General features: G+C 37.7%; 12 protein-coding genes, 1 long non-coding RNA gene and 1 other non-coding gene across 20 annotated transcripts in view; 8 read left to right on the plus strand and 6 right to left on the minus strand.

Annotated features, from left to right (window-relative positions):
* The window catches only part of LOC130999086 (ascorbate transporter, chloroplastic-like), a 5593-nt gene extending 4769 nt beyond the window's left edge, over nucleotides 1-824 (plus strand). Inside the window, exon 11 of the mRNA XM_057924566.1 lies at nucleotides 461-824. Within this exon, the coding sequence (XP_057780549.1) occupies nucleotides 461-558 (98 nt within the window). The 3' untranslated portion in view covers nucleotides 559-824. The remainder of the gene's footprint in view (nucleotides 1-460) is intronic.
* A 101-nt stretch (nucleotides 825-925) lies between these two features.
* LOC130999087 (cytochrome P450 86A8) lies at nucleotides 926-3087 on the minus strand. The gene has a single exon (XM_057924568.1). The coding sequence runs from the start codon at nucleotides 3085-3087 to the stop codon at nucleotides 1414-1416; it is 1674 nt and encodes a 557-aa protein (XP_057780551.1). The 3' UTR covers nucleotides 926-1413.
* Nucleotides 926-8265, minus strand: LOC130999088 (origin of replication complex subunit 5). The gene is made up of 6 exons (XM_057924569.1): nucleotides 8113-8265; nucleotides 6742-7573; nucleotides 6214-6636; nucleotides 5281-5596; nucleotides 4188-5184; nucleotides 926-4117 (listed from the first exon to the last, which is right to left on the minus strand). The coding sequence occupies exons 2-5, from the start codon at nucleotides 7569-7571 to the stop codon at nucleotides 5134-5136; spliced, it is 1620 nt and encodes a 539-aa protein (XP_057780552.1). The 5' UTR covers nucleotides 7572-7573; nucleotides 8113-8265; the 3' UTR covers nucleotides 926-4117; nucleotides 4188-5133.
* Nucleotides 8266-11852: 3587 nt separating this feature from the next.
* On the minus strand, nucleotides 11853-14420 carry LOC130999089 (ATG8-interacting protein 1). Of its 2 annotated transcripts, XM_057924572.1 has the most exons (4): nucleotides 14241-14400; nucleotides 13087-13381; nucleotides 12557-12933; nucleotides 11853-12275 (listed from the first exon to the last, which is right to left on the minus strand). In XM_057924572.1, exons 2-4 carry the CDS (start codon nucleotides 13379-13381, stop codon nucleotides 12174-12176), a joined length of 774 nt encoding a protein of 257 aa, XP_057780555.1. In that variant the 5' UTR covers nucleotides 14241-14400; the 3' UTR covers nucleotides 11853-12173. The 2 variants fall into 2 exon arrangements, with proteins under 2 accessions (XP_057780555.1, XP_057780554.1); XM_057924571.1 differs by having other exon boundaries at nucleotides 12557-13381; nucleotides 14241-14420.
* Nucleotides 14421-30495: 16075 nt separating this feature from the next.
* On the minus strand, nucleotides 30496-32094 carry LOC130999090 (uncharacterized). Of its 3 annotated transcripts, XR_009093411.1 has the most exons (7): nucleotides 32007-32023; nucleotides 31546-31610; nucleotides 31324-31368; nucleotides 31171-31243; nucleotides 31022-31073; nucleotides 30817-30945; nucleotides 30496-30708 (listed from the first exon to the last, which is right to left on the minus strand). It is a non-coding gene; the product is annotated as an uncharacterized LOC130999090 (long non-coding RNA). The 3 variants fall into 3 exon arrangements; XR_009093410.1 differs by having other exon boundaries at nucleotides 31546-32094; XR_009093412.1 differs by lacking the exon at nucleotides 31324-31368 and having other exon boundaries at nucleotides 31546-32094.
* A 6942-nt stretch (nucleotides 32095-39036) lies between these two features.
* On the plus strand, nucleotides 39037-42578 carry LOC130999091 (uncharacterized). 3 transcript variants are annotated; one of them, XM_057924573.1, is made up of 10 exons: nucleotides 39080-39237; nucleotides 39601-39681; nucleotides 40667-40756; nucleotides 40963-41132; nucleotides 41212-41281; nucleotides 41372-41451; nucleotides 41530-41592; nucleotides 41704-41780; nucleotides 41858-41974; nucleotides 42159-42578. In XM_057924573.1, exons 1-9 carry the CDS (start codon nucleotides 39160-39162, stop codon nucleotides 41956-41958), a joined length of 810 nt encoding a protein of 269 aa, XP_057780556.1. In that variant the 5' UTR covers nucleotides 39080-39159; the 3' UTR covers nucleotides 41959-41974; nucleotides 42159-42578. The 3 variants fall into 3 exon arrangements, with proteins under 3 accessions (XP_057780557.1, XP_057780556.1, XP_057780558.1); XM_057924574.1 differs by lacking the exon at nucleotides 42159-42578 and having other exon boundaries at nucleotides 39037-39237; nucleotides 41858-42088; XM_057924575.1 differs by lacking the exons at nucleotides 41858-41974; nucleotides 42159-42578 and having other exon boundaries at nucleotides 41666-41727.
* LOC130999092 (uncharacterized) lies at nucleotides 42174-44168 on the minus strand. Its single transcript, XM_057924576.1, has 3 exons — nucleotides 43782-44168; nucleotides 42652-42780; nucleotides 42174-42502 (listed from the first exon to the last, which is right to left on the minus strand). The coding sequence occupies exons 1-3, from the start codon at nucleotides 44088-44090 to the stop codon at nucleotides 42329-42331; spliced, it is 612 nt and encodes a 203-aa protein (XP_057780559.1). The 5' UTR covers nucleotides 44091-44168; the 3' UTR covers nucleotides 42174-42328.
* Nucleotides 44169-63388: 19220 nt separating this feature from the next.
* On the plus strand, nucleotides 63389-64938 carry LOC130999094 (uncharacterized). Its single transcript, XM_057924578.1, has 2 exons — nucleotides 63389-63454; nucleotides 64084-64938. Exons 1-2 carry the CDS (start codon nucleotides 63412-63414, stop codon nucleotides 64773-64775), a joined length of 735 nt encoding a protein of 244 aa, XP_057780561.1. The 5' UTR covers nucleotides 63389-63411; the 3' UTR covers nucleotides 64776-64938.
* A 3983-nt stretch (nucleotides 64939-68921) lies between these two features.
* Nucleotides 68922-74963, plus strand: LOC130999095 (bifunctional L-3-cyanoalanine synthase/cysteine synthase 1, mitochondrial). Its single transcript, XM_057924579.1, has 8 exons — nucleotides 68922-69445; nucleotides 72196-72363; nucleotides 73317-73718; nucleotides 73787-73838; nucleotides 73918-73997; nucleotides 74353-74412; nucleotides 74496-74576; nucleotides 74669-74963. Exons 1-8 carry the CDS (start codon nucleotides 69275-69277, stop codon nucleotides 74765-74767), a joined length of 1113 nt encoding a protein of 370 aa, XP_057780562.1. The 5' UTR covers nucleotides 68922-69274; the 3' UTR covers nucleotides 74768-74963.
* Nucleotides 74964-75165: 202 nt separating this feature from the next.
* Nucleotides 75166-75250, plus strand: TRNAY-GUA (transfer RNA tyrosine (anticodon GUA)). Its single transcript is given in 2 exon segments — nucleotides 75166-75202; nucleotides 75215-75250. It is a non-coding gene; the product is annotated as a tRNA-Tyr (tRNA).
* Nucleotides 75251-96176: 20926 nt separating this feature from the next.
* On the plus strand, nucleotides 96177-107890 carry LOC130999096 (ATP-dependent helicase BRM). Of its 2 annotated transcripts, none has more exons than XM_057924581.1 (14): nucleotides 96177-97111; nucleotides 97906-99210; nucleotides 99351-100682; nucleotides 101276-101388; nucleotides 101586-101673; nucleotides 101788-101874; nucleotides 102566-102658; nucleotides 102733-102816; nucleotides 102905-103108; nucleotides 103662-103898; nucleotides 103967-105520; nucleotides 105652-106176; nucleotides 106352-106594; nucleotides 107056-107890. In XM_057924581.1, the coding sequence occupies exons 1-14, from the start codon at nucleotides 96923-96925 to the stop codon at nucleotides 107689-107691; spliced, it is 6690 nt and encodes a 2229-aa protein (XP_057780564.1). In that variant the 5' UTR covers nucleotides 96177-96922; the 3' UTR covers nucleotides 107692-107890. The 2 variants fall into 2 exon arrangements, with proteins under 2 accessions (XP_057780564.1, XP_057780565.1); XM_057924582.1 differs by having other exon boundaries at nucleotides 99354-100682.
* A 682-nt stretch (nucleotides 107891-108572) lies between these two features.
* LOC130999097 (ubiquitin-conjugating enzyme E2-23 kDa) lies at nucleotides 108573-111363 on the minus strand. The gene is made up of 6 exons (XM_057924583.1): nucleotides 111037-111363; nucleotides 110787-110866; nucleotides 110118-110232; nucleotides 109975-110027; nucleotides 109743-109871; nucleotides 108573-108885 (listed from the first exon to the last, which is right to left on the minus strand). The coding sequence occupies exons 1-6, from the start codon at nucleotides 111078-111080 to the stop codon at nucleotides 108755-108757; spliced, it is 552 nt and encodes a 183-aa protein (XP_057780566.1). The 5' UTR covers nucleotides 111081-111363; the 3' UTR covers nucleotides 108573-108754.
* Nucleotides 111364-116039: 4676 nt separating this feature from the next.
* LOC130998671 (uncharacterized) lies at nucleotides 116040-117008 on the plus strand. Its single transcript, XM_057924084.1, has 2 exons — nucleotides 116040-116769; nucleotides 116901-117008. The coding sequence occupies exons 1-2, from the start codon at nucleotides 116332-116334 to the stop codon at nucleotides 117006-117008; spliced, it is 546 nt and encodes a 181-aa protein (XP_057780067.1). The 5' UTR covers nucleotides 116040-116331.
* A 13075-nt stretch (nucleotides 117009-130083) lies between these two features.
* Nucleotides 130084-130761, plus strand: LOC130998672 (uncharacterized). Its single transcript, XM_057924086.1, has 2 exons — nucleotides 130084-130594; nucleotides 130754-130761. The coding sequence occupies exons 1-2, from the start codon at nucleotides 130084-130086 to the stop codon at nucleotides 130759-130761; spliced, it is 519 nt and encodes a 172-aa protein (XP_057780069.1).
* The last annotated feature ends 13418 nt before the right edge of the window (nucleotides 130762-144179 follow it).

A 144179-nucleotide genomic window follows, 5' to 3' on the forward strand; every position in this document is an offset into this window, starting at 1 on the left:
TAGGTCCGAAATTGTAATCACTCCGTCCACCAATTCTTAACTATTTTTTTTTTATATATATTTTAGTTCATCCACAAAAACTTGACCCATTCTATTTTTAATAGGTTTAACGCCCCTCCCAAACAATCCTCTAAGTTTATAAACTTCAATATTATCTTTTATTAATCAATCCCACCACTCAATCAAATTAATCAATTTAAAATTATAATAAAGGTGAAACTCTTATTCCAATCATATAACACACTCAACATTTTTCTTAAAACAAATGATATCATGAAATAAGTCATGAATTGGTGGATGGAATAAGTAATTCTTTTCCCCCTATGCAAACACTATTTTCTACATCCCTACAAAAAGTTAGTGTTTCCGAGGAGGTTTCTCATGCGGTCATTCGCAGCGCACACAAGAATTTGTGTTTCTCGAATTCATCAAAGTTTGATACTCGAACTATATTTGTCAGGTTCTTGGGATGATGTGTTCAAAGTGGCCGTGGCGTTGTACATCGTCGGCACAATAACGTGGAACCTTTTCGCCACCGGAGAGAAAATTCTGGACTAGGTAGAGTGCTCTGAAACGAAAGCGTTATATTCATATATTTGGATGGTTTTGGCGCTGAGATATTTGAACGACGCTTTCTAGTGAAAGCGATCAATTTTTCATTAAATTATTCACAGGGATTATATAATTATTCAACCTCTTGTCCCTTTTACCGACACTCGGTCTTTTATTACAAGCTATATGTAGGTTTTATTTGTCTTATTACAGCCACGGACTGTCAAGTGAAAACTTTATCTAAATTATTTAACTTGTACGATGATACTTTTTTCGAAGTTTCAATTAGAATTTTAATACCTTCATAAATATGTCAGGTCGTAATACGAGGGTAAAAAAAAGAAAAGAAAAGATAATGTTCCACACATAGAAATTCTTTATGCTCAGTTCTCACCTGGTTCCACTATATAATATAACAACAAAGTAAATAAAATCGGGAAATATGACAACACAAAACAAGAAATACAAAGAATAAATACAATAACAAAACCCAAATATAAAAGAAAAAACAATAACTCCCAAAAAGATGAATTTGTGATAAAAGGGAAAGTAAGAAAGAAAAAAAAAACAAGAAATATTAACTATCATGAAATTCTCACCACCCGCAATGAATGGTTGTACCCCCAAAACATGAATGGCATGCATATGTGTAGCTCCCTCATTTACATGCATTCAAGCGCAACATTAAGCATCCATATCACCATGTGAGTTTTTACCCCACAATTTTTCTTTTTCTTTTTTTTTCCCTTTTTGTCAGAGAATTCAGCCATCCACTGAGTTGGCCTAAAACACTCAGCAGTTAATGGGCGCCCACCCTACAAAGAATTATACACTCTTCTTTAACTCACTCCAACCACCGCCTTAAACCACCCCAACCACCACATCCACCTCCACTCCACCGCCAACGCCACCGCACGTCAGCACCCCTAAAGACTTTCCGGCGTGCACCGCCGCCGCCACTTCCCTCTCCTTAATCACACTCGCCACTACTGATTTAAGGTCCCTCCGATGCAGATTTACCTTGAGCCCATCCTTCATAAACAACGTCAACGACATCTTCTGCTCCACCTTGTGGCCTGGCACCACCGTCAGCCGGTGGCGGAGCAGCACCGCCGCCGCAATCGACTTCATTTGCAAGTAGGCCAAGTCCTTCCCGAGACATATTCTCGGCCCCGCATTAAACGCCACGAACTTGTAAGAGTCGTGGGCAACAAACTTCTCCCTATCACTAGACAGCCACCTCTCCGGCTTGAACTCCAGACAGTCATCGCCCCACGTGGACCTCATCCGGCCGGCCGAGTAGATCGAATACGTGATCGACGATCCGGCCGGAACGAACGTCCCGTCGGGCAAGACGTCGTCGGCGACGACATGCTTCGAGTCCTCGGGGACGGAAGGGTACAGCCTCAGCGTCTCCGACAATGCAGCTTTCAGATACACCAAGCGATCGACTTCCTCGAACGCGAGCGTCTCGTCGAGCCACGACTCCACGTCGGCGCCACGTGTCTCGATCAGGACGGCGCATATCTCGCGGAGGATCTCGTGCTCCACCCTTGGATTCTGTATGATCAGCCAGAAGAACCAGCTCAGCGCCACCGACGACGTGTCCCGGCCAGCTAGGATGAAGTTGAGCGCCACGTGCTGCAAAAACTTATCCGAGTAGGATTCCTTCTTCTTCATGAACCTCGACAGCAAGTCATCGTGGGGATTGGCGTCCTTGCTTTGCTGACACGTCGTCAGCTCGAGCTTACGCGAGCTGATGACGTTGGACAGGTACTCGTCCACGTGGACGAGGCTCCGGCTCAGGCTGACCTCCATCCCGAGCCGGAGCCATTTCTTCAGCTTCCACATCACCTCCGGGAGGATAAACCGCTGCAGCGACGCCTCCGTGGCGCGGTCGAAAGCCGAGGCGAAGCCGTTCTCGGCCAAGCCCGGGGCCAGGGTCTGAGGGTCCTTCCCGAAAGCCAGCCCACAAATGTTATCAAACGTCAGCCTCAGCAAAAGATCCTGCAAGTCAACCGGCTTGGCCTCGAGCTGAGCCGACATCAAGAACGGGCAGAACCGGTTCTTGATGGCCCGGTTCACCCACCGGGCCATGGCCTGGCGCAGCGTCCGCGTCGTGAACTCGAGCGCGGCCGTCTTGCGCTGGAACAGCCAGGTGTCGCCGTCGGAGTTGAAGATCCCCTGGCCGAGGAGGTCGTGGAAGACGGCCTGCCACGTCGGGCCCTTGGGGTAGTTGTCGAACCGGGTTTTCAATATATGCTCCAAATTCTTGGGGTCGCAGGTGACGGTGACGAGGCCCTGCTTCCGGGCCAAGAACGGCACGGCGCAGATGCAGGTCTGGTACGTGCCGCCACACGCGCGGAGGTTGTCGGCGATCCAGTCGTGCATGCGGTCGGCGTTCTCGATGAGGCCCGGCAGGCTGCCCAGCACGGGCCACACGCGCGGGCCCTTGAGAGATTTGGAGATGAAGGTGAACCACAGCAGGTAGCATGTCACAGCAGAGAACAACAACAATGCCATGGACATGTCCATTTTTAAAGAGAAACAACAAAACCACCTCTTTCAACTGCTGCTAAAGATGTGATAACAAAAGACTCTGAAACTATTTTGTGGCATGAACAACTCTGTGTGTGTGTGTGTGTGTGTGGTGAGGAGTTATGAGGGGGAAAAAAGGGGAATTTATAGATGAAGGAAATAATGGAAGAAAAAGGGGTAATAACTAAGGCCAGACTGTGCCATGAATTTACACCATCTCACTTCAACAGTCAGATGCCACCACCATAAATGCGTGCAAGAGACAGTTGAAGGTTTTAAGGGAAAAGGAGTCAAAAAATTCAACCCTAAAAGAGGAAACCACCCTTGTTAAAAAGATGAAAAACCAGCAGCAAATTATATACACAAAGGAAAAAGAAACTGAAAACATGCAATGGTTTTCACCCTCTCTCTCACTATCTCTCCAAACTCCAAAGCTTACCCCTTTCTATCTCTCCCTCTCTCCAACCAATTTCTGCAGGGAGAGGAGCTGGGGCCTTTATTTCTAGCATTCAATGAAGGGAAATAAATGAGATTAGTTGAGAAAGTATGAGGTGATGAGAAATTAGATGGAAAAGGAGATTTCAGTTACACAAAATGCACAGAACAAAGAAAAAATGGTCTCTAAATGATATGGTTGTTTGCCCTCCTTTTTTGCCTCAAAATCATACGTGATTAATTTATCAATTTATGATGATCATAAATGTAACATGGGTTGTAGCTTGTGGCTAGTCATCACTCATCAGTTCGGTGAACAACCCACCAACACTTTATAGCAGAAGGCTGGGATTACGTGACTCAAAAATATCAAAGAAGAAAATTAAATTAAAAATAATAATAATAATAAAGGATTTGAAAAAGAAATATGATCTTTATATTTGCACCTATCTTCCTCAGATTCTACGTTAAAAAAACCCCCACTAAAATCCAAGTCAAGTTTATCTCAGTTTCATAACCTAGAGTTTGACCCTCTTCAATGCAAAGATTACAGCAGCAAACAAAAGTCAACCCCCATTCTGCCATGAATTTCCTGCCAATAAGGTTAGTAAAAAAGTCAACCCTACTTCTGTCACATATTCATCGGTAAAACAAATTCTTACCTGATTTTGGAATTTGAGCCCTTTTCTTTGTCATACCAATCCATGAAACATCATCACAGTAAAGTGCAACTCGGAGTTATCTGAACTGCAAGATGTTAGAATCCAATTAAGAAACTTGTGCTAGTCTTCTTTTATCTCCCACACGAAATAACCAATCTTTTTTTTCAACAACCACCCATCAAATAATTCATATAAAATATCAGAAAAAAAAAGTAGCAAGTTGGATGAAAAACAGGTAGTTTGAAAAGAAAAAGACTACAACTAGTTTAATCTACTATTCCCCATCCCTTAGTCCACAGATTTCTTCCTCGTTCAAAATAAATGAGACAGATCACATAAATACGATGTTTAATGTTTGGAGCCTTTGGCCATCTGGTAATTAAGACGTCATCCAAGTAGCATCGAACTTCCTCAACAAATGATGGTCATAAATTTGGAGATCACATTGGTTGAGGGTTGGGTCTGTAATAACTCTCTTCTGCAATAAAGAAACACGGTTAAACAAACCAATAAACCAGATCCCAGATTATATGCCAAGTAAATATCACCATCTCTACACTTTCTGAATGACTAAGGAAAATATTCATAGCTCAAGGAAACTGCGCAATGTTAATTTCATAACTACAATAATAAGCGTACAGTTAAGAAAAATTCTTGAAGTTTAAGGTATATTAAGAACTAGAAAGAAACAAGGTGGTAACTAGTGACCAAAACAGGTCACCAGAGCAAGAGCTTTTTCAAGAAACTTCACATTCAGCATGTTGAAGTACTCGGAAACCATGTCATCGCAACTGTTGTATGCTCAATCAATCTGGGACTCAAATGACAAGAGCAGCTGTCTTGAGTGATATACATGTACATATACACACACATGTCTGTGTGAAGCTGATAGATCCTTGCCCTGTGCCACAGTTAGTTCGGGCAACAAGTCGAATGTTCAAATCTGCTATCTTCTGTACAAGTATTTTGACAAGGGGAACTTCAGACTCCGTGCGACCTGCAAGCCATTTGATAACATCACAGTGTATGACTACATTAACTGCTAACAATCAGAAGCACGGATGAACACAAATGTATATGATAAGTTTGTTACCCTCAAAGCTACATCTTCAGACACTATGGATCGGTAACGTGTTGAGCCTTCTAGTGGGCAGCTTCCACCTTTGGTAATAAAGTTGGCACTACATAGACTGGACAATTGCAAGAGAATGTCGGACATCGATCCACTATCAGAACCATCAGCTCCCGACCCACCATTTTGTAGTTCTTCATCATCAAGTGAATAATCTCCAACAGATGTGATGCATTGATATATAGCCAACAACCTCTCTAGCGGAAAAGTTCCAGGCCCTTTCATGAGTATTTCTTGTTCTTTTGCTTCCTTCTGGTCAATTGATTTTTCAGAGACCCTGAATGTAACATTGTAGTGCAGAAATTTGTTATCTAGTTAGCAGTAGAAGTTGCAATACTATAATAACTCTTTACTTGATACAATCATGCAACTAGAAACATCTGAATGAATTAGGCCAACCTTAAAGATTAAACACGGAAAGACAGAACACACTAAGCCATTGATATATGTGTATGCACATAAATTTCAATATGAATTTCTTGAGCAATGCCCTAAACTAGAATATGTAAAGTACACACACAGCAAAGGACATTTGCATTAAGATCAAAAAGCTCCTCTAATATATATATATATATACACAAACACACACACAAACACATATAAAGAAGAGATCATATAGATTCCCTAGCTTCCCATAGTACCGTAGATCCCCTTAACGATGCATAATGTTGAACAAGAAAGTGCATATATGAATTTGTATATGCACTTCCGAATTCATATATGCACTTTTGTGTTCAATATTATCCACTAGTAAGGGGATCTACGGTACTACGGGAGGACTAGGATATACCTGATCCTGACCCCATACCTATATATATATATATATACACACACACACCAGATTATTGAACTAAGCTAATACTACTAGCAAAAACTGTTGTGTTAATCTCTTACTTTCTCTTTCTTTTTCGATTGTCAGTTCCTCCTGTTGAATCAAAAAGTGAGGCATCAAGGGTTGCTGGATTTCGTGAAGCAAGAAAGGCAGAGATAAGAAGATATTTGGCAGAAGTAGACATATGGAAATCAATCTCATCTAGAGTTTCACAAACTCCAGGCTTCTTAAAAACACTCTTCCTCATGTTCCTGTCTTTGTTGGTTGTGCCTTTAATCAGAGGCTGAGAAGAAATGGTACACGTCTCATTCAGTGATAAAGAGATGAATGGTTGCAGATGACTAAATAATTTCCTCCTCGTGTCTTCACTGGGAGCTGTTACCAAATCACCAAGAGGTTCACAATACGTCTTAAATAATGGAGAAAAGGCAGTAGATAATTCATCGACCCGTCTTGTAATCCTATAGAAAGGCCTCAACACCAAACTGTCCAATATAGAAAGCAAGGAAACAAACAAAGTTATTTTCCTAAAATTGTAAAATAAAAATAAACTATGCTGTAAGCACTGAAAAATAAAGTGTGATACGTACTCCAGAAAAGAGGAATATAGCTTTGGATTCGCTTGATTTCTCATGAATATCTGGCGCAAATCATCTTCAGTGTAATCAGGAAAATAGACAGGGAAAGGCTCAACAAAACCTGTGTCTGACTGAAATGTATCAAGGGAAGCTTTACTGATAAAAATCAGACCAACCTCAGGGATTTTAAGAAGATTGTACAAATTAAACAAGAGGGGTATTATGCTATCACTCTTATCCCATTCCCTTACAAGCTCTAGATGATCAAATACCAAGTAAACCATCCTCCCATTGACCTGTGAAGATGACTTCTTAGAGCTCGATTTTCCCATATTCCCTTTAAGGATGTCTATTAGAGCAGTCAATGCTTCACGTAGTAGATTAACAAAATCAGAGGGCTTTTCACACCGTTTGGCACTCAAATAACCACCACTCTCATTCTTCCTATGAAGCAAAAGCTGATTCAATATGGACTCAAATAGTATTCTAGGACTGTAACAAGAGACACAACTACAATAAATGAACGGACGCTTCAAGTGCCTGAACATATAGAGTACAGTGCTCGTCTTTCCTGTTGATGCACCTCCATAGACAAATAAGGGAATCGTGGGTGAATTCAGAGGTCCCAAAAACTGGACCAATTCAAGAATTTGTGCTCTTCTTCCCGGAAACGAATTGATCAGCTCATCAAGGCTTATTGATTCACCATGGAACACGAGGTCTTTAATAGTCAAAGGCTGCGAAATGTTAGCAGCCTTTGGAGCTTTTGAGTTCGGAGTAGTCGTATTCAGAGATGCCCTTCTGGCTCTTCTACTAACTTGTGGACTTCCATCTTTAGCCATCTCTGTTACAATGAACAGAATCAATTTTTTTCTGTAATTTTAACCAACAGTTTGCAATGATACTATGACGCTGCAGTAAACAGAACAAAACTCAGTACACCGATTGACTATCTACATACTATACAGAAAATGATTAGTGACCTTATTTGCCGCCAAAGTTGAGGGAATTTTAGAATTTTCAAGGTCGATGCACGTAGTTAATTCAGATATACAAGCAGTCATTTAGTTTAAAAGCCTATTCACAGAAACCTGAAATTTCAAGCATGTTAATCCATAATCAGTTACTTTACAGTTTCCATTAAGTTTGAACTTTAAATTTTCGTTAAAGGCGGCCGTCTCGACGAGGCGATGTGATAATGTAGGAATCCGGAGATGCAGGCATATTTAAATAAACGTGATTTCGGCAACAATTTCAAAATTTCAGACGTGATTTCAGCAATTTTACGCATAAACATGGATTTCAGTAATCACACCAACAAAATTCATTCAATATCTTCACCATAAACAAGAAATGTAAGGTGAAATCATCTTCCATAAATACCTTTTCTCGAATCTGCTGCTGAGTTCCAAACTCTGGAATTGAAAATTCAGACGAGGGAGAAGAGGGGATGCGAGGCGGCGCTGAGGCGATTGCGAGAATGGGGCTCTCTTTTTTGGAGGGAATTCTTATTTTTTGGCTGCTGGAGGGAATTCTTATTAAATACTCCCCACTAAAATTGCGACTATAATTTAAAAAGCCCATTAAATTTTTTATATGGAGTATATTTTAAATTATAAATTTCATCTTTTCAACGGAATATAAATCAAATAAAATTAACTTAAATAATATTTTTAAATTTGAATTTATCTAAGCAAATATATACTATTAATCTTATTATTTATATATATTACTATGAGTAAAATTTTGAAGTAGCCAAAATGAATCTTATTATTTATATATATATATATTATTATGAGTAAAATTTTGAAGTAGTCAAAATGAAGCATAAAACACAATTTATGGCTACACATTGAAAAAATACAAAATTTGGTCATTTTTATTGATTTGGACGTTTTTACCCTTAATGAGGCGGACCGGGTAGGATCAGGCACGCGGGTCGCGTGTCGTGTCGGGTTAGGCATTTATGGCACTATTAGTGCCATAAGTGTCAAGATTTTACTTTGGTTTTATTTTGGATTTCCGTTAGCACTTATGGCACTAAGTGCCAGCGAAAATCCAAAATAAAATCAAGTAAAATAGTCATTTTGGCACTTATGGTACTAATAGTGCCATAAGTGACATACGTGCAGCACAAATACATAAACAACAACATCATTTAAACCCTAAATGGAACATCTAAACCCTAAATGGAACATCTAAACCTAAATGGATAATCTAAACCCTAGGGGGAAGTGTGCACTTATGGCCCTATATATTAGCGTCATAAGTGCCATACGTGCAGCACAAATACAGATCAGATCAGATCTGCCGATGACTGAAATCGAAGGAGGCTGAGATCAGATCTGCCGATGGATGAGGCGGCGCAACGATCAGATCAGATCCACCGTCGCCGCCTCATCAGATCAGATCCACCGCCGCCTCATCAGACCAGATCCGCCGCCGCCGCCTCATCCTCCGCTCCGACGACTTCTGACCAAGCCGATCAGATCAGATCAGATCCACCGCCGCCGCCTCATTTTCCGCTCCAACGACTTCTGCCCAAGCCGCGAGATCTACGTGTTCGGCGCCGCTGCCGCGCAACCACTGGAAAGAGAGATAGCTCCGGTGACTTCTGCTCGGCGCTACTGCCGCGCAGCCGCTGGAGAGAGAGAGTGAGAGGGAGATGAGAAAGAGAGATGAGAGAATGAGAATGGTAGAATAGTCATGACATACAAAAAATGGCCAAAATTTGATGTTGTATGTTGAATAGGGTCATTCGGCCCTATTGTTTCTATTATTACTAAGGGGTAATTGCCTGTAAATCCATAACTTTCTACGGAATTAGTTTTTGCTCCTATTTTGAAAAATCAGCCCCTAAATACCTAACATTTCATTTGTGTCTGGTTTTGCTCCCGTCGCCGGTTTTTTCTTTCACCGGTGCCGGAAATTACACGTTGGCAGCCGGAATCGCTGAATTGGCAGCCGAAAATTGACACATAGTGTATTATTAACATGTGGAATTAAAATAAATAAATAAATGATTCTATGTCATCATCATCCTCCACCCCCAACTCCCAAACCCTAGTTTTCTCTCCATCCCTACCAGCCGCCACCACCCTCCCGCCGCTGCCCCCTCCCATTCTCCCACCCTCCGCTGCTGCCACCTCCCCCAATTGCACAGAACATGGAGACGGCGATAGATCTGAAGCCCAGGCGCTTTGAAACTTCGTCCCAGGTGAGAAGATCCACCCTCCGGTCCCCGATAGATCTGAAGCCCAGATCCACCCTCCGCTCCTTCTTACGCATCGCCTGGGGCGCTGATGCACTCGATGTGCCTCAATTGGATTCAGGGTCGCCAATGGTAGGGCTGATTCGAGCGCCTTGCTCACTTCATCCCAGATGCGGGGAGCAGCGTCGATGGCGTCGTTGAGCTTGTCGAGGAGTGTGGGAGGGGGTGGGGGCTTCTCGTCAATGGAGTCATCCCGACCGTCGTTCAGTCAGGGCTTCTCTATGGCGCTGACGTCGAAGACGGCAAAGCTCGACGGCAGGGCTGGGGTTTCGCAGGGCTGGGGTTAGGGGAGGTGGCAGCGGCGGAGGGTGGGGGAAGGGGAGGGGGCGGCGGTGGCAGCGGCGGGAGGATGGCGGCGGCGAGTAGGGGAGAGGGAAAACTAGGGTTTGGGAGTTTGGGGGTGGAGGAAGATGATGACTTGGAATTATTTATTTATTTTTTAACTTTTTTTTTAATTTCACGTGTCAATAATACACTATGTGTTAATTTCCGGCTGCCAATTCAGCGATTTCGGCTACCAACGTGTAATTTCCGGCACCGGTGACAGAAAAAACCGGCGACGGGAGCAAAACCAGACACAAATGAAAGGTTATGTATTTAGGGGATGATTTTTCAAAATAGGAGCAAAAACCAATTCCGTGGAAACGTTATGGATTTATAGGCAATTAATACTAAAAAATAAACGCCTCCTAAATATCTAAAATACAAAAATTATAATTTGAATATATCACAAATATGTTATAGTTCAACTTATAAGCATAATCTCATCTTCTAATCTTCTCATTTTCTCATCCTCACACAAATATAACACTCGTGTAAGATGTTTTTTGTTATGTCATTTTTTTTTGTGTTTTTGCTTATAATGTGTAAGATGAATGTTTTGATTTTGCTCTAATCGTGTCAACTTTGATATTAATATTATATTAAATCTAATGTTAATTTAAACTTAGTTAATAGTGAATTTAATGTTAGAACCTTTTATCTAACATTATCAACTTCATACTAAACAAATATATAAATATATTATTTTTTTTCTTATTCCTAATAAACAAGTATATCAATATATTTGACTACCTCATTTTAATATATATCGTTACATAAGATGTGTGCTAATTTTATATTTAAATATAAAAAAATGTTAATATCTACATAAACTATCAAGAATTAAAAAGAAAATTTATTGATTAACACAAATTAGATTGGTTAATTAATTAAATACAAAATTTATCTAAGCAAATTAATCACATGTACATTACTACATATCAATATAATTAATAATTAAATTAATAAGTTATTAATGATGGCATTGATGAAAATTTTGGGTGGAATACTTTTTTTACAATTGTTTTGGCTTTTACATACATAGATACGAAAATTTTGAGATAATTTGTAGAAGCACAAGATCTTGGAATAGAACATTTTAAATTTTCACTCTAAAATATAGTACATGAGCTCATTTGGACAAACTTCAAATTACAAGGACTACAAGATTTGTTTCCCATATTTAAATAATAAATAAATAAATGAATAAATACTAACAAAGAGAACAATAGACACGATTATTTAATAAAAGACAAGCTATTTTTTTATACAAATTGTTAGGTATTAACTAGTCAACCTATATACCTAAATACCTCACAATAAGTTAGCAAACAACCTGCATAGAAAATAAAATAAAGCAAGTCAAGATTCACATCCACCAAACTCAACCCAGAAAAAGATGGTTATGGTCATTCACATAAGAGGGGACAAAAAGAAAAAGAAAAAAAGGGCCAACTATAGTTTGCAAGACACAAAATTAGAAGAAGAAAAAATGAAATCAAACTTCAAATAATCAAATCACACATCAATCTAAGATCTATCGCAGCAAAGCTTGCATTAACACAAAACATGTCACCATACACACTGTGATAATTTACATTCAGTAGTTACAAATCACCAACTTCCAGCAAGCCATGTCTAGAACGCCTCGTTCATACGTTTTCACGGTTTAACAGAAACTATAAACACACGGGCAAAGGATCGTATGAGCTCCTAGTGTGAATCACAGTACACACACATATCCAATCGTACCTCATCACGAGCAAATGCAGTAAAAAAGCGCGATATAAAAATGTTCAGAAATCTTGGTAGACAATGGACAGGATTTTATGTTTTTCTTTCCCTTCAATATTCAGCCTTGTGTCACGGAGCTCAGTCCGATGTATGAACTGTGTTGACCACCTAAATTTACACCCTTAAGTCGTCCCATGGGACTAAGGATCCAGTGAGCCTCCTGCATACAGGGGAAACAAGTGTTTAACGATGAAGATTGTGACACGAGAACTGAATCTGAAGCAAGCAGGGGACATCAAAGAGTGAAACCAAACAGACAACTTAACAGCGCCAGTGATTGCAATATAGCACTGCTGCCTCTATAATAGCAGATATAATTATCGATACACATAAATTGTCAATTTCGAATCATAAAAACTCTGCAGTAATAGAGCAGTACTAGTGAAACGAGAAAAAACGATGAGAAAACCAAACAACCTTTTGCAACAAAAAGTAAAGTACCTTATCGCCTGCAGTCAATTGTGACTTGAGTTGAAAAACTTGCGGCCTATCACGCTGCCACCTGCGACCAATAATCACAAGCCCAATAACAGCTGCAGCAACAACGAGAGACCAATATGGATTTGCATTTTTCGCATGGCCATACAAGGAAGCAGCACGTTTTCTCCACCAAGCATCACAGGGAAGAGTCGGTTCACTAAACTTATCTTCTTCAACATGTGTGTGCACATTTGACACGCGTGAATTCACAGCGTCATCGAGAGATTCAAATGTTTCAGCAACCCCTGTGCCCTCATCAGCAAGGAATGGCACGCCCCCAGCAGCATCATCATCAACATAAGAGCTCTTCCCAGTCCCGTACAGGCCCTGCTCTTTTTCTATCAATTTTGAGGATGTAACATCGCCCAGGTCAGAACTATAGAATGACATGCTCTTATATTTTTCGTCAAATTGTGTAACTCCAGAAAAATCATCAGAAATGAGCCCTTCTATATTCAAACTTTCCTCTTGTTTTAAATCTGATTTACTACCTTGCTGCTCCGTAACTTGATGAACATCATGGTCATTGCCCTCTACAGAATATTTCTCCTTGTATTCAGGTTCTAGTGGAAAGTTCTCAAGCGCACTAGGCGAAAATCCAAAGTGGCCGGACATGAACATGGCACGAGCAGTCTCAGAATCATCATCCCCGCTTAAATTGTTGTCACTATTATCCAGAATGTTTCTGGGACCAGGAGCAGCAGCATATGCAGACTCCGTGAGCGCTACAACTTCCCAATCATTTCCCTTCTGAGAAATCTCCTCTCCCTCGTTATTATCCGACATCTACAGAAATATTTAGTAAGACAAAATCAGCAGAAAAAGAACATCGCTACAATATTGATCCGTGCACGCTACATCAATGACACATTTCAATGTTATAACATCATAAATGAGAAAAATAAACACAACTGAGGCTATAACAAAGCAGTTCACCATAGAACCTTCTAATAGTAAGTACTCCTAATCAAACTGAACTCGTGTGAAGATTAATTTCCATGCCCAGCTTATGATCTGATGCAACTTGATGTAAAATCAATTATAGCACCAACGAATTATGATCAATTTTTCTGAAAGCCCCAATAACCGTATAAAATTTTCGAGATGTTCATCCAACCATTCAACGCCAAAACTCTAAGGGGGCATTTGCTTTGAGTGATAGGATAGATTGATAAAACACAAATTGTGTATTAGAAGGATTAGATGGTCAAGCAAGTTCAAAATCAATCAATCGATCAAAGTAAACGTCCCTTAACATGTTAAAAGTTAGTCATGACCAAATAAAGTACACGACTCCTACCTACTGAAAAATCTTCAATCATCAGTCATCAACATAAAGCCCTAAAATTCTTCACCTAATCAAAACACTTCCAGTTCCAAAGCATCCCAATCAAAATCAGAGTAGAAATCAATAACCACACAAAGCATGGAACCACGAAAGAAAAACATGAATTCTCCAGAAAAAATAATACTTGCAGCAAAAATTCGATGCGATCCGTCGTCTATGCATGTGTGTATATGTAAATATGCGGTTTCAAATAAATTCACTCATCCAATCTCAATAGGGAAATCATCAAATAAACAACTGCGGAATTCAAGTAACAAATGTTCAACAGAGCAATCACGATGAGCCGTAAGTACTTACCGCAACCGCCGAGAACTGAGTTGCAGCGGGAAATGTGAAGATGATGATAGGAGAGGGCGGTATTTAGCCTTTTTCGTCCGTTTTTTTTTTTTTTTTGTTATTTTATGTCTTGTTAGCTTGGACAAGTATCAAATTCCATAACTTTTAAATTATTACTATTATTTATAAAAAGTAAATGTATGTTCATGATTTGATGGTTGAACGTGAACCCTTGGCGATGTGTATATTGTCATCACATTTCTGGCCTTTATTTAATTTAGATAATGATGATATCTATATCTTTATTTTTATTAATTAAAATTGATTTTACTATGTATTTTCATCCCAAATTCTTGTAGTAATACTCTCTAAGTACTTGAATTTGTTAAAATTTTATTTAAATATGCATCTCAAAAAAAATATAAACATTAAGTAAACATCAGTAATAAATAGTATAAAAAATAAAGATAGCAAAAATAGAGAAACAAATGCATTGGACATGTTGATATATGTTCGTACCGATTTATAATTTATATACTTGGATATGTCTCAATAAAATAGTACGTGATTTTACTATTTGTTTCCGTGTATATCAATATGGGCAAATGGTTTTTAATACCCACTTTTATAATACATCTATCAAATCTACCCACCTATATAAAACATCTATGAAAAATACCCACCTCATAGTGAAATACCACTTCTACCCTTATACTTAATTTCTCTTTATCTCCCATCTTTTGCCTAATTAAGCTTAACTAGTATATCGGCTGGAAACTTTCCTCGTGCCCGATAGGTTACTTCGGTAAACTGGGTCTGGACTGTGAGACAACGCCACGTACTGTTAAGCAAAAAATGATTAAATTGGTAATTGTTCAAATTGATCCCGCGTTTCTCAAAATGGTATCAGAGCGGGTTTTATAGAGGAATTATATTATTTTTAATTTATTTTATGACTAACCTATGTGGGAGGAGACTCCACTGAAAATTATGGATCCGGACGAGTGTCCGAGATGTGTACACTACAGGAACTCTCTCCAAAATCTGGAGATAGAAACCAGTCGCTTCATAAGCGATCTCAAATGGAACAATCGAGTCCTCGTTACTAACCTACGACGAGGAGAAGATATCGAGCTTATTCGCGATATCATCGCGAGTATCCAATTCTATCATGAGCACCTCATGAGAATGGCCGCTGCCAGAACGGCCATTGAACGAAGGAGAGACGAGGCCCATCAGTCACACGATTGATGGAACCAAAAGACAAGGCGGGAGTAGCTTTTCCAAGCTACCACAAGATCGAGCCAAGCTCTTCCGACAACGTCAACTTGCGGGAGATCCAAAAGACGGTGGAATATTATGGCGTCAAGCTATACGATCTACCGATGGAGCTGAGCAGAATATCACTCAAACAAGAGGAAATATTAACCCTCTTGCGTGATATCCAAAAAAGAATGGAGGAGATCGAAAGGCGAAAACCATGTTCCGGAAAAATTCGGAATCAATGGTCCAAAGACCCGACGTCTACATCTCTATTTGATGCAACACCCAAAGAGTTGCAGCCTAAGGACATAATCCGAATAATGAAAGGCAAATATCATGAATAGCCTTGACAGAATCGGATTAGAAGATCTACAAGAGTTAGCAGAATCTTTTGCTAACCTCAATATGGTGGATCTAAAGATGAACCAAGGAGATGAGGTTCCTAAAACCGAGCCTCAAGAAAAAGAATCGTCAAAGAAGGGGTCAGCTCAAGACGATGCAAGCCAGTTCCAAAGAACCAGGCGGCGGAGACCTCAGATGCAGGATACTCCTGTAGGAAAGGTCACACTAGAACCAATCCATCCATACGGATTGATTCTCAACCTTGACGAAGCCAGTTTCAAAGAATGGGAGGGTCTCATTGACGAATGGGCTTCATCATTAAAAGTCGTGGTTGCCACAATCGATTACGACAAAACGGAATTTGCCAGAGTCTTCGAAGCCAGTTTAGCAGGCATGGCAAAATAATACTGGGAAAAACTTGAAGTTGTGACCAGGGAGGAGTTGTTTAGTAGCACGTCCTTATATGACATCATTAAGGAAACTACTAAACAGATTAAAATCCATTTCTTGGGAATGAGTTTTTTCGAAGGATCAGCAGAGGAGAAGCGCCAGAAATATCAACAGGCACTTTACAATCTAAGGTTGATGGTGCTAGAGCCAAAAGCTCTCGATGAATTTCTGCGTCTGTACACCCTATATGTCCATATGGGGGAGGTGGAAGATCAGAAGGCCATGGACCTTTTCTTTCCAAAGTTTCCAAGTCCATGGAGGGAGATGCTCATCAACGAGTATGTTTCACCAGGAGGATATCCACTTGACAGTGCTTCGAGGAGGATGTCTTATGTTCACAAGAAGCTGTCCGAATGGTGTCAGAAGGCGGCGGACCAGAGGAATCTCAAGAGATTGAGAAGACTCAACAAGAAATCTCCATTGATGTGCGACAACATTGATCTTCCAACAGAGATTGGTGCTGAGTTGCTATATCAACGAAGGAGCAGAAAGAAACATAGGTACCAACCCTATGAAAGAAAGTCCAGAAGGAGTTCTTGGAAGCCAAGAACTATGTGGACCAGACAGAAGGCGCGCTCCTACAAATCAGGCCAGCGGAGCGGACCATCAAGAAACCGATTCTCAAATCAAAAGAGAACCCCGGCGAGGAAAACTTTCAGGCGTACTCAAGCCAAAACAAATGAAAGTTTTAAAGATTGCAACTGCTGGACATGCGGTGCAAAAGGGCATATATCTACCAATTGCCCAGACAACGAGAAAAAGATGATAAGGAGATTTGAATCCACACCGGATATCGAAGACGCCATCTATCATCAGGAATTGATACCCGTGTATCAGTTCGAAGATATATCCTCTGATGAGAGTATATATGAGCAGGAAGAGGTCTTTAGTTCTGAGGATTCGGAGATGACCGATGGATCAACCGGAGACGAGTCAGACTAAAGAGGAGCAAGAGGTTCACCACACCCAGAAGGAGGATCAGAATGGATTTACCAGCCATTTCCTGATTCCACAAGAAGAGGTGGTGAAGAAGCTCGTGAGAAAACTCAAAAAGGAAACCGAAGAGGTTCAAACCTATCAAGGGTTTTCTAATGGAAGATTGAATCGAGTTTTAACTAGCTTGATTCAAACTAAAAGGAAGCATCATGTCTATTTTGGCGTCACAAGCCAAGAAATGGCGCTTCCAATTGAGATCACAAGTAATCAGGTGGAAATCCAGCTGGTTCCGGCCGAAGAAATAAGGCAGGATCTCAAGAAAATGAAGCCAGAAGTCGCTAATACGATGAAATGGATTCATATTGGAGCAATTCAATTGGTAATCAAATCTTCCCTTTTCCCAGGGACAGACCAACCGATTGATGTCGCACTCTGCGACAAAAGGATCAGAGATGCCAGAGGTTCAATTCTTGGAGCTTTTTCAGGCAATCTCTATGCTAAGAAGATTATAACCGAGTTCTATCCACAAATCGCTTATAATCTGCAAGATTCATCCTTCAGCCGAGCCCTGACTCTCTATCAGGACTACAAGAAGAAGGAATACATGACGGATGGAAATAGGCCATACTCACTAACTTATCAAGTCTCGTATGCCTTATCAAATTCCCATCACACGGAATTATTTCTGTGAAGAGAATATATTGAAATTCCAGAAATATTCAAGGAGGTTGCCAAGGCAGTCAATCCAAACCGAGTGGAGATTCCTCAGATCAGGGAAATCGACATCGACATTGGAGACAAGCCGGTGCTTAGCCATACTCAGAGTCTCAGACTAGGAGCACCAAGGCTATCATTCCAAGGAAATAGGCTAACTTCAGGGCCTATAACAAGGAGTTTCTCTCAATCATATGAGAGAAGGGCGATTCAGGAAACACCAGCTCCGGACATGAGAGTCAAGCTCAAATGTCCCGAAGGATGGAGACAAGTTTCCACGAGATTTGATACAACAAGCAGGGAAAACAAGTTTCCTTGTAGTTCGTTGTATTATTTGGCAAATCCAGGAGACAACCGATACATCGGAACTCTGGAGGTTGGAGGTTTTGAAATCCAAACCGAAGGCCAGGCCGGACAAGAAGCGGACGTCCTGATCTTAGGACGAGATTTCCTTGACAAATATAAACCATGGTCATGGAAATCAGGAGGAATGGAGATCACTATTGGACGCCAAAGAGTGATGATCCAATGACCAGCCCATTCTCAATATACATCTCTGTAGGGATGTTATATGAGAAATACAAAGCAGAATATTTTGCTGCTTATGTGGATTCGGGAGCAGGAATCTGTACAGCAAAACGAGGAGTCTTTCCAACAGAAGTGGAAGAAGAGCTACCTCGAATTGCAGGAAGGGATTTCTCTAAAAAGATTTTACTTCTATCCAAAGGAGTAAAGCAAACGGAAATATTGATCGGCGGAGCAGGACAGACACCTTGGTACAAGGTCAAAACTCCACCAATTTATTTCCATGATACCGGAGCAGATATATTATTCGGAAATAATTTTCTGCAAAGTTTCAAGCGATACATACAAGACAATGAAGCCAGGAGGCTAGTGTTCACAACCAATTGTGATCACAAGATCATTGTGCAAAGGTTCAATGGAGCCTTTCATCGCTCGATGCCAATCAACTTCCGCAGCAAGCGTGGTGATGATGGCAGACTCCGGAGACCCCAAATGAAGGATCAAAGGAGATTCGGAGAAGTTTTGCTCAAATGCAGAACTGAGGGATTCCCAGATCTCTCCGAGGAAGAAACTCAAATCCTCAAAGTATCCCTGATATCACACAAAGATATCAAGGAAGAAGAACAGGTGTCCATTGCCGACGTCAAAAGGAGAATCCAGAAGTGTTACCACGAGGATCCTTTGGCATGGTGGGACAAGAACCAGCTCAGAGCCACCTTGAAAGTCAAAACTGGAAAGGAGCATGAGTTCGTAAGGTTCAGACCTATCCTAATGAACCCTCGAGATCAACAGGATATGATGAGTATAATCAAGGAACATCTTGATTTAAAGCTGATCGAAGAAGGAAGATCACCCTACAGCAGTCCTGGATTTCTGGTGAGAAATCATGGGGAGATCAAGCGAGAAAAACCAAGATTGGTCATTAATTATAAAGGGATTAATGACATTCTTGAGTTCGATGGATATTTCATCCCAAGCAGAGAACACCTTATCAACTGCATCAGAAGTGCAAGGGTATTCTCAAAGTTCGATTGCAAATCAGGTTTCTACCAGATTCGCATGGAGGAAGGGAGTAAGAAGTTCACAGCCTTCTCAACTCCTCAAGGACATTATGTCTGGAATGTCATGCCAATGGGGCTAGCCAACGCGCCTCAGATATTCCAAAGGAAGATGGATAATCTCTTCAAAGATTATTCTTCGTTTATGTTTGTTTATATTGATGACATTCTCATTGCATCAAAGAACATTCGTGAACATGTCAGGCATCTGGAGATCTTTGCGGATGTTTGTCAACAAGAAGGACTGGTGCTGTCTGAAAAGAAGGCAGTCATAGCCACCCAGAAGATGGAGTTTCTGGGGATTGAGATCGATGAATCTGGGATAATTCTACAAGATCATATTGTGGAAAAAGTCCAGGGATTTCCGGAGGATCTCAAGGAGAAAAAACAGCTCCAAAGCTTTCTCGGAGTTGTCAATTTTGCAGGGATGTTTATCAAAAACCTTGCAGAACACAGAAAGATCTTCAGTCCACTACTGAAGAAAGATGTTCCATTCATATGGAAGGAGGAACATCGGGAGGGTATGAAGAAGTTGAAAGAGATTTGCAAAAATCTCCCGAAACTTTCGATACCACAAGACGAGGATGACTTGGTCCTCTACACCGACGCGAGTGATTCATGGTGGGCAGCAGTGCTCACAAAGATCACCCCTTTTGGAGAAGAACCTTGCAGATATTGTAGCGGTCTTTTCTCCAACGACGAGGCTGTGCGATGGCACATAAACGAGAAAGAGTTTTTTGCAGTCAGGAAAGCGTTCAAAAAATGGCCGCTATTCTTACTTGCTAAAAAATTTGTTTTGAAAGTGGATAACACCAACGTTAAAGCTTTCTTAACTAAAAAGATTGAATCTAAACCTGAAAAGGCTAGATTGATTAGATGGCAAGCAGAATGCCAATATTATGATTATGATATTGTCATTTTGAAATCTGATCAGAATGTTCTTGCAGATTTCCTTACAAGGGATGGAGCTCCCTGAAGTGGAGGCCATCGAGGCAATACAGGGGCAGCTCTTTGAAAGTCTAGAGCTGCTACAACAAGAGTGGCACAAGTGTGTGCTACATACCAAACAAGCAGGGAAGATACAAGCGGCTGATGAAGCTCAAGTATCTAACCGAATCGATGTATGTTTCATGAAGATGTTCAATCTTCAGGAAGCAACAAACAAGCAGCTCTTGCGCGCTGTCCGTGAAAATCGGGCTAAAGCAATGCTTTTCGTACAGGGCGGATTACCTGTAGCAGGGGATTCAAGTACCCCTAGCACAAGTCCTAAGACAATGGTTTCACAGCCAGACTCTCGAGGAAAAGATGTTGTTAAGGGGTCACACCCTGAATCAACATGTCAACCCTCCACCTCTGGGGTAAAAGAGGGAGAGATCAATCTTAGGCCCATGACAGGCCAAATTAAGGTTGATACTGACTTTTTTGAAATTTCTCCATCTTGGCAGATGTACCAGGACAGGTGGGAGAAACTTCTCACAAGGAAGGGTATTAATCCGGGAAATTGCCGGGTTGATGTTGCCGGAAAATATCCAAGGGTTTGGACGACTCCAGGAGCCAATCCAAACGATGTCAAGGAATGGTATGAGTTTGGGGCTTTGGCCTCAGTTTATACCACCACCCCAGCCTTCACCGAAATCAAGGGTCTACCAAAATGGATCCAGAAAACGGTGTTCGACACATGGGAGAACAACGAGTCCCTCAAAAGGGGAGATGTTCTGGAATTGTACTGTTTCAGTGCAGCGCCAGAGCCAGTCGGAAAAGGAATCCGTGAAGCTTTTCACTTCATTAAGCTTCGGAGACCTGATACGGGAGCCCTTAACAGGATCAAAGTTCCCGACTTCCAGGCCGCAATCGTCTCAACATTCACGGAGGATCAAATCTCCACTAGACGAGCATGGGGTCTATGGGTCTGTCTCACAGAGATGGACAAAATGAAGTCCAGATTCAAGTTCTATCAAAGCTCGGATCTGGGAACGTTCCTAGTTAATACCATGACAGGAACAACAACTCCTTTTGCCGAAGAATCCTTCGAGAAGAAACGGCAAATGATTTGGAAGAATAAGATTGCGGGGAGCCAGGAGACTCGTCGCAAGTTTTGCAATATGGCTCATCTAGGCCATTGGATCGAGAAAATCTGCGATCAATGCTCATCGCAGAAGGAGCCAGAATTCGGCAAAGGATTCTTTCCAAAGCCGGATAAAAGGAGGTTCCGGTCTGATGAACATGATAAGCATCAGACTCCAAAGGGAAGGACACCCCGGGCACCAAAAAAGGAAGGTGGCCGACAAAGCTAAGTGAATCATGTGATTCACAGCAAGGATCGCACCCACAAAAGAAACGACAAAAGTGGGTGGAAGTACAGGAGAACCACTCACCAAACGCTCCAGGACAAAAGTGAGTGGAAAGAAAAGTAGCCGGCCCCTACCAGCATTATCACAAGGCGATAAAGAAAGGGTCCAGCACCATGTGATGCCACTAACAAAGTGTCGGCAATCAAGGCCGACAAAAGAAGGTGGATGTCATATTCAAGCAAGCTGGCCACGAGGATGGAATCCGAGGCCAACAACCAAGCAATTATAGAGGGGATCAAACCTCTATATAAACCGAAGTGCTTGAGAGAAGAAGATCATCGAAAATTCACAACATTTTTCACACACCACTTCCTCTCTCTAGAAATTATCTTTGTATTTTTATTTTCAAAGTTGTTCGTTTTTTAAGTTTTAGTTCCTTTTATTTTTTATGTACACAAGTATTAGCTACTATGAGTAGCTAAAACAAGTTAGTCTCCTCCCTTGGGGAGTATTTTATGAAATAAATTAAATTTTATATAATTCCTCTATAAACACTTAGTTTTTGTCCAACTATTCCGGTTTAGTAAAAATATTTTCTTTATTTTTTCAACAAAGTATTGAGTCGACACTTAGTGAAGGAGAATGGTTGCAACCATCTCTTGCGAGTGTGTGGTTGGTGCGTGCCGGGTGGGCAGACGAGCCGTAAAACGCAACAAGACCGACTCCTGAAGAAGACCAGTCGATAAAGGTATAATGTTGGTTTAAATTAAAGATTTATTTCGAAGTTGTACGGAAGCATGTTGGGCCTGATTATTTCTTAATTGAATTATGATAATTTGAACATGAAATGGTTTAATGATGGATTTATTGAGGATTTGTTGAGGGGTAGTTTTGGCATTAATAATGAGTTGGATATGGTTGATATGTGTTTTGTGAAAGTGGGTATTTTTGATAGATAAGTTATGAAGGTGGGTATTTTAAATTTTGACCCTATCAATATTCACTAATTATTTAAACGTGTAAGTATATTTTTATTTATGTTTTTAATTGACGAAGTTTCTTGAAAAAATGATGTGTCATCCTAAATTTGAAATAAAAATAAAAATAGGATTATAAAATAGTTAAGAAACTTTTGTACTATTTGTTTTTTTAGAATACAGAATAAATAAAGTTAAAAATATACTTAAGAATTCACAAATAAGTATTTAAAATAAAATGAGAATATATAATGCAAGAAGCCGTAAGGCACAAAATAAAACGGCACTTCCAATATGTATATGATCGTAATATATATATATATATATATAGAGGAGGGTTCAAATAAAAATCATCCTTATCGTAAGAACGTAGAACCAATCTTGTCCATTTATTTTGGTATATTTTGATATTAATTGTATTTTTTGTATTAATTTTTTTCTTATAATTAACGTGGGGTTAAATATTAACTGTTATCTTAGTGCCGTTTTTTATGGAGTTTAGATATTCATGTATGGTTTTTAAATCTGCTGCTTCTTTATGTTTTCATTTTAATTTATTGTTCTTCCATTAGCAATCAAAATGGTTGAGACCGGTTAGGTGAATTGTAGAATTTGATGTTGTTGCGCTATAAATGAATTCAATGATTCCTTCTTGTTTGATAGATTAATGCGGTTTAGTATGTATTGTAGTGCATATTAATTTGTGGTTCTGTGCAAATCAGTTCTGTAATTTTTTTTTTGAGATATATTGTCATTGCGTGAGCATTGGTTTGGTATTTTGAAAAAATAAACAAACAAGTTTTTAATGTAGATTCATGCTATTAAATTTGTGCTAATGTGTATATCAAATTATGTTTATGTGTGTGTTTGTTATGTGATTTCAACTTTTATATGAAAAACGTGTGTTGTAGTGTGGGATATGCATTTATTATACGATTTTTTTATATCCTTATTATGTATTATGGTGCATATTGTTTTTTGTTGTAGTGCATATTAGTTTCACATTTTTGTGCATATTATTTATGTTCTTAAGTTACTCATGTGCATATAGATAATTATACAATGAAATGCATCTACACATTATGGTGCAACTCGATAATTAATCACATATTTAAACCAATTAATCGTGGCCATTAAATTATATTTGATTAAGGGTGTAGATTAGTTCTACATTCTTATCTTAAGGGTGGTTTTTATTTTAACCCAACCCTATATATATATATATATATATATATATATATATATATATATATATATATAGGGGGCCGCTCCAATGAGACCCCCTAATTTTAGTAAGATCTAGGGTACGATCTGGTGCGTTTATTTTATCAATCCTATGGCTGATATTGTATCTGGAGGGAGAATTTTTTTTGCAGGGTTCGAATCCTGGAGGGAGCAAAATATTTTAAATTTTATTATTCATTAGTATATACTGCATTGTTCATCAGCATATACTGTCTTGTTCATCAGTATATATGTCTTATTCATTAACAATTTTTAAAATTTTGTTTTTCACCAGTATATACATCTTGTTCGTTAGATATAAGTTTTGTTCATTAGTATTATATGTCTTATTCATTGTCCTAGTGTTTCACGAAAAATAGGGGGTCTCACTGGAGCGCGCCCCTATATATATATATATATATATATATATATATATATATATATATATATATATATATATATGGGGCCGCTCCAATGAGACCCCCTAATTTTAGTGAGATCTAGGGTACGATCTGGTGCGTTTATTTTATCAATTCTATGGCTGATATTGTATCTGGAGGGTGATTTTTTTCGCAGGGTTCGAATCCTGGAGGGAGCAGAATATTTTAAATTTTGTTATTCATCACTATATACTGCATTGTTCATCAGTATATACGACCCTGTTCATCAGTATATATGTCTTATTCATTATGATTTTTTTAAATTTTATTTTTCATCAGTATATACATCTTGTTCATTAGATATACGTTTTGTTCATTAGTATTATATGTCTTATTCATTGTACTCATGTTACACGAAAAATAGAGGGTCTCACTGGAGCGCGCCCCTATATATATATATATATATATAAATAAGTGGAGGTCAAATAAAATAAATGTATAAGTGAGTTTTTTTTTTTTTTTTGAGGAAATATATAAGTGAGTTAAGAAGAAAAAATTGGAAGTAACTTAGGAAATATGGAAAGCTCATTGTTTTTTTTTAAGGGTTAAGTACCAAATTGCTCCCTATCGATGGCATCCCTATCGCGCATAGGACCCTATAGTTAAGGTCAAAGCTGCTTACTACCTCAACGTAGTAAAATCGCACCAAATTCCCCCTGCCACTAAACGGACGTTAACACCCTTAGAATAAATATATATTTTTATTTTTAATTCAAGTGGGCCCTTATCGTTGTATTTTCCGGCAACAATTCACATCATGCGGCGGAGAAGGCCGCCGCTCACCCAACCGTCGCCTCATCTCTCTCTGTCCTCCGGCGACCGTAGCCATCCAGTCGCCGCCGCCTATGAGCCTTAGTCTCCAATCTGACGTCGCCCCCTTGATTCCGGTGATCACAACAACCAGCAGAGCCGCCCACTGCACCTCTATCGCCTCATCTCTTTCTATCCTCCGGCGACCGTAGCCACCCAGTCGTCGCCTCATCTCCCTTTCTTTGCCCGTCCTTGGCTGGGCAGCAGCGGCAGAGCTGCCACCGTGCCTTAGCCTCCCTCATTTCTCACCCTTCTTTCTCTCTCTCCACGGCCCGTATGCAGCCACCGTTTGTGGTTCTAGCGGCGTCGTTGCATGTGAGCCCTAGTCTCCAATCTGACACCGCCCCCTTGATTCCGGTGACCACAACAACCAACAGAGCCAGCCACTACACCTTCACGCCAAACCCTGAAACCCCAGACTCCTAATCAATCCCTCACCTTGAACCCTCGGCAACCACAGAATAGCCATGGCCGGCCATATCGTTGTGTGAGTGAGTCTAGTTTTCCGACAACAATAACAATAGGGGTGCAACGATAGGGGCCCACTTTAATAAAAAAATTATAAAAATATTTATTCTAACGGTGTTAACGTCTGTTAAGTGGCAGGGGAAAAATTGATGCGATTTTGCCACGTTGAGGTAGTATGTAGCTTTGACCCTGACTATATACGCGATATGGATGCCATCGATAGGAGGAATTTGGTACTTAACCCTTTTTTTCACTATGAAAAATTGAAGGAACTTTCAATTTGGTCAGCCTTAAAAAAAAATCATAATAGCAAGAAAAATTAGGTACACAATTTTCCCTAGTTTGGTATATGAGAATATGTATGATATGTTTGACTAGGGTGGCATTTAATATATGTCATATTAATAAAATGTTTGATAAAATACATTAAAATATAGAGTGGTTGAAAATAGCATATTTCTTTTAGTAAACTTAAAAATTACCCACTAAAATAAAAACTTTAAAAAATACCCACACTTACCATTTTACCCTTGCATATAAAAATTTAAAAATTACCCTTTAAAAAATCCGCGCATTTCACACTCAGTCGAATTCACAACCAGAATTTTTTTTGTTGTAAATTTGAGTTTTAAAGTTTGAATTCACAACTAAAAATAGTATTAATCGTAAATTCAAGATTTAAATAAATTCACAACTATAAATAGTATTAGTCGTAAATTCGAGTGAATTCACAACTATAAATATTGTTGGTCGTGAATTCACAACTATAAATATTATTAGTCGTGAATTCAAGTTTTAAATAATTTCACAACTAGAAATATTGTTAGTCGTGAATTCGCGTGAATTCACAACTATAAATAATATTATCGGCGATTCAATAAATGGACGAAACACGTGTCATCCATGCAGAAGTCAACCACGGATTCTAGTGCAATTTTATCGAAACCACCACTATTTTAAAATTATGTTTTTTTATAAAATATTGCTATCTCGCGTGCTTTTTTTGTTTTAGCGAGAATTTAAATTGGGTTTTATATCATCTAGTGATTAATCTTCATGCTTGTAGCTGACGTAACCCTGTTTCATGAGAAAGCTCAATTGTACGTACGTTTGCACGTCCTACAAATATTTGAAGGCACGGGGCTTGCATGGAGTGGATAATGACTTCACTTAAATTTTTGAATACAGAATTCGACATTGAATAACATTAAATAAATAGCATAACATAGAAAAACACTAACAATAGCGCTTAACAGTGATGGTCTAAAAAACCATAAACATACAATAATTCACAATAGTCTTCATTAAATCTTCCGCAACCGACCATCATCAATAGTCGGGCATCACATGCCACCCCAATTTAATTTCAGTATAACAATTGGTTTATGGGTGTCAAACCTAGTCGAACAATAAAATGAAAATGACATAACATGTTAGTTACACTATAGGGAACAACCAACAACATATATTATGCATTTTAACATACAAATTTAAAACTAACCTCGTCCAGGTAGATAACCCGAAGTTCGGAGTGACGACAGGTCATCGAACAAATCGGACACTTCACAAAACAAGGACAAGATTAATTTGGTGATGTCCAATATTTACTTAGAAAAATATTGGATGCAAAGCATGAAACTGTATGCATTATTCGAAAGTAATGCAATAGCCACATGACTCAACTAGAAACACCTCTAAGTTGACTTGCAATAGAACAAGGACATCCTAGCGATAGTAAGTTGACCCAGTGTCATCTCTCAAGGAAGATCTTTAAGGGCTTCTAATTGTATCGCAGAAAAACAGTAAAGAAAGCAGTAAACGTTTGATTTAGAAATAGAACTCGTAAATTAAACTCAACTCGGAAAGTAAAATTAAACTTGTAAATTAATCTAGGCAAGAAACTATGAAAACCCTAGGCAAGATTTAAACAACTTAAAATAAATTCAAACTTAAGAAATTAAAGACTTGTAAATTAAAAACCTTCTAATCTAGGCGTGAAACGAAAGTGCATAATTTAAATTGCATAATTGAAAGGAAATCATAAACATAAACGAAAAGCATAAACATGATTATACAAAATAAATTGAATTAAATATGAAATACCGTAAACGTCACGAGGATGAAATATGTCACGTGATTACACCTTCGAAACAAAAACTAAATAAACTAACTTGAAAGCAAACTAGAACTAAAAACTCAAAAACTTAAAGAAACTAGGAAAGCATGAAAAACGCCTAAATCTTGGTTGCCTTGCGGAAGAATAACTCTCTCAAGGGTGAACGAAGATTAGGGCAAAAGGAATTGATATATTTTACAATGAAAAGTATGGCCCTATTTATAGACTTCTTTCAACCCTAATTAGCATCAAAATCGGCCTTGCAAAGTTGGACTCTAAAGGAAATAGAATCGTGAACTCAAAGGTAATCCAGCTGGCAGCGTGCTCTGCAAATCATCTCAACTCTGGCGAGAATTCGTGTACTCTGGCAACATAAGTGAACTCTGGAAAGTCAGCTCTGCAAAGGCATAGTGCAGAGCTAAAGGTCAGCTCTGTAATTAGCGCGCTCTGAATATGGCAGAGCTGAAATTAGCGCGCTCTGCATAGTTCAGCTCTGCATTTCAGATCTGGCGAGTAGTGCAGAGCTGAAAGTCAGCTCTGCATAAGTTGACTCTGGCAATCTTTAGCTCTGATGATTTAGCTCTGTTTATTTAGCTATGCTCTGACAAGTTTGTTCTGCTCTGGAGATTTTAGCTCTGCATAGGGAAGTTCAGCTCTGGAGACTTCAGCTCTGACTCTGCAAGTCAGCTCTGCTATGCTACAGAGCTATCCTCGCAGCTCTGCTCTGCTCTGCAGCGGGCTTTTCGGCTCTGGCGCGGGCTTTTCAGCTCTGTACACCAGAGTGTGCCTAAAAACGCCATTCTTAACCCAAAATCTCCAAAATTACACTCTTCCATCTATAAAATCTAAATCTCCTGCAAAGCATAAAACAAACCATAAAACGCACCAATTTCCAGAAGATTTAACTTAAAATATGCACATGCAAACCCCCAAAATTAGAACAATTAGACATAAATCACCACATTTGTATTTGTTGTATGGCGACTGATTTCCAACATGCATTCAAGTTCAAAGACGTGACCGTACGACAGACAGCTACTAAAAAATGTTACATGTCAGTTTTATGAACAAACATAATAGGTGCTTCCAAGATTGTATGACATTTACGAAAAAAAATAAATGTAAAATACAAACCATGCCATATGCATGTCCTTTGTGCTCGTCGGGTTGTCACATATCCCACAACGTAACAAGGTCATGACGTGGTAATTGAAATGGTGTAAATCCCTCTCGTCTGTGGTATTCACTTCGAAAATTTGGCGTTGGATTTGTTGTATTTCATCTTTAATACTCCCAAGGACAGATGGATCCGGCGTAGAGTGCGTGACTTCGACGTCAACGATTATGTCGCTTATGAGGCATCCAATTCGAACGATATTGCAATACGCGAAGAAGTAAGGGCAGCGGTGTATGAACTCACTTGCTTCGTACATTTCGGTACACTTGGACTGTGGAAGCTGTAGACGACATATTAAATATAGGAGTTGCATGGTCTGCAACTATATGCTATAAAGAAATTGAAAAAGGCGAGAGATTCCACACTTGTTCGATGTCAATGAGACGAACATCTTCCAATTCTGTGCGAATTGTACATGAGGGACACTGACGTTTAACATTCGACATGTATGGGTCAATTTCATCTTCATTAATGAGAATAGAAAGTATGTATTATTTGGAAGATATATAATACCTCACGAAATTCTGGCCATTCCAACCGTTTTTTAATGCAGCTAGCGCCAAACATATGGCCACAACCTATCCAATTGCGAAAAAAACGAGTGTAAAATTCAAGTTTAATACATATGGCAAATTGCATGCATGTATGACAGTGTGACACGTATCTTATTTAGTACAAATTGAAACCACACCATAGCTGATGCTCCATATTGCGATGTGTGTCCTTGTGGCATATGAGACACCGAAAACGACTAATTTTGCGAGGCGCATTCATAGGCACGACGAATTCTTCTCGACCAATACGCTCTGTGTCGAAACAAAGGTCTAAGTCGGCGACCCGTAGAATTGCCACAAAGCGATGAATATTTGTTGATGCCAAATCTAGTTTGTTATGGTTCTCAAGATGGCCAAGTAATGACGTCGAAACCTGAATGCTCTCATTGAGTGTCCGAGCATAGAAGCATTGAATGGTGGACATCCTGTAAAAAAAAAAAGGTAATTTCGACCATATGAACACAGCTGGAATTTCATATAAGAATTGTAACTATAACGAAATACGTACTGAAGCAAGATTCATATACCTTATCGGCAAGACTAGTAGAATAATTTATTTGGGATGTTGTGCTCACTACGCCAAAAATGCGCATACATAACGGATTTTATCCGTTATCTATGCGGAAAAACTTGCGTTAAGTATAGTGGTGTTATGTATGTGGCGCACATACATAACGGATAAAATCCGTTATCTATAGTATTTTACATAACGTTATAATCCAAATACATAACACAATTATTTACGTTATCTATCTTGTTTTACATAACGGCTCTGACTGTTATAAAAGTCCATTTTTATACGTTATCTTTACACTTATACATAACAATTCTTTACCGTTATGTATGATTTCTTAGATTTCAACATATTTTTTATTTTTCACAATTTTCCTTATTTACTATTTCAATAAATAAAATTGATTCTAAAACAAAATAATCAAAATTCATATATTATTATCATAAAAAAGAATTCATACATCGTTTGAATATAGTCAAAATTCAACAAATGCTCCATGTAATACTATTATGCCTTACAAAAATACTAAATATATTAAATATGCAACTAGCTAGCCATCTAGTACAATTTTTCTTATGAATTCACGAGCTTCTTCAGCTCAACGTACGGCTCATTTAATCCACCGCAAACCTGCCACAAAAGCATACAAAGAGCCAACCAAGAATATCAGCAAGATAGCTATAATAACATCATGTCCAAGGGTTGCCATTTTCCCCATGAGTACAACCGAAAATTCACCTGCTATACCAAGTGCAAGAATGTTGCACGTACACAACACAATCGCTAGGAGCCATCCTCTACAAAATGAGGATCGTATCACCGGACATTCTCCCAATGATCTCTCCCGTTAACAAATGCATGCTTTTTCTACAGTAAGTTTATGGCAATAAACGTATTTAAGCTACGATGGCATTCAAACACAGGAAACAGAGCAAGTACTCACCTAGAAGTGAAGCAACACCAGCACCAAATCATTCCAAAGAACTACAATTATTCTGCTCCCCATCACACCAAAAATTTACATAATTAATTAAGGTGAACTTAAGTAATGACAAGAGGAAGAGGAATATGAGATGGAACTGTAAGACTCACGATTTTCCAGCACCACTCGTTCCCATAACCACTGTAGCTTTGCTTGTCCAATGTTGGTAGCATCATATAATTACTAACATTATAAAAAATAGATGACTAATCAACTCACTGATTTCAATTATGTATACCTTTATTAAATGTCATCTGATATACCTTTAAAATGCATATATAAGATCTCTCTTTCCCATCAAATAGTTGCTGTCAAATTAACTAAATTACTAAAATTTCACAATGATTCAATAACGCAAAAAAAAGGAATGACCATACCAAGAGAAGTCTGTGAGTCTCCACACAGCTAGACGCACACACGGAGTCGCAATTAAAAATCTCTTCCACATTATGAGGTTGACTTAGTGATAAAACAAAAAAAATTACCTTAAGAACAATATTAGAATTTACTTCAGCAAGTGAATCCCTCAAGTTCTGAGCTTGAGCAGGTCCTGCACAAAAAAAAAAATTCACATATCACAAGCAATATCCATCATGTCAATAACTTGTACTAATTTTTCCTTGCATCATAAAACCCGTCACTTACTCTAATCATAAAATTGATCATGGAAGTAATAATATATCCAGCCAATAACAGCTAATAATCGGCCTTGCATTACTCAAAAATGCTCCATCCCTTCCCAGTATTTTGTTAAAACACATAAGAACTCTAATAACCCAATCATATCATAGCTTGCATCATAACATTGCCAATTATTTAAAGATAAAAAGGTTGGTGCTGGTCAATCTATAAGTCTACAAGGATTAACAGACAAAGGCTTGTACGAAGGCAAAAATAGGTGGAAGCTAGATCGATATAAAATACTTTTAAGAAATTCAGTGGCAACCTCAACAACATCAGGTCTAGTACAAATCTGCTTCAATTCAGCAATCTTCATTCGACGTTGAAGCTGAAAGAGAACAAGATTAAACAAGCATTATTTTAAATATTTATCTAAGTTAAATTTAATTTATTTTTTAATATTTTAGATTTATTGAAATTAGCAAATATATATATATATATATATATATATAATTCATAACAGTTAATTTATAATAATGTTTACTTTTAATCCATTAAAATGATATTTTAAAATAATTTTTTTCTTATTTTTAATGTTTAGATAAACAACTTTTTGATTAATAAAATAGATATATTATGGTTTTTAAAAAATAAATTGATAAAAAAAACTAAAAAAAATGAAAAAAAAAATGATGCACATACATATCAGTCCTAGTAACGGACGAAATAACCGTTGTTAAAAACATTGATATATAACGGTTCTCCTAACGCTTACATTGTTGTTATAATAGACTCGCTCATAGATAACGTTTTGCATAACGGTTCAAGCTTAGCGTTATGTATCCATGTTCTTACATAACAGTTTTCGTAACGGTAGAAATAACCGTTATAATAGATGCGCATATATAACGCTTTTCATAACGGTTAAGGAGTACCGTTATCTTTGTGACTAATAGATAACGCATTACTTAAAACCGTTATCTATGCATATACAAAACACTACATAGATAACGGTTTTTGAAAAAACCGTTATCTATGTTGTGTTATGTATGTGCGTTTTTGGCGTAGTGGCTCTTCAAGTATTGTGAAGATGGACAACATGCCAGCCTTTTATAATGGTGTAGCTATATGTTTTTTTTTTTTAGAAATGAAGTTAGACAGAAATAAAATACAATAAATTACTGATGAAAGGAAATACGATAAATAAATAAATTAAAGGTGGAACATGTTGGGAGTTATTAATCAAATTGGCACACATATGGTTGTCTAAATGGTTATCGGGTTTTGGGTATCCAATTAACCGAACCGAAATTCTCGGGTTTGGGTATCCAATAACCGAAAATTTCGGGTAATGGGTCGGTTTCAGTTATTGTTTTTTTGAAAATTTTGATTATCGGTTAACCCGAAAAACCGAACGGGTTAACCGAATAACCGAACATTATTTTATTAATTATTTAATATATATATATATATCATATATAATATATTTGTAAATTAAAATTAGAAATTTAGATTAGAAAATTAGTTTTAGAATCCTAAAGGAAGAACCCTAATTCTTGCGCCTCCTCCCAGCTCCCTGAATCTCGTCCGCCTCCTTCACCTCTCCGACGTCCGACGATATCCACCGCCCTCCGTCCGCCGCCCTGCAGCCTAAGCGCCGCGACTGTTGCGCGACTGCTGCGCGACAAGGCCGCCGCTCCAGCCTCCTGCCCAGGCCGCGCCGCCGAGCTCCTGCAACCGGCAGTCCGACAGGTAGGGTTTGAGCTCTATTGATTAGCCTCTTGCTATATCTTGCAAATTCAGAAATTGCTTATGATTTAGAAATTAACCTCTGATGAGTGATGGGTGATGATTTCGAAATTAAACTCTGAATTTCAATGAAATAATTGCTGAATTTGTTGTGATCTAGAGTGATAGTGGTGGGCCTGGTGGCATTAGATTCAATTCGTTTGATTTGTTTTGAATTTGTTGTGACTTGTGATGTTGTACTCTTTTTGTAGAATTGTTCATAAATGCCAATAATTATTCATGGATTTGTTTCAATGAAATACTTGCTAAGTTGCTATATCTGCTGGGATTTTGATATTTTGTTATGAATTTTTTGTGTTGAATTGTTGTTCTGAAATAATTGCTATTCTGAAATAATTGTTCATGGATTTGTTTGTTTTGAAATACTTGCTAAGTTGCCAATAACTTTTGCAGTACTCTTTTTGTAGATTTGTTTTGAATTGCTTATACTTATTTGCTGGGAATTAGATTCGAAATATACTTATGAGCTAGAATTGTATCTTAACTTTTGTAGATAAAATGGAAGCTTCACAAGCTCATACTCAACAAGGTTCAAATGTCCCTCCAAATGCAAATCCAGATGGAGAAGAATAACCTCAATCTCAGTCACATACAGAAGCTACTGTTACTACAGGAAAGAAGAGGAAAACTTCTGACATTGTGTTTTTATTCATGTTGGTGATATTGGTGGTATGTTGACAGGTTGAATTTAGTTGGCTAGTTAATATGAGTTATTATGCATTGTTGTCGTTATTATTATTTTTTTTCTTAAATCAATTCTTAGCTAAAATAAAATTATGATATATTTAATGTACAAGAATAAGCTTTAGTTTAGTGGATAAATTGCTCTGTGTATTTTCTGGAAACTAGAGTTCAAATCCTCTAACTAGCAATTTATTTTAATTTTATTTTTGAAATGGGTATTTCGGATACCCAAATAACTCAATTGGTTAACCGAAGCGGGTATTGGGTAACCGAACTCCGAAAATGGTTCGGGAACGGTTATTGAAATTTGACAATTTCGGGTTCGGGTAACCGAAAATTCGAGTACGGGTAACCGAACCCGAACCGATCGACACCCCTAGGCACACATATACTTATATAAATAAATTGAGGCATGTAAATGCTCTGCATGCTATTCCATCAGTCATGAACATACATTGTATTAGTGTCTGGGTGATACAACCATTTACAAATAATAAACATGAAGGGAGATCAAAGAATCATACCCAGCATGTGAACTCCATTGCACTCCACTTACGTGGTTTGCATATTCTATCTTCTTTGTCATATTAGATGATTAACAAATTAACGAGGGCGTCCATATGCTGCATTATTAAGTTATAATAATTCAAAAAATACATACTTAATTACATCGCGAATATGCACGTATGACTATTTATTATCAAATTAACTTTACATATATAATGCTCTTAAAAAACTGGACAAACCGTATTCTCTAGCCAACCGTCGGGCTTCCATAATATGTCGAACCATGATTCATCCGTAAAACAAAGAATATCCGTTGGTAGCCGTATAAGCTTTGGCCTGCACATAGTGTTATGCTCATATTAATCATCTAAATTTGCCAATATATAACTCAATAGTTATCTAATATTAAAATATTACCTACGAGACTCCAGTGGGGCATCTAACCAATCCTCATATGACTTCAATTCAGTCGTATTGTAATCAGTGTCATTAGGGTCGTATATTAACGTTCCAAACTTATGATCATAAATACTATTTCGGTGTCTATCTAGACCAGCTTCAACCTTTTTAACGATACCACACGTTGTACTATTTAGTTGACAGTCCTTACTAACAATATTCACGTCTGCATTCACCGACTCGTCATTTGTATTTGAACAAGTACACACCAAATTTTGTTGGTAGCACCTACTGATTGTGATTTCAAATCACTAACTTGGTCCTCCAACGCGGGGGAACAATTCTCTTTGGCAATAGTAACCCTTCCCAAACCATCTCCATTACTAAGTATAACAGGCGATAGTGATTTCACAATCAAATTTGCCAATATTGAAAACTGTTGCTTAACAAAATCTTCAATACTATCAACTTGACCCTTCAACTTCAAGAGCAATGACTTTATTTCCTGAGGTGTAAACCAAATATTTATTCCTTCACCCTTGCTGTTATACACATTGCACACTCCATACAACAAAATAGTCAACTATGAATACTCACATGATCACACGCAAACTCCATACAACAAGATATATAATAAACCATGAATACTCATACTCACATCCACATCACATGCGACGACGATGCGGTTTTGAGGGGTCAGATCAAGGAATTCGGAATTGCCTATAACGGCAGATGAAGGGTAATTTGAGCTAACACCTTTCATCTTTGATGCATTGCCCGACAGAGTGCAATCCATCGGGCTGGACGAGTACTTTTGAGCTACATATAGGCGATTCCTTCCTCTTACCCAATTTCTTATCTCTAGACGGTACTTTTGAAGTACTTTCCTCAAAATCTAGTCTCCTGCCAACGGATTTTGATAAGTCAATTAGAGTACATGGACAAGCCAATCGCATTGTTGCCGGGATCCCCAATTTGTGCATCTCTTTTTTCTCTGACGTGGTCATAATAATTGAAACCTGGAACATGTATTGCATATCAAATATGGGATTATCAATTAAGACAAGGCGTTGGAAAAATAACATCTATCAAAATATATTTACAGGATCACAACCTTTGTCACGCAAAAAATACTTCCACATTTCATTGTAACTCCCCACATTGCTTCTTACTACAGACCATCTCACCATCCTAGGAAATGTCTTTAAATGGTTATGCATCAATGTGGCACAGTATGTACCAAGCGTGGGGATTACCTTAAAAACCCAACATTGCATAACACTTACGAATCCACCAACTTCCATTTCTACTTTTCTATTTTCCGATTCCAACCTTGAAATACAACGTCTCGCACAATGTGTCTCCCGTGCCAGATTCTTGTAACAAACTCTACCCCATGGATAATCATTCATTTTCTTAGAGTCATCCATCAAATGTAAGAACCCCAAATCAAGAATCCCATCACTAAATGTCCCTCAAACCTAGCAACCCATACACAATATATACGTAGCCAAGTTTTAAACTGCGAACTGAATTGCCTTTTATTTTTTCACATTCATTCCTAAATGCAGCCCGAATATCATCAAATACCAAATCCTTTCGCGAGTCGAAAGCTAACCCATGAAATTTTGAAGTTTTGGGTAGTGTCAAAGAACCTTTACATTTCAAACCACTGAATAGGCAGAAATTCGCCTGACCAAATTCAACCAATCTATCGCAAAAGTTAACTTCCATGACACATAACGTTGTACAATTCTAGTACAAAGTCTATATCACGAGCACTAAATAGATGGGCAAAACACGATGTTTTCATATTAGAAAAGTTCGCAACTGATAATGATTCTCGAATCTCCTCCAAATACCACAATTGGGATAAACATATGAACTCTCCACCTAGCATAATTCACATACAAGCATAATTCACATACAATCACATTTCTTAATATATGCGTAAATAAGATGAGGAAATATGGAACAAACATAGCAAATAAAACATTATACCTGTAGGAGGCTTCGACATTGTCTCTTCTGTGGAGTAGAGCGAAAAACACTAACTACAACTGTTAATTCCAAGTTTACAAAGTAACCCTTCAGTTTCAACCTCAAAATAAAATGATATACGTGTTTAATTTACAACCATGCTACAAAAAACCACATCGAAACAGTGAATCCCACATTTTGGATTGTACCAGCAGTTTTGGGTTAATTGGTAGTCGGTCTGGGTTCATTTAAAAAAACCGGACATAATATGCGGTCTGCGACGTGTTTGAATCTCGTGCAATATGCGCGGTACATAGTGCCTAGCGTAAAATTTTCCACAGAGAGAGAGGGGAGTGAGAGATAGAAATTAGGTGTGGGTAGTTTTTTTATTTTATGTGGGTAAATTTTAAGTTTACTAAAAGAAAATGGCTACTTTCATATATTGACTCTAATATCTATATCTATATATATATATATATATATATATATATATATATATATATATATATATAGGGTGTGGTTCTACAGAGAACTACATTATTTGTGAGAACGTGAGAACCATCAAACTAATGCATCAACTGTAAAAATTAATGCATTCGCTGTTAAAATTAATGCACTCAAAAAAATAAAAAAAATTGCCCCCTTCAGGATTCGAACCCAGGATCTGTATTCATCCAACAAGATGATGCATCCACCGTAGATCTTGATGATCGAATGGCTGAAAATGGTTCTCCGTTATTCTTTTATTTAGTGGTTCTTTCTTGAACCTCTCTCTCTCTCTCTCTCTCTCTCTCTATATATATATATATATATATATATATATATATATATAGAGGGTGTGGTTCTAGAGAGAACTACATTATTTGTGAGAACGTGAGAACCATCAAATCTAATGCATCCAGTATAATTCGCTGTTAAAATTAATGCACTCAAAAAAGTAAAAAAAAATTGCTCCCTTCAGAATTCGAACCCAGGATCTGCATTCATCCAACAAGATGATGCATCCACTGTAGATCTTGATGATCGAATGGTTGAAAATTATTCTCCGTTCTTCTTTTATTTAGTGGTTCTTTCTTGAACCTCTCCCTATATATATAATATAATGCCCTATATTTACGAAATGAGTGCTCATATTTATGTTTTGGTCCGTCGATCAAATGAATATTCATTTCTTTTTTTGGTAAATGTACCTCACATAATTTACTCACAATAAAAGTTGATCACTTATTCTACTCACGCACACTTAATCAATTTTTTAAAATCCGTGTCACCCTCAAATGAGTACTTATTTAGTGGATGGATGGAGTATGTTGTTTGGTACTAATATATTAACATTATAAATAGAAATTTTAATTCCTAAAATGTCCATATAATTAAGCTATTTACTAATACCACTCAATTGATATTAGGGCAAATTAGTGAATAATAAATTAATATATGCTACAATTAAGATTGATATTACAATTTACGTATTCAGGTTTATAGTGGTATAAAAAATCACACAAATCTTCATTATTTCAGCAGACTTCTAAATTTATAAAGAATCATGTATTTCGTACTACTTCTTAGTCTTACCAAATAATGTATTAGAGTATTATGGTTATATTATACACTTTAATCACTCTAACCAAATAGACACTTAATCTTCTAGGGGGGGGGGGGGGGGGGGGGGGGCAACACGAATTTTTTTAAAAAATTAATTGTACATTTGATGAGTAAAAAAAGAGTTTCAAATTAAAAAGAATGGTGATAATTAGTAAAGTTTTTTTAAAAAAAAATTGGTGAGTCCATTAATAACAATGATATGAATATATAAAAATTGTAAAAATAATAATTAACGTGTAGTGAAATTATTTTAAAAAATAAACTAGAAAAATATTTCATCCAATATTTTGTAAATGGATAAAAATAAAAAAAATATTTTGTGGACATTGGGAAGTATATAGATTATTATGGACTCATGGGCCGTCTTTTCAAGGCCCATTTAATTTAACTTCTATCGATTTGTAGTATTATTCTTTCCGCCTTTCTGGTGTGGCGGGTGATAAATCGAATATTATCTACAAAATTTCTACACCCTGAAAAAATCACACACAGTCATGGGGAATCTCTATGCTCTGGATTTTGATGGAGTGCTCTGCGACAGCTGCGGAGAGAGCTCGCTTTCAGCCGTCAAGGTTTTTTGCTGAAGTGATTTCTTACCGGCGTTTAATTTTCTTGCCATTTTGCAATTTTAGTTTTTACTCGCATTTACTTCGTTCCGATCAGTCAATTTTGCGTTCGATGTTGTCAAATTTTTATGGATTTTGGTATGATTTATTGCTCGCCAGCCGATTTTTACTCTTTTTTTTTGTCGATATATTTAGTTCTATTGGATTGAAGCACATATTAATGTATTTGTGTGAGCTTTTCTCAGCTTTCCAATTATCTACTTCTGTGGAATTTGAATTGATATAATAATTAGATGATATCTGGGTTTATGTGTGTATTTTCTTTCCAATTCTCGAATTTACTTGTGTTTTTTGGGGGCTCTGTTTTAGGCTGCTAAAGTAAGATGGCCAAATCTATTCAATGGCGTGGACTCACAGTTAGAGGATTGGATCGTTGATCAGATGCATACAGTAAATATTTTTTCTATTTTTTCTTTATGAATAAGTTTGAATATTGATCGAGCTCTTTATCTCTTAGATTGCTTAGAATTTGAAATTTTCCATTTATAGTAATATTGGAATTGTCAGATTAACAAATGCATCTCTAAAATTAAGAAAAATGCAGCTGTTTCTCTCAACAATTTGTTTTAGTAATTGATAGTTGTTTCTATCAGCATTGCGTTGCAGTAATTGCTATAGCCTTCCATCTCTCGCGTGCTCAATGAAAAGCTGCGACGAAGCTATGAATTATGAGATGAGATTCTGCTCAAGAATTTGGATCTTGAGGAATGTTGGCATTGCTGCACTTCAGTCTTTAGATTTGCTTATTTTGGTCTTTTTTTCTTGTCTAACTAATGTTAACATGACATATGATAAGCAACATGTATATGTAGCGTTGCTTGATTTATAGTTATCTTGATTGGTAAATGATGGCCTCCCTTATTACTAGGGGTGATCAAAATATACTAAATCGAATAATTTGAACCGATCCAAATTGAAATATTAAAATATGGTTCGATTTTTTGATTTGGTTCGGTTTTTTTTTCTCTTTCAAAAAAATTAGTTTTTCGGTTAGGTTCAATATTAATTTTCTAACCCTAATGCCTTAGCCCATTTTCACAATTTCATGTTCTTGAAATAGAAGATGGATAATGATTAAAAATATAATTTAATTTAAATCTCTCTCTCTCTCTCTTTTCTTTTTTGGATTTTTCAGTTTGATTCAGTTTAAATTTTAAAATTTTCGATTAATTCGATTTGATTTATTCGATTTGTTTCTTTAAACCAAATATAAATTCGGTTTAGTTCGGTTTTAACAAAACCTGAATAAAAAACCGAATGTAGACCCCTACTTATTAGGAGTAATTGCATCTTCAGAAGTTCGTTCTCTTTCTTTATTTTCTTTGCAGAAGATGTTCTGACAATGGTGAATGAAGTAAGTTGTTTGCTGTTTCAGATTCGACCAGTGGTAGAAACTGGATACGAAAATTTATTACTCGTGAGATTGTTGTTGGAGACAAAGATTCCCTCAATTCGGAAGTCCTCAGTATGTATCCTGCCCTTAATCTTTACTTTACGAGGTCAAATTATGCAAGCCAAACTCTCAATTCCATCATTGTGTAGCATCTCATATTTGCATCTACTAAATTCCTCATGCACATGAGGATCATATGTAGATGTAATAGAATATCTTACATAGAGGATCCGGCTTGCGGATTGCGCCTTCTGAGCTGACACCTAGCCTTGTATAAGGTTGCAGACGGACTCACGATCGAGGGAATATTGGAGAACTGGACGACTATAAAGCCCGTGATCATGGCAGAGTGGGATGAGAACGACAGAGATGTCCTAATAGATCTTTTTGGAAAGGTTAGGGATGAATGGATGGATAGGGATTTCCAGACATGGATTGGTGCAAATAGGTAATCGTTTATGTTCTTGATTAACTTATGTTGTTTCTTCTGCTGATATATATTGATCAAGGTGGTTTATAACCTGCAGATTTTATCCAGGTGTTCCAGATGCCTTGAAGTTTTCTAGTTCCAAGCTCTACATCGTCACAACGAAGCAGGTATATTCTACAAACAAGGCAGAAGGCATAAACTCACTACGTTCTTGTGGATCGCCTTCTTCTTATTGGTTCGTGTATATTCTTTTGCAGGGTCGCTTTGCAGATGCTCTACTTCGAGAGCTTGCTGGAGTTGCTATTCCGCCTGAAAGAATCTACGGGTTGGGAACCGGGTGAGTATTTTCAAGATACAAACGAACCTAAATGCGAAGTAGTCTTGCTAGTAGACTAATGAATGAAAAATCTGTCAGCCCTAAAGTAAAAGTTCTTAAGCAGCTTCAAGAGATGCCGGAAAACCAGGGTCTAAACCTACAGTAAGAGATCTTTGGATTATAACTTTTATGAATGTCTTTCAATATGTTTATCTACTGTTAGTTTCTGGAGTAGAACATGTAAAGAATTTCAAAACTCTCTATGTTGAAAAGCTTTGTTGAAGATCGATTTGCAACTCTGAAGAATGTCATCAAAGAGCCCGAGTTGAACAAATGGAACCTATATTTAGGTATTAGTACGATGATTTTTTACTTACTAGCCGATCCATGACATTATTTGAATTCCTAATTCGAGTAATTGAAGCAGGGGATTGGGGTTATAACACTCAAAAAGAGCGAGACGAAGCTGCAAGAATCTCCAGAATTCGACTTCTTCAGCTGTCGGACTTCAGCAATAAGCTCAAGTGATCTGATCTTCTTTTGGGTTAGTGTCCTAATTTGTTATTCAAACACATTTAACAACTTCAAACTAGAGTAACTGTGGACTGAATCTATGTTGATTGAACAACATTCTTGAATCTATGTTGTTTCAGCTATAGTTTTATGAACTTAGAAATCTGCATCATATGAGCAGAAACAGTTTATTAACCACATTAAGATATCTGCAGGAACAAGTCAATTAATGACACAAACAGAGGAAAGTGTAATAAAAATTGAGAATGTAAACATTTTACAAGGCAGGGAAGATGAAATGAGTCATATATGGTCAGTAGAAATAACGAGAATATTCACTCATCTAGTAGGAGAGCTGTTAAGGGACAGCAGTAGTTCTCTGTTGCTAAAGCTCGTGATGCCTCTCGTCGTTCATGGTGTTGGCATCGGAGCTTTTAGCCTTCTCCATCTGGAGCTTGTGAAAAACTTCATCGAACGTAGGATCTCCCGGTCTTCTGAAGAGCTGGTCGCCTATCTTGATCTCATAAGCCTCCGGTTGGCTCAACAGGTATTCTTTTAACTAGACATTGCAAAACCAAGAAACTGTAGATGAACTCCACAAGTAATGAGAAATTCCCTATACAGTTTGTGAAGAATTTCACTGCAGCGATACTTAGGTATGCTAGCCATGTATAGAGAGAGATTTTTCGTAGGAAAGTCGAAACGAACCTCCAAAACGTTTCGACCTTTTGGCATGGTGAACATGACCGTGCTGAGATCAACGGCGCTGAACCTGGCCTCCGTTGCTCCGGTTCTTGCCACCTTGGTCCATTTCATAGCCATTTCTGATACCATCTCCTTTAAGATACAGACAGAGAGAATATGAGATGCACGAATCGAACCACGTAAAATATTGTCCCTACGAGATAGGTGACTGAATTTCAGTTCATTTCATTCTATCGATCTCCACTCAAAGTTATAGAGAAAGTTTAGAAATAAAAGAAAGTTAATCATATTTTGTGTTCTCAACTTTGATTTTCTCTTTAAAAATTCTCGTACTTTCCATCTTTTCCATAAAATATCTTAAATTTTTAGTGTTTTTCAAGAAATGTCCATAACTTTGGCTTTCTATTAAAATGCCCTCAGCTTTCAGTGTTTTCCAAAAACTATCTTTATATGAAATTCGGCAACGGAATGATGAGTTACTCCGTCCAATTCTTAGGTGAGTATATTTTTTTCCCGCCTCGATCAATAAAACGACATTGTTCCACTTAAGAATTTGGTGAGGTGAAACATCATTCCGCTGCTAATTTTGTGTAATGGGTGCTAAAAGTTAAGGATATTTTCTGGAAAACGTTGAAAGTTGGGTGTTTCTTATAAAAAACGAAAATTTGAGATATTTTATGAAAAAACTAAAAATAAGAGTTTTTGAAGAAAAAATGGAAATTGAGGATTGTTTATAGAAAATGCTGAAAATTAATATGATTGGCCCTATAAAATATACTACTAATATGGATCCAAAATTCAATTATTCAAGAAACGTTATTAAAAATAATAGTAATAACACCTTAACTGCCTGCCCAACGTCATAATAAAATATACTAGTATCATATTTTACATCCCATGTCTGCTCACTTCGCCACCATTTTAGGAGAAGAATTTCCATCCCCAAACAGAAGCACGTGCTCACATGCCTTTCCCTCTCTCTCTCTCTCCCTCTACATCATCAGCTCACATTCTCACAAATTCGGAACTAAAATGGTGAAGTTTTCATCAATTTCTACTATAATTGCGTTTGTTGATAGATGAGAGAGAAATTGAAAATAATTGGAGGATTTGAATGAAGTAAAGGTCATTACCGAAGTCCGACGAGTTCCGGGTCGGAGTTTAACGAATCCGAAAACAGGCCCCATCATATTTTCCTCCCTCATTTCGCCCATTTTGGTGAAGTCGGTGGGCGGCGGCGGGTCGAAGTCGGGTCGCTTCGCCGCGCCCCATTGTCTCCAGTCGTCGTCCTCCTCGTCGTCGACGACGTCGTCCAGCTCGTCCGTAATGTGGATCTTCCGCTGCGCTGCGTCGGCGAATTTGAATTTTCCGGCGGCGATTAGGAGGAGGAAGAGGAGGAGAAGGTGGCGGTGGTGGTGGAATTTGGCGGTTGGGCTTTCCATTTCGTGGGTTTGGAATTGGAGCTGAATTTGGTTAGGGAGTTGATTGCGTGTCTTGCTATTTATATGTTGAGGGTGCGCACTTGGAGCAAGGCGAAGAGCATGACTAATGATGAATTCAGAGTTAAATTTAAGAAATACTATTATTTATATTTTTAGTCATAATAATATTATCATGAATTGAATTGAAAATAAAGAAAAATGAGCTACTCTGAATTTTTTCTGTATTGTTCGAAAAAATTTATTCACCCATAATATGTGAAAAAAAGTTGATAATATATTTTTCACCATTTTTCATCAAATAAAATATATTCTAAATTTAATAATTTTATGATCAAGTTTGATATTAAAAGATTATAGTGAATAAATTATTTTTAATGAATAGGTTCCCTTGTTTCAAAACTATTTAACTTTTTTTTTGAAAAATTACAAGAGGTATCAATTATATAATCAAATAAACTACATGCATACCACATAAAGGTGAAAAATAATTGTATCAAATAAGCTACTTGCATACCACATAAAGATGAAAAATAATTGGACGTAGGCGGGGACCATTATCCACATAAACGTGGAAAATATGGAGAAATTAACCGTAGACAGACGAGATTGAACCCAAGACTTTTTACAAAAAGTAGTCTTTCGGTACCTCAACTTACTCATTTGAATTAGGTCTCGTTGGCTCAAAATTATTAACTTAAATAGGTTTTTTGCGGCAAGTTTTCGAATACTTGTAAGTTGTAACCATTATTCGTGTGCGTATACAACTTTAGTAAATATTGTTACAAAGTATATTAAACTTTGTGAAAAACGTAATTGAGTCTCTTTGAGACGTTGTCTAGGTAATAACTTGCACTTTTAATTTTGATGTCAATTGTTCAATTTTACTGTCTACGTAGTAATTTATAATCACAAATTGAGTTATAAAAATAATAGTAATATCAAAATTTAGTAAAATCAATAAATAAATCAAACAAACAATCGTGCGAAAATCATATTCTAGTATACTACACACTAGTGTATTATCCGTCGAATTCGACGGGTACATATTTTCTTGTAATATATATATTTTATGTTATTCTTATGATAATTATATAAATAATTTTTTATGTAAATTATTTATATAATTAATTAAATTAAATTAAATTAGTAATACATTTTAAATTATATTAATCTCAACAACTTTTAGCAATTAAATTATTAATTTTGTTGAGATCATAAAAATACCCATTAGTTTTCATATAAAATTTTATAAAAAGTTGACGCGTAAGAAAAAAAAAAGTAGAAATACATATAAATTTGACATATGTATGATGGCGGATTGATTTGTTGCATTTGTTGTTAGAAGATTTATTAATTTTGTTCAATTTTTTTTTTTATTTTGCCTTTTGACCATAATTTTATATGGAGTTTGAAAAATCATAATTGAATTGTGAGTATCATATAATTCCGAACTTCTAAAAGCATAACTAATTATGAAAATAATCTCGCCTGATATTTAAAAGACCATAACTGATTTATCGAACATCGTATCATTTGGAGTTTTAAGACCAACCAAGTTGTGGGCATCATCTCGTCGCAAACTTGACAGATCATCTCTAACTTCTGAGCATCATCTTGTCTGAAACTTGAAAGAGCATCATCTCGTCTAAAACTTGAAAGAGCATCATCTCGTCTGAAGTTTTGAGCGTCATCTCATCTAGAGTTTGAGAGCGCATCATCAAATATAAAATTATATTCAACCATGACTCCAATTGTCAACTATCTAACAAACATAACTCTAACAATTTAGATATTTTATTTATATATGTAATTTTATTAGTTCAAACTCTAGAGAGAAAAGGAAAGAGAAGAGTTCTTAAAGCAGTAAAAGAGAGAGCGTGTGCTTTATTTCATCATCGTAGGTATTTATAGGCATTACAGTCAGGGTAAAGTAGTAAATTCGTTTGGTCATCTATTCCGCATGCTCGCTATTAAACTAATTAAGGCTATTATTAGATTATAACTTGTCAGGTCGTTGTCCCCTAATTACAGAGCTGTATTCTGTCCTCATCATCCCGCTCTGTCTAGTAGCTCTGTATTTCCTTCCTTGGGGCAGACTTCTACTCTTTGGCTCCACTCTGCTAAGTAGCTCCGCCTTCTGGCGAATTGTCTCTGGCGTGTGGCTCCGCGCTCTGGCTCCAATAGCTTAGCTCTGACTCTAGATCTGGCGATTTGGCTCTGGCTCTGACTCTAACGACTTAGCTCTGACTCTGGATCTGGCGACTTGGCTCTGGCTCTGACTTTAATGACTTAACTCCGGCATCTATGCTCTGGCAACTTGGCTCTGGCCATCTGCTCTGGAAGCTCTGCTCTGGTTAGCTCTGGCTCTAGCAGCTTTGCTCTGGAAGCTCTGCTCTGGCAACTCTGCTCTGGCAGCTCTGCTCTGGAAGCTTTGCTCTGGCATCTCTGCTTTGGTTAGCTCTGGCTCTGGCATCTCTGCTTTGGCTAGCTCTAGCTCTAGCTTCTCTGCTCTGGCAACTTGGCTCTGGCCCTCTGCTCTGGTTAGCTCTGGCTCTGGAAGCTCTGCTCTGGCAACTCTGCTCTGGCAGCTCTGCTCTGGAAGCTTTGCTCTGCCAACTCTGCTCTGGTTAGCTCTGCTCTGGACTTTTCCCTCTGCCTATTTCTCACAGCTTCTTTGCTCCTTGCTGCTCATCTTTGGTATTCCAAGCAAAGCCACGTGTCCTGATCTTAGGACCTTGCATATTTCACCCCTCATCAGAGTTGATAAATCATATTGCTTCCATGCAACAATCACAACACGCTTGATAGCAGATGCCAAAATTCTTTCCAAAAATTGTTCTTTCTAAAATAATAATCATAATCATTCTATATTTAAAATAGTGAAACGCGTTATTAAATTAGGAAACTAATTTAATACTTACCATAGGTGTGTAGGAAGAATCACGGAAGATCGGGAAATGGAGGCATCAAAACAGAGAAGTCATCGGTGGGGTGGGGGTCGACGGCACGGTGGACGAACTCCAGGGCTCAGCGGTGACTCAGCGGCGGACGAACCGCAAGCTCAGCGGCGACTATTTCGCCGGAGTCTAGAAGAAGGAACGGCAACGGGTTATAGGAAAAAGAAATCTTAGGGTTCTTGTATTAATTGCTTCGAATGGAGAATTCTCATGGGTTTAAGAAGTGGAAACAAAATCGAACTAATTAAGGAATGGAAGAGGGAGTCAGAGATGAGGCGGAGCAACGCCGCCCTTAGGATGGCGGCGACGCCTGAATTTAGAGGGAGAGAGATGCGGACAGTTTAAGGGGGGAATTAGGGCTCAATTTGAGTGTGCAATCGACCTTAGAGAGAGAAAATGATTGAGAGAAGAGAGAGACAGTGAAGGGGGAGACGACGCCGACCGGATTCAGGGACGGCGACGATGGGGTGAGGAAAAGGGAGGCGTGAGGAAGAGGGAGGCGTGACTTTTGTTTCAAAAGTGAGAATGAGAATATATAGATTGGATTCTCAAATGCCACGTTGGAGATTGAGATTGAAAAGAAAGAATTTGAGGCCTGCCACGTAGACTAAGGCCTAATCGTATTATAGAATAGATATTATTATTATTATTATTATTATTATTATTATTATTATTATTATTATTATTATTATTATTATTATTATTATTATTATTACTATTATTATTGTAGTAATGGACGAACAGAAACAAATAAAGTTTGCAGAAATGAAAAATATATTTTTCTTCCCTATATAAATAAAATGTATGGATTTATTTTATAAAAAATAAAAATCAAATTTTAATTAGTTTGATAGACATAAAATAAGATTTTATTTTAAAGTAATAAGTTTATAGAATTTATGCCTTATTATGCAAACATGTAAATCAATGACCGGACCATTTACATATACGTGCATGTCTCAATTCAAACTTAATTCAAAAATAATTTTATTGAAAATTAAGAATATAAATATTATATATATATATATATATATATATATATATATATATATTCATACAATATAATATATTGCAACATATACATATAATATGTACGCTATTGAGAAATATAAAATTAATAACAAATATACATCTAATCACTAACATTCAATTAAAATAATTTATCGTATATAGATTATAATTTTTTTCTTATCAGACATGTAAATCTAATTTTTATCTAGAAAAAATAAATAATAAAATTTATTAATTTAGATTATATGTATTATTATTATTATTATTATTATTATTATTATTATTATTATTATTATATTTATTATTAATTATATTTATTATGATTAATGAATCTTTATATAGAATGTAATAGTTAATTAATTAATAAATGATGAAGATTATATATGGTAAATTTTGAAATGGTGGGATTTTAGATATGCCACATAGGTTAAGGCTTAATCCTATTATATAATAGATGCAACTAGGGCATTCACAAAGCATACGATCAAACAACCCGCATCCTCTTTTTCTTTTTTAAAATACCTATAACAGGATAGCTACTTGTAAGGCATAAAATATTATAATTATTTTTTTGATAAATTACATAAATAAATAAATAAATTTTAAAATATCTATAACATCTACTTGTAAGGCATACAATATTATAATTATTTTTTATATAAATTACATAAATAATTAAAAAAATTTAAAGACCGTGCGGTGAAAGACTCGAACTCACAACCTAGGTATTAGACATTAACCACTTACTATTAGACCAACGCATGCACACACATAAAATATTTTTCAATCTAAATTAATTAACATTATTGAAATTTGAACCCTTGCAAATTTTGATGGGGCAAAAGTAACTTGGGCTGGGCTTTTAATTTTTGAACTGTATATAGCAACCTAGTATTAGAGTAACGAGCTCTCATTTAGGCCTATAATCCCAAAATAACTGCTCCATCCATCTTCAAATGAGTTATAATGTAGATTTTCTGTAACAACCCGCTCTTTTATCAGTATTTAATTCCAGTATTGCGTGTTTATTTATCTATCTGCCAGTAATGAAGCACCTTATGTTTTCAGCTATGTTTCTGAATTACGTATTTTGGAGACAGAGTCACTACACTAGCAGTATGCATTTCTATTTATCTTCGCGTGTTTAAGACCGCGACGAGAATCTTTGAGTCGATGAATTATTATTACTCAGTTATAACCAACTTAGCGAAGTTGTGTTATTTATTAATCATGATGGAGATTATTTCATGTTGTTACTTAAGTCGTGAATTAATTCCGACTTTGAAGCTAAGTAAATCTACAGATTTAATTTAAGTATTAGAATGACGAACGAATTAAATCTACGGATTTAATTTAGCATTTATCGATTTTAGCAAACACGAAACCAGTATTTCTAATACAGAGAAACCAACACTGAAGGGTTTTACTTAGATCTTTTTCTTTTAGATCACATCACCACCCACGCCACCCTATCCTGCCACCTGCCAACGCCATAATTAAGGAAAAGAAGGAAAAAGGGAGAAAAGAAAATGTGAAAAAGGTGCTGCAGCAACAGCTCTTCCCTATGGCTGGGCAGCCGAAAGGCCTCCCATCAAGCTGCAGCAACAGCTCTTCCCATTGGCTGGGCAGCCGAAAGGCCTCCCATCACCTCACCTGCTGCACCCCATCCCACGCCATGCAGTGCTACAACCAATGCCCTCCTTTTAGCACTCAAGTGCACATCAACCGAGCTCCAAGTATAAATTCACTCTTCAATCCTTGAGACACCCCTTTCTCCTTTCAACACTTAGAATTTTCAGCAACAACAGCAAGAAGTTTCATCTCTCTCGACGCCTTGCACGAATGGGAGTAGAGCGAGATTCTTGCTGCCGACTTGAACAAGGTAAAAACTCGGCTTAATTTTCCTCCCCTCGCCATGTTTCTTTCAACCTATTTTCGGCCTAAGAACAACAGCCATTTCATTTTCAGTTTGCACCTCGACGCTCGAAAAAGCGAGAGAGAAATCATCGTTCTTTACCCGACCAAAGCACGCGATATATCAAGGTAACCTTCGACCTCTGTTGCTACTCCAATCGGCATGAATCACACTCGCAGAAATCATGTTTCATGGGCTGTAAACGAATGAACAAAAAGCATGTTAAGTCACGTTTTTGTGGAACCTACAACTTGAAACCTTGATGAACAACGAGAACTTTAGCTTTAAACGTAGAAGAACGTGAATAATCACAGCATGCTCACATAGGTAGAGATTAAGGTCTGTATACGAGTGAGAATCGAGGCGAGATAAGGACGGAGAATTCTGGTTTTGGAAACTGGAGTCCCCGTCGCTCTTCCCAGAGCAGAGGAATGGCCAGAGCAGAGGAATGACCAGAGCAGAGCGGAGAAAATGCCAGGCCAGAGGAATCACTTCGCCAGAGAAGTCGTTCTTCGCCAGAGGAATCGCTTCGCCAGAGGAATCACCTCGCCAGAGGAATCAACCCGCCAGAGGAATCACCTCGCCAGAGGAATCACTTCGCCAGACGAATCACCTCGCCAGACGAATCGCTTCGCCAGAGGAATCGCTTCGCCAGAGGAATCACTTCGCCAGAGAAATCACCTCGCCAGAGGAATCACGCCGCCAGAGGAATCACCTCGCCAGAGGAATCCCTTCGCCAGACGAATCGCTTCGCCAGAGGAATCACCTCGCCAGAGGAATCACTTCGCCACAGAGCTAACTCAGCCAGAGCTGACTTAGAGGCCAGAGCTGACCTCCAGAGCAGAAAGCGAAGAAGCAGAGCAGACCGCGAGAGAGAGACCGCGAGAGAGAGAGAGAGAGAGAGAGAGAGAGAGAGAAGAGAACATAGGGTGTTTAAATCTTTATTATTTCCTTTCCCTTGCTTACACGAAGGGAGATTATTATGTTTTACTGACAGTTTAGAACACCCTAATGAGAACGAATCAATGTAGTTAATTACTTGACTCATGGGACGGAACCTAGTTGGGTTAATTGTTTAATAAAAATGAATATGAGCCATGCATAATTACATTACTCATCCTCATTTATTTGAGAATTTCCTCGGACTAAGACCTTACGTTATTTCTTTTTCGAATCAAGGTTGAACGCAAGAGTTTAAGGCTTAGTCGTGAGTCTCCACTACCAGGTGGGCTTTCTTACGTATAAACTAAAACCATATTATAGAATTGTTACGACTTTATGCTTATGAATTTTGAATGATATTGTCAATGCCTAAATGCTTTATGTTTTGTTATTAATTGCCTATCTGATGTTAATCGAATTCGGATTCTGGATGGGACCGCAAATCCCTTCGGAATTAGTGTACACCCTTGTGATCGTGAGTCATCTAGCGGGTTGGCCGATCATAGTGTCCGCGGAGGGAGGCCTCCCTCTCGGCACGAGTTACTGATATGGTAATTAATGATATTAAAATGCCTGCGCGGGTTATTGATGAAAGAAATGATATTATTTTTGGTAAATACGAGTCTTTAAAGGAAAACCCTCGTATCTTACTACTGTAAAAGGCTTGACAATAAAATATTATGCATGTATGTAAATTTCGGCAAGTGTCCACTAAGTACTCTCGTACTTAGCCCTGCATGTATTTTTAAATGTGCAGGTTGAGCTGTGATCGGGGGTGTAGTGTACAAGCAGAGCTTTTGTCAATCTAGGACGAGAACCTCGGAGTAGAGTATATGTCTTCATACATATACTCGAATTGTTGTTTTTCCGCTGCAAACACTGATTTTTACTAAGATATTATGTCATTTGTCAAACAATATGTATTATTTAACAATGTACTCGAACTCTTTGAGTACCCTTTTTGGATAATATTATGTACGGTCCCCTTGTGGCCTTCGTTAATATCTAGTTATTTCGATTGTTTCCCTTATACAAAGTCGAGTCATCAAGAAGCTAAGCATGTCCCTTTCTAATCCCGCTCCTAAATCCCCTCCCCTAGTCGCGGTTTCCCCGAATTTGCTATCCTTAGCAAGCGCGGTCGTGACAGAATGGTATCAGAGCGTTTCTTCTGCTCTGAGTACTAATTATTCCTTCTAAGTCGAGTCTAGATTAAGTAAGTCAATATGCTCATGAACTAGTTGACAAAAGCTTGGCACTACATCTCGTCACACTCAACGGAGGTTATGGTAAGCGCTTTCAAGTTTTATTAAGTTACTTTCTTAAAATGCATGAAGCATGAATAAGTATGATTATTGTATGAATCACAAGAACTTAGAACTATTAAGATAGATACATACTCACTCTCACGATGGAACATAGGAGAGTACATCATCATCGCATGACAAGCCTTAAGATCGGTAGACAATGACACTAGAACTTTATGATTGTCGAATTCTTAATCTGTGATTAAGTATTAAGGACCCCTATGACATGTGCTTGAAAACTAGATTTAGATAATGTTGTGATGTCTAGATTTTACAAGTTATGATTTTCGAACCGATTCTTGATTGTCAAGTATAGACGTTTGAAACCTTATCGTTTTAAGTTACTTGTCACGTTTTACTTTGAGTTGACGATAGAACTCCTTTTGTTAGATGGCGAGGACTATCTTTACTCGACGACGACCTTTGCCCCCATGGGCTAGTCCAGAGGAGGTCGAGCGGTCCTACCGCACTTATGCCCCATGTCACGGGGATAACCTCGGACAGTTCCTCGCAGGTTTTTACAGACACTGGGTCGAGGCAAGTGCACACGGAGTGTCAGGGTATGACGGCATCCTGAGGTTGATCTTACTGTTACCTTCTGAGTGGCAGGGATGGGCTAGGCAGATCTCTGCCCACTACATCTTTCGCCGGGAGGATTACCACGACCTCGTGGGAGACTTCCCTAGTTTCATTGCGGAGCTCCAGGCCTGTTTCACCTTGTGGGGCAGCGCCCCTCTAGGGCCCTACATCCTCCCAGGAGACTACGTACAAGTGGGGACGCCTTTGCCCGCTGAGGCACCTGCTGCTGCTCCCGAGCCCCAGATGGCCTTGCCACAAGACCCTCCACCATCTGCCCCAGTTCTACGGCGCCGTGGTAGGCACGACGACGAGGCAGGCCCTTCTCGTCCACGGGCTCGCAGGGATTTCCCGTCGCCTCCCGACTCAGCTCTCTGGGCAACTACTCCTCCACCACCACCGATACCCACGGTAGACGCAAGGCTCGCGGCTGCCATGGCCGACGCTGACAGGGTCATGGCCAACATGAGGGAGTTCCTAGATAGGGGCAAGGCCCCTATGTAGGAGGATGATGGTACAGCGCCATATGGTGCGATGAGGAGGATTACTCGTCCCGAGCCGTTGCCACCTCCAGCCCTGACCGAGCCTCGTGCCACGGCCAGGATCCGCACCAGGGATGATCCGATCTGTGAGATTGCGGACGACATCTTCCGCACAGCCCAAATCATACGGGAGACGGGTGAAGGTCAGGGGGAGACCCCGTCGCCCAGCGAGGAGGAGGAGGAGGATCCGGAGGAGGACCCCCTGGCGTCACCGAGGAGCAGCCGTACCGCGACTCAGGGTTCGCGGATTGGATAGTTTTTAGCTTTTGGATGTATTCCGGAAACGATGATTCGTTCCGATGTTTTTGTGACCCTATGACTATATTTTATTTTGATGTCGTTAGCTAACGATAGTACGGAAACGTTTTGATTAATGATGTAAAAGTCCTCGATGAGGCAAATTTTTCCACGATATGTATATATGACCCTAGCATGGGCTTCCTGCAACAATCTCGCGTATGTTTTACGTTTCTCTACGGGTTTTATTCTTCACAAGTTAGTTAAGAATGTAGTAACTTTGAATAATGTGACTTGTGTATGCAACGGTTCCTGTTAATATCTTAGTTTTGGAGTTATGATAAGTTAATTTTGACAAGCAGTTCTTTATTAATTGCCTTAGAGACTCCCGTAGAATGTGCTAAATAGGTGTTTTGTAATTTGCAGAATGCCGCCTAAACGAGGTCGCCCCGCTAGGAGAAACGTTAACAACGATGGGAATCGCGATGAAATACCAGAAGGACCGCGAAACGATAGGGAACCTACCCCACCCCCTCCACCCCCTGCTAGAAGAACTGAAGAACTTTTTCTTCGACAGAATCCGCCCACGTTCACTGGGACAGGCAACCCAGCCGAGGCCGAAGCCTGGATACGCGCTTTGGAGCGTATTTTCACCTTTCTACACTGCACTGAAGAGGAGCGACTCTCGTGCGTGTCTTTCCAACTAGCCGGATCGGCTGACTTTTGGTGGGAAGCCCGCCGAAAGACTCTGACTCCCGAGCAATGGGCAGCTTATACTTGGGAAGACTTTAAGACTGGATTATACGATAAGTATATTCCCAAGAGTTACAGGAAGAAGAAGGAGGCTGAGTTCTATAGCCTGAAACAAGGAAAGAAGACAGTGACAGAATATGACAGTGAGTTCTGCGATCTATCACGTTATGCTCCACAGCAGGTGGATACTGATGAGAAAATAGCGGAGAAATTTTGTGCCGGTCTGAGGCACGAGATTCGGATGACTCTAGCTAGTCATGGTGGACTCTCATACACTGAGTCTTTGAACAAGGCACTGGACATCGAAGCTGCGATGCCAGTGGAATGGTTGGCTCCGTCACAGACCTCAGCGCCAGTCAACCCACCTGCACGCCTTCAGAACTTTAAAGGGAAGCGCAACTGGAACGACCAGGGAGGGAGTGAAAACTAGACTAACAAGAGGCCATGGCAAGGAAGTGCGCCGTTTGGACAATTTCAGCCACAAGGACAAGGGAAGCAACAGGGTCCTGCCCCGGCCGGGGGCAACCAAAGACAGAATGAAGTTCCCCTTTGTCCAAAATGCAACAAACCACATTGTGGTGTCTGTAGGGCTGGAACTGACAGTTGCTACACGTGTGGCCAGAAGGGCCACTACTCCTCTCAGTGCCCCAACAAACAGCAGGGCGCGGCAATTAGGGCCACTTATGCCCAGCCCCTGCGAGCAGTTCAAGGGCAACATCAGCCCCGCCAACAACAGCCACACCAGCAGCAACACCAACACCAGCACCAACAGCGCCAACAACAACAGAAACAGCCGCAACAACTGCCGCAGCAGGCAAGAGCCTTTGCTATCACCCAAAATCAGCCCGAGAAAAACCAGGGAAACCTGGCAGGTATGGGCAAGCTTAAGGGTTTTTCCATTATGATTCTGTTCGATACTGGTGCCTCGCATTCTTTTATTTCTGCCCCTTGCGTAGATACCTTAGAAATCGAATCAGAACGAGCTAAGTGTGCCTTAAGAATCACTACACCCTCAGGAGGAAGATCTACCACCACTCATGTTTGCTCGAACGTAGAATTTGAAATGGGAGAACTTAAGATGGTAGCGAACAATCTTAATATTCTGCTCATGTGGGACGTAGATATGATCTTAGGAATGGACTGGTTAGCCAAAAATTACGCCACCATCCTTTGTAATGAACGAAAGATTTCTCTTCGACCACCTGGAAAAGAACCGACAGAATTTCACGGCATCGGTATGAAGAAAAGAGTACCAGTGATATCCGCACTGCAAGCCAGAAAAGAGATGATGAAGGAAGGAAGCACAGCTTATCTCGTCTACCTAAACGGGGAAGCTAGTGATGACAAGAGGGTGGAAGATGTGGCAATAGTACGAGATTTTCCAGAAGTTTTTTCCTGAAATATTGCCAGGACTACCTCCAGACAGGCAACTAGATTTCACCATTGATCTAGAACCTGGATCTGCCCCAGTATCCAAGGCACCATACAGGATGGCCCCAAAGGAACTCCAAGAATTGAAGGTGCAACTACAAGAACTCTTGGACTTGGGTTTCATCAGGCCCAGTGTCTCGCCTTGGGGAGCGCCTGTACTCTTTGTCAAAAAGAAAGATGGAACCGTAAGGATGTGCATTGATTATAGAGAGTTGAACAAACTGACGCTTAAAAACAAATACCCTCTCCCAAGGATAGATGATTTGTTTGATCAACTCAAGGGAGCCAGTGTATTCTCAAAAATAGATTTAAGGTCTGGGTACCACCAGCTGAAGATCAGACCAGAGGATATACCCAAGATCGCTTTCCGCACAAGATATGGTCACTATGAATTCGTTGTCATGCCATTTGGTCTAACCAATGCACCGGCAGTATTCATGGACCTCATGAATCGAGTTTTCCATCCATACTTAGACAAATTTGTCTTAGTATTTATAGATGATATCCTCATCTATTCTAAGAATGACCAAGAGCATGAAAAGTATTTGAGAATCATCCTGGAGACATTAAAGACGGAGAAGTTGTTCGCCAAATTCAGCAAGTGCGAATTTTGGCTGAAAGAAGTAATGTTCCTAGGACACATCGTGTCAGCAGATGGAATTAAGGTAGACCCCGCCAAGGTGCAAGCAGTGCACGAGTGGAAATCACCAACCACACCTAATGAAATCCGGAGTTTCTTAGGTTTGGCGGGATACTACCGGAGATTCATCGAAGGATTCTCTAAGATAGCAAGGCCAATGACGCAATTACTTCGCAAAGGAATTAAGTATAAATGGACCGAAGAGTGTGAAGCCAGCTTCCAAGAGCTGAAGAGGAAATTGACAACTGCACCAGTGCTAGCAGTTCCAGCAGCCGATAAAGAATACGTGATCTTCACAGACGCGTCCAAAAATGGGCTAGGTTGTGTGTTGATGCAGGAAGGGAAGGTCATCGCCTACGCCTCGCGACTACTAAGGCCACATGAGTTGAACTACCCCACTCATGATCTGGAACTGGCAGCAATTGTGCATGCTCTGAAAATTTGGAGGCACCATCTATACGGAGTTAGATGTAAAATCTTCACTGATCACAAAAGCCTTAAGTACTTTTTCGAGCAGAAAGACCTGAACATGAGACAGAGGAGATGGCTCGAGCTCGTGAAGGATTACGATTGCGGTATCAATTACCACCCAGGGAAAGCTAATGTAGTAGCTGATGCTTTAAGTCGTAAAACTCAATCCGAGTTAGGACTTCTTCTCACTCAAGAGGACACACTTGTAAGGGATTTTGACAGATTGAAGATAGAAGTGGTTCAGCCACCGGCAACAACAAGAGCAATTATTGCAACTCTGGTAGCCGCCCCAGACCTCAGAGAAAGGATCATCAGTGCCCAGAGAGAGGACGAGGGCTTGGAAAAAGTTCGTCTCAAGATCCGAACAGGCACGCCCGGAGGCTACCAAGAGGCAACGGATAACGCCGTTCTTTTTGAAGAAAGATTGTGTGTTCCCCACAACGAAGAACTCAGAAACGAGATCATGAGTGAAGCTCATGACACGCCCTATACCGCTCATCCCGGGAGTACCAAAATGTACCAAGATCTGAAACAGAAGTTTTGGTGGGACGGGATGAAACGAGATATAGCCTCGTTTGTAGAGCGCTGCCTTGCATGCCAGCAAGTGAAAGCTTTACATCAACGACCATATGAGAAATTGCAGCCTTTGGAAATCCTAGAATGGAAGTGGGAGCACATAGCGATGGATTTCGTGACGGGTTTACCCAAGACAAATAGGGGCAACACAGCTATTTGGGTAATAGTAGACCGTCTCACGAAGTGCGCTCATTTTATACCGATTCCAATTACCCATGGATCGGAGAAGCTAGCCCAACTGTACATCCGTGAGATTGTATGGCTACACGGAATACCAATATCCATTACTTCGGATAGAGATTCAAAATTTACTTCTAGATTTTGGATCAGCTTGCAGAAATAGTTGGGAACAAGATTAAACTTTAGCACCGCTTTCCATCCACAAACTGATGGACAATCGGAAAGGACAATTCAGACCCTTGAAGATATGTTGAGGACAGTGGTGCTAGACCGAGGAGGAAGTTGGGAATCAGTGCTGCCACTGATCGAATTTGCCTACAACAACAGTTACCAGGCGACCATTGATATGGCACCTTACGAGGCGCTTCATGGAAGGAAGTGTAGATCACCACTTTACTGGGATGAAGTGGGTGAAAGAAAAATCCTTGGGCCAGATGCAGTAAGCGAGATGATCGAGACCATCCGCCAGATTAGAGCAAGAATTAAAGAGGCCCAGGACAGACAGAAGTCTTATGCTGATACCCGACGAACCGAACTACAATTTCAGATTGGATACAAGATTTTCCTTAAAGTATCACCCTCGAAAGGGATCGTTAGATTCGGTGTTAAGGGTAAGTTGAGACCCCGTTTTGTAGGACCTTATGAAATCCTCGAAAGGATAGGTCCCGTAGCATATCGGTTGGCGCTGCCACCTAGCTTTGGAAACGTCCACAATGTGTTCCACGTGTCACAGTTGAGATGGTACGTGTTTGACCCCAAACACGTGATCCACCAAGAGGAAATGATTCTTAACCCAGACTTGACGTACGAGGAAAGACCTGAAGCCATTTTGGACCGAAAGGTGCAAGAGTTGAGGAATAAATCGATCACGTCAGTCAAAATATTATGGAAACATCATGGACCTGAAGAAGCGACGTGGGAACTTAAGGACCAGATGAAAGAAAAATACCCAGAACTTTTCACATAGGTATGCAAATTTCGGGACGAAATTTTTGTTAAGAGGGGTAGTATGTAACAACCCACTCTTTTATCAGTATTTAATTCCAGTATTGCGTGTTTATTTATCTATTTGCCAGTAAATGAAGCACCTTATGTTTTCAGCTATGTTTCTGAATTACGTATTTTGGAGACAGAGTCACTACACTAGCAGTATGCATTTCTATTTATCTTCGCGTGTTTAAGACCGCGACGAGAATCTTTGAGTCGATGAATTATTATTACTCAGTTATAACCAACTTAGCGAAGTTGTGTTATTTATTAATCATGATGGAGATTATTTCATGTTGTTACTTAAGTCGTGAATTAATTCCGACTTTGAAGCTAAGTAAATCTACGGATTTAATTTAAGTATTAGAATGACGAACGAATTAAATCTACGGATTTAATTTAGCATTTATCGATTTTAGCAAACACGAAACCAGTATTTCTAATACAGAGAAACCAACACTGAAGGGTTTTACTTAGATCTTTTTCTTTTAGATCACATCACCACCCACGCCACCCTATCCTGCCACCTGCCAACGCCATAATTAAGGAAAAGAATGAAAAAGGGAGAAAAGAAAAGGTGAAAAAGGTGCTGCAGCAACAGCTCTTCCCTATGGCTGGGCAGCCGAAAGGCCTCCCATCAAGCTGCAGCAACAGCTCTTCCCATTGGCTGGGCAGCCGAAAGGCCTCCCATCGAGCTGCAGCAACAGCTCTTCCCATTGGCTGGGCAGCCGAAAGGCCTCCCATCACCTCACCTGCTGCACCCCATCCCACGCCATGCAGTGCTACAACCAATGCCCTCCTTTTAGCACTCAAGTGCACATCAACCGAGCTCCAAGTATAAATTCACTCTTCAATCCTTGAGCCACCCCTTTCTCCTTTCAACACTTAGAATTTTCAGCAGCAACAGCAAGAAGTTTCATCTCTCTCGACGCCTTGCACGAAGGGGAGTAGAGCGAGATTCTTGCTGCCGACTTGAACAAGGTAAAAACTCGGCTTAATTTTCCTCCCCTCGCCATGTTTCTTTCAACCTGTTTTCGGCCTAAGAACAGCAGCCATTTCATTTTCAGTTTGCACCTCGACGCTCGAAAAAGCGAGAGAGAAATCATCGTTCTTTACCCGACCAAAGCACGCGATATATCAAGGTAACCTTCGACCTCTGTTGCTACTCCAATCGGCATGAATCACACTCGCAGAAATTATGTTTCATGGGCTGTAAACGAATGAACAAAAAGCATGTTAAGTCACGTTTTTGTGGAACCTACAACTTGAAACCTTGATGAACGACGAGAACTTTAGCTTTAAACGTAGACGAACGTGAATAATCACAGCATGCTCACATAGGTAGAGATTAAGGTCTGTATACGAGTGAGAATCGAGGCGAGATAAGGACGGAGAATTCTGGTTTTGGAAACTGGAGTCCCCTTCGCTCTTCCCAGAGCAGAGGAATGGCCAGAGCAGAGGAATGGCCAGAGGAATGACCAGAGCGGAGCGGAGAAAATGCCAGGCCAGAGGAATCACTTCGCCAGAGAAGTCGTTCTTCGCCAGAGGAATCGCTTCGCCAGAGGAATCACCTCGCCAGAGGAATCACCCCGCCAGAGGAATCACTTCGCCAGAGGAATCACCTCGCCAGACGAATCGCTTCGCCAAAGGAATCGCTTCGCCAAAGGAATCGCTTCGCCAGAGGAATCACCTCGCCAGAGGAATCACTTTGCCACAGAGCTAACTCAGCCAGAGCTGACTTAGAGGCCAGAGCTGACCTCCAGAGCAGAAAGCGAAGAAGCAGAGCAGACCGCGAGAGAGAGAGAGAGAGAGAAAGAGAGAAGAGAACATAGGGTGTTTAAATCTTTATTATTTCCTTTCCCTTGCTTACACGAAGGGAGATTATTATGTTTTACTGACAGTTTAGAACACCCTAATGAGAACGAATCAATGTAGTTAATTACTTGACTCATGGGACGGAACCTAGTTGGGTTAATTGTTTAATAAAAATGAATATGAGCCATGCATAATTACATTACTAATCCTCATTTATTTGAGAATTTCCTCGGACTAAGACCTTACGTTATTTCTTTTCCGAATCAAGGTTGAACGCAAGAGTTTAAGGCTTAGTCGTGAGTCTCCACTACCAGGTGGGCTTTCTTACGTATAAACTAAAACCATATTATAGAATTGTTACGACTTTATGCTTATGAATTTTGAATGATATTGTCAATGCCTAAATGCTTTATGTTTTGTTATTAATTGCCTATCTGATGTTAATCGAATTCGGATTCTGGATGGGACCGCAAATCCCTTCGAAATTAGTGTACACCCTTGTGATCGTGAGTCATCTAGCGGGTTGGCCGATCATAGTGTCCGCAGAGGGAGGCCTCCCTCTCGGCACGAGTTACTGATATGGTAATTAATGATATTAAAATGCCTGCGCGGGTTATTGATGAAAGAAATGATATTATTTTTGGTAAATACGAGTCTTTAAAGGAAAACCCTCGTATCTTACTACTGTAAAAGGCTTGACAATAAAATATTATGCATGTATGTAAATTTCGGCAAGTGTCCACTAAGTACTCTCGTACTTAGCCCTGCATGTATTTTTAAATGTGCAGGTTGAGCTGTGATCGGGGGTGTAGTGTACAAGCGGAGCTTTTGTCAATCTAGGACGAGAACCTCAGAGTGGAGTATATGTCTTCATACATATACTCGAATTGTTGTTTTTTCGCTGCAAACACTGATTTTTACTAAGATATTATGTCATTTGTCAAACAATATGTATTATTTAACAATGTACTCGAACTCCTTGAGTACCCTTTTTGGATAATATTATGTACGGTCCCCTTGTGGCCTTCGTTAATATCTAGTTATTTCGATTGTTTCCCTTATACAAAGTCGAGTCATCAAGAAGCTAAGCATGCCCCTTTCTAATCCCGCTCCTAAATCCCCTCCCCTAGTCGCGGTTTCCCCGAATTTGCCATCCTTAGCAAGCGCGGTCGTGACATTTTCTTTTTGTCCCTTTTTAAGTGTTATATTGTATTCCTAAAAAAAAAGTGTCATATTGTGAAATTTTGGAATAAAATTAAGCTAGACTTTCAATTCTACCCATATCTTAATAATATAACTAAATGAAATCTTGAAGTTGGAAAATATAATTAAGTGTATGCATGTAAAATTACTCTTCTTTGGTATGTGTAATTTTGTGTCATATGACACTTATTTAAAGATGAAGTGAGTATCTGTTTAAATACTCTCAATTTAATCTTTTGATACACTCACGTCTCAATATTGTGTGTATATATATATATATAGGGAATGATTTTAATGAGATCCCTCATATATAATGAGATCTTAAATTAATTTGTAGGTATTGATTTAATGTATTCTATGATTGATATGTAAGAAAAACATTAAGTACACGTCGAATTTGGACGAGGAAAACTCCAAAATCAGCCCATTTAATTTTAGCAAAACTAAACCTCGCTTTAGGTGGGCCAAGATATATATTAGGGGTGTCAAAACGGGATGCGGGTATCGGGTATACCCGACCCGGCCCCGATACCCGTGCGGGTATCGGGTACCCGATACCCGTTAGACACGGGAAGCGGGTCGGGATCGGGGTTCAGGATGACAAAATTTGCGGGTATCGGGTATACCCGTCGGGTATCGGGTATACCCGGATACCCGCATAAAAAATTAATTTAATTTTATATTTTATTTTTTTATTAATTTATAATAATAGTTTAATAGAATTTGAATTAAATCCCTAAATTCTAAAACTCTCCCTATTCTCTAACGTCAATTGCTGTGAACAACAGAATGTGAAGCTTTTTGTTTTAACATTTATTTAAGCTTTTTGTTGTAATATTTATTTATGAGACAGACTAATAATAATTTCCTTCAAAACATATTGAATCTTTTTGTTGTAACATTTATTTAAATTTATTATCAAATTGCTACTATACTCGTTGGGAACTTCAATAAATATAGTAATGAGATATCGTGACTACATCATTTTCATTAAGAAAATAATACATAACTATTTTTCTTCAAGTAGTCAAGAAAGAATATTATATACATAAGCTGTTAATTAACTTGATTTTTTTTTATATAATATACGTATGGGGTAAATTATAAAACTCACCCTTCGTGGTAATTAATTATCAATTTATACACAGTAATTAATTCGCAAAGTTCACTGGCGGGTATGCGGGTACCCTAATACCCGCGTCGGGTATTAGGGTACCCGACGACAATGTCGGGTCGGGTATCGGGTAGGAGAATTACACAAAAATCGGGGTCGGGTACCCGCAAATGTCGGGTAGGGTACCCGACCCGTCCCGTTTAGACACCCCTAATATATATATATATATATATATATATATATATATATATATATATAGAAACCAACCCTTATGTGTTAACTAGAAACCATTTTAGATCATTGATCTTCATTAATTGAACGGTACAGATTAAATAGTTAATGGCTTGTTTTTTTGTTTTTTAATTGCTAAAAATCGGCCAACAAATTAATCTTAATAAGGATTTGATTTTAGCAAATCAAATCTTTCAAATTTAGCCATGAGATTTTATATAATATGCGTAAATCATTTAATATTAAATACAAACTAATCATTTTGTAATCATATATATCTCGTCCATTATATACGAATTGAAAATGAATTTAGCATTTCATTTGTTGTTACAAATACTTCCCAAGTACAAATACATTCATTTGGTTTGCTAAGTTGATATATATATATATATATATATATATATATATATATATATTGAGGTATACTTCGACTCCGATGGGTCGTAAACGCCAGCGTAAATCCGGAAACATCAATAATGGTAAGCGTAATTCCATTTTTGATTGCAGAATGCAATATGTTTCATCTTGTTGGTGTTTTTACTTGTTTTTTTTTTCATTTTTTTTTTGTTATTGTTTTTTTGCTAATGATTGAAACGTTAATTGCTTTGTATTTTTTTTTTCTTATTTTCAATTTTCCATTTGTTATTGTTTTGCGTTGGATTTTTTGATAATGATTGAAACGTTAATTGCTTTGAAAGTAATAATATTTAGTGTTGCTTCTGTCCAGAAGCCTCGACACTTTGGAGAAATAAGTATAAATACTTTTAAACTAAGTGCTTAGTACTCGATTGTTTATTGCTAATTTTGTCATAATTCAGTGTTTAATACTTTCTACTTATCTAGCTGTTAATTATTAACATTTTTTAAAATTAAGTGCTTATTACTGGATTGTTTATTGTTAAGTACCTCATGATTCAATGCTAAATACTTTCTACTTCTCGAGCTTTTAATTAGTAACATTTTTTAAAACCAAGTGCTTATTATTCGATTGTTTATTGCTAATTACGTAATGATTAAGTGCTAAATCCTTTCTACTTCTATAGCTTTTAATTATTAACATATTATAATTATATAGTAATAGTCTAATGTTGTTTTTTCGTCATTGCAGCTGAGATTGGGGATAAGAGATCAAGACAAATTAGTGATGATGATGACTTTGTTAGTTATGACATGTTAGGCCAAGAACAAGCTGCAACAATGAGGTTGAATTTGGTGAAGGAGAAAAGAAGCAACGAAGCTAATGAAGAAGATAGCAACAATGAGGTTGAGTTTGGTGTGTTCCCTATGTTGGCCTGCAGAACAAACCCACAAGTTATGGTAAACACCATTGAGAAGATGAATAACATTCAAAAAAGGGAAATAATAGATATGGGGTTTGGCCACATGCTATCATTGAGAGTAAAAGAAGTTCCATCAATGCTTGGCTATTGGCTTATCGACAATTTTAATCCAATTACTTGTGAAATAAGTCTTCAGGATGGGAGAAAATTACACATCGAACATAATGATGTCTATCGTGTTTTTGGATTTCCAAAGGGGAAGCGTATTATAAAGAAGAAAAAGAAACAGGAACATCATGAGCTTTTGAACGAGTGGAAGAAGTTTTTCCCGGGCAAGGAGCATAAAATTCTACCTGTAGATGTGTCCAATGAAGCTCTTCGGCACATTGATGGTGGTATCTGGTTTCGACGCCAATTTATGATTTTATTGACGATCTGTCTCATAGAAAATGGGTCGAACGGCTATGTTACGCCTCAAATAATGCGATGTTTTGAAGATGTTTCTCAATTGGTTGAGTGAGATTGGTGTGAATTTGTATTTAGGTGTCTGGTAGATCACAAGATTCATTGGTCAAAGAATCAGAACAACCATTTTGTTGGTTCAAATTAATCTTTTTTTAACGGTATGTGTCAAATAATTGTTGTATCATGAATAAGAAAAATTATTTCGTGTGACATGAGTATTGCTTATTATTGGTCTGTTACTTGCTTTTTTCTTGTAATTTTCTTGCTTGTTTTAATAATTGGTCGTCTCCTTTAGTATGCTTATATATACGTGATGGTTTGATTTTTTGGAATTAGTTGCTTGCATTTTCATGCTTTTTTCCTAAATGCTAAATGCTTATTTTTTTAATATCTAATTGCTTTTCATATTAATTTGTATGTCAAATAATTGTTGTATCATGAATTAGAAAAAATTATTTCGTGTGACATGAGTATTGCTTATTATTGGTATGTTACTTGCTTTTTTCTTGTAATTTTATTGCTTGTTTTAATAATTGATCGTCTCCTTTCTTGGACTCATGATTTCTTGAAACGAAGATATATAAAATGTAAAATCAGTTGGCACTAGAAATGATATAGAGAGAGAGAGAGAGAGAGAGAAAGAAATAGATAAGTATTAAAATATTTTTACACAATTAATAGCATTTATGAAACTAATATTATGATCTAAATTATCCCAACAAATAAGGGACGGTTAATTGAATGATCCCACAAAATGAGCGTAGGAAACATTTAATTAGTTATTGAGTCTTAAACATTAATTATTATCAATTAATCTTGTCCATAAATCTTTTAAAATGAAGGGCTCATATTGGTTCCTAGTTAACACATAAGTTAATGTTTTCATTTGATCTCTCCTCTATATATATATATATATATATATATATATATATATATATATATATATATATATATATTGTTTTGTGTGTGTTTGGGTTTAGGTATAGCTGGTTAATGTACAAGGCCTGAGGTTCTGGGTTTGAATCCACGAATATAATATTTTTAAAATTTCTTTATCTACTTGTGTAATTTATAAAAAAAAAAAAAAAACTTAAAAATCGCACTATAAATTAGATGTTAATGGGACCAAATCTATTGAGTTCAAAATTTCCACAACCGAATCTAAATTGAAAACTGAACATTGTTAAAATTTAAAGACCGGACCAAACAATTTTTAATCTAATCAAGTGTTGAGGATTCGTTTGCTATGCAATAATAAGGTTGAGATAAATACCTATAACATTTTAATATATTGTTTATTTTATAAAAATGAAAAGCCATAAGTTAATGATTCTAGTGAAAGTGGTTCTGATCAACAAAGAAAATTCATATTAAGATAAATATATATAATCTGTAGATGGGAACACCTGTTTTTTTTTGCATGTACTGTCCGAAATCGAAAGAAAGGGACGAACTCTCGACGTGCCTTACGATGGTTTTTAAGATTATGTTTTTTGTGATATGAGAAGAAAATGGTTTGAATATTTGAACAGTGGAGGATAGATTTCAGATGTGTAATGATATGAAATTCAAAATACTCAATAAAAACTTGAAGATGGCAAACTTATATTAAAATGGTAGAAATTTGGCTGTTAACGATTGAATGTGTGTTACAAGGAAGATTCTACGCCTATTTATAGACTATTACAAGTTGGGGTATTTTAGTAACTTGAACGCTGGGTCCATGGAGGGCAGTTTCGCCATTTCGGATCTGTTTTTCTTGCAGCCGAGGGGCACTTTAGTCTTTTCTACCCCTTTCTCTTCCACGTGGGTCGGCCAAGAAATATCCCTCTGCCTCTCAACCTGCAGGTTTGTTGCAAGACCACGTGCAAGACGATTACAGGACCACTTCTAGGTGCACTCCTTCTCTCCAACTATAAATGTCTTTTCGTCTTCCTTTTCTTTAGATATGATGCCTTCAGGCTTCAGGTGTTTCCTTTATTCAACTCTGTCTGTTGTAGAGTTCTTCATGCGGTTGGTCTCCGAGTCCTCTAAATGAATGAACCTGCTCTATCGGATGCTCCTCGAGAAGACATATATGTGCTTAGTCCATTTTGTCCCCTGCAGGTTAAGCATAAGTACGTTCGGAGACCTAGTGAATCTTGGGTATTTGAGCTTAGTCCTTCGTTATTGAGTTGACCCAAATACCATCTTAATTATGTTCATTATCTACTATCCATATATTTGTGAATCTGCATCACATATGAGAGATGTGATAAAGTAACATTTTTTTATACATTTTACTAAACATGATATTAATTTATGACAAATTAATATATACCACAGTAAAAAAATATCACACATTATCTCATACCACGTAGCAAACGAGCCTTAAGCAAAGATAATCTGACGAGTCAATACTCATCAACAATTTAACGTAAATTCAAATACTATTAAATTAATGCTCATTATTTGATAATTAAGTGTAATTTAATTAATAACACGTTTTTCCTCCAATCAATAAATCAAGGTTCGAGTCACCACGACGAACACACAAGTTTTATGTTTTTATAATGACAAACCGAAATTACTAATACACGAACCTTACATTTTTATTTTTATTTCTTTTTTGTGCTTAGTGTCGTGTTTGTTCGAAATATATTGGGGGTCAAAAACTCGTGCATAGATTTTTTTTATTTTTTTTCTTAAGAAAAAAAGAAAAAGAAGTGGTGCATACATAGAATATGAAGACGGCTACTCAAATACATTGAACGGCAGATTCTAAAATTTGTCATTTTCTGCATGTGCAATTTCAGTTTGGACTTCAACAAAACAGTGACAAGTCATGATCCTAATTGGCCCAAATCACATAATTTATTAGTGGCCCTAAAAAAGGCCCAAATATTGCATTTTATGTGCTCATTAATACATTTGGCACATGAGAGGTATGTGCCAAATAAGATGTGTTTTTTGTATGTAATTTTCATATAGTAAGATAAATCTTGTCCGACTTAATATTAGGGAAAAATAGGCTTATTTGGTTGGTGGGGTGGTACTTTTCAAATGCACAAGCAAATTGAAATTAAGGTTAATTACATTACGTGACTTCTCTTTTTCTTTTTTTTGACAATGGCTTCTTTGTTTCGTTTAATTGTCATGATTCATGAAAATAAAACAAAAAATAACATTGACATAATATCGAAATGTGAGGGTGACATTAATTAGTTTTTGTCACTATGAAATGTAAAATGTAAAATTATTCTTTGAAGAATATGATTTATAAACATGATTTGGGTAATACATTGAAAAAATACCATTATTTTCTTTCTACATCATCCTTGACATTTACTTATTTCATTAGTTTTTATTCGGGGTAAGATTAATTATCTCTAATTACACGAAGCAATTCTGGGGTGGGTGCGTCGGTACATCAATACCAATTCGATCTCTCTTATTGAATTACTTATTCAATGAGCATTGTTAATATTATGTCTTGAAAATGACTTGAACCTCCACACTTTTTAGCACCAGATTTTGAGTCTTGCTTGTCTATCATAAATCACGTCAATCCATTGAAATATGGTATGCCACAAGTGAATATTTGCGACAAGAAATGAATCCTAATTTTAGAATGACCGACCCCTTTAATCCAGTTCATATAATGTCTTTTTCGGGAGCTAGAGGAAATGCATCTCAGGTACATCAATTAGTAGGTATGAGAGGATTAATGTCGGACCCTCAAGGACAAATGATTGATTTACCCATTCAAATATGAATTTTAAATTTTTGTCGATTAGTATATAAATTTCCATCTCTTTGGAATTTGGTCGAATTAAAATTTCAGCAATAATTTAATCTCATGTGAAGGCCAAAATTTTATTATGTGGCATTTTTTAGGCAATAGTTTTAACATTTTGTTTCGTATAACATAAAAACGACGTCATTTTGTTCCTCTAAAATCATGCTCTATAAATCGTACTGTTCGCAACCAACATGACTAAAAAGATGAAGAAAACAACATTGTTTCTATGCTATATGAAACACAACGTTTTAATTATAGATTACAGTGCCACTTAATAAAATTATGGGATTCACGTAAGATTAATTATTGTCAAAATTTTAATTTAAACCAAATTTAAAAAAAATTAAAAATTTACGTATTATATTGACCAAAAATTAGTGTTACTTAAAAATCAAAATTTCGATATACTTCGTATATTTACAATCAATTAATCCATCGATTTAATACCAAATTTAGGAGTTATATCATTTAGGAATTAGGATTCCAATAAGCCTCCGAATAGTAAAAAATAAATCCCCAAAAAACGATTTACAAATGCCCATAATGGAAATTGGAATTTGCAATTAAAGCATATACAGAATTTTTTTGTAGAAATTGAGTGTATAATACAAAAAAACACAACCCACAAACCCACTTGTGATTATGAAGTTGGGAGCCCACAGGATAGCCAGTGTTATTTTTCCCAATTATATAAACATCTCTCTCTCTTTTCAATTTCCATAGCACCAAAAACTAGATAAAAAAGAGAAAGAAAAAAACTGAAGCAGACATCAATGGCGGCTGTGAGAAGCTTGATGAAGAGAAGATCCAATTTCTGTGGTTGCAAGCAGAAGCTCTTCTCCAGCGGCGCCAGCCCTTTGGAAGATTCCCCTTCGTTTCTTCAGAGGCTGAGAGATCTGCCTAAAGATCTCCCCGGTACCAACATCAAGAAAGAAGTCTCTCAGGTAACTTAGAGAGAGAGAGAGAGAGAGAAGAGAGAGAGATATTACATATATGGTTTGCTTGATTGAGTTGTTCATGTTTTCTTGTTGAGATTCTTAGAGCAGATTCATCAGTGATTACTGATTAGTAAGCACAACTAATTAGAGTTAATTAGTTGCATAGTATAATTAGAATAATAATAGGAAGTGTAGATACAAAAAAGAGTAGTGTTTTTTTTTGATGAAATTACATTATAAATAATACACACACATACAAAAAAGAGTAGTGTTATTTGGACAAAAATTTATACGGAAAGAAAAAAAATAAGTATTTTAAAAATCGATTTATTTAACAAAATTTGATTAAAAAAAGAATTTAGTTATTTTTTGTTATTTTCTCATAATTGTAATTTTTTTTAACAATTTTTTTTTAATTTAATTTAATTTATTTTTTTTTTTGCAGTTTTTGTACCTTGAAATAATAAAAATGGAAAAGGTTATTGAAAAATTATAAAAAAATCAATCCATCCGTCTCACAAATACATGAACTTTTTGCCATTTGGAATAGTCTCACAAAAATATGAATATTTTTGTACACTACTTTCTAATAATCCCTTTATTTTTTATCTCTACTTTTTATAAAGTGAGACCGCTTTTTCACTCACAATACATTTTTATCAAACATTTTTCTTAAAATTTGTGTCACTTTAAATATTCATGTTTTTATGAGAACGAGGGAGTACAATGCGGTGAAAAATAATAAAATTGGTTGGTGGTTAATTCTTTTTAAAGTTAGTTAATTCAATGGATGCGGGTTGGACCCAGCTCGATCCGAGTCCGATCCAATCCGAAATATCTATTTATTTTTATGTTCATAAATTATTATTTTTATTTATTAACACAATTATTTTAATTAAAATAATTGACACTTTTATTTGAAACACTAGTATTTTTATGTAAAATAGTATATAACTTTTATTTATAAAAAATGTCCCATTTATAACTATTATTTTTATTTGAAATATGATTTTATTCATGACAAGGTGTCTTTTCACTCAATAAGTAGAGTATATTTTTATTCGAAAAAAGTAGTCAATTACTTTTATACTACAATAAACTATGCACTGAAATTTAGGTTGGGATTCTCAAAAAAAAATTAGGTTGGGATTTCGAAGTGACTTCGGATCAGGTTGGCCCGACCCGACCCGATTGTACCATGTGGGTGGCTGCGCGTATGCAAATGTTTGTGTTAATTACGTTATCAATTACGACTTTTGCATCAATCTGTAGTGCACGTGATCATTCCGCTTGCGCTTTGGGGCCCACCTCTGGGCCTAGGGGCATAAAATAATTGTATAAATCCGATGCACCCTTTATTTTACCGTGGAAATTTGAACGTGATAATTAATTACTCCACTTGTACCATAAAAAATATGTATAGTTCGAAACAACATAAATTTTAAAAAATCTTGTAAAATACAGTGTGAGTGGAGAAATGATCTCATATTGAGCGTGTTTGATTTTAGATAACTAGATTATTAGCGTGGATAAATATGTGTTACTAATATTGGTTGGTTGTTTGCTATTATAGTTAATTAATCATGATTTTCGTTTGGTATCCATATTTTTAGGTTAGATAAGCATAAAAATGAACACAATTGCAGGACCGTATTAATTATCCTGCGTAATCCGAGGGGGGAGGCGGTATTAATTATCCTGCGTAATTCAGAATTTTAGCTCAGGGCCTTCACATATCACAGGACCGTCCGCATAAGTGTTATAGAATACCAAACTCTTTACTACTCTGTATTAACTTAACTAATATGCTGTAAAATCCAAAACAAAAACATGCCCTTAATTGTGATGTTTAGTGAGAAAATTATTAATTTAAATGAACTATTCATATTTTTATGGAACGAACAAGAAAAAAAAAAAAAAAAAAAAAAAACTACACATATTATATGGGACGGAGGGAGTTTATAATTTAGTAATATCTACCTTCGTAATACTAAAATGATTAATGGTGCGGTAGCATCATAGAAACGGTCACACATAAATATTTTCCATACGTGTAGTGCTTGCCCTTCAACCAGGCTAATGGGCCAAGGCCTAGGCCCTTAAATTTGAGGCGTCTTAAATTTGAAAAATAAGTTCATCGGTTATAATTTATTATTGCAAATCTTACAAATATATTTACCATCAAATATAATTTTTTTTTTGTAGAGATCAAATATAGAATTGACAGTTAATGTTTTTGAGTTTATTAAAATATCATATATTCTTTAATAATGTTTTATTGATTTTAGGCTATTGTTGATTATATATATACCTACTCCTTCAATAGACAAAAAAAAATTAAACTAAAAAATGATAAATCATATGTCTGTAGAAATGTTAAATAAGCTAGCAATTTTATGCATTTAAAATGAAGTATTGGGGAAAAAAAAAAAAAAACTTAGACATCTAATAATTATTTTATCATTTTTTTTTGTATTTTATAGTTAATGTTAAAATTAAGTAATCACATACAATAAAATTATGCTACACCTTGTATAGAGAACATTGATGTACCTTAGTTTCATAATAAATAATATCATTTGACGTGGTTTATGCCAATCGATTATTATATGAGAACGATTTATATCACGTCAAATTATTCTACTAGTCGTATCAAATTATCGATGCTAAATTCTCTAGGAGCTCTGATTGGTAGCATAATCAAATTACATCAATGTTTCAATAAAATTTATATGCAAAATCAAAATTTGGCGCAGCTGATTGGTAGAACGCCATTGGTGTATCTAAACAAAGTTACAGAAGGGTGTGGTGCATATGTGGCCGTTAAGCAAGAAATGATGCAGCCAACTGCAAGCATCAAAGATAGACCAGCAATAGCCATGATGACAGATGCTGAGGAAAAGGGTCTCATCACCCCAGGAAAGGTCAGCTTCTTGCTATATATTTCATCGTTTCACAAAAGATATTACTACTGCTTTTTTGTTATTTTCGTCTGTTTATAATAAGTGAGATATTTATATCAGAATCACGTACAATTTCATTCGCATTCAATATTTAAAAAGAAAAAAAAAACTAATCTTGTGTGTATATTAGCTTTAGCGATAGAGTGGTTAATTGCCTATGGTAAAAAAAATTGGGTTCGAGTCTACCGCGATGCGCCCTTTAATTTTTTTTGTTTAATTGTTAATTTATTAAAGAGAAAAACAACAATTTTGCAAACAATTTATTAAGTTCCTAATAAATGAATTTTGATGGGTTTCTTTCTTCATTGTATGCATATATGTCAACAATTTATTAAAACTTGTGCTCTCGCCAAACTGCACTACACTTTTGATGGACAGAGGGATTATAATATAGTGTGGGGGGAGCAAAATATCCGAAACTGGATAATTGAACCGATCTAAATCGAAATACTATTAAAATATTGTTCTGACTTTTTTGATTTGATTCGATTTTATTTTTCAAAAAAAATTAAGTTTTCAGTTCGATTTAATTTAAAATTCAACAAAATAGAAGATCGAATTATATTTATATAAATAATATAATATATATATATATAAATATATATACACACACATATATAATTTGAATATTAGTTTTCTAACCCTAATGCCTTAACTCATTTTCACAATTCCATGTTCCTGAGATGAACAATAATTAAAAATATAATTTAATTACTTTTTTTATTTCTCAATTATTTTTATTTTATTTTTCTTCAAATTTTTCGATTTGCTCCGATTTTAATTTTAAAAAAGTTATGTTAATTCGAGTGATTTCAATTTATTTCGTTTAAAAAAAAAACAATGAATTCGATTTTGTTCAGTTTTAACAAAAAACCGAATGCACACCCCTAAGTCATAGTAGTTTTGAAAATCAGACGACGTTGATTGAGCCGACGTCGGGAAACATGGGGATCAGCCTGGCCTTCATGGCTGCAATGAAAGGCTACAAAATGGTGCTAACAATGCCATCATACACTAGCTTGGAAAGAAGAGTGAGTATGAGAGCATTTGGGGCAGAGTTGATCCTCACTGATCCAACTAAGGGAATGGGAGGCACAGTGAAGAAAGCCCACCAGCTTCTGGATTCCACCCCAGATGCCTTCATGCTTCAGCAGTTCAACAATCCGGCCAACACGAAGGTGCATTTCGAGACGACGGGCCCGGAGATATGGGAAGACACCAACGGGAAAGTCGACATCTTCATGATGGGGATAGGGAGCGGAGGCACCGTCTCCGGCGTAGGCCAGTATCTAAAATCCAAGAATCCGGGTGTGAAGGTAGTTGCATTTGCCCTTGTTTTGAATTTTTGATTGACTGATTGATTGATTTGCGCTTCGTTGTCTAGATTTATGGGCTCGAGCCGGAGGAGAGCCCCATTCTCAATGGCGGGAAGCCAGGTAAGTTGACTAAATTACCTAGCCTCGTACCGGCTTGTTTGCTAGCTGAAGTGACAAATTAACGCGTGGGATTTGATAGGCCCTCATCACATCACGGGGAATGGAGTCGGATTCAAACCCGACATCTTGGATATGGACGTGATGGATGAAGTTCTAATGGTAATTACTCGTAGTATATATCGCATGATGTGTGGAGTGAATGAGCTTATAAGCTGTAAAACTAAGTTTTAAAAACTTATAATTAAGCTCCTCAATAAATTAGTTTTTTTATTCCAACTTATTTTTTCATACAAATATATTATTCGAGTATGATTTATTGTTTTCATAATAATACCATTTCAAGTTCATTTACATTCAATTTTCTTTTTCTAGCACTTAATTCTTTCTCTAACTTATATGTTCAATTATCCAAATACATTGACAACTTATAAGCTCTGAATAAACTATATTTTATAAGCTCTTTAAAATAAGCTTAGCCAAACAGCCTCACAGTAAACTGTGGTCGTTGCCGCAGGTTTCCAGTGAAGATGCTGTCAAAATGGCTAGAGAATTGGCACTCAAGGAAGGGCTATATGTAAGATCTTCATTTTTGAACCAATCTTGTTGAGCAATTGTGCATCTTTTCTTCTTGTTTATTCTTACAAGTGGCGCGTGTAGGTTGGGATATCGTCCGGTGCTAACACGGTGGCCGCCCTTCGTCTCGCTAGGAGACCCGAAAACAAGGGGAAACTCATCGTGGTAAGAACTCAGACCACCAGATTCATCGAGTCCAACAACAAGTTGTGACTTTTTGTCGTGTAAATGTCTGAATTTTTACTTCCGTGTTTCAGACAATCCATCCGAGCTTTGGAGAGCGATACCTGTCGTCCGTGCTGTTCGAGGAGCTCAGGAAAGAAGCAGAAAACATGCAGCCAGTTTCAGTTGATTAAGGATGATAATGCATGCTTAGCATATGCACTTGAAAAAAAAAACAAAACAGATGTTTGAATGCTTCTACTTGGTTGGAGAAGCATGTTACCTTCATTTAAATTAAATGTAATATAATTTCACAAATATGTGTATGTCAAAACAATTAACTACTTTAATTGTAGCGGCAAGGTCAATCACATTGAGATGATTCAATCTCGAGTAGTCTTGCGATTATGGGAAGATGATGATTAATCCATTATTTTCATATAAATAATTAAACCAAATGATAATTGCTAAAAAGATGATGTCGTGCCAGATATATACATAATCACACAAAAAGAAATAAACCAGGATAAGAAAACGTTATGTTACACATTTACTAGATTATATACTATTTTTCTTTAGTTGAAAAGCATGGCCGACCTTAGCTCAGTTGGTAGAGCGGAGGACTGTAGTTGGTTGCTGTAATCCTTAGGTCGCTGGTTCGAATCCGGCAGGTCGGATTTTTTTTTTTGTGTTATTTAACCTTAATTTTAACATGGCCCACAAAATGTATTTTCCTGTTTCAGACCATTTTATTTAGGCCTAAAGAATTTATTTTCAATTTCACATCATTTTATTTAGGCCCACAAAATTTTACTCCCTCCGGCCCAAATAACTTCCTAATTTGTTTTTTTGGTCTGTATCAAAAACTCATTCTCTATTTTTTGACTATACATCATCATCAATAATATTTCATTTATCTTTATTTTTCATATTTTCACCACTCTCAATACTTCATTTACTCTTATTTTTCAATTTTTCAATTTTTTTGTTTTTGTTTTTATATATATATCTTAAAACTTTTATCCTTCTTTTTATAAAGAACTGATGAAATATTTTCATATTCTACACCTTTTGAAATACTCACAAAACTTATGTTACATCCCGATGATGTTTGATTGGTTATTTTCGTATCAGGGGCGAGCCTGGGCGACGACCCAAGGCCCAGGCTCGCCCCTGGTACGAAATATTAGTTATAGGCTTTATATATATTTTAAAAAAATATTAGATTTATTTGTTTTAGGCCGAACAGAATTATTTTGTCAAATACCATTAAATCGTTTCATACCAAGCAGATAATCTTGTCCCCTCAGCATATTTATTGGGGGAAAAAAAGGACCTCTTCATCTTTTTCAAACCGTTACCAATTTTCCAAAAAATAACACTGTCTTTTCAACTTACTTTTCTTATTGTTGAATCATGAATATAATTATAAGGAATCACATGAATTTTCTTATACCAATTTATTTCTTTATTCTTGATTATCGACTTAATTATCCGAGAAAAGGAAAAAATCACATTGCAAATTATGAAATTTAGATTTCGATTTTTAGAAGGCATAATTGTTGAAGCATATTGTTGATTTTGGTTTATGGGTAAATAAATTAATATAATTATAGTATTCTATTCATTTTGTTTCTTGGACAATTGAATTAGAACATATATATATGCTGTGCTGGACCAAATACTGAATTGCAGGATCTTATCTACTCTATTTTTTTTTTTTTTTTTGTAATTAGAATTACAAGAAGTATTTAAATATAATTAAATAAATCATCCGCACACGAAATCTCTACACCATTCAAAAGTGAGAAAATTATATCGCACGCAGACAAGACCATTATACCACACAAAAGTGGAAAAACTACACCGCACGCAGACGAGATTGAAACCAAAATCTTTCACATAAGAGGGTATTTAAGTGTCTCAACTTAACCTTTGAACTAGGCATCATTGACGATCCCCAAATATTAGTTATTTGCTCATTTTATTCAATCATCGATTGGCACAAATAGTTACGTGAATGCTAATTCGTTTGGTAGCAACTAGCAATAGCACATGAAGGCTTTAAGAGAAAGATGAAACATATTCACGTTATGGTTTTGGAAGATTAATTAGAATTTGGCAAGTTATTTTTCCCCTAAATCCCCTTCAAATTGTCATTTGTCAAGTACTATCTTCTTATGTTTTTTCTGTCGGCATATACATCGGTGCTTCCCCGTGATAAACCCATGTTGTGTAATTGTGGATAAATTCACGCCTAGTAACATGTTTTTCTAACTGTAGGTACATATAAAAAGTCTTCATTGTTACACTTCTTACACAAGCACCTAATGTTACCTACTCCATCTGTGTACGCCGTTTGATTTATCGCATACTCAAGGAAACTCTCAAGTCCCGTATCAAATGCAGAATGATCATTGTATCTCGCATACATCCACAGACGATTATCACCCATTCTTGTAAATCCTAATTGAAAAAAATAAATAAAACATCATAAATTACTTGAATCAAACGAAATGTCGACAGCATAACCCCACTATCCTAACTACCAAGTGCTCGACTCTACCAGCAGTTATAGTGACCATTGTGGTCCTAATTTACTAAGCTTATACTAGGTCTACCCGCCCCCCATTGTCGAAGCAATAATACAATACATATAAAGCAATAAAAAGCAAAGTAATTGAATTTAAAACAATCATTTGGTGGGAGAAGATCCTTAAGAAATAATAAATTTCTATCCCAAAGGGAGAAGATCCTTAAAAAATTGATTAAATCTATCCCACAATATCATTTCATGATAAACACATACTAGCATACTTAAAATTCAATTAATCATACTTCATTTAACAAAATTATATAACATAAATAAATTAAATCTCTAACAAATTCATACTTAAAATCAATCATGCTTTATAATTAATCAAACTTTAATTTAAAATTAATCAAACTCCAACAATTATTAATTAGATTCTAATTAACAAAATAATAGTGAAAACAAATTTAAAATTAATCTAACTAATTAAAATTAATCATACTTCACATATTATAAATTAATTAAAATTAATCAAATTAACATTAATTAGATTCTAACAAAATAATAGTAAAAACAAATTTAAAATGAATCTAACTAATTAAAATTAATCATACTTCACACATTATAAATTAATTAAAATTAATCTAATTAACATTAATTTTAATCTAATAAAATAATTAATAAATAAATAAAATAGCGAGAACAAGAGCGTACGGTAGTGGTCGGTGGCGGTAGCAGCGTCGTTGAACTGGAATGTTAAAGAAAGAAAATGAGATGTGAAAGTGAGAAAGAAAGAGAAATAAGACCTGTAAGGATGGCTGGCCAGCGGCGGTGGACTGACGACGGCGGTGGCTCGATGGCGGCGGCTGGGGGTGGGGCGAGGCGGCGACTAGGGGTGGGGGTGCGGCAGGGAGCAGGGGGGAGGGAGGGGAATGGCTGCGTGCGTGAAAAGAGGATCTGGGAAGGAGGCGTGAATTTAATTTAACAATTACCGGCGGCATTTTGCCGCCGCTAATTACCGATGGCGTTGCCGCCCGATAAATAGTATCTACAGTTAAAATTAAACTTAAGTTAAATTATTTTATAAATACCGGCGGTGAGCCGCCGGTAATTACCAACAGCGACAATGTCGCAAGTAATGCCGCCGATAAATGTAAAAAAATGACCCACCTTGTTTACCGTCGTTGGGCCGCCGATAATTACCGACCATGTTTCATTAGTTTTTCACATCCATTTCATATTATAAATTAGTAATAAGTATTGTATTGGTGTGTCCCTCCTTCTACACGTTAATATTTCGTTTGATTTTGGGATGTTTATTTTTTTAATAGATTATATTATTGCTTGTATTATTACTTGCAATCAAATATGGGGAATTTTATTGGTTTACTAATTAAACAATTTGGAGAATCTTGGATTATTTTTAGAGTTAGCTTTTAAAGATGTGAAAGAATTTAGTGCCCCAAATTACCAACAAAGTATAACTGTGTAATTAAAAGAGTAATATGTTGATAGGAATGTTATCAACAGAATGTTATCAACAGAATGTTAATAACATTGAAACCAACACGCAGCGGAAAATAAAGAACACACAGGAATACTTTCTCACGGGTTATATAAATACAACCCGTGAGTGCCTCATGGCTAAAAACACTATGATCATAAAAAATACAAAGTACAAAATCAGATCTCTCTGGTAATCTATCTTTACAGATTGGCTGCCTAAGATAAATCTACCTATCTAGAATTTGCACAAAAGTGTTGAATCAACACAGAAAACCAAACAGTCGAATAACAAATGTTACTCGAACAAAGCAGTCTGCTACGCTCCGATGTCCTCGATCTTCAACCCTTACCCTTGACCTCTCGTCAATGCAGAGTGAGCCTTTACAGATTGGCTGCCTAAGACTCCTCCGTCAAAGCAAGGTTTGAAGAACTGGTGTCATGTTTACAGCAAGACAAAGTGACGAGTTGGTTGTGAGCGAATGTTAGGTCGTTGAAAACGCACTCCCAAAACGTAAGGATGAATGAGGCTTATTGCTGCTTTTATAGACCTTCATGTCGTGGTTAGTTTCCTCCACTTCCCACTTCCAGAAGCTTCCAATAACCGCTGCAATCCACCTCCAAAAACTGCCAGTCGACCAGTCTGGAATGTTGGTTGAGAGATCATGGGTCCTGAAAAATAGGAACTAACAGCCCACCACTTTGGACCATGATAAACCACCTTTCCACTTATTAAAAACGTGGTCAACAAGCATAAAACCTTTATTCCACAACCAAAGAATAATAAAACGTGAAAGGAAGGTAAAGATTAAATATATACAATTACCACTAGAGAGTCAAAGTATGGAGTCAAGGCAGACTCCGGAATGTTGGTTGAAACCCAGAAATGTTGACACCATGAATGTTATCAACATTCCATCCAACATTGAAAACACGAATGTTATCAACATTGGTCCCAACATTGTCGGAGTCTCTAACAATCTCCCCCTTAATCTTTTCCGTCCTGCAACAAAAACAAAAACAAAGAAAAAACTATATACAGAAAAGAATTCTATGTTACAGGATTTCAGATCAAGAAAGAGTTAGAAACTCCCCCTTAATCAAACAAGAGGCGAACCTCAAAAACAGTCCAGAAGAGATGTTGGAACAACACTCCCCTTGAAACAAATAAGTGGTAAACCACAAAACAATCCAAAATGAATGTTGGTACTACATTCCCTTTGGAACAAATACGAGAGAGTCTGGAACTCCCCCTAAATCACATAAGAGGTAAACCTCAAAATAGTTCAGAAAAGACGTTGGAACAACACTCCCCCTGAAACAAACAAGAGGTGACAACCTCAACACAGTCCAGAGAGAATGTTGGAACAACAATCCCTTTGAAACAAATTACGAGATAGTCTGGAACTCCCCCTAAATTCAGCAACACAGAAACCTGGAAAACAAATGTCAGTGAAACAAAACAAGTATTGAACTTCGAATCTCCCCCTCAACCTTATGAAGGTCAGCCGAAGACTAAGACCTTCATTCGCGATGTTGGGATCTGGGAATTCAAAAGCTCAACACAAAACACAATATACTAACAGTATATCAAAAACAAGGAAATGTTGAAACGACAACAGATCCAAAAAAAAAAAAAACAAGATAACATTTAAAATGTTACCGAAATCAGGTGCTCATACACCACAAACATCCAAACGTGTGAAAACACCACAAAAACAGATGATAATACATCAAAAACCACTCCACAACGTCAAACTTCAACATATCAACACCAACTGCATCAACACAGGCATCAACATCAGTTGATCAGTAAAACAGAAACTACTCCCCCTTTTTATTGAAGGAAGAAAATTTAGAAGTTGTTGGAACATTTTCTCCAGGTGTTCAAACCGTGCAATGATGGCATCGCCCATTTTTTCATACTTTCTATCAACATTCTTGACTTGGCCTTTGAAAGTAGCAAAATTCCACCATAGCCTTCTTTAGTTCATTAATGTCAATAGCAACATCTACCTCTTTTGCTCTGGAATCAGCATGTATGAGCTCTTCGCCTTTCTTGGAATGAGAAGAGGAGCCTGCAAACAAGTGTGTCTTTGTAGTGGAGATGTTAGTAACATTGGATTCAACATCTGTACCCCAAACAGTTATAGCGTCAATAACATTTTCCTCAACCTTCATGGCTCCATAAGAATTCTTCATCATTATCATGATCATTCTGAACAATTATAGGTCCACCAAGCTTCGTTGGACTATAGGAAAGATCCTTCACACGATCAACAAGTTGTGGGTAATGTTGGGGTAGAGAAGCATACAAGAGCCTGCTGACTTGGATGTTGCCTAACAGATGTTAGCTAACATCAATTCACCCAATATAAAAGCAAGAGGCTTACAAACTTCATAAAGAAATCCAGCCTGTTCAAGAGTAAGCACAATGGTGTTTTTACTCGGCATCCATTTGTAGACATCGATCTTGTGCAGAGCAGCATACTTTCACGTTAGCACAGAGGCAACAGTTTGATGTCCATTCGGTCAGCTTTTCACCAATCATCATCAACATCATTTCCTTTTCATCAATGTTGCTAACAGAGGAACCAACATTCTCCATAAAATATGATTTAACAATGATACTAGGAGAAAAATCAGTAACCTCATATCTAACACACCCTTTTCATATTTCCCAATCTCAACATTGAAGGCTTCACTCACTAGATTAGCATAGAATATCATAACCAATCTCCAAACCATATCCAAACACATTCATAATGGTCCCCTACATCCACATATCTTGCAAGAGCACATGAAGCAATATTTTTGAAAGATTTTTTCTTCAACATGACGTTTATTCAAGAACTTCCTAGCAAACATAGACTTAAGCAATCCTTTGACTTCACTGAAATAGAACTCGGAGGAATAGGACTTGCTTACCTCAACCTCTGAACTAGAGGTGTTGTCTAAAGTACTTCTGTAGGAGATGAGGTTTAAGAGACTGTTTGAATAGAAGTTATTGCCTTGCCTGATTTAGTGGGATGAGAATGAGAGATCTTCATCCTCGGCAATGAAGGCTTGGATGTTGGTGCAACATCAGACTCAGAACGGTCTAGAAGATTGAGGTTCTGTGAAACATGGAGTGTGGACTTCAATCTGGTGGATCTCCGATATCCTCTTGAGGACACAACCTTCTTCTTCCAACCTCCTCACGAGAACCTTGGGCAACTACAGCATCAACATCAGCAACAGGGGTATCAACATCTGGAACATCAGCAACAGGGGTACCAACATCTGGAGCAACACCTTTCTCAACATGTGTGCCAACATCCATCGAAGAGCTTGAAGAGCTCTGTTTTGGCGAAGCTTTAGGCGAGGACACCAGAGATTTTGTGGATTCTAGAAAGTTGGCTATCGGATGTTAGGACGATAAAGAGAGTAGTGCTGGATTGGACGTCGCTAGGGTAGAGAGAAGTTTTGCAGCGATTTCTGGTGAGCTAAAGTGTTGGATGAAGCTTTCAAAGAGTTTACTCAAGTTAGGATTTTGGTCCATGACTCTTAAATTTTAAGGCCTGCACAACTCTTCGAAAAAGCTTCCAACAACCAAGGTTAAATCATGCAAAGTTATGAAAGTGAGGCACATAAATAACCTAAGACACCAGCCAACATCAAACTCTCAAGCACAAGGAGATAACTTTTAAATCCCATAAAAATCTCTTCAAAAAACATATCAATTCAGTACCAAATCAATCGAAATTTGGAGAGATAGGCAGATAAACATGAAGAAACAAACCCAAAGAAAATCAAAATTGCAGATAAACTCACACGCGATCAGATAATGAGAGATAAAGAAAGAAGAAACAAAAGTATGCCTAATGAACGCAAACAGGGAGGAGACAATGTTAGCTACCAATGTTGGAACGTCACCAGATAACATTAACAACCAACATTTTCAATTCAAAGGACATATCACCTTATGCAGAGAAGATTTCTCCCTTTCTTTTGAAAAACATTTGAGATCGTTTGTTCTCAACATCTGTTTTCCCTGAGTGCATCGTCGCAGTGAACACCGTGCCCCGAGTACTTAGATGAGAGTTCTTTGTGTGATCTCTTTTCTCGGGGATGTTTTATGACCATTAAGCCTCACTCTTGTGCTACCAGTCTTATAACATCAAAGGATTTTTGAGAAATCAACATCTGCTTATGGGGCAGTCTCACATCAAGTCAGTTAGAAAATCAAAGTATCCGACTTAGTTTTGCAATGTTAGTAACATTAGTCTCCACATGCATATGCCTAAAAAAATAAAAAATAAAACACAAGAAATGGAAATTAGATGTTGGGATCCAACAAACATCCTAAGTCCCAGCATCCATGACATGCAAACATCCTACATGCAACATAAACCGAAAGACTTCCTAAGATGAAAAAAACTCTCAAAATTAACAACCTTAGTGAATAAATCTGCAATTTGTTTTTCGGTAGGGATGTACCCCAAAGCAATCAATTTTTTCTCACCAAAATCTCTAATGAAAAGATAACAAATGTCAATGTGTTTTGTTTGAAAATGTTGAATAGGATTTTTGGAAATCTCAATGGCGCTAGTGTTATCACACATCACAATGAGAATGTTTCTTTCCATACCATAGTCATCCAACATCTGCTTGAGCCACATGAGTAACGCACAATACTTTCTAGCCTCAATTGTAGAGAGAGAGACACGGTGTTGTTTCTTGCTAGACCATGGCACAACTTTGTTACCTCGGAGATAACATCCTCCTTTTGTCATCTTCTTATCATCAACATCATCTGCCCAATCAGCATCACTAAAACTAACAATGTTAGGATTAGTGTAATTTGAAAATAACATTCCAACTTCTGCAGTCCCAGCAACATAACGAATTATTCTCTTGACATCCTTCAAATGGGACTCTTTGGGCATAGCTTGATACCTGGCACACACTTCTACACTGTACAGAATGTCAAGTCTACTAGTTGTTAAAGATAACATACTGTCAATCATACGTCTATACAATGTTGGATCAACATTGGCACCAACATCGTTCCTGCACAATCTGTCAGTAGAACCCATGGGTGTTCTCATGTGTTTGGTAGTGTCCAAACCAAACTTGTTCACTAAGCACTTGGCATATTTACTTTTAGAGAAGACAATGCCATCAGATGTTAGTTTCACTTGTAAATCTAGGAAGTAGTTCAACTTACCTACCATGCTCATCTGAAAAGTGGTAGGCATTGCCTGAGCAAACACTTTAACAAGCTTATCATTAGTAGCACCAAAAATAATGTCATCAACATCGATATGTGCAATAATGATGTTACCAACATATTTTTTAATAAACAATGTTTTATCAACTTGACTTCTAGAGAAACCATTGTTAACAAGAAACATTGTTAACCTTCCATACCATGCATGCAGTGCTTGTTTTAAACCGTACAAAGCTTTTTTCAGTTTAAACACATGGTCGTGTTTACTAACATCCTCAAACCCTTTGGGCTGTTCAACATAGGCTTCTTCAGTCAACACACCATTTAGAAAAGCACTTTTAATATCCATCTGTAACAGAGATATCCCAACCTGACATGTTATAGCAAATAACAGTCTAATCGACTCAATTCTAGCAACAGGAGCAAAAGTCTCATCAAAATCAATGCCTTCAACTTGTGTATAACTATGAGCAACTAACCTAGCCTTGTTTCTCACAATGTTACTTGCCTTATCAGTTTTATTTTTGAAGATCCATTTTGTGCCAATAACATTCTTGTTATGTGGTCTAGGGACAAGATCCTACACATCATTCCTAACAAACTGATTTAGCACATCAAGCATGACATTCACCCAATTAACATCGTTTAGTGCTTCGGTAACATTCCTAGGTTCAACAATGGACATGTAACATCTAAACTCAACAGTTTCACATGTAGAACACATGCAAGAAATCCTTACCATATCTTTGTAGCTGGTCTCCTTCCTCTTTCGAGTTTGCATTTGTTCTGACACATCACCAATAAGCTGAGTGTTGGTGTGATTCTTTCTAATATGTCATGGAGGATCGCACCTGCTGGAGTCATGAAGAAGATATCTTCCATGTTCATCATCGGGGTCTGATGTGTTTTCAACTGACTCAGGTTCGGGTGTTGAGTCACTGGATGTTGCATCCGATGTTGGGTCAACATTCACATTTCTCCGTTGTTCAGATGTTTGCTCAGATTCCTCATGTTCTTCTAGTAACACTGACACATCTTCATCATTTGGTCTCAAGTAACCTCGATTGATAATGTGACATGCAGTGTTGACTGCTTCAGTCCACAAACATTTGGACAAACTCTTTGCATGTAACATTGCTCTCATAATCTCTTGAATAATCATGTTCTTCCATATTGCAACACTAGTCTGATAAGGGGTTTTGAGAGTCGAGTACTCAAGAAAACAATGGTTAGTGCAGAAATCATCAAACAATAAGTTCTCAAACGCTTTTCCATGATAAATTATGATTCTGCCAACATTCATTCCATATTGTGTACCAAAAATTTTATACAGTTTATCAAACTGACAAAAAGTTTCAGATTTTATTTTCATGAATGCAACCCATGTATATTTTGAGTACTCATATGCACAAACAAGAACATACCTCTTACCTCCAAGACTTTCTACCTCAATAGGACTCATCAAATTCATATGTAGTAGCTCAAAGCATCTGATGGTGTTGCATGTTGACAACATTGGATATGCAGTCCTTAGTTGCTGCCCCTTCTGACAAGGTTGGCATACAACATCTAGTTTGATCACAAACTTTGAAAGTCCACGAACAACATCATTTGCAATGAGCTTCTGGAGATTTTTGAGATCAGCATGGCCGAGTCTTTGATGCCACAGCTCGACATTATTCAGCTTGGCAACATTGCAAATGTTAATCATCAACAGATTTGTAGCTGATGTCAGAGGATCTTCTACACATCATCACACATTGATTGATGTTGTCAAACACTTCACATATGTTCTTGTCAAACTTCACCAACATGCCTGCTCTAAAAGTAACATTTCCTCCATTTGTTGAGACATAGTCAGTGAGCAACGCTTTAGAACCTGTCATGTATCTTGAACAACCACTATCAAAATACCAACTATCAGAGATGTTAGCATGTAAAAAAATGTATATAACATTGCAAGGTTCGTCATCTTTTTCAGTGTTGGACATTGCTCCAAAAACAAACCTGCTAATGTTAGTAACATTCGTTTGGTAACTATCAAACATCTGTTTGGCAGATAGATCATCAACATCACTGAGGCATTTAACATTGTAGGGTTTAATGTGACCTGGAGTTGAGCAATAATGGCACGCATAGGATTTAAGCTTCCTCTTTGATTTTTCTTCATGTGAAAATCCTATGTTAGTAACATTTTCCATGATTACTCCAACATTTCTCTCCTTAGCACACACAGTGGTATTGTGATGTTCATTCAACATACTGAGCCCTTCAGTTATGTATCCTAATCCACATTGACCAGTTTAAACTTAAGACAACACTTCGTTAAGATCAGAGGTACCTTTGTTTAGATGCTCAAATGTTCTTTCAACACTGACAACCTCATCATTGAGCTTACCCAATTCAACAACACATTGTGTTAGAAGGCCTTCAATTATGGTAACCTCATCTTTCGACTTTTGATTCTCATCCAGCAACAAACAAAGATCATTCATCAATTCTCCACATTGATTGTCCACTTCTTCATACAAGGCTTCATTGTTCTCCATTTCTTTCAATGGATCAATCACCTGTTCTTCAACAACAGCAGTACAAGAAACATCTGGTATGTTAGTATTGAATTCACCAAGAAAGATTATTTCATACCAATTTGTTGCGTTAGTGGAGATCTCCATATCATCAACATCTTGAATGTTTGAAACAATGTTATCAACATTATCACCAACATTCATCAAATCTGGTTCAGTAACATCATCAGATATTTCAACATCAGAGATAACATCAAGATCTTCAAGGACTTCTATCACTCCGGCTTCTGACAATTCATCTTCATTAATAGTTGCAGACCACAAAAATTGTTCTTCCTCAGATTTTGAAAAAGAACTAAAGACGGGTGTAAGTCCAGCTTGTCTTTTTCTTGCAACTGTAGGACACTCATTTGCATAATGACCCATGCCTTAACAACCCCTGCATTGAATGTTGTCAGCATTTATAATCTCTGATGTTGGAATAGTGTAGTTCCTCTTAACATTACAGATGTTAGATGAGGATCCCACTGACATCCTTTTGCCTCCAGATTTGTTCTTCGCTTTCTTCAGAGACTTCATCATGTTGTTAAAGTTCTTGGCCAACATGACAAGATTAACATCATCATCATCTTCCAGATCAACATCTGCGCTCTCAACATTGTCAGTAACATCAATCGTAGAAGCGGATTTGACAACATGAAAAACAACATTCTTAGGATAGTAACCGGGTTTTTGCTGCTCAAGATTCGTCTCAAATGCTACTAACATACTAACCAAATCACCAATTCTAATCGAAGTAACATCAGCAGTTTCTTCAATAGAAGAAATTTTCATGTTATACCTTTCCGGAAGTGATCTCACCATTTTACTTACATGTCTCTTGTTGTTGATCAGTTCTCCAAGATCAATTGCCTCATTTGAGATCTCACACAACTTCTCATAATATGTTGGAATAGTCTCATCTTCATGCATTCTCAATATTTCAAACTTTGTGGTCAACATTCGCAATTTTGTTGCTCTAACACTTGCTAATCCTTCACATTTTTCCTGTAAAATAAACCAAGCATCACGAGCTTCAACACAGTTAGAGATCATGCGAAAACAAGGAACATCAACTGAGATGTAAATAGCCTTCAAAGCCCTGGAGTTGTGACTGGAAAAGAGTCGTTCATCTACACTCCATTGACTTTCTAGTTTAGGAGTAATGTTGCCAACATCATCAGTAACACGCGGTGGAGTCCATCCATCCAACACAACAACCCAGGCACGTTCATCAATGGATTTTATGTACATCTTCATCCTAGTTTTCCACAAGGAATAGTTCTTCCCACTACTATCCAATATAGGAGGACGAACCGAAGCATTAGACACATCCATTGGTGGTAATTTTGCACACAGGAATCGATTCTTAGTTCGTCAATAACCCGCTCTTGATGCCAATTGAAAGAATTTAGTGCCCAAAATTACCAACAAAGTATAACTGTGTAATTAAAAGAGTAATGTTGATAGGAATGTTATCAACAGAATGTTAATAACATTGAAACCAACACGCAGCGAAAAATAAAGAACACACAGGAATACTTTTTCACGGGTTATATAAATACAACCCGTGAGTGCCTCATGGCTAAAAACACTATGATCATCAACAATACAAAGTACAAAATCAGATCTCTCTGGTAATCTATCTTTACAGATTGGCTGCCTAAGATAAATCTACCTATCTAGAATTTGCACAAAAGTGTTGAATCAACATAGAAAACCAAACAGTCGAATAACAAATGTTACTCGAACAAAGCAGTTTGCTACGCTCCGATGTCCTCGATCTTCAACCCTTACCCTTGACCTCCCGTCAATGCAGAGTGAGCCTTTACAGATTGGCTGCCTAAGACTCCTCCGTCAAAGCAAGGTTTGAAGAACTGGTGTCATGTTTACAGCAAGACAAAGTGACGAGTTGGTTGTGAGCGAATGTTAGGTCATTGAAAACGCACTCCCAAAACGTAAGGATGAATGAGGCTTCTTGCTGCTTTTATAGACCTTCATGTCGTGGTTAGTTTCCTCCACTTCCCACTTCCAGAAGCTTCCAATAACCGCTGCAATCCACCTCCAAAAACTGCCAGTCGACCAGTCTGGAATGTTGGTTGAGAGATCATGGGTCCTGAAAAATAGGAACTAACAGCCCACCACTTTGGACCATGATAAACCACCTTTCCACTTATTAAAAACGTGGTCAACAAGCATAAAACCTTTATTCCACAACCAAAGAATAATAAAACGTGAAAGGAAGGTAAAGATTAAATATATACAATTACCAATAGATAGTCAAAGTATGGAGTCAAGGCAGACTCCGGAATGTTGGTTGAAACCCAGAAATGTTGACACCATGAATGTTATCAACATTTCACCCAACATTGAAAACACGAATGTTATCAACATTGGTCCCAACATTGTCGGAGTCAACATTGACTCTAACAAGATGGAAATATTTTGAAGGGATTATCGTATATAATAAAACTAGTACGCCCACCCGTGCGATGCACGGCGAGCGTTATATTTGAACAACAATTTAAATACGCCGCATATAAACATTATACTTAACATTTAATGGTAATGAAAATATAACTTAAAAGACATTGTAAAACCCTTGATAGCACAAAGAGCTAATGATGGGCCAAGCCTCGTTAAAACCACTTTAAAAGAAAGTGGAAAAAGAGTACTCGTCTATGGAAGATAAAGATGAAATTTCAAATTCTATTCTATAATAATAAAACTGCGGACACTACATAGGAGCATAAAATGAACTATTCTCAAGGCTTCTCTTGCTTGATGACAATTCTTTTGCTTTTCTTTTTGGGTTATTAGCCTGTAAATATATGAACTTTTTGTATTTTCTGAAATTTAAAATAAATTTTATTTTTAGCCCACAAATACATGAACTTAGCATTTTTTCTTATTTTTGACATCAACATGAAAAAACTCTATTTATTGTTGAGGTGGAGGCCGGAATACATGACGTGGACTACGAAATATGCACTTGAATAGAGTAATTTGATTCATTATTTTGATTAGAGAGTGTTAGGTCCCGGGGGTCTCGAATAGGTGTAGGGGGGGAATACACCTATGGGCTATTTTTCTTTTCCTCGAAGTGAGGGATCTCAAGATAGAGATCTAAACAAAACTTTACATGCAAACAGTGACGCCTGTTGACTGAAAACAGTTTTGACCAAACAGGGTTGACGACTGATACTGAAAGCTCTTCAGTAAGGAGTTATCAGTTAAGTTGCTGGAAACCAGGGGGCTTAGCCCACTGGCCACCGGGTCCTCACTTAAGTGAAGTGACCCGGGTTCGATCCCTCTTGGGAACGAATTGGTGATTGGAGATATAAGGTGGAGTTTGGTGAATGGAGAGATAAGGTGGTTCTTGGAGTGGATGGGGAACTAACTACTAACATCTAACATGACTTTGACCGATCAAAAAAAAAAAAAAAAAATCAGTTAAGTTGCTGGAACTTAACTGATGCACTTATGGGCTTCAGTCGAGTTTGCTAAAACAAAGATGATAATACTCTTCCTGACTATCAAAAGATAGATCAGTCAGATTGATATCATACGCAGCGGAAATTAAACTTAGTTTCGCAATAGCCTCGGTTGAGCACGTTGTTGGTCTTAGGTTTCTCTTTGCAGTTATTTAGTATTCAGTTCATCAATTTAAACAACACAAGTAGGAAAGTAAAACTGAAAGATTTAAACAACACAGAGACTTTTACGTGGTTCGGAAAAACCCTTTCCTACATCCACGGTCGGTTGATCAGACCAACAATCCACTCCGCAAGTGCTTAACAGGTGCACTGCAAATCAAACCGTGTGCTTGCCGGGTGCACACAGCCGTACCACTGAAGAAAATCCTTCTTCAGTACCCACACTTCACTCGTGTCGGATTTCTCTTGCTTAGCACAACCCGCGCTAAGACTCTCAGAGTCAGAGTACCTTTCTGAACTCCGAATCACTCAAACACTCAAATCTTTCTTTCGGAAAGGAGGTTTGAACGAGTGCCAACTATACTGCAAAGAGAATGTATGTAATCAGCAGTGACTGATTTTGGCTTTGGAATTCTCTTCTTCGATTCAAGCTTTGGGGAGGTTAAGCTTTAGACTGAGTAGCGATTTTGGCAGAGCTTCAGCTTAGGTCGTTGAATCGGTGAAGGTTGAAGTGATCCTCGAGCGCTATTTGTAGGAGAACTCTTGAATAGATCCGTTGGCGTAGAACGTCCTCAAGATTTCTTCCGTTAGAGAGCAATTCGAATTTGGGCTGAGGCTTCAATCTTCGAGGTTCCTTGTCTGGTGGAAACGGCTCTCTTGAGGGGCAGGAGATGTGACGTCTCTTATAAAGTAACCACCAAATAGGAATGACCTCTGCAGAGATAAGATCCTGAGATCTCTGCATTTAATGCGGCTGTACTTTTATGAGTACGTGGCTTCCTTTGAACGTTGGAAGATCAGTCCGAGGAAGAATGTTCAACTGATACTTGACTTTAGTATCAGTCCGCTGAGTCCACGTGGCACACATTAAGTAATCAGTTTCGAACTGATTCTTCAACTGATACTTCAGTTGGTATCTTCAGTCTTCAGTCTTTAGTCCTTTGTCCTTCAGTCCTTCGTCCTTCAGTCTTCAGTCTTCAGAACCGCATACTAAACTTGAAACGAACTCTAACACTTGAGTTCAAAACTGTTCCAGTCTATTACAATTAAGACCTATGAATTTTGGTATCATCAAAACAAGGATTAGGATATTACACAAGGTTCCCAACAGAGAGTGAATGACATGGTGTACCGGCCTTCGTGTTAATAGTAAATTGGAATTTTTTCTTGTCGATGTCAAAAATCAGAAAAAATGATAAGTTCGTGTATTTGTGGGCTAAAAATAAAAGTCATGTTAAATTTTAGAAAATATAAAAAGTTCGTGTATTTACAGGCTAATAACCCTTTCTTTTTCACAATTGTGGGTCCAAGATCATTATCATTCATTTTCTTCTTCATTGGCTCATCTTCACTCAAATTGATTGCTGTTGTAACTGATCGTGCATTGCTAGAACTTTCTCCTTCCTGGAAATAAGTTATCAATTATATAAACTTAAAAGTGATAAAACAAAAATAAATGAAAATAAATTGTGCACACTGTCACAGTGCTTGACATATTTGAAATTTATTTTTACCTTAGTTCCAGTCAGTTCATTTTTCACATGTGGTCCACAATATTTTTCAATCATATGTGGATCACAATTTATCTTTCTCACAGCATAAGCATCGTCAAACATTTTTGTTTCTCCAGGCTTTATGACAATTTTAAACAATGTTGTTTTGCCTGCCATTGCTTCTATCTCGAAAGGTAAATCAGTATCTCCGTATGCCTACGAAATTGTTAGATTTACTTGTTATTATTAGAGAATGAAAAAATAGATTGCAAATAAATATTCGAAATTGATTTATTTGTAAATAACATACACGACTTAATTCCGTAGCAGTTTTTCCAATGAGTTGCTAACATTCTCTATCCCATAAAGTGAATGATGCACTTCCGGAATCATAGCAACACAAACTCTTAATTTATATCTGTCATAATAAACAATTTACTTAGTCATAATATCCCTTTAAAAACGTTTTTTTTTTCTTTTCTAAAGTTAGGAATCCACCTTACTCTCCCTTCAACATCAAAGCTTTCACAACTTTTACAAAAAAATGAATCATCATCAACCTGCAGCTTTTTACTACATTGTTTGCAACTCAAATATGCCCATGCTCCAAGTGTTTCAACAGCAAATATTGTACCATAAATCCAAAACATTTCAACCTATAAAATAGTAGTGACAAAAATACACTATTAAAATAATTCTTATTCAATCATTATATTATATTTAAATAAAATGTATTACGAACAATACCTTTCCATCACCTAATTCTGAAATCATCTTTAGCATTGATATCCCATCATTAAGTTCGTCTTCTATGGTACAATATGATGGAATTTTCATAAGCTTCAAAGATATTTCTTTGTCTTTTTAATCCTGCCCCAACTGTAGCATTAAATAAAAATAGTTAGCATGTAAAAAACGTTACTTTTTTTAAAAAATGGTTTTTGAAAATCTTACTCTTCTTTCATTTGCTTAATTTATGCAACATTTTCATCTGTTATAATGTTTGTTACATTGTAACAGCTTGTAATCCGAACTTCCCCTGCATATAATTTCATATATTAGTAAATAATAATTTTTAAAAAATATGATTTATATGATAAAAATCTGACCTTTGAAGATTGTTGGACGACAGAATTGTAGGATAACACACACAGGCATTTTTGGTTCGTCACTAAGATAGTGAAACATTTTTTCTGCATATTCCTCCTAAAGAGTGCAAGATAGTGTTCTTCCCCTGCATCATATAAGAATATTTATAAATTATTAATATATTTCACATATAATTACATTAATAAATAAATGATGTGAAAATAACTCTAGATCTTCAACAACTATTTCCATAAGCTGTGTCGCTTTTCCATTATGATCTTTAATCACCGGTTGATAGCTTGAAACAATGACTCCTATTATATCTGCATTCAACAAATAAAATATATTAAAAATTTGATAATATAATAGTGTTCTGATTAGAAATTGATTTTCAATTTACCAAATAATATGGGATTCTGGACATCTTGTTTTGCCACCTCGCTGTAGCTCACGAAATTGTATTGCAGATTTGGAAATGTATCATCCTCCAATTCAACAATATGAGTTTGCCTGAATAAAAGCATCGTGTACTTGCAATCTGTGGTTCTAAACTTCATTGTGTTGTTCGTAGTCACAAAATCCTTGATTGCATACACATTCCCTGCATTTAGCAATGGCTTGATAATTGTGATAGAAGATTGGTTCACAGTCGCATGAACTCTATTACCTTGCGATTTAAAATAAAAAAAATATCAATGTATGAAAAGCAAACGAAAATTAATGAAAAGAGATGAGAAAGTAGATTTTAAAACCTCTTTATCATGGAAGACACATTCATGTGATAATGCAATTTTATTGTTGAATTTCAGAACATCATATGAGCGAATCAGACGAAGCTCTAAGGCAATCTTGCTCTTTCCTGGCTGCAACTCTTTGACAACACCAAAAAGTGGAGGCATATTTGCCTGTAGAGAAGGCTGCATACGAAAGCAAATTGCGTGTAGAAAGCCTGCAGAAGAAAGAATATTGTGTGTAGTTTTGCGTGTAATTTTTTTTATGGATATGCACGTATTTTTATATTGTGATATCATTCAGTTACTAATGAGTAGTTGTAATGTTAGTGGATGTATGCATATCTAGTAGTGGTGTATTTTTGTAATATATTTTATCAATTTCATTAGATTTGTTAAATTAATTGGAAATATTTTCGTACGTAGTGGGGATTGTATTGCCTCTACTGTCTGTTCTATTTTTGTGGGTGTATTATTGTTTTTTAATATTTTATCAATTTTATTGTATTTGTTAAATTATTGTTTTTACGACTGATACTGAAAGCTCTTCAGTAAGAAGTTATTAGTTAAGTTGCTGGAACTTAACTGATGCAATTAAGGGCTTCAGTCGTGTTTGCTAAGACAGAGATGATAACACTCTTTCTAACTATCAGATGATAGATCAGTCAGACTGATATCATACGCAGCGGAAATTAAACTTAGTTTCGCAATAGCCTCGGTGGAGCACGTTGTTGGTTATTAAGTTTCTCTTTGCAGTTAATCAGTGTTCAGTTTATCAATAGTAAAAACACAAGTAAGAATGTAAAATTGAAAGCTGTAAACAACACAGAAACTTTTACGTGGTTCGGAAAAACCCTTTCCTACATCCACGGTTGGTTGATCAGACCAACAATCCACTCCGCAAGTGCTTAACAGGTGCACTGCAAACCAAACCGTGTGCTTGCCCGTACCACTGAAGAAAACCCTTATTCAGGACCTACGCTTCACTCGCGTCGGATTTCTCTGCTCAACACAACCCGTGCTAAGACTTCTCACTTAGAGTCAGAGTACCTTCTGGAACTCCGAATCTCTCAAGCAACCTGCAAAGTCTTTATAATCAGCATCTGTAACCGGATTTCCCTGGAACCTGTCCTGACTTTGTAGCAGAGAGTTAAAATTCCCCCCTATTATTAAAGGTTCAGCCATTGCTCCACATACTTTATCAATAAATCTCCACAAACTCTTTCTGAGCTCATTTGTATTGAATGCATATACTGCCACACACTGGAACTTAATTCCAGAGCTAATTTCTGTGATCTCACAGTGTATCGCTTGAGCATCATTTTCAATCCATCTCACGTTCACTGTCTTTGGGTTCCAACAAATCCATACCCTTCCATTTTCTGCATGAGTGTAATTATGAACTGCTTCCCAGTTTTGTTAGAGAATCCCCTACCACATAGAGAATAACAACAAATTTCCATTTCTCAGCTTCTATATCAACATCTGATTTCTCTAAACAAGCTGCGGGAATACCATTTTTCAACATAGGAGAGATATAATTGAGTTTCATACCAGTTTTAGCTGGTTGTTTACCACCTGGTGCCTTTATTTTTGCTGATTCCACCGGTCGTTCTTCCACATCCAAATTCGGAGCTGGTGTTTCTAGTTGTTCTTCCTCTTGTTCCTCAAAATCCTCAAATTCCATTGTTGCATTGAATACCTCATTTCCTTTTTCCCTGCACATTTGTTCCCTGAGGAGGTGTCGCTTTGTTATTACCGCTCTTCACATTAGCTCCAGTTATCGGAAGGGTGAAAAATAGATAAAGGGTACAATTGATACAAAATTGATAGTTTAATGTTTAAAAAATAATTTTAAATAGTTCATGATATAATTGATAATGCGAAAATAATTTTGGGGTTTAAAGTGATATTTACCCAAAATTAAATATGGAAATCATGAGATTGTGAGAGTGATGATAAAAAAATTTAGCTAGTATTGTATACTAATGGAAAAATAATGTTGTAATTAGTAATTGATAAAAATACCCCTTTAAACAATTTGGAGAATACAAATTAATTATTTATCGATAAACGAGGATTCTTTCACACATGCATATGTATATATTTGTATAATGAGATTGAGATGTAGTAAAAATATGATTTTTCATAAAAATTACGAAAATATAAATACTTTATAGATTAAGTATAAAATAAAAAATTTATTTTAAATGAATTTTTTATTTAATTTTTTCACTCCTATCAAATATACACCTTAATTCTTGCTTATCAATGACAAATACTCAGAATAGAATATGTAGATACATTAAGATTTCGTCATTAATAATTTGTTACCAAACAAAACCTATAATAAATTATACACTACCCCCAAAAAGATTTTTAAATGAGAAGATCCGTAATGATTTATGTCATTATCATGTCATACTTATTTTATTATTTTTATTTTTTCACACTATCCTACCACAATCTTTTTACTTTTTCCTATTTTTCATTTATTCATTTTCAACTTACAATATATACTTTTATCTAATAAGTATTTTTTGACGTAATACATTCAACGGGAAATTATTCCACGCAATAATTTAATAGTCCAAATTACGTGTAGCATACAATTGTGACTTAATTAATCAGAGTAACAGACTGCATAAGTAGTATAAATGTGAACCAACATTATTATTTTGTTTGAAATAGAGAAATAGAGAATATTTAGTTAATTTAACCCAAGTATTATGAAATGACAAAAATACCCCCTTCAGCGCATGAGAGCACAAGCAATTTCTGTAGCCCTCTTTTTATATACGCTGCCCTTAGGGCTTGGCCCCCCAAACTCAAAGAAAAAAATGGAAATTGCGTGAAATTTGCTCTCACTATCTCTCTCTCTCACACACACACGCACTCTGAGTGAGGGAATTATAGTGCGAGAAAAAAAGATTTCCGGCAAATTCGGAAAATCGCCGGCCATCAGATCGATCCGGGTCCCCTTCGATTTCGCGCCAAAAATCCCAAAATTTTCTGGATAAAAGAATGGTTTGAGAAGATTTCAGGGGGACGTATATATTGTGAGGATGCGTGCCCTTAAATGCGGGACATGTGTCGGAGGCATTGAATTTTGAAATTTTTGGGATCGGAATTGCAGCACGACAGCGTTTTGACTCCGCAGCAAAGGTTCAATTTGTCACAAGGGACTATTCTTCTGTTCACTGCGAGTAATTGATTTTTGTGATTTTTTTGGGGTCTCTTTTGGGGGAGATCTGAGGCGTTTGCTGAAATTGCTGAGCTAAGTGGTGTGTTCTGAGTTTTTTCAAGGTCTGAATTGCGTTTTTTTTTTTTCCTGAAACGACTGCGTTTTAACTCGGATTCCGGCGTCCGTCGTGGTTGGGAGCTTGTGGAGTCTGCTGCGTCAAGCTTTGTTCGATTTTGATTGGGTGCTCCAAGAAGAGGTTTTTACCTCGAGACAACGGTGTTTGATTTTTTACAAATATTTGAAGGGTGGGGATTGGGTGAAATTTGTTCTTTGATATAAAGGTGTGCCCTTTTTCTGCGGGGTTTTCTCTGAATTTCCTGCATGCAATCCGGTGGTGGGCCCCAACAGGGCGGAGGCGGTGGCCATGGCCGGAGTAATGCCGCTTCAGCCTCTGCTTCTCCGTCCTCGTCGTCGTCCGCTGTGTCCGCATTTGATCAGCAACAACAGCAGAGGCAGCAGCAGCAACAGCAACAGCAGAGACAGCAGCAGCATCAGCAACAGCAGAGACAGGTGAAACCCCGCTTCTCCCTTTCTTCCATCCTTCCGCTGCTACATTATAATTTCTTCTAATTAAATGCTTGAAGTAATTTTGATCTCTCTTTATTTATTACGACTCTAAACCGACTTATCTACCTTTTGCTGCCAGCCAGGACTTTTCTATCTGATACTGAAAATTGATTGGTTCGTTTAGTTTGTTTCGTACCTATAGTGTGTCTTTCTTCCTTTCTCTTCGGTTTGGATGTATTTCAAAACAATTTATTTCGGGAGACTAGGTGAGTGATTCTAAATTGCAAATGGAACTCATTGATTGGGTATAACTTTTCGTAAAGGTAGATGCAAACGATTGTTTGTACACCTGAGTAAGTTAAAAGGGCTTATTTGCTGAAGTTATATTTTGACTTCAGTCTGATATGTTTTTCTACCCAAGCACCATTGCGTCCCCATCCACATGATATTGTTCTGCCTCTGCTTTTTCAGTTAGAGCTACTTGAAGTTAAAAGTATTTCACCTTCAGAAGTAATGTGTTTGTGGCGGTTTGCCAATTTCTGCTTCTATAGTTTCTCTCGAGCTAAACTCTTCAGCTTCTTGCGTCTTGGTTCTTTTTATGGGAATTTCCTTGCTATATTCTCTTGCTGCAAAGCTGGTCTTTGTGTTCTGGAATTTTAACTTTAACAGGTGCTTATTGGCCTATATGTCCATGTACAGTATTTGTTTATCTAAAATCTTTAAGTTTTTTTCACTTGTTTCTGTTCTAGAGCGTTTAACTAAATCTAGATGCATACCAACTTTGAATGTCATTGCAGTCGATGGCTCAACAGTTTTTGAGGAGACCTGAAGGGAATGATGCCCTTCTGGCGTACCAAGCTGGCACAATTCATGGACCCCTGGGGGCGACCAACTTTTCTGCAGCATCTGGCTCCATGCAGCTACCTCAACAGCCCAGGAAGTTCATTGATCTGGGCCAGCAGCATGGTTCCCCCAATATTCAGGAACAAAGTTTAAATAGAAGTCAAGGTGTTGAGCAACAGATGTTGAATCCGATCCAACAAGCTTATTTGCAGTATGCATTTCAGTCAGCCCAACAGAAATCTACCTTGGGGATGCAATCACAGCAGCAGGTGAGACCAGCAATGTTTGGTTCTCTTGGAAAAGATCAAGAAATGAGGATGGCAAGCATGAAAATGCAAGAGCTGATTTCCATGCAAGCAGCAAATCAGTCTCAGGGTTCTTCCTCCAAGAAACCCTCTGAGCAGGTTGCTCAGAGTGACAAACATGCAGACAACAGTCATCGGCCTGCGTCCGATCAGAGAAGTGAATCGAAACCGAACCATCCTCCATTAGGTGGTCAGGGAATCCAATCTGCACCAATGCAAGCTCCACAATCTCAGCAAAATATCATGAACATGACAAACAACCAGATGGCTATGGCTGCACAGATGCAGGCGATGCAGGCATTGGCTCTTGAGCGTAATATTGATCTGTCACATCCTGCGAATGCAAATGTGGTTGCACAGCTTATTCCACTAATGCAGTCCAGGATGGCTGCTCAGCAAAAAGCAAATGAAAATAGCACTGGTATGCCATCTGTACCGTTTGGTAAACAGCACGTTACCTCACCACCAGTTGGAAACGAAAGTTCTCCCCATGGTAATTCCTCAAGTGATGTGTCAGGACAATCTGGGTCTTCTAAAGCTAGGCAGGCAGTTTCACCTAGTACTCTTGGTGTGAGTTCCAATGCAGCTGTACCTAACAATTCTAGCAGCATTTCTGCCCAACAGTTCTCTGCGCACCATTTGCCCCCTAGGCAGCATTCCTCACTTGGTCATGGAATGCCTCCTATGCATCCTTCGCAGTCACCAGGGAATCTGAACCAAGGGGTTGATAGTTTTCTTGCAAAAACTCCTGTAGCAGAAGCTTCTCAGACGCAAAATGCCAGACAACCTAATCGGTCTCCTCAATCTGCAACTCCATCTAATGAAGGGGATGTGGGTAATCCATCAACGTCTCAGGGTGGACCCAGTTCACAGATGAGGCAGTTGCACACTGGTTTTACCAAGCAGCAGCTGCATGTACTTAAAGCACAGATACTTGCATTTAGGCGTCTTAAGGTTAGAACATTTCTCTACACCGTCCTATTGTTTGTTCTGGATTGTTTTCAGAAATTTGTAAATGATTTTTCTGTTCATATTTCTGTCCGATTCTTGTATGGACACTCACACATCAAATTCTCTCTCTTTGCTTTTGCTAGCAGAAAGGCGATGTAACTTTGCCACGTGAACTGCTCCAAGCTATTGCTCCTCCACCACTTGATTTACAGATGCAACAGGTGCTTCCACCTCCTGTAAATGCTGGCAAGGACAAATTAGCTGCAGAAACTGTAGAGGAGCACGCCAAACATGTGGAGTTCAGTGAGAAAGGGGCTCAGGCTGCAAAATCAGTAGCTGGAGTAGTTAATATGAAAACCGAAGGTCCAGGAGATGATAGGGCTTCTGCCGCAACTGCGAACATTCAGAACTCTGTTGCTGCAGCAAAAGAGCAGAGGTTTGTGGGTCCTCCTGGAAAAGAAGAACCGCAATATATTGGTAGTTCTGGGAAATGTGAACAGGAGTCTGAACCGGGCAATCAGAAAACCCCTGTCAGGATTGATGTTGCTGCAGACAGGGGTAAAGGAATTGCCACGCAGTCAAGTGCTTCAGATTCAGTGCAGGTTAAGAAACCTATTCAAGCAAGTAGTAATACACCCCAACCTAAGGATGCTGGTTCAACTCGAAAATATCACGGGCCGTTATTTGATTTCCCTGTTTTCACCAGAAAACATGAGACCCTTGGATCCTCTATGATGAATAACAATAGTAACTTGACTTTAGCTTATGATATCAAAGATCTTTTTGCTGATGAAGGTGGAGAGATCCACAAAAGGAAAAGGGCGGAAAAAATTGGGAAAATTGATAAAATACTTGCTGTAAACTTAGAGAGGAAGAGAATTAGACCAGATCTTGTTATTCGATTACAAATTGAATCAAAGAAACTTCAACTTGCTGAGTGCCAGGCACGCTTAAGGGATGAGATTGAGCAGCAACAACAAGAAATAATGGCTATGCCTGATAGACCGTATCGGAAATTTGTTCGACTGTGTGAACGTCAGCGTCAGGAGCTTAACAGGCAATCACAGGCCAATCAGAAGGCAACTAGGGAGAAGCAACTAAAATCCATATTCCATTGGCGCAAGAAGCTTCTTGAGGCACATTGGGCTTTCCGTGATGCTCGAACTGCCCGCAATAGGGGAGTACATAAGTATCATGAAAAGATGTTGAGGGAGTTCTCCAAAAGGAAGGATGATGACCGTAACAAAAGGATGGAAGCCTTGAAAAATAATGATGTGGAAAGATATAGAGAGATGCTTCTGGAACAACAAACTAACGTACCTGGGGAGGCTGCAGAAAGATATGCTGTTCTCTCATCATTTTTAAGTCAAACTGAGGAGTATCTTCACAAACTGGGCAGTAAAATAACAGCAACTAAAAATCAGCAGGAGGTTGAGGAGGCAGCTAATGCTGCTGCTGCTGCTGCACGTGCCCAGGCATTCTCTCTAATCCTCTCTCTCCTACTCTTCAGTCAATGACACACTAAGCATATAAAAGGACTAATGTAGTATCATCTCCACTTGGAAAACATCAAGTAAAAAGAATATTATACTGTGTTTGCTAAAGAACAAAACATCATAATTTGATAAGTTTCATCTATAAAATTGTCTTGAAAGAAGACATCAATATTTTTGATGTTTAAATTAAGGCAGTTCACATTGTCTATACATATTAGAGAATGAAATTCTTACATTTTTTTACTTGACATCTTAAGCAAAGTTGGAAGATTCTACATTTCTACTAAAAATATACTATATAACATCATTAATCTTGTACAGAGTACATTTGTCAGTTCTTTTTATATAAGTTTAATTGCACAAATTGATGGTTGCAATACAAAAGAGCAAGGACAATAGGATTGGGTGTCTCGTTGACTTGTATCTCTGAATGTCTTCTTTCTACCCCTAGCTTCCTGTAATGACTTATGACTGTATTTTTGCATTTATCCAACTTCATTTATGTGTGTTATTTACTAGTTTGTGGCTTCTGATACTCCATCCCTCTCATTTATGTCTTTTCTGGATAAAAGGGTCTCTCGGAAGAAGAAGTAAGAGCTGCTGCTGCCTGTGCGAGAGAAGAAGTCATGATAAGGAACCGGTTTTCTGAGATGAATGCACCAAGAGATAGTCAATCCGTTAACAAGTATGCCTCAGTTAGCTTATTTTTATCTCAGTTATTACTATGCTTAATGTTTCTACTATCCATTTTGGACAGACCATGTGGATGCTCTGATCTTTCTGTAGTTTATGACCTAAAACATCTTCCTGTCATACTTAAGTTAACTTTTAGCATAAAATCATCTTATTATTTTTTTCTTCCCTTTTTGTGGTTTCGACCAGGTACTACAATCTGGCACATGCTGTGAATGAAAGGGTCATAAGGCAGCCTTCAATGTTACGAGCTGGAACTCTACGAGACTATCAACTTGTTAGATTCTGTTTAGTTTGAACTGTGTGATTGGCCTTTGATTGATCAGCTCTACACGTAAATTTTTCTGCAGATTACCAGTAGTTATTGACCTAGATCTACTCAATTATGCAGGTCGGTTTGCAGTGGATGCTATCATTATACAATAACAAATTAAATGGAATTTTGGCAGATGAGATGGGTCTAGGCAAAACTGTGCAGGTGAGGTAGTACCGATTAATATTGATTTAAAAGTTTGGGTTTCCTCATGCCTAAAGAGACTGATGCCTTATATACATGATTATTACATGACTTTTGGGAGCTTATAAGCTGGAAAAGAGCTGAGTTAAGCTGATGAGTTGGAAGCTCAAGCTCAACTCATTTGTCTTTTATTGAGGCTCGAGCTTGGTTAAGCTCGATTTTCAAGCTCTCATACATAAGTTGAGCTGGGTTTGTAAGTGATCATTTATCAACTTAAATGAACCTTGCTTGAGCTTGGCTCGCTAAGCATAATAGCTTATAATCGAGTTCAAGCTCCAGATCGTTAAGTATGTAATTTGATGGAAATGAGTTTGTTAAGCATAGTAAATGGAAAAAAACCCAATTGAGTTTCATTTAGTTTGAACTTGTGGACAGGCTTGAAAGCATATAAACCAATTGAACTTCAGCTCGAGCTTAGTAAGAGGCTCACAAACACATAAATGAGCAAGTCTGAAAACTGACAGATTGAATACTTATAGGCTCAAGTCCGGCTTGATTTTTTTTTTTGAGCTCGAGAATTGGGCTCATGCTTGGTTGTATTAAAATTTTGAATTTTGGTTGAGATTTTTTTTTCCTAATCAAGATACATGAAGCACATATATATTTCATGAATGTTTATATTTGAGATCTAAGCATATTTATGTTTATGCAGGTGATGGCCTTGATCGCTCATTTGATGGAGTTCAAAGGAAATTATGGTCCTCATCTTATTATTGTTCCCAATGCTGTGCTTGTCAACTGGAAGGTAATGGTTCATTGTTGTACCTATTTGACTTCTTATACGTGATCTAAATTTTGACATTTCTGGTTTTTGTCCAGAGTGAACTGCATAGTTGGCTTCCAAGCGTTTCCTGTATATATTATGTTGGGGGAAAAGACCAGAGGGCGAAATTGTTTTCTCAAGTAAGAAGAGAAAAATCTCATAGTTTAATTTTCCGCTTCATAATTTTTCTTCTTTGTTATCAAAACCATTGTTTTATCCGCTGTGTAGGAAGTGCTAGCCATGAAGTTTAATGTCCTTGTGACGACATATGAGTTCATCATGTATGATCGTTCAAAACTTTCAAAAATTGATTGGAAATATATTATAATTGATGAAGCACAACGAATGAAGGACAGAGAGTCAGTATTAGCTCGTGACCTTGATAGGTATCGCTGCCAAAGGCGTTTGCTTCTTACAGGGACACCATTGCAGGTGTGATATTTTTTATGCTTGGATATCTTTGGTGGAATACAATGAAGTGATTTCCTTGATTTTTGTATTATTTCAAATAATTCATTCTATTTCACTGCCCCATACAATCTTTTCTGGTTGTCTTCATCTGAAAAATATCCTTTTTGACTGGACAAAGTTTTAGCAAAGATGAAGGGGTGAAAGTTTTGAGTACGTATGCAGTATCGACCTTAAATTTAGTAGTAAAGAGTTGATAGTGTCCACTTAGGACTTTTAGGTAGGAATATTTTTTCTGGAAAATTTCTTAAGAAAATTGTTAATTTGTGAAGAGGTTGCAATTCTTATTCTGTTATGTTGACTATAAGTTTCAGTGAACTGTGGCATCTGTACAAATGATGTGCTGCATAGTAGCATATACACAACTATGATGTTAGTACTAGTAAACTTTTCTTGTTATCAATACTTATAGTGGTGCTCACGGCAGCCATAACTTGTACTCCTTTATCACAGCAAATCTGAAAAATATTTCTTACATCTTCTCACCTTGGATTACTCTTTCTTGTGTTTGTATCAGAACGATCTTAAAGAACTTTGGTCCCTTTTAAACCTACTGCTCCCAGAAGTTTTTGATAATAGAAAAGCATTTCATGATTGGTTCTCTCAACCATTTCAAAAAGAAGGGCCTGCACACGAAGATGACTGGCTCGAGACAGAGAAGAAGGTGATAATTATCCATAGACTACATCAAATATTGGAGCCTTTTATGCTTCGGCGTCGTGTTGAAGATGTAGAAGGATCACTTCCTCCAAAGGTATGTTGTTACTACTATATTATCATCTTGTTGCATGTATTGTTTCTAACCAAATTTTTAAAATGCAGGTCTCGATTGTTTTGAAATGTCGAATGTCAGCAATACAGGGTGCCATTTATGATTGGATCAAATCAACTGGTACACTTAGGGTTGACCCTGAAGATGAACATCGCAAGGTTCAAAAGAACCAAAATTATCAGGCTAAAACTTACAAAACTTTAAACAATAGATGCATGGAGTTAAGGAAAGCTTGCAACCATCCATTGCTGAACTACCCATATTTCAGCGACTTCTCAAAGGATTTCCTTGTGAGGTCCTGTGGAAAATTGTGGGTTCTGGATAGAGTTTTGATGAAGCTTCAGAGAACGGGACATAGGGTACTGCTCTTCAGTACCATGACCAAACTTCTTGATATAATGGAGGAATATCTGCAGTGGCGAAGGCTTGTTTTCAGGAGAATTGATGGGATGACTAGCTTGGAAGACCGTGAAAGTGCTATTGTGGAGTTTAATCGTCCAGACACTGATTGTTTTATCTTCTTGCTTAGCATTCGTGCTGCTGGACGGGGTCTCAATCTTCAGTCTGCTGACACAGTGATCATATATGATCCTGATCCAAACCCAAAAAATGAGGAACAGGCTGTTGCCCGTGCCCACCGTATTGGGCAGACTAGGGAGGTGAAAGTCATCTACATGGAAGCTGTGGTCGGCAAAATATCCAGTCATCAGAAAGAGGATGAATTCAGGAGTGGAGGTGTAGTTGATTCAGATGATGACCTTGCTGGCAAGGACCGGTATGTGGGTTCAATTGAGAGCTTGATTCGGAACAATATTCAACAATATAAGATTGACATGGCTGATGAAGTTATAAATGCTGGGCGGTTTGACCAGAGGACTACACATGAAGAGAGACGACTAACTTTAGAAACACTGTTGCATGATGAAGAAAGATACCAAGAAACAGTTCACGACGTTCCTTCTCTTCATGAGGTAAACCGTATGATTGCTAGGAGTGAGGAAGAAGTAGAGCTCTTTGATCAAATGGATGAAGAACTTGACTGGGCAGAGGACATGACTCGATACGATCAGGTACCTGATTGGCTTCGTGCTTGTACGCAAGAAGTAAATACCACCATTGCTAATTTATCAAAGAAGCCTTCAAAGAATGCTTTATATGGTGGAATGCAACCTCCTATTGAAGTGGCTTCTGAGACTTCGGAGAGGAGGAGAGGGCGGCCTAAGGGAAAGACTCCTATTTATACTGAATTAGATGATGAAAATGGAGATTTTTCTGATGCTAGCTCCAATGACAGAAATGAATATTCTGTTCAAGAAGAAGAAGATGGAGACATTGGGGAGTTTGAAGATGATGAATCTACTGAAGTGCCTATAGTTAATAAAGATCAATCAGAAGAAGATGCTCCTGTTTCTGCTGATGGATATGAATACCAAAGAGCTTTGGATAACGTGAGAAACAATAGCATACTTGAAGAAGCAGGCTCTTCTGGGTCCTCTTCACATAGTAGGAAGTTAATGCGCATGGTCTCACCTTCTGTGTCTTCTCAAAAGTTTGGATCACTTTCTGCATTAGATGGCAGGTCCAGCTCCCGATCAAAGAAATTGGTATGTCCCACAATTGCTTTGTTTTATTTATTTATTTATTTTTGATTGGATAAACAGAAATTTCAAAGGCTGCGTAATGTTATTGATTCTCCGCATTGTTCTCTTACATGCTTTTAATTCTAATTTTCCAGGCAGATGAATTAGAAGAAGGAGAGATTGCTGTATCTGGAGATTCTCCAATGAACCAGCAGCATTCTGGTAGCTGGATCCAAGATCGTGATGAAGGTGAAGATGAACAGGTCTTGCAGCCCAAGATAAAACGAAAACGGAGTATCCGGCTTCGTCCACGGCCTGCTAGGGCTGAAGAAAAGCCCAGTGACAAGTCATCTCTTCGTCGTGGTGATCCTACCATGTTAACAGTCCAGGTAGACAATAAATACAAGCCTCAAGCAAGTGATGACCGGGTCCATAAAGTTCTTGGAGATACTAGTTTGATGAAACCTGATAAAATTGATTCATCTATCAAGAACAAAAGAAATCTACCATCAAGGAGAAACACAGCTAATGTGCAAAGCGCTCTTAAATCTGGGAGAGTGAACTATGGTTCTGCTCTTCCAGACGATGCCACTGACCACCTTACAGAAAATTTCGACAGTAAAGTTGTGAAGGGGCCTAAAACTAGTGGCAGTAAGATGTCCGAGGTCGTCCTGAGAAAGGTATGCTTCTCTAACTATTTGTACTTTTGTGGAAATCAATTTTATCCTCTTTTTTTATTGAATAGAAAGAAATACTTGCTTATATGAATTTTAGCAATGATTGGTTTTGATATTATTCTGCCTTCCAGCTTAATGTTGCTGAATTAGTATTTATTTTAACATAATTTTGTTACAGTGCAAGACTGTTGTAAGCAAGCTCCAGAGAAGAATAGAGTATGAAGGCCACCAAATAATACCACAGCTAACTGAACTGTGGAAAAGAAATGAATACGCCAGTGTGGATGGTGATAACATTTTGGATTTGAGGAAGATTCACAATCGTGTTGACAAATCTGAGTACAGTGGAGTCATGGGGTTTGTATCTGACGTGCAGCTTATGTTGAAGTCTGGAATGCAGTATTATGGTTTTTCATATGAGGTGTGATTTTCCTCTCCAAATCCTTCCCTGTCCATGTATTCTTCGTGAGATGTCCATGTTCATGGTTGACTCAGCAGCAATCCTAATAGTTACAAAGTAGTATTAATATGGCCCTAGGAAGCTTTTGTGAACATGTTTGCATGCAGATCACCTTTGCATTTTCTTCCTTTATGGGTTGTCTGAGTGATCTTTCAATCTTGCTTTTTTGGTACATCTGCATAGGATTAAGCCTTAGGTCTTTAGATCACAGGTCAAGAGTCTAAGTTCTTGTGCAGTTGTAAGCTCTAAGCGATATTTGTACGTCGTAGTCTCATTCTTAGAATATACAGAATTAATCATGTTGTAAATTAAAAGCTCTCTAGGAGTAATGAAACCGACTTAATAGTCTGAATCAAATCTTTATTGCCATTGATGTATTTTTAACAAACTTGTTATGTGGACTGCACGATACAATGCAACAGGTGAGGTCTGAGGCGAGGAAAGTCCATGATCTCTTCTTTGATATCATTGGTGTAGCATTCTCGGATACTGATTTTCGAGAAGCCAGAAGCTCCATGTCTTTCACTGCTCCTGTTTCTACACCAGCCACCGGTCCATCTTCACGACAGTTGCCTACCGCTCAGGGCAAGCGCCAGAAATTTGTAAAAGACGTGGATTCAGACAATGCTCCTTTCCAAAAGCCACAGACCCGTGCACCCATTCACTCTGTCGAGAGTTCTAAAGTCAGGAACTCAATGCCTCACAAGGAGTCGAGGCTTGGAAGCAGCAGCAATCGGGAGCTTGGCCAACCGGATGAAGCGCGCCCTTTCACTCACCCTGGGGACCTCGTTATCTGCAAAAAGAAGAGGAAAGACAGGGAGAAGTCGGGCGCCAAGTCTGGAAATGGATCTGCAGGCCCGTTGTCACCTACAGGCATCGGTCGTGGGATGAAGAGTCCTGGGTCGGTTTCAGGTGCCAAAGATATCGGGTCGAGCCAACACGGCTGGGGCCCCCTTTCCCCTCAACAAGGGAACAGCAGCGGCGGCTCGGTCGGGTGGGCGAATCCTGTAAAGAGGATGAGAACTGATGCTGGAAGGCGGCGTCCTAGCCATTTATGAGGCTTTGAGAAATGAATTGTGTAGCAGTTCCAATCATTGCGCAGATTTATCTTAGTTCAAATGAAATATGATATGATAGAATGAAAATGTGCTCTGTAATTTGATATCTTTGAATTCTGATAGTTCTATGGTATTCATGTCCTCTACCATTATTGTGGCAAGCTCATTATCTCATATATACATATATATATTCGTTTTCCATAGCTGTTTTGCTAAGCTGCAGAATAGAAAAGGAGTTAATTGCTTAAAAGAATCACAAATTTTGACATAATAACACTATACAATTTGTGGAAAAGTATACATATTCAAGTTCTTATTTCATTCGTCCCACTATTGTTGTCCCATAACTTTAAGCACTAGAATTAAGGAGTAAGTGTAAAGTGGTTAAAAGTGGTAAGATTCACATTTTTTTAGAAGAGTAAATTGTTGTCTTTTATGAAAATAAGACAATAATAAATTAATAATGGGACAACTCAAATTGCTAAGTGGGATAATAATAGTGCGACTATTGTTGTCCCATAACTTTAAGCACTAGAATTAAGGAGTAAGTGTAAAGTGGTTAAAAGTGGTAAGATTCACATTTTTTTAGAAGAGTAAATTGTTGTCTTTTATGAAAATAAGACAATAATAAATTAATAATGGGACAACTCAAAATGCTAAGTGGGATAATAATAGTGCGACAGAGAGAGTACTATTTTTTCCCACATAGAAATTCTCTTATGTGTGGATATTGAGGCCAAAATGAGATCATTTGCTATAAAATGAAAACTAGTACTATTAGTACTAATACAATTTATTTAGTGTTGAAAGCTAAAATTGGGTTAAATTTTGTTAATTCCTTAGCAATTAAACCAGAAAAATGCTGAAAAGAAGACAGGCTCTGAGACAATTGGTACAATCTATTTACATGAAGCAGCTTGAAAAGGACACAATTCAGTTCTTTTTGTATCCATTCCATTGAATAGTTTATGCTATATGTAATTGAATTACAGTTTTAACAGAGAAATGCAACATGATATACAGAAACTAGATGGATGGTTACAATTACGGAGACAGGGAAAGACTAGGGATCCACAGGCCCCAAAACAGCCTCGTCGCTCGACTCGTATTCGTCTTCAGTCAGCTCCTCGTCACTCGATTTCTCTTCCGGGACGGCTCCTGCATCTTCTGCCTTGGCGTATTTCAGACAGTATTCTGGAATATGAACAGTAAAGCACGTCACATTCGTGTTACAGTATAATCCAAAATACAAGTGGAGGGTCACCAAATTTGTATGGTTAGCTATCATAATGTGGATGTGACAATTCAAAGATGAAAACATCATCTATCATTTCATGAAAGGTGTATACATTCTCTTGTAGTCTCTCCCCTCTTATTAAACAAGGTCTCGAGTTCGAATTCCTATACCTATGCCACTAGTTGAGCCCCCGTTGCACGTGGCTTAGAGTTAAAGGAGGAGAGAGAGGTAGAGAGGTCCAACTTAGTTCTTAAACTCAACATTTCAATGTATCGTGGCTCGAAACTCTCAAAATGTTTTTATAATGCTTTTGGTGTCTAGACAAATAAAAAGTACACGCCCGAAGATAGAGAGGAAGCATTTCATTACCCACTAAACTGTTTTCTAGGCGAGTTCTAAATTTTAATACACGAACCCGGTCATTATTAGCAATGCAGTCGTGTTCGTTGTCTAGTTAGTAGATGGAATAAAATGAATGACTCGGATACTTAATACTACTACTGTTTTGAACCCTTTAAACATTACTTCCCCAAGGGCCATCTTCATATTTGTGAGCACGCCATAAGATAAGACTTTTTCACGTGTATCGTGTTTCAACAAGCCAGAGGCCATAGCTAAATGCATTCGCTAAGAACAAGATCATGTGCTTTGACTAAACATATGATGTCAGATTCGCAATGTAGTTTTCCAGTCAACTGTTTCTTTTTTACTTCTATCCGACACTAGAGCATAAGCTGCCAATTGGACATATAGAGGAGATCTAGAGGGAACTAAACAAGCAACGCAAGATTTCAGAAAGAAGAAGCTTGTGTACCTTTAACTCTTTGTTCGTATGCAGTTCTGTCGCGCATCATCAACGCAGCAGCTTCCCCGTTCAAGGGGTCCGATGGATTTGGATATAAAAGTAGTTGAGGTAAAAATACCTCAAACACATTAACAAGGTCTGCACAAAGTGTTGTTAATAAAAGAGGTTAGCATCAATTAATCAATAATTTTGGGAGATTTTAATCAGACTTTGCAAAACTTAAACTATACAGGTTTATTACCAAACATGGGGCTCCACGTCTGGTTTATAACATCTAGACAAACTGAACCTGACCTGAAATTTTAAACGCGTAGAAATTATTGCCACGTGTTTGGATAGCACGACATAAGAGAAAGCATTCAAGATTTGACAACTGAAACTCACATTTCATCCACATTGGGGTGATATATCTTGTTAATAAATCCTATGGAAGGAGACTTGTAGGGATATGCATCGGGAAGCTCGACTCTTATCTTCCATACCCCACCGTGATATGGACCTATTGCGTTACATTGGAAATTTAAGAGACAGAAAGAAAACTAAAGGAAAGTTAATCATACAGAAACAGAATACAAAAAACTTCTGCATATGCTACTTCTCCATATTCAGTATCAGTATGCTGCATAGCTGATGAAGAACTAATTATCCTCCCACAAAACAAAGTTTAAACAAAATAACGCGATTTTTTTAAGCAAAATTGAAATCATCTTACAAATATGTGTAGATTTGTCTAAGAAGCCAAAGTTGAAATTAAAAGCATCAAACCCTAAAAAAAACATCAAACCCTAAAAGTAGAAAATAGTTTTTTATTTTTTTTAACTTCAATTTTGTATCAATCATGTGGAGTAGAAGAGCAAAAAATCCAGTCCTTTTCCAATTTTCCTCATCAAGAACAGGGGAAATAATTCTTCTAGATACAAACACACCATTCTTAGCCATGGCACTCTAATAATGAAGAAATCCAAGAAACCCTACTATCAAAACACTTCAACACACACACACACATAATTTACTATACAAAGCTGTAATTGAGAAAGGGGTTATTAGATTTACTGTCAGTGGGTCCATGGAAATGCACATAGAACTCCTGCATTCCATCATTCATCATCTCCACCTTGTAATCACTCATCATCCTATTTCAAGAAACCAATCTTTCATTATTAGCATTAACAAAAAACATAAAAAAAAATGAAAGCTTTCTGCAAATCAAATAGATAACAACAGACGGTGGAGAAGAAAACAGCAGTAAATTTCAAGAAACAACAGAAGGGGGAAAAAAAGGAACAAGATTTACAGAAATTACAGTTTCATTAAGTCCATCTCTCGCCTCTTGCTTGGTGAAGACATGGCCACAATTTCTTATGGAATTCTTTTTGGGCTTGATTTTTGAGAGAGGAAAGGAAGGAGGGGGTGAAGGAGAAAGAAAAGCAAGAATAGGAGCTGCTTTTTCAACTATGGAAAGCAGAGAATGAAGATAAACCAGTGTGTGTGGTGAAGTTAACCTTTATGATGATTACGGCTCCTATTTCGCACACCATATCTGATTATCCATCACTACTATTTTTAGTTTACTGTGGCTTCCATTACCAACATTCCTCACCAAACTTCTCTCTCTCAATATATATATAACCAAGTATTTTATAAGGTAATAGGCACATGAATTATAAATGGAATTATGGCTAAAAAAAATATACGAATTTTGAAAAAAATTGTAATTTTCATCTGAATTTCTAATTAAATTTAAAAATATATAAATTTATATTTTTATTACAATTTTTACTTGAGTTTGAGTGGCAGTCGGAAAGTTCACCTGATGTTGGTCTAATTTTTTTACAATGACGAGTATTTAGAAGTTCGGAGGTTTAAGAAGGTAAAAATTAATATATTTGACATAATTTTCACTATCAACTAAGTTTTAATTTTGTTGAAAATCAAACTTAGATGAAAATTGCAACAAAAATATAAATTCATATATTTTTTTACTTAATTGAAAATTCAGGTGAAAATTGCAATTTTTTTCAAAGTTCATGTATTCTTTTGGCCATAACTCCATTATAAATCATTGTTTGTAAATACATAAAATTTTCTTTCTTATTTTCTTTCTAATTTCTAATTTCGCACGCAATAAATATTTTCGACGAACGGCGAAAGAATATTAAGATCGAAGTCGAAATTATTTAAGTAGCTTAATGAAGTCTTCTCAAACAATGTAGTTGAACTAATAATAAGTTTCAAATTTTAAGATTATCATTTAAGATATTAATTTTTGCTTTTCAGTTCTCGAAGAGCCGTGGGTTCACGATTGAAGGCCATAGTTTGCGTTTCAAGATTATGGATTTGTCATTCGTATCGATTTAGGGGGTTGAGATTTAGAGATTTTCACGACTAAGACTTCACATTATAAATTTACAATTGAATTATGAAAATTGAAAATATTCTTCATGTGCAAAACTAGTAGTAGAAAATAAAAGTTTGTACACTTAAAAGTGAGATTATAATTCATGTATAAAATGATAAATTCGTGAAATTTCATATATTTAGATCCTTATATATTTATAAATAAATGCACCATATATCAACCAAAATATACTTGCTTGTCATGATCTCCATATGCTGTATCAAAATAAAATCACACACGCTAGTGTAAATTCTTTTCTTCAGAAATACTACTATTAGTTCTTCTCATATATATGTACGAATTATCTGAATAATTTATTAATATTGACGTGAATCTATATATTATAGCAAAATAAATCTTATCCTACGTGACATCGTATAATCACTACATTCTAATTTTTCTCAATTCTCATTCATTCTTATTTATTTATATATTTCTAATCAATTTTTACATTATAGCAAAATAAATCCTATCCTACGTGGCGTCGTATAATCACTCAATTCTAATTTTCCTCAATTTTCATTCATTCTTATTTTTTTATAAATTTTTAATCAATTTTCATATCTAAAAAAGATTTATATTTGTATTTTATTTTATTATATAATATTAGTTTAAGTTTATCACATCATACTCACAAATTAATATGTATATATATAATACGTTTATATATAGATGTATTCACTTAAATAATTAACTATATATATATATATATATATATATATGATTGAATATGATTTCAAATTTGACGATGTTGTATAAAGTTTGAGACGAGATGATGCTCGTAACTCAGTTTTTCGTCTTTAAAGTTTTAGAGATGATGCTCATAAGTAAGAGGCGAGATTACCAAGACTCAATTATGATTTTTCAAACTCCGGACGAGATAATGCTCACAAGTCAGTTATGGTTTTTTAAACTTCAAACATGATAATGCTCAAAACTCAGTTATGGCATTTTAAATTTCAGACAAGATAATGCTCAAAACTAAGTTGTGATTTTTCAAGTTCCACACGAGAGGGTGCTCAAAAGTCAGAGATGTCATGTCAAGCTCCAAACAAGATTATTCTCATAAACTTAATTATAGTTTCACAAACTCTAGACAAAATGATACTCACAAGTAAGTTATAATCTTCAAGCTCCATACAAGATGATGCTCAAACTTCAGATGTGGTATTTCAAACTCCAAATAATATGGTTTTCAAAATTTTGACGTTCAAATGTCATATGCGGTATTTAGAGCTTCATATGGTTATTTGGTCTTAAGGTCCATATAAGATGATATTCAGATGACATATGTTTAATTAAATTATTTCTTATCCGTCAAATTTAATGAATTTTAACAAACTTAATACTCCCTCCGTCTCCCAAACATCTTCCTAAGAGAGGATGACATGGTTTTAATAAAAATTAGTTATGTATTTGATAAGTGGAGAATGGGTTCCACAAAAAGTGAAATTGTAAGAGTGATAGTTAGTGAAAGTGGAGAACGAGTCCCACAAAAAAATGAAATTGTAAGAATACTAATTAGTGAAATTGTTTCCAAAAATAGGTTAGGAAGATGTTTTGGGGACAAACCAAAATAGAAAAATAAAATAAAAAACAAAGGAAAATATTTGAGGGACGGAGAGAGTCAATATTATCGATATACGATTAATAACAGATGCGGCATATCAATCGTACATCATATCATACTTCAAATTTACATATTTTTTCTTCTTCTAAAATATTCAATCACACATCAACTTTTTATAAACTTCATCAAATGAATATTTATATAAAAATGTATTTTTATTATCACAACCTACATTTAATTGGCGAAAGTAATTAAGATTAATATTATTTCAAATACTGTACTACTAATTTAATTTGATCATATCAAATTAATTATGAAATAATTTATATGTAAACTATTTCATATGCTATAGTAATAAAAATAATATAAAATAATTATAAATGATGACATAAAATAATTCCCGTTGAATTTCGACGGGTTAGATGCTAGTACTACATTAAAAGGAAAAAGGAAAAAAATAATTAAAGGATGAAATTTGGAGAAAGAAGGGTGTATTATTATAGATGTATAAAGAAACAGTTTTGGCACTACTCTTTCTGAACTCGTCAAAATCGTATCTTTATTTTTGTAATTGACTATATTATATCGATTAATAATTTATGGTAGAAGAAAAATGAGTGTGATAAAGGTTATCCAACTATTCATTTCATTAGATGCGATTAAAGCTAAAATTAGATATATAATTTAAAAAACATAGTACTATTTGATATTCTTACCATGTTTTAATAATATGCAATCTTAATTTTCTAGCTAGATAAAATGTGATCTATGTCATAGCCCAAAAATTACACTAATACCCCCATAATAACTTTACGAACTTCGGCCAATAAGGTCTAATTCAAGTGGCTCAAAGATTCTTTTTTGTGAGAGTTATTGAGTTCAATTTTGCCTACATACAGATAATTTTTCTATTTTTGTGTAAATAGTAGTCTCGTCTGCGTGCGAATAGTTTTCTCAATCCTTGTAATTCCCCCCCCCCCCCCCCTAAAAAATAACTTTACGTAACTTCGATTGTTTCGATTGTAAAATGATTGTGATCTATTTAAAAGACAATACATTAATTTTATCATAAATTATATGCAATTTTTCAAATAAAATAATTAATAGGGGATAGGGTTAGCTTGAATAGTGGGGAAGCACACAAGGTTTCATTCATTATTGATGAAGCAAGGGCAACCACAATTTATTATTCTCTTCTTTAATCAATCAAGAAAAAGTGCCATTTTCAACCACCATAGATAAACACTCCCACCCATTTAATTTAAAACAAAAACTATTATGTATATGTATATATCGTATATATAATTTATTATAATCAATATGATTGTACATAATATTTCTTTTTTATTGCCTAGTGAAATTTTTTCGTGCAAAGAAAAAATATCAAAGAATTGTTGTATATATTTTCTATTTATTGATTTTTTTATGCTTAAAATTTTAAGTTCTTATAATGTGGCAAACCTATATAATTGGCTCAATTGGGTGCATGGATGTAGTGTGTTAGATCATAGATGACAACATTTTCGTAAAAGAACTAGAATAATATATAGAAATATATAGAAAATTGTCTATCTATTTAGAATAGCTAAAGAGAAATTTTGTATATATAGTTTTGATTGAAAGAGTTAAAAATAATTGTAAACATCTCTACATAGATTGACTTAGAAGATTGTAGTAAATTCAAACATATAATCTTTGAATTCCAAAAATCGTCAAAATCCATTATCTAAGCAATCCATTAGGTTGTAAGTTATTAGTATCTTAAGGGCATGTTTGATTGAGTTTTGTAGAATTGCATATATTAATTACAATTGGATTATTATTCCAAATTTTGTGATATTAAGTAACTTAAGTATTGTTTGATAGCTTGCCACTAATGTCGATATAACTCATTTTTTATGTTTGATACCCTTCACAAAAATTGGTGTATTAATTACAGATTGTTTGATGCCAAATAAGAAGATGTTGATTAGCAGTTAAAATTACCTTATTGCCCTCCACTTGAACATGAAAATGACCTTAATCTATCGCTCTGCGAATTTTGGGGGGAAATATAATTTTAGCGCCATTTCCATTTTGGCTAGGGCACGAGCTATTCTTCGCGTGAATCTTCCAACATTCAAATCTTCCGACGACTGAAGAGTTGTATTCCAGATGCTCCCCGATGATTAACTCCTTCAAGCGTGTGTAGTTACCTTGCAATTGAGTCCTGCTTTCGTTCCCATTCTGTGTTTGTCGCGTCGCAAGAAATCCGTCAACATCATGAGTGCCTTCAATTAAGGTTTTTTTTTTTTTCGTTTGATTGTTGCGAGCTTTCTGGCCGTGCGCTCGTTTTTGTTGCGTAAAGTTTTCATTTTGGGTAAACATCGATTGGAAACATGCATTTGGACCTCTCTTTTCGTTTATCTTCGGCTTTCATACTTTGCGGTTTCGATATATTTTAATTTTCGGTCCTACTCTAATTTATTATTGCTATTGTCCTCATATTTTAGATTGTTATGGATTCTGCTAGGTTTTCGTGATGTTTGACGCAAGCTTATTCATTCCTGTTTACTACTGCAATTGCATCCCTCAGTTGCAAAGTGTATATATATAGTCATGTTGATGCTCTTCTTTGTGGCCATTGATGAATGTATAGTTATTTGAGTGCCTATTTGTTTCAAATCCCTAATCATGTGCTTGGTGTCTTGCTTGTGTATGCTCGCACGGCCTCTGCGAGTAATGAATTGGGACGTGCGAAGTCCAAAAAATGCGAAAAGACAAGACGTAGTTGGTCAGTAAGGGAAGAAGAGGTTCTTATTGCTGCGTTGAAGGAGCTCGTTGTGCAGGGCTGGCAGTCGGACAATGGTTTCCGAGTTGGTTACCTAGGAAAGCTTGAGGAAGCCGTTAAGAGTGCGTTTCCAGGGACCGATCTAAAGGGTATCCCTCACATTCATTCGAAAAGAAGCACATGGAAGAAGAATTACGGTTCACTGACAACAATATTGGGCAAGAGTGGAACAGATTTCAACGTGGATGGAAAGTTTATGATAGATTGCGACGCCGAATTGTGGGAGCTAATTGTAAATGTAAAGCATTATGTTTTGGTTGAAATATGTCAAGCCACCATATAGCTATTGAGTTTGCAGAACCTGCTCAAATTTTGAATAATGTCTGCAATTATAATTGAGTTATATTGACTTTCATTTGATGTGTGTAGAATGACCCAAACGCACGCAATATGCGTAAGAAGAGCTGGAATTACTTGGAAGATTGGAAGGAGATCTTCGGGAAACGGAGGATGTTGCGGACGCAATACACAAAATGAATGATGGGGATAACTTTGATAATGAAGAAACGCAGGGTTATTACCATCTCCATTTCGAAGAGGAAACGGAGAATGAGGGAGCTGACGATAGTGTCTGTCAGCTGTAGAAAACTGGAGCTGCTGCAAGATCAGCGGGCAAGAAGCGTAAGGCCAACGATGACGTTCATATACTCATTGAAGTGTTGGGACAGATTAGCAAAAATGCTGACAAAAGGGTAGACATAATAGCGTCGCGTATTGGCTACAAACAAGACTTAAGCAAGGCAAGAAAAGAAGTATATGCCCAGCTGAACAACATGCCCACTTTAACAATCAATGATCGATTTTTAGCGTATGAACTTCTGGCAGGTGATAAACAAGGTTTGGAGCTATTTATGGGACTACCGGACGATGCTAAACCACAGTACGTCGTGCACATACTCATGTCGAAGAAACCATAGGGTGCTAAGTTTGTGTTTACGTCTATTTTGGGGTACTTGAATGTCAAGGAGAATTATATTCAATAATATTTTGTAGCAATCGTTACTATGGGAATGCACAATCTATGTTACATTTATGATTGTGTTGTATATGCTATTTTGTTACTTTGGACTGGCGCACAGCAGCACCATACTTCCATGATCACAGCAACAAAACGGACCAGGTCTCCCTTCCATGACCTGAAATAGGATAGGTGTAATTACATTAGAACACTAACTTCCCAGCTCCAATAAATGACATATGCAATCAAATACAGATGATGAAAAAAAAAATGCTATAAGCAAAAGCGTAACATAAAGAGTAGATACAGGGAGATAAGCTTGACCAAGCAAACAATTTTCAATCGCAAGCAACAAGTAAACACACAAAGAATTTTTAGAATTTTCAATCGCTACATAAAGAGTAGATACAGAGAAATAAACACACAACGGTAATCACAAGCATAAAGAATTTCAGAATTTTCAATCATCGGCATACATATTCATGCCACAGTAAGTTCACAGAAATGCTTTCAAATATCAAGATGGAGCAGCAAGTTCTCCCCAAAGCACCTCTAAATCACATCCAAAACTAATGCACATATAGATGTATTGAAGTTTCGTTTTTGAAAATAGCCTACAGATGTATTCCCCTCCCCCATACACCTATTCTAGACCTTCCAGGACCCAACAATTGCAATATTTTTTTAATATTCATAATATTACATCGCGAATTCAAGGTCAACTTATTTTATATGATAAATCTTATTTGTATAATTATAGCAAATCCTTGATACTCTATATATAGAAACGTGATATATTTTTGTATAAATTGCATTGATTATATTAAAAGATAATAAATCACAATTGGATAATTTAAGTGAGTCTAAAATCACTTTGTAGATAATAAATTTGGTATCATATTTAAATTTATTAGTTATATTAATAATAATAAAATATATGGATAACTTAAGTGGGTCTAAAATTATAATCATCGCGCATCACGCGGGAGGTACACTAGTACTCTATAATAATAATGTGTAATGTTAATTTTCATTATCGAATCATTTTTAAATTTATTTAAGGGTAAATATCACTTTAAACCCCAAACTATTTTCGCACTATCAATTATATCCTGAACTATCAAAAATATTTTTTTGAACCTTGAACTATCAATTTTGTATCAATTATACCATTCGTTCATTTTTTTAGCTTCAAAAATTTCACGTGGCTCACCGGATACTACAATGTATTTAGAATCATTCTTTTTTTTTTTTACCTATATTATATAAAACGACGTGATTAATGATTATATACATTACTCATAAAAAATTCAAAGGATGAAAAATGGATAAAGGGTACAATTAATACAAAATTGATAGTTCAAGTTTTAAAAAATTATTTTCAATAATTCAGGATATAATTGATAGTGCGAAAATAATTTGGGGTTTAAGGGATATTTACCCTTTATTTAATAACTATAATTATCATTACATTTTATACAAAATTGAAAATTTGTATTTTCAAATTCAAAATTTTATTGAGTAATTGATGTGGATTATTTTATTTTATTTTATTTTATTTTTAAAACATATTTATATTTATTTATATTTTAATTTTTTAATATTTATATTTTAATTTTTTAATATTTATATTTATTTAAATATATCGTTTAATTTCGATATCGGCCGCGCATCGCACGAATGGGGCGTACTGGTACTCTTTTGTCACACACCAAATCTTGAATGAATAAACTATAATTGAGGTGCGAACTAAATCATAGAAATAAACAAGGGAAGAACCTTGTGGAATCCGAATAATATGATAAAAAGTTGGGCAATGCCCTTTAATTTAAGGAAGATAGAAATCCAGTGATACTAATCAATCAAAGCATTCTAAACCTTAGGATCACAAGTTTGGTTTCATGTTTCTGATAACCAACATTAAATAACATAATGCTAGAAGTTTAGAGTCTAAGCTCGATAAGGAACATAATTCAGAATCTAACATAAAAGTCTTAAGTTAGATAAACAAAAGACAAATAAGAGCTAGTACAACAACGAAAAACAAAATACGGAGTTGAACCATAGCCTCAGCTCTGCCCCGTCAACACCAACCATCATCTTGAAAATATTTGAAAATATTTGGGCTAAGTACTAAGTATCTTAGCGGATTGCAACTTTTAAAATATTTCATAATTCATAAGAGCAGTTTATGCAATCATACTTGACATGACTTAGAAGGTTTTAAAATGAAATAACTTCTAAGCATGTTAAAACATTTCATATATTTGCGCGCAATTGTCACACTCCCTTTCCGTTACTCGTTGTGATCCCGGACCTTTTAGCCACTTATGGATCCATTACTCCTTCATTCTTGACTTGAGGGCGTAATCCAGGCAAGCACCATTTGGGCCACAATGCTTCGGAATACATCCCGGCGAGCACCCTTATAACGCCTCATACATGATTAGTGCCCAATGGAGATCAACCCACCGAGTCAGCTAATAGGTGTACGCAATTCTCAAATAACGTGTTAGGTCAAGAGAGAACCTCGATCGATTAACTTATGCGAGCCTTAAACAGAGCAGTGTGCACAAAAATATTTTATCCGATAAATAGTTTGCATTTCATTGAAACATTTAAGCTCAATAGCTAAATTATACATTTGAAAAATAAGCCCACCTGATTAGGCAATGCCTGTCGTTTATTCTTAACTCTGAATCGGAATAGCAACGCTAGTCCTCACGACCCACAAAGCCTACATGAAATCTATAATTTTAATAGGTTCCCTGATTCTAATCTTAAATCACAGTGAAGTGCTTAAACATTCTATGATTCACTTAGCCGGGTTTTCAAAATTTAATAAATAATTAATGACAACTAGATTTTTTTGAGCTAAGAACACCAACAACATCCTTACTCGATTTTTCTTTGAAAATTGGATTTATGAAAAACAAACTTTAATCATAAATGATCCTATTAGTAAAATATTAATGCAAATTTCTTTCATACTCAATTTATATAACAAGTAATCACACTTAATATATGCACATAATAAATATTATTATTATGCAATTATACTTTAGTAAAATAATAATAAAGCTCAAATATAAAGTCTAATTAATAAACTAATTGAGCTTAGCTAACTAAATAAATAAAAACACAAGGTCCAATAGTTTAAATAAAACTTAGCCCAATAAATAAATCTGCAGCCAAGTCTCTTTTCTTTTTAAGAAAAACGGCCCATCTTAAAAGTTTACAAACCCAACTGAAATTCAATGGCCCAAATCAATTTCTTCTTCTTCTTTGCCTGTTGGAGGAGGGTTTGGTTTCCTCGGGATAGCTTATGCTGCAGCTTCCATGGAGTATAAAGTGGTCCCAACATATACTGACTCATGTATACATAAACTGTTGGAGTCGACAAGACTTGGAGAAGTGTCGCCATTGCTAAATCAAGTGGCTTCCTTCAGACTCCGTCGTCAATCATTCAAGGATTTATGCTCTGGTTTTTAGAAAGGACTCGTATCATGACATTGAATGTGGAGACTGAAGTTATAAGAGAGATTCATGTCCCCATTTTTCCTCCAGATTATGACAAGAGGAGGCACTCGTATATTTATCTTTCAACGGGGAGGTATCTCTCTCTGTTGCTTGAGTATCAACATTTGTTGTGGCAAGTTTGGGAGATGAAACCGGAAACTGGGGAATGGAGAAAGCAGAAAGCTGAGAGCTCTCCAACAGTTTGCTTTGGAGAGTCAGGGTTACCTTACTATAGTTGGTTGGGTTAAATATCCGGAGGTGTTGGCGTTTATTTTCGGGTTTTCTATTACTACAATCTTGATGCAGATGAAATCCACTCCATCGATTTACATGATGTTGCTTATTTCTACGGGTATGCAGTGCATACCAACAGCCTCGTACGTGTGGTTAAGTTAAGGGCTTCTATTCTGTTTTTTTGTCACTATTTCAATGGGATCTTTTATTTATAAACATTACTATTTTCTTTCATGTCATCAATATTGGCAAACTTGTAGCTGCTACATTGGACATGTTATTCATAGTATGCATTTCAGATGTGGTAAATTATTACTCCCTCCGTCCCAAATGAAATGTCCTGTTTTCTTTTTTGGGTTGTCCCAAACGAAAATGTCCTGTTTCTTTTTTTTGGCAATACACACTCTCTCTATACTTAATATTTAAATAATTTCCACCAACCCACTTTATCTACTTTATACACATTTCTTAATCTCCGTGCCGAAAAGAAATAGGACATTTCGTTTGGGACGGAGGGAGTACTTCTTTAGAAACAAGTAGTCAAGTACATGCCTCTATTCATTCCTTATACAATAGTTGGTATCAGCTTCTTCATTTTCTTATTCTACTTGTTTTCTTTTTTGTTGTTTTGAGTGTTTTGACTTATTGATAACAGCATCCTTCATTCTGTTTGTGGCTTTAGGCAAGCTTATGACATGTTCAGATGCATTCAATGTTAATTATCTTTTCTATCAAGTCTTTGAGGAAACTTCAGAAAGCCCTTTTGATGTATGAATGTGTAAAACATCTACTAATTCGCAGCAGCTTCTTCATTTCGCAGCAATAGTTGTCTGTAATATTTCACTCCATCGATTTACCTGTTTTTGCTAATAACTTGAGTTATGTAGCGCATAGGAGCAACCTCGTATGGTTTTAAGTTAGGGCTTCTATTTTGAGGCGGATTTGCATTTCCACTCAACACATTATCTATCAATTTTTTTTAAAATCTGCGTCATCTCATATGTGATACATTCTTACGGAGTGAAGTGAATATTACTTTTGAGTTTTGACGGTATAATTATTCGGATTAACTCGATTGATCATATGAAAACTCAAATTTTTGATTCGATTAACTCATACTCGATTTGATCATCATCCTTATGTTTGATTGATAATTTCTACTAATAACTTATATGAGTACGGTGTCACAGAGACTCCCATATCATGTAAACATATACTATCACTTATTACAAATTTCATTCATATCATTATGTTGCTTAAACTATTCTATTTATATATACATTAAATATATTTTTAAATTTTAGAGACCACTTGAAAGAAAAAATGTATTGTTTATTAGTTGAGTGGAGAAAGGAACCCACAAAGTGTATTGTTTATTAGTTGAGTGGAGAAAATGACCCACAAAATGTATTGTTTATTAGTTGAGCAGGTTTCTTATCAAAAACTGAGAATGTTACCGATCTACCTGACCCAGCCATACTCAAAGTTTCCGACCCCACATCAATGCGGGTCTGAGTAGTGGCCATAAAAGGCCTGCCAAGCAGAACGAGATGGTCGTTCTCTCCTCTAATTCCTTTCCCTGCATTCAGCACCACAAAATCCGCCAACACATTGATTCCTCTTACCGTGACTTCGACATCCTCCAAAAGTCCACGTGGGCTGCTAATAGAACCGTCACCTAGCTGAATTCTCATATCAGTGCACTTTAGCTCGTCTTTCTTCCTGCCCAGCTTCTCAAAAATGTCAAACGGCATCAAATTGACTGCCTCACCCAAATCAAGCATACCCGAAACCTCTCCAACTCTTCCCAACCCAATACCAAAAATGAAGCTGCCAGGATCTCCTTGCTTCGGTAGAGGTTGGGTTGACTTAACAATGACAGGCGGTAGAGGCGGACTGGGATGTTGGAAAGCCTTTATAGCTTCCACTGTTTTGCTCCTCCACTTTTCCGCAGTCATTTGGGCATCTTTCTAGATAAGCTCAATAGCATGAGCTTGATGTAGTTGTGGGTTTCCAGTTTGCTGCGGCTGCTGCAACTGATTCAAAGCCCCTGTGAGTTTCCCAACTATAATCTCGAGGCTCTTGATGGTAGCTGATCACTAATTTCTTAGCAACAAATTACCGCAACTAACACGGTGCAATTGTAGCAAATAATAAGTAACCGAGTATCGTATCCACAGGGACTAACACAACGAAATAACTTTAACTATCTCCTAAACAAACTTAAGTAGTAGACAGGTAACAGAACGTAAAGATTGATTGACTTAAACTAAAACGCAAATAACAATAAATAAAATTACGTAGGAAAAATCAAATATAAAAGACAACTGATCCTAGGGCAGTAAATTCATTAACTAAATCTACACAATCAATCTATTAATCCTAATCCAGTTATGATGAGAGATCACTTAATTAATCAATTACTCCCGCTAGAGCAGCAACGATCGTAGATTAGTAAATTCTCTATCTCCGTTAGGTCTCAAGAAAATATACTAACTCCCAATAGCTCCTAAGAATAGCTCCCTATGATCCACCTATCTCCGCTAGGTCTCAAGGTTAAAATCATATCATACATTCCTGAATCCGCTAAACAGTTATCTCCGCTAGGTCTCAAACCAAATAGCTACACATGCAAACTATTGATCAGATAATTCACAAGAAATTAAGCACCAGGAATTATGAATCATAAACTGGAAGACACAAAGGTATTAACAAATAAATTACATAAATTCAATCAACTACTTACAAACTCTAGAATCAGCTAAAGGAAACTAGCTAGACATAGTAAAATAAAACATAAATATGATTAAAAAGAACGCAATTGCAAAAACTGAAATATATAAAAACCGAATGAAAACTGAAGTAGCGACTTGAATCTTCAATCTTGATCCAAGCCTTGAAAACTGGAAAACAATAAAATTCTAAAGCTATAAAACTGAAAATATGAATGCTAGGGTTCGGGTCCGTCAATAGGTCAAAAGAAGACCTATTTATAGATTTCAGATTTCCTTCGAATCACCATGGAAGTTGCCATGCAAAGTAGAATTCTAAAGGTAATAGAATCGTGTGAAATAAGGCAACTCTCCAGCTGGATGCGCGCTCCGGAAAATACTCCTACTCTCGCCGAATTCGCAGCTCTCGCCAGAGGAATTGTGATTTCTCTGGTCTCGAGGAACGGCTATCGTCAGGGAAACGACCATCGCGCCAGAGGAATGGATGATTTCTCTGACCTCGCCAGATAAATGGGTCGCCAGCGGAATGGGTGATCTCTCTGGCTTCTCGATTTCGCTGTAGTGGACTTTGCGATTCCGTTGTAATGGCTTCTCTCCCCTCTGCTTTGACTTATTTCTCTGCTCTGACTCTCACTTGGCTGCTCTGATTATTGACTCCTCTGGTGATGACTTCGCTACACTGGCTTCTTGATTTCGCTGACTCCAGAGAAATGGTGATTTCTCTGGCGATTGATTCCGCTGCACTGGAGACTTGAGGTCTTTGTTTTCTCTGACTCCAGAGGAATGATCATTTCTCTGCTCTGGAGACTTCGGTTCCTCTGCTCTGGAGACCAAAACACCTAGAAAACGCCAAATTCATCCAAAATTCTCCAAAATTGCATTCTTCTATCTCGAAAACCTAAATCTCCTGCAAAGCATAAAATACACCATAAACGCACCAATTTCCAGAAGATTATCTTAAAACATGCACATACAAACCCTTAAAAATAGAGTAAATTAAGCATAAATCAGTAGCACTCTAAGCCTCCATCGCTTGCTTGCTAGCTTGCATAAATGACTGCATCGTGTCTTCCAATGATGGTCCCGAGTATTGGTACTGCTGTTGTTGGGGCTCGAAATTGTTCTGCTGCGGCGCAGAAATTTTTTGCTGAGGTGGGAAATACTGCTGCTGATTCTGATATCCCATCTGCTGTGGTCTGCAGAACTGATTTCCTTGATTTGATCCTGATCCTCCAGGAGCTTAATTTCTCCATCCAGAATTCTGCTGACCTTGATTAAATTGGGATCTGTTTGAATATCCTTGAGCAGAATAAACACCAGCTTGTCTTTCTGGCGTGTAATCTCCCATTCTGTGACACTCATTAATTCCATGGCTAAAATCTCCACAGATTCCACAACCTTCTGTATTCTGCTCTTTTACAGGAGGGGTCTCCATCTTTCTCATCTTGAGCTGCTGCAATTCTCTCATAATAGTCGCCATCTGCTTTTGCAGCTCGCCAGTCGGTGCTACGACATTTGCTTCAACTCTTTTTCCACGGATCAACTTCTGTTGAGAACTCTCAACTAAAGTCTGGAAAATCTGATTGAGCTCTTCAGCTGTCTTCCTGGCTATGTTTCCTCATGCAGTACTGTCCACCATAAATTGAGCTGTCTGAACCAATCCATCATAGAAGAATTGGCTCAACATCACAAGAGGCAGCTGATGCTGTGGGCATTGCCGGAGTAGCTCCTGAAATCTCTCCCACGCCTCATGAAAAAGGCTTATCTACTCCTTGGATGAAATTCATAATCTGGGTACGAATTTCCTGCGTCTTGTGATTGGGATAAAATTTTAGCATGAATTTTTCGCAGGCTTCTTCCCAAGTATTAATGGAGTTCGACGGTAGGGATAACAACCAATTCCTTGCTCTATCCTTCAATGCGTATTGGAAGCATTTGAGCTTCAGCTGATCTTCTGTGATATCCAGAAGCGGGAAGGTCTGCACTTGGGTGCAGAAATCACGGACAAACTTCAAAGCATCTTCGTTAGGTAGCCTATAAAAGAGTGGAAGCGAGTTTGAATCGGTCGGCGTCAACTTATAGTTCCTAACTGCAGTAGGAAGAACTATAGCTGAACTCAGTGGCCTCAATGACAGGCCGAGCAAAATCTCCCATGTACTGCAGATTTCCTGTAGCCATCTCTTCTTCTTCTTTTGCTACAGACTCTTCAGAACGGTCAGAGTCAGATTCTGCAGTATCCTTCAGATTAGTATCTGAATAACAATTTTCTGCTCTTTCACGATCTTTTTTCCACAAGAACTGTTTGAACTGGATTCAGACTCCTCCCTGCAGTTTGGAAATAAATCCTTGCATGCACAATAGTAACAAACGGATCAAACGCACCGGAGGGAGAAAATAACTGAATCAAAAGAAAGAAATAAAATAAACACTGAAAACAAAGCAACACAATTAAACGCCTAAAGCTTTCCCCGACAACAGCGCCAAAATTTGACTAAACTCAAAACACCTATTGAATTGACTCGCAATCGTACGAGGTCAATTGTTGCGTAATAAGCTAACCCAAGTCGTCTATCAAGGAAGGCTAAACAGGGTGTTCTCTCGTGTTGCACACAGATAACATAAAATAAACCTACACGCTCTAATTAAGATTTTGGGTCTGACTCTCTCTTTTTATCTAGCACGTAATTAAAATAAAGCATATAAAATTATCTAGACATGAATCTAAAATAATTAAGCAGAAATAAATTAGCATTTAAATCTACGGTAGGGTTCTAGAGAAAAAGCAGTAATTCATTAAACTAATCGCGCAATGAAAATAATAATTATCTAGACAGCAAACGAAAATATTAAGCAGAATAAATCTATCTAGAGCGTAAAAGATAATGAAGAAATACTATAAAATCATAAATCTTGAAATTATCTAGGTAACAAATAAAAGGACTTACAGTAATGGCGATAACTAGAAATAAATCTCTAACTATGAATTATTCTAGGTGTAAGAATGAAAAATGAAAGCGAATAAACTCTAACTAAGAAACTGGCGTCTGGAACGATGGCTAGAACTGCGTCTGGAAAAAGTGTAAGTGTGAGTGTGCCCTAGTAGATGAGAAGTCTGCTCTTTTATACTCTCGAATGTAAAATATGCATTTTCTCTTTAATTACTAAATTTGGACACGTGACATATTCTAATGTGAGAAAAACAGAGTGTGATGAGCGGATGAAAGAGCTCGGGCGATGGCTGAAGCACTCGGGCGAGGAGGCAACGGCGTCCCTCGGGCGCTGGAATGGCCAGTGGGCAAGGGAAATGGAGAGCGCGGTCGAGGGAATGATGCTTGGGCGTGGAGAAATTGCTCGGGCGCGGGGAGTTGGGCTTCGGCCACGGAGAAGTGCACGGGCGAGGGAGAAGGTGTGCACGGGCGAGGGGTAGGCTGCTTGGGCGAGGGGTGGCCATGAAGAGGCCCTCGGGCGCTGAAAATCGCGCCACTCGGTCACGGGAAATACCCAGCGCCCGCGGGGTCCCTCACGCGCGGACTGCACTGCGCGATATTTTTCTTTCGGTCCGTTCTCCCTTGTTACAAGTCAAAATTTGGATCCGTTTTTTCCTATGAACTCCTATCGAGACGAGCTACAATTCTTGTGCAGACCAATCAGCCAAATTCGAACTCTATATTTTCCCACTAATTAATCAATTAGAGCATCCAATCCCGAGACAACAAAATAAGCACATAAACTCAAATCAATCAATTACTGAGTGAACGAGACCAAAAATATAAACTCATAACACACCTAAACACCCATATAAGCATCATAAAATAGGACTAAACAGCAGTGAAAACACAAATTCTAGAGGCTGAGCATAGATGGTGTGCCAGACACGTCTATGTTAATTGGAGTAAGAAGTGGAGAGGGGAAGAACTGAAAAAACGGTTTTGGATAGCAGCATGGAGCTCATTTCATGAGGAATTCAAACTGAGCATGGCCATGATAAGCTCAATCAAGAAGACTGCAGTTGAGGATCTTCTACACTATCCTCTAGAGAATTGGTGCAGGGCATATCAAAGCTCCAGGTGTTGTACTTATATGGTTGATAATAACATATCCGAGTCTTTCAATCCAAGCATTATAGATGCTAGGCATAAGCCCATAATAAGATGAAGATCAAGAAGTTCAAGGCGCAGCCAAGCAGACTGCTGGAGTCCATGGGTTTCCCATGATGTTTTTGTTTTTCTGTTTTTACTCCAATGTAAGTCTTGCTCTGTACCTAGACTGATGGCTTATCAGTCGTTTATTAATGAAAAGAACTTCTTTTTTATCTCAACCTGAAGACAATGACTTTTTGTCCAGGCTCTGATTATGTTTTTCTGTCTTCTCCTTGTTCTGTTTTAGAACTGTTTCATTCTTAACTCTAAGTACAAGTTTTTAGGTTCTATTGTTAAGGGGGAACTGTTTTCACCCCAGGTTTAGAACTTGTACTGTGAGTTCAGTCTTTTTGTTGTCTAGAACTGCTGTGTGGTTTTGGCATCATCAAAAAGAGGGAAATTGTTGGGAACCTTGTGGAATATCCTAACCCTTGTTTTGATGATACCAAAATTCATAGGACTTAATTGTAATAGACTAGAATTGCTTTGAACTCAAGTGTTAGAGTTCGGTTCTAGTTTAGCTTGCGGTGTCGAAGACTGAAGACTGAAGAACGAAGGACTGAAGACTGAAGACTGCAGATACCAACTGAAGTATCAGTTGAAGAATCAGTTGAAGACTGATTACTTAATGCGCGCAATAGACTGATACTAAAGTCAAGTATCAGTTGAACATTCTTCCTCAGACTGATCTTCCAACGTTCAGAGGAAGCCACGTACTCACAAAGTACAGCCGCATTAAATGCAGAGATCTCAGAATATCTTTATCTCTGCAGTGGTCATTCCTATCTGGTGGTTACTTTTCAGAGACGTCACATCTCCTGTCCATCAAAGAGAGCCGTTTCCACCCAGACAAGGAACCTCGAAGATTGAAGCCTCAGCCCAAATTCGAATTGCTCTCCAATGGAAGAAATCTTGATGACGTTCTACGCCAACGGATCTATTCAAGAGGTCTCCTACAAATAGCGCTCGAGGATCACTTCAACCTTCACCGATTCAACGACATAAGCTGAAGCTCTGCCGAAATTGCTACTCAGCCTAAAGCTTAATCTCCCCAAAGCTTGAATCGAAGAAGAGAATTCCAAAGCTAAAATCAGTCACTGCTGATTACACACATTCTCTTAGACCTTAGGCAAACCTTTGTTTACCCAGAAGCCAAAGGTCAAACTTGCTTCAAAGAACTTGTTCTTTGTAGTGAAGTTGGCACTCGTTCAAACCTCCCCCCAAAAGAGTGTTTGAGTGATTCGGAGTTCAGGAAGGTACTCTGACTCTGAGTGAGAAGTCTTAGCACGGGTTGTGCTGAGCAGAGAAATCCGACGCGAGTGAAGCGTGGGTCCTGAAGAAGGGTTTTCTTCAGTGGTACGGTTGTGTGCACCCGGCAAGCACACAGTTTGGTTTGCAGTGCACCTGTTAAGCACTTGCGGATTGGATTGTTGGTCTGATCAACCAACCGTGGATGTAGGAAAGGGTTTTTCTGAACCACGTAAAAGTCTCTGTGTTGTTTAAAGCTTTCAGTTTTACATTCTTACTTGTGTTATTTCAATTGATAAACTGAACACTGATTAACTGCAAAGAGTAACCTATCAACCAACAACGTGCTCCACCGAGGCTATTGCGAAACTAAGTTTAATTTCCGCTGCGTATGATATCAGTCTGACTGATTTATCTTTTGATAGTCAGGAAGAGTGTTATCATCTCTGTCTTAGCAAACACGACTGAAGCCCTTACGTGCATCAGTTAAGTTCCAACAACTTAACTGATAACTCTTTACTGAAGAGCTTTCAGTATCAGTCGTCAACCCTGTTTGGTCAAAACTGATTTCTGTAAAACAGGCGTCTTTGTTTGCATGCAAAGTTTCGTTTTGATCTCTGACTTAGATCCCTTTGATTGAGGAATTTGAAAAATAGCCCATAGGTGTATTTTCCCCCCCTCCCATACACCTATTCGAGACCCTCTGGACCTAACAGTTAGCCATGTCTAGGATCAGAGATAGAAAAGGCAATGTTGATTCTTGGAAAAATGATCGGTCTACTGCTAGCTTGAAGTTATTTGAACTTGCTAAATCTGAATCAATGACATGCAATGTCATTTGGAATGGTGAAGATGGTTATGAGATTGGAGAGGGTGAGGATAAGCATACTGTGTCTCTAGATAATAAGCTGTGTACATGTAGGGTATGGGAGCTAACTGGTGTCCCTTGTAGTCATGCCTTGGCTGCCATGTACTCTTCTGGATTGGATCCATTGAGTGTTATGTCCAATTGGTATCATAAATCAATGTTTGTCAAGAGTTATGAGCATTCTATCAAGCCGGTTCTAGGTGTTAAGTTCTGGAAAGTTAGAGAGGTTGATGGCATAGAACCACCTCCCGTTGAGAAGAAAACTGGGAGGCCAAGGAAGATGAGGGTCAGGGCTCCAAATGAGCCTAAGAAGAGTCACAAATTGTCAAGAAGAGGACAAAAGCAACACTGCAGCATATGCAAAAGTGAAAGCCTGACGAAGCCGTCGTTTGAGCTTCGCGCAAATAAAATATCTTGTGCCCACAACTAGACTAGCTAGTGGTAAGTCCAGAGTCGAATCCACAGGAAACTGAGCAGTAACTTTTCCTGCAAGGGTGTCACTAAAAAGATTTTGTATCCTGCAGTGTTCTGACCACAACGTACTTATGGGCAGAACGGGGTTTCCAACTAAAACTGAAAAATCAAAAGTAGATAAATCAAATAACAAAACAATTCTGACTTGGGTTCGAATCAATAAACATGAACTAACGCTCGATCATTGGTGCAAAGATAAATCACTATACTCGCATACCAGTGGTTATAGGCATAAGAATTGTTGTGCCCCTATTGTCACTTGTCACGCACACAACAAACCCTCTGCCCAATCTATCCTTTCAGTTTATGATCCCTTAGAAGGGTCAGCTAATGGAAATCAACTACCCCGGACAACATCCACGCTCTCTGCGATGGTCTATCGCTAGTTGTGCTTTGCCCAGAATGCTTTAAGCTCTAGATAGACTCACTTGACTCTTACACCGATATTTCACAGCAGTCACGGCTCCAACACCAGTTGTACTATTTTGAAGGTCGATGGCAACTCGCCTTATGCCCAAATTATTACTTGTGGCCAGAACTCCCTAGTTAACTAGTGACCAATTAATTAACCAAGTTGTTTCAACCTTTTTGGAATCAAACCTAGTGTATCGGGAATATGCTCATACAGTTATTATGCCCAAATTAGACCTCTCGAGTTAGGTGTTCATGCTTAGATCATCTTGCCCAAATCAGAATATAAAACTTAGCCAAACATAAAGTAAATAACATAAGCAAAAGACATAAAGGAAAACATAAAGTAAAAACTGAAATAGAAACTTACTTAAGGCAAAAGGGTACTTACGGCCAAAAGCGCCGCAGAAAACATGAACAGAAAATTAAACATCTATGCTCATAAGGGGCGACTACTCCTACCTAACTATGGAAAGTAAAACTACAGCAACGGTCTCTCAAAATTCGTGCTCCACTCTCTCTCTCTTCTTCCCTTGAATGGTTCACAGCTATGTGGTATTTATAGGCATGAGTTAGGGTACGAAGGCCCAGCCCATGACGTGCGGCCGGATCCATGCTAACATGGAGATGCTTATCCTTTTTCAGATCTAATCTTCATGAAGATATGTTTCCTTTTGGATAAGGCGGTGGTTTTGCCTTATCGGTCTCTTTTGGATAGCTACCGCCTTCCGCCTTTCTCGGACTCCCCTGGAGTGCTCGGAGGATTCTTCTGCTTAGCTGATTTCGCTGCTCGGATGATTCCTCTGGCAAAGCTGATTCCGCTGCTCGGAACGGATAGGGATGGCAACAGGCCGGATCTGGACCGGGTCTGGCCAATACCAGATCCAGATCCGTTTTCATATACCAGATCCAGATCCGGATCCAGATCCGTGGATCTGAAAATTTTGGATCCAGATCCAGATCCTTCAGATCCGCGGGTCCACGGGTCCAGATCCATGGATCTACTGTTTTAAATTAAATTCAAAAAATAATTCACAGAAAAATAATCCATGGAGTCCGGCGGCGATCGGTGCAGCGACCTATTCGGCGAGATGACAGAGGAGGCGAGAACTGGAGTGGGTGGTCGGGTGAGTGAGGCGGCGGTGAAAGGCGAACTGGAGAGGGAGAGAGCCGGAGATGGGAGCGAGGCGTGCGGGAGAGGCGGCGGCGGCCGGCGGGTGAGGAAGCGGCGAGCTGGAAATGGGGGAGGGTTGACAGAGGATGCGAGAACTGGAGTGGGTGGTCGGGTGAGTGAGGCGGCGGCGAAAGGCGAACTGGAGAGGGAGACGGCCGGAGATGGGAGTGAGGCGGCAGGCGAGGCGTGCGGGAGAGGCGGCGGCGGCCGGCGGGTGAGGAAATGGGGGAGGGTTGAGGAAGTGGGGGAGGCGGCGGGTGAAGAAATGGGGGAGGCGGCGGGTGAGCGTGAGTGAGAGTGAGGGAGAGGAAGTGAGGTGAGGAAATGGGAGTAGAGTTAGGGTTTGACTATTTTGTTTTTAATGTTTTTAATTTTAAATATATCTAATATTATTAATAAAATAATATATATTAAATAAAATGGATCCACGGGTCGGATCTGGGTCGGATCCGGATCTCAAATTTTCAGATCCAGATCCAGATCCGTTTGAAAAATTAAGATCCAGATCCGCGGGTCCAAAAAATTGAGATCCAGATCCGTAAAATCGGATCTGGATCCATGGATCTGGACCGGGTCCAGGATCCACTGCCATCCCTAGGAACGGACCTCCGCTCTGGCGTCCAGAGGAACGGCTTCCGCTCTGGTGTCCAGAGGAACGACTTCCGCTCTGGTGTCTTTGATTTCTCTGGCAGCTTGAATTCTCTGGCTCTTTGAATCCGCTGGCATTTTGATTCCGCGGGCAGCTTGATTTCTCTGGCCCTTCGAATCCTCTGGTCTTTTGAATCCGCTGGCATTTTTATTCCGCTGGCAGCTTGATTTCTTTGGCCCTTCGAATCCTCTGGTCCGTCTGTACCTTCTGCCCACGATCATCTTCTGGTGCAACTGGGTCCCGAATGGTACTTATGGGCAAAAGGGTCGGTTTGCCCAACATCCTACTTCTCGGACTTTTAGTCTTCAAAACAAGCTTTTGAGTGTCCCAGACTCCTCTGCTTCAAACTCATGCATCTTTCGCGGAATGCAGCAGCATTATGCCTTAAAAGCACGTTCTGCCCAAAGAAAGAGCCTGCCCTGGAACTACGCCCTCCCAGGCGACTGACTCTAGCAAAACAAAGCAAAAAGACTCTATCTAGACTTAAAACAGACGTGAAAGACGAGCACAAACATGGGCTCATCAAAGCCACAGAAAAAGGGATTGTCCAAGAAGACCAGCTCAGGTATTACTATCCAAACTGAGTTAATAATAGTTCATACTTCTTAGAATTCAATAATTTGTTGATTTGGTTCCATATTTGTTAGGCTGTACAGGACACACAATGTTCTACTTCAAGTGTTCCTTCCAAGTTGAAGTCAAAGAGGGCTGCTAAAGGAATTGGATTGTATATCAATCTAGAGAGTGGTAGGACAGTGCTTAATGTAAGATGTTTTCCAGCTACTTCTTCATTTGATTATCCTTTTATATCTTATTACATGTCAGCTAACATTATGTTATTGCTCAATCAAAATAGCACGGGATGTCGCAGTCAATTGTGATAGATGAAGGTACCCCTAGAGATCCAGATCCAAACACAAAATTTGCAATCCCAAATGAGCAAGAGCTGAGGAAGGAAAAGAGAAAGCAGATGGTAAGCAAAGGAGATGGAGAGAGCTCCAAGATCAGAAAGATGGCATCGAAGCCATTCAAGGCTCCAAGAGGCAAGGGAAAGCAGCAGTCTGAGCAAGTAATCCTCAGGAGATCACCTCGAGGCAAAAATGTCAATTCCACTGTTGGATCAAGCAGTTGAAATGCCATTTTGGAACCTACAAATCCTTATGTTTTAATTATCTTTTGACAGCTACTTTTAAGAACATGTATGGTTTTTTGTGGATTTGTCATTTTGGTAGTTTTATATAGCTGTGATACTTTAATGACAAAGCAGAATGATGGTGAAGAATATGCATGAAATCTTCTTATTTGCAGCAGCAATGAAGGTGTTATTGTGACTCTATTTACATTGTTATTGAATCCTTATTTCATATGAAAGAACAGATGGTAAATTATGCTCCAACATGATAACACATTACATTCATAAAAAAAGCTTCATTACAGTAGCAAAAATACAAGGAGTTTAAGCTTAACAAAAAAGAGAATTCATTCATAAAGAAGGCTGCATTACATTAGCAAAAAACAGAGAGTTTAAGCCTAAGTACAAAGAGCTATTATACTAGTGCAAAATAAGCTAACAACATCCAAGAACCAAGCAAAATATATGTGATTAATCTAGTTTTCTTTTTCATTTTCCTTGAGTCTTCTTTCATAGCCTGCAAAACATCACAAAGTTTTGCAATTTCAGTATCAATGTCCATGGCTGCGAAGCTTAAGGTGCCCTTCATTTTCATGAGCTTCCAATTATCCTTCTTCAACTCATTGATTACATCCCTTGCTCTTTCAGTCATAGGTTCGTCCAACCAATCAAAATAACCACAATTCTTGGTCTAAGACAATGAAAACAGAGAGTTCAACCAAAAAAATCCACATAAACATAAGCAATGAAACTCACGAACTTACCGTCCAATTACGACATTCATAAAACCTCCTACCGGGGTTTTCATTCATCCATGATGTCATTAACGAGGCCCTTAACAATTTACCATCAAATTCACACTCACAAAACTTTGGATTATCATAGATGAACTGGAGTCGCGCGCGCCACGAGCTCGACCCACACCCACCGGAGACGGAATTGAAACTCATGTCGCACCATGAATTGTAAAAACACGGTGAAACCCGGAGGGAATTTCACCAAATCACGCGAAATACTCCCAAATTTTGAAGCCCTAGTCACAATTTAGGGTTTATGCCATTTCCAAATAGACCCAAATTAAGATGGGGATTTCAGGTAGTTAACAGTGGGGCCCACCTAATAAAAATTAAAAAAAGCGAACGGCGTTATCTCGTCGTTAGAGGCGAGGGCCTGATTATTCAATTTTTGGTAGTATGAGGGTTTAGTTGGCCCAACTTGGACTATAGGGAGGTAAACGTGATAAGGGCTACTATGTCAGGGGCTTATTTGATACTTAACCCATTTTGTTTTAATATAATAGACAATGTTTAAAACTAATTTTTTTTATAACAATAACTTATTCGAACTGTAAATCGGATGCAAATTTATGACTTTTGACTTCTCGGAAAAATTAAAACTTTAATATGCATGACAAATTTACAACCCAAAGTGCAAAGAATACTAATTGTTTTCTTAAAAAGAATTTATGAAAAATAAAACTTATCTCATATAGATTAGGGTTAGGTAGACTCAGACTCCAACATGAATATTAAATAAAGAACATACGACAAGATACAAAAAAAAGTCTAAGTTATCTCTAATCATTTGATTAAGTTCACTATTATTTTAACTTTCACACAATGAGATTATTTTATACTATCATAGAGTTTTCTCCCAAATATATGTATATCCATGCAACAACCAGCAATTATGAGGGATGGGTTTTAATTTTTGAAATAGTTAATCATGTTTTCATCCTGCATCATATTAAATGAAAAATGTGTCCAAAAATAAGAATTTTATCTTCACCTCAACTGTGTATTTTTTTTTAGAAGGGAACGGAGCTTGCATTAAGAAAAATCAGAATTTACAATCTCAAGAAGTCATGGAGAGTAATCCGACTTCCAACAAACAAAGCTCTTAACATCTAGAGCAAAAGTTGCGAGCGTATGTGCAGCTTTGCGAGCGTGCTGAAAGACTTCCCACAAATCATTACACAAAGAGTCTGCCTCGACCCGGATTCTTGTAGGGCATGAATACCAAAGAGCGAATCCGAGAACACCACCACCGGGCCATAGTCGTTTTCCAAACATAAACCAATAGCCAACATCATTGTGTGTAGCTCTCCCATCAACACCGTGGCTGTGAAGCCAAGGGGACTGCATATAGCTGCCACAGGCCAGCCCTCGTCGTCCCTCAGAATAAACCCAGCCCCAATAGCTCATCCATCGTCGTGGAAGACAACATCCACATCGAGGTAGAAGAGACCTCTATGTGGGGCGCTGCAAAGGGACAAATCTTCTTTAGGTTGCACAAAGAGTCTGCCTCGACCCAGATTCTTGTAGGGCATGAATACCAAGGAGCGAATTCGAGAACACCACCACCGGGCCACAATCGTTTTCCAAACATAAACCAATAGCCACCATCATTGTGTGTAGCTCTCCCATCAACACCGTGGCTGTGAAGCCAAGGGGACTGCATACAGCTGCCACAGGCCGGCCCTCGTCGTCCCTCAGAATAAACCTAGCCCCAACAACTCGCCCATCATCGTGGAAGGCAACATCCACATCGAGGCAGAAGAGACCTCTACGTGGGGCGCTGCAGAGGGACAAACCTTCTTTAGGCAGAACAATGTGGTTAAGAGCCGCTTCACGGCATGCCTCATGATAGGACGTAAGCATCAAATCGCTCAACTGTGTATATAATTGGCAAATTAATGAAATATGGGTTTTAATTAAACTTAAGAATACTTTTGTTCTAACTTTGTATATGTATTAAGTCCGTCCACAAGAATTATAGTCTTTAAAAAAAGAAAAAACCTAACTCTTATACGAGAAAACTGAACTGCCTGATGGTTTTGAAGCTATAGGTAGTAGGTGGGTATACAAAAGAAAGTGAGATTCGGATGGCGAAGTCGCAGCTTTTAAAGCTAGACTGGTGGCGAAAGGCTATACCCAGGAACAGGGTATAGATTATGATGAAACTTTTTTGCCGGTTGCCATGCTTAAGTCTATCTGAATACTCCTTGCCATAGCAGCCCACATGAACCTTGAGATTTGGCAAATGGATGTCAAAATCGCTTTTCTAAACGGTTTCCTTGAAGAAGGAAGTGACATCTATATGCAGCAACCCGAAGGGTTTGTGAAGAAGGGCGAAGAACATCTTGTTTGGAAGTTGAAGAAGTCCATTTATGGACTCAAGCAAGCTTCGAGGTCATGGAACAAGCGTTTTGACGAGGTGATTAAATCCTATGGATTTACTCGCTGTGAAAACGAAAGTTGCGTGTACCGTTTGGATGCCGATGGCGACGTGGTTTTCCTTGCACTTTATGTAGATGATATCCTCCTCATTGGCAACAATGTTGAGCTATTATCGGACATAAAGAAGTGGTTATCCGAACAGTTTCAAATGAAGGACTTAGGAGATGCAGCGTACATCCTGGGGATCAAGGTTGTCCGTGATCGCCAGAAAAGGATATTGAGCTTATCTCAAGCGACCTACATTGATACTGTGATTGCTCGTTTCAGCATGCAAAATGCCAAGAAAGGCTTGCTACCTTTTAGACATGGCATTCCTCTGTCTAAGGACATGTGTCCTAAGACGCCTAGTGAGGTTGAGGAGATGAGGAAGATACCCTATGCTTTCGCCGTAGGTAGCCTCATGTATGCAATGCTTTGCACGAGACCTGATATTTGCTATGTCGTTGGCATGGTTGCAAGATATCAGTCGAACCCTGGACCAGGACACTGGACTGCGGTAAAGCATATTCTCAAGTACCTGAAGAGGACTCGAGATTATAGGCTAGTTTACCAGTCAGACAGTCTATCTCCTTTGGGTTACACCGATTCGGATTTCCAGGCTGACCGGGATGAGAAGAGATCTACCTCTGGATATGTGTTTACCTTGGGAGGTGGAGCCGTATCATGGCGGAGTGCAAAGCAGAAGTGCATTGCAGACTCCACCATGGAAGCCGAGTATGTAGCTGCTTCCGAAGCTGCTAAAGAGGCTGTATGGTTCCGGAACTACCTCTTGGATCTAGGAGTGGTACCTAATTTGCCTAAAAGTATCATAATTTATTGTGATAACTCGGGTGCAGTGGCAAATTCTAAGGAACCCAGGAGCCACAAGGCGACCAAACACATAGAGAGAAAGTACCACATCATACGAGAAATCGTAAGCAGAGGAGATGTGCTAGTTGAGAAAATTGATACTTTGGAGAACTTAGCTGATCCTTTCACGAAGAGCTTATCGCAAAAGGCCTACAAGAAGCATGCTCGAGGGATGGGCCTGCGGTTGATGCCACCCACTTAGAGAAAAAACTTTCAGTATAAGTGGGAGAAGAAGTAAAGAGTGAAGTGGATGTTGTAATAGCTAGTATTTAGACACATTGTATACTAAAAGTTTTGCTTTAGTATAAGTGGGAGATTGTTGGATTTGTATACTGAAAGCAAGAACGTTTTATGCTTGTATACAATGATTCCTGTTTTTACTATTTAATCTCCTATCTGATTGGGTTCATGATTGCATATGTATGTTCTTTATCTCTATATAAGTAGATTATATGGTGTGTTGTAGATCACAGAAGACCATATAATTGGATTAACCTTAAGAGATATAATATGATCACAACCGAAATAACTCTAGGACAAGTTATTGGTTTAGGTTGCGGTATAGATGGAAGTAGTTTGTCTTGACTACTTATCTATACTGGTACGTAATACGTATTGATAGGACCACAGTGAGATATATTCTTCTATCTGACTTAAGTGAAGAATTAGAGATCTCGGTGACTTATAAGATCTTAATACTAATAAGATGTCAGATATATATGTTGATTCGTCTATCACTTTGACTTACTATGAGCGAGAGTTATATAGTAACTTGAGTACTCTGTATCTTGGGTGATAGCGGTTAATATATGATATCTGATTATCTGTATTGGTACTCGTATCCGTATAGGGTAATGACATCCCCTTAAGGAGCTCAATAATGTTTATTGCGCTAAACCCTGCAGGTTGATTAAGTTCAGGCGCAATAATAAGGTTTGAGTGGTACTGCTTAAGCATTACAAAGAGATTAATTAATTTAGGCTGTCAGAGCTCTAATTAATTAATGGATGTCGGATATTTTAAATACGAGGATTTAATAAGTCTAAATACAAGCCCCGACTCATCACCGGTAATAAAGGGGTAAGTCAATATTGGTTCTCTAGTGGAATGAACTGATATTTATAAATTAATTATGGTCTGGGCTGACCATAGATAAATTAATTTATTTGAGGCCCATCTTTATTCCTTGTATCTGGTCCCTGGACTGGCCCAAAGTCTCCCAGCCCAGATAGAGCCAGAAAATGCCCCACACCCTAAAACTGGCGCCTCCCCCTATTCTGTATTATTAAATACAGCTGTCAGCTCTCAGGAAATACACACTGATAATTATTAGAGTTTGAGAACTGAGAAGGGGCGCAGAAACACGTTGGGGATTTCTAGCTTGGGATTTCTCACAGTTCGTTGTCCATCCAACGGTGAGACTTGAGCGGGATACAGTCGAGAAGATCAGAACTGGAGTCTTTCGACACAATCATCAACAACCTATGCATCCGATTCACAAGTAAGTAATTTCTAACACCTATGTGCAGCTATTAAATTCATAGGAGCATGTTAGGATTAATTGTTGTATGATAAATTAATAATAACCAAGAAACGATCATCGGGCAAAGCGGAACGTTAATTCAGTTTAATATTCCTTCAATTGGTATCAGAGCCCAGGATTATTTTCTTGGCTCTATTATTAATTTATGTACGATTAATAATGTGCGTTGTTTTTACTGCTGTTGTTCTTCGTGGTCTGTTGATTCGTGGGATACGTCGTTTGACGTTGTAATCATTTTTCACCACGAGAAAATCCGTGGTTAGATTAGGATTTCTTTTGTATTTGTTTTTCCGATGTAATCTGTAAAACTGATGAACGAGACGAGCACGAAGACGAATCAATGACGATGAATGGTGTAAGGAGGAAGCGTACGGAACCGGGCACGAAGGGCTGCGGGCGCCGAAGGGCAGCGCGCGCGCGGGTGCAAGCACGCCGTGCGCAGCGCGCCCAGGCCGGCGCCGCGCGGCTGCTGTTGCTTCTGGTTCTGCACGTGTACTATGGCGAGGAGAGGCGGGATATGGCGAGGTGTGCGACGGGAAGCAGTGGGCATGGGTGGTGCTCGCCCGGCGGGCGGCGCGCTGCCGCTGCTGTTGCCGCACGCTGGAGCTACTGCCGCGCTGCTGTCGCCGTCTGTTGCTGCTGCTGGAGACGCCGAGGCCGAGCCAGGCGAGGGCTGCCGCGCCGGGCAGCTGCTGCTCGCACAGGAGGCTGCCGCCGAGGGCTGCTGCTGGAAGCGCTGTGCGCTGCCGGCGGGCTGCTGCAGCGCCTGGTGGTGGCTGTGCGGCGGAAGGCGGGCTGCCAAGGGAGGCGGCGGCGCCTAGGGGGTCCCAAACCCTAGGTGGCCGAGTCTTCCAAACCCTAGTTCTTCCAAAGACGGGCCTATGTGTTCGGGCCAATTTTAGTTTTGGGCTTGTTTTATTTATTTTATTTTTTTAAAAAAAAAATAGAATAGATGTTGGGATTCCACGAATGGGTCACGAAGAATTTTAATTCTTTTATTATTGTTCTTTGCATGCCGTGGTGTTAATCCCTTATGCTCTTAACTTGCTTTTGTTCGTCTTTGCTTGTTAATATGCTTTATTAACTGCGCTTAGACAAGCATGATAGTAGGTTTATCGTTTTCTTAAGCATGTTTTAGAATTCTGCGAGCATGTTTTACATGTTGCGTTCTAGAAAAGCATGATTAGGATTATGTGCTTGAGCATGTACAAACCTTTTGAAGTTAAAAAGACTAAGCAGTTTTAATAATTTTAAATCTTTAAAATTATTTCTAGACCTCCACATGCGGTCTCTAGACAAAGTGATTAGCAATATGAGTAAACGTCCACCCATCGTGGCTTACTTCATTTTTGCTTTTCATAAGTTTGTCAGAAGAGGTTTCTATAAAAAATATTTAAACCATTAAAGTAGTGGGAGTTATGCAGTAAACGTCCACCCATCGTGGCTTACTTGTATAATTTTTCACAAGTACTTTGGAGAATGGAATTAAATAAGATAACCAAGAAAATTAAATAGAAAGCGGCATGGTCCGAGTGAGTATGCCAATTTCAAGAATTTAATTTTCAAGGTTAAAATGTGGTCATTGCTTAGATATCGTTTCAAGTACAATGTACAACTCCCCAACGGAGTCCCTTCTTGAATATGATATGGTCTAGTTAAGGTGCCAACTATTACTTTCTTTTGTCAAAAGGTAAAATTGACATGGATGGAAATTAAATGACTAAGTAAATAGTCTGGTTGAGGAGTTTGTGTGTAAACGTCCACCTTTCGTGGCTTGCACATGGAACTCTTTGAGCTGTTGGAGGTTTCACTAATATTGTTTTTATCAAAAGGTTACAATATTATTGTTACGAACTATATGCGTTTCGTGTTTCTTACATGTTTAAATTGTTTACTTTCAGATATGTCTATGTATCCGATTATTAACATTCTAGCTAGCAATCCTCTCACCGGTCCTAATTATACCGAATGGAAACGCCACATAATGTATATTCTTGACGCTGATGAGCACAGTTTTGTGCTTACTACTCCACGTCCCGCGGCCTTAACTGATCAGTCGACTGATACGGAACGTGAGGCGCATAGAAGGTGGCACAAGTCGAATAATATGGCCAAGTGCTATATTATGATGACTATGTCGCAAACTTTGCAACTCCAGCATCAGGGCATGGACGATGCGACTACGATCATGTTAAATCTCTCTGAGGTTTATGGGGAGTCCGAAAGATCTGCCCGCTTTAACATGATGAGAGAAATCTTGGCATGTAAGATGAGCGACGGCAGTTCTGTGCACGATCATGTCATGCATATGATAAATTTGTTTGACAGGCTTGATCTGCTAGGAGGGGGTATCGAAGGCGAAGCCAAAGTCGATATCATCCTCAACACTCTCCCCAAATCCTATGAGAACTTCCGTCTCAAGGTCGTTATGAGCAAGGCCAACTATACTCTCAATGAGTTGTTGAATGCTCTAGTTACGGCAGAGGGAGTCATGGGCACGCGAAAAGGGAAAGAGGTTCTTGTCGCTGCCAAGGGATCTACTTCTTCGTCGAAAGGCGGGAAAAAGAAGTGGAAGGGTCCAAAGGGCAAGAATGACAACGAAGCTAGTGGGAGTGGCAAAGCCAAAGGTGACGGCCCTAGTGATTTATGCTTAATTTACTCTATTTTTGAGGGTTTATACGTGCGTGTTTAAAGATAATCTTCTGGAATTTGGTGCGTTTATGGTGTATTTTATGCTTTGCAGGAGATTTAGGCTCTCGAGATGGAAGAATGCAGTTTTGGATGAATTTGGATGAATCTGGCGTTTTCCAGAGGAACCGACGTCTCCAGAGCAGAGAAATCACCATTGCACTGGAGTCAGAGGAATCAAGTCTCCAGTGCAGAGGAATCGCCAGAGAAATCACTTCGCCAGAGAAATCAACATGTCAGAGAAGTCGCTAGTCAGAGAAGTCAAGTCCTCAATTTCAGAAGAGTCACCATTCATCTGAAGAAAGCCAGAGCGGAGGAAGGCCAGAGCTGAAGAAGACCAGAGCGGAAGACATTCCGCTGGTGACCCATTCCGCTGACGAAGTACCAGAGATATCACCCATTCCTCTGGCGAATGCCAGAGAGATCATCATTCCGCTGGCAAACCATTTCTCTGGCGAGGTCAGAGAAATCATCTAATCCTCTGGCGTGACCCGTTACTTTGGTGACATCCATTCCTCTGGCGAGAACTGCGAATTTAGCACGAGTGGGAGTATTTTCCAGAAGCGCACATCCAGCTGGAGAGTTGCCTTATTTCACACGATTCTATTACCTTTAGAATTCCACTTTGCATGGCAACTTCCATGGTGATCTGAAGGAAATCTGAAATCTATAAATAGGTTCTCTTTTGACCTATTCAAATAGAGCCCCCAAACACCCGAACCCTAGCATTCATACTTTAGTTTTTCTAGCTTTAGAATTTTATTGCTTTTCAGTTTTCAAGGCTTGGATCAAGATTGAAGATTCAAGCCGCTACTTCAGTTTTTATTCGGTTTTTATACAATTCAGTTTTTACAATTGCGTTCAATTTAATTATGTTTATGTTTTATTTCAGTATGTCTGGCTAGTTTCCTTTAGCTGATTCTAGGGTTTGTAAATAGTTGATTGAATTTATGTGATTTATTTGTTAATATCTTTGTGCCTTCCAGTTTATGATTCATAATTCCCGGTGCTTAATTTCTTGTGAATTATCTGATCAATAGTTTGCATGTTTAGCTATTCGGTTTGAGACCTAGCGGAGATAACTGTTTAGCGGATTCAGGAATGTATTATATGATTTTAACCTTGAGACCTAGCGGAGATAGGTGGATCATAGGGAGCTATTCTTAGGAGCTATTGGGAGTTAGTAGATTTTCTTGAGACCTAACGGAGATAGATAATTTACTAATCCACGATCGTTGCTGCTCTAGCGAGAGTAATTGATTAATTAAGTGATCTCTCATCATAACTGGATTAAATTGGTACATAGAATTAATAGATTTATTGCATAGATTTAGTTAATGAATTTACTACCCTATGATCAGTTGTCTTTTAATACTTGATTTTTCCTACGTGTTTAGATTTATCGTTATTTGCGTTTTAGTTTAAATCAATCTTTACTTTCGTTGCCTGAATATTACTAGAGTTTAATTAGGATTATTTGGAGTGATTCGTTATAATAGTCCCTGTGGATACGATACTCGGTTACTTTTACTTGCTACAATTGCCTGTGTTAGTTGCGGTATTTGTTGCTAAGAAATTAGTGATCAACTTTTTGGCGCCGTTGCCGGGGAGATCCGGGCAGCTTCAATATTCCTGTGAAGATTGGAAAGTCATTGTTTGAGAAAGTAATGTGTGACACCGGAGCAAGCATAAATGTCATGCCTCTCAAAGTGTATAGGAAGTTGCAGCTGGGGGATTTGAAGCCAACTAACAAGACAATTCAGCTTATTGATAAGTCTTGCTCTACACCTC

Source organism: Salvia miltiorrhiza, chromosome 8, assembly GCF_028751815.1.
Source record: "Salvia miltiorrhiza cultivar Shanhuang (shh) chromosome 8, IMPLAD_Smil_shh, whole genome shotgun sequence".
NCBI lineage: Eukaryota > Viridiplantae > Streptophyta > Magnoliopsida > Lamiales > Lamiaceae > Salvia > Salvia miltiorrhiza.

Coding starts and splice junctions, on each gene's coding strand:
- LOC130999087 (XM_057924568.1), bottom strand. CDS start 3,087: ATGGACATGTCCATGGCATTGTTGTTGTTCTCTGCTGTGACATGCTAC.
- LOC130999088 (XM_057924569.1), bottom strand. CDS start 7,571: ATGGCTAAAGATGGAAGTCCACAAGTTAGTAGAAGAGCCAGAAGGGCA. Junction 5,597..6,213: donor AATCGAAAAAGAAAGAGAAA/GTAAGAGATTAA, acceptor TGTTACATTCAG/GGTCTCTGAAAAATCAATTG. Junction 5,185..5,280: donor CTGAAGATGTAGCTTTGAGG/GTAACAAACTTA, acceptor AATGGCTTGCAG/GTCGCACGGAGTCTGAAGTT.
- LOC130999089 (XM_057924571.1), bottom strand. CDS start 13,381: ATGTCGGATAATAACGAGGGAGAGGAGATTTCTCAGAAGGGAAATGAT. Junction 12,276..12,556: donor AATTGACTGCAGGCGATAAG/GTACTTTACTTT, acceptor CCCTGTATGCAG/GAGGCTCACTGGATCCTTAG.
- LOC130999091 (XM_057924574.1), top strand. CDS start 39,160: ATGGGGAATCTCTATGCTCTGGATTTTGATGGAGTGCTCTGCGACAGC. Junction 39,682..40,666: donor TCGTTGATCAGATGCATACA/GTAAATATTTTT, acceptor TTGCTGTTTCAG/ATTCGACCAGTGGTAGAAAC. Junction 41,593..41,703: donor AACCAGGGTCTAAACCTACA/GTAAGAGATCTT, acceptor TATGTTGAAAAG/CTTTGTTGAAGATCGATTTG.
- LOC130999092 (XM_057924576.1), bottom strand. CDS start 44,090: ATGGAAAGCCCAACCGCCAAATTCCACCACCACCGCCACCTTCTCCTC. Junction 42,781..43,781: donor CCGGAACTCGTCGGACTTCG/GTAATGACCTTT, acceptor TGTATCTTAAAG/GAGATGGTATCAGAAATGGC. Junction 42,503..42,651: donor AAGGTCGAAACGTTTTGGAG/GTTCGTTTCGAC, acceptor TGCAATGTCTAG/TTAAAAGAATACCTGTTGAG.
- LOC130999094 (XM_057924578.1), top strand. CDS start 63,412: ATGGGTCGTAAACGCCAGCGTAAATCCGGAAACATCAATAATG. Junction 63,455..64,083: donor ATCCGGAAACATCAATAATG/GTAAGCGTAATT, acceptor TCGTCATTGCAG/CTGAGATTGGGGATAAGAGA.
- LOC130999095 (XM_057924579.1), top strand. CDS start 69,275: ATGGCGGCTGTGAGAAGCTTGATGAAGAGAAGATCCAATTTCTGTGGT. Junction 73,839..73,917: donor TCTCAATGGCGGGAAGCCAG/GTAAGTTGACTA, acceptor GGGATTTGATAG/GCCCTCATCACATCACGGGG. Junction 73,998..74,352: donor TGATGGATGAAGTTCTAATG/GTAATTACTCGT, acceptor TCGTTGCCGCAG/GTTTCCAGTGAAGATGCTGT.
- LOC130999096 (XM_057924581.1), top strand. CDS start 96,923: ATGCAATCCGGTGGTGGGCCCCAACAGGGCGGAGGCGGTGGCCATGGC. Junction 102,659..102,732: donor CTGTGCTTGTCAACTGGAAG/GTAATGGTTCAT, acceptor GTTTTTGTCCAG/AGTGAACTGCATAGTTGGCT. Junction 103,899..103,966: donor AAGGATCACTTCCTCCAAAG/GTATGTTGTTAC, acceptor TTTAAAATGCAG/GTCTCGATTGTTTTGAAATG.
- LOC130999097 (XM_057924583.1), bottom strand. CDS start 111,080: ATGTCTTCACCAAGCAAGAGGCGAGAGATGGACTTAATGAAACT. Junction 110,028..110,117: donor CACCCCAATGTGGATGAAAT/GTGAGTTTCAGT, acceptor TTAAAATTTCAG/GTCAGGTTCAGTTTGTCTAG. Junction 109,872..109,974: donor GACGTGGAGCCCCATGTTTG/GTAATAAACCTG, acceptor CACTTTGTGCAG/ACCTTGTTAATGTGTTTGAG.
- LOC130998671 (XM_057924084.1), top strand. CDS start 116,332: ATGTATAGTTATTTGAGTGCCTATTTGTTTCAAATCCCTAATCATGTG. Junction 116,770..116,900: donor TGTGGGAGCTAATTGTAAAT/GTAAAGCATTAT, acceptor TGATGTGTGTAG/AATGACCCAAACGCACGCAA.
- LOC130998672 (XM_057924086.1), top strand. CDS start 130,084: ATGTCTAGGATCAGAGATAGAAAAGGCAATGTTGATTCTTGGAAAAAT.